The sequence below is a fragment of the Aplidium turbinatum genome, chromosome 3 (assembly GCF_918807975.1).
Source record: "Aplidium turbinatum chromosome 3, kaAplTurb1.1, whole genome shotgun sequence".
NCBI classification, from domain to species: Eukaryota; Metazoa; Chordata; class Ascidiacea; order Aplousobranchia; family Polyclinidae; genus Aplidium; species Aplidium turbinatum.
The window spans coordinates 9,026,506-9,170,684 of NC_137474.1; the positions used below are offsets into that span (position 1 = coordinate 9,026,506).

Genomic DNA, 144,179 nt, shown 5'->3' on the forward strand with positions numbered 1-144,179 from the left:
ACACTCACCACGAGATTGTCTATGGAACTTTCGAGACGTTTTCGTTTTTTGCTGCTAGTTTGCCAGCTAGCCGAACTTGTTAGTTACTGTAGTTTGTGACTGAAAGTTGATTGATTGATGTTTATGCTTTGTTAGCTGCTTCTCTGTTATGTACTTCTACAGGACTTAAGTTTGACAACTGCTATGGTAATACTTATTTGCGTGTAGGCTGAATTCCATATTTGCAGCTTGCTATCTCTCAAAGTTCAACTTACTGAGTCAATCACTATAGAATCCTTCGCGTACAAGTGCATCATTTGGCATTACTGATCCGGTCATACTACCGAAAAACCGTATAAACTTCATTGCTGCGAAGCAGTCATTGGAAACCGAGTGATTTCTTCAAGTTGGCGTGCTTTAACAGTTGCTCAGTCCTGCCGGGTGGATTAGGAAAATCGTGACGTCACCGGCGCAATTAACTACCGCACCTGTTGTGTTCGCGTCGCACACAACAGACACTAAATTTCATTTTGCATATAGACTAGCCCTATTGGTTTTCGTTGTGATGGTCAGAATGCCGGCCCTGCGTCATAAGCCTCTAAATTAAGTAGGCTAGGCCTATGCGAAACTTCCAGGAATAACCTATCAAGGCTTTGTCCAGTTTGAGGATAAACATTCAAAAACTAAATAAAAGAGACAAATTATTAATTCTGCGGACCCCTACCTAAATTTTGCCCGAAACTCAATTAACATAGGCTATTGACTATTGCAAAGAAATTTATTTTCACACGAGTCAGTTCAATCACAGTAGCCTACTATTGACTACAGTAGAACCACAGTCTCTATATTATAATATAGAGACTGTGGTAGAACTCGGTTAATCCGGATTCGGTTAATCCGGATCTTCGCCTAATCCTGATAAAACTGGAAGTACAACTGATTTGTAATCTTATTCTTGAGAAACAGCTTTGGATTATCTGGATCCGGATCTTCGCCTATTCCGGACAAAAGTTGCGCTTTCTCCATCGCTTTATCCGGATTTGCTTTGTTTGACCGTGAGTTTTTTGTAAGTTTTCCATAGAAACTCGTCTTCGGTAACTGTTTTCAAAAGTTTTGAGTGACTACAGATTATTCCGACACGCATGTCTGAAGATGTAACTTTTGCCAGTGTGTTCTTGCGTTAGACGCAGAGTCTACAAATACATTCATTTTACATACATACTGCATTTCAAAAAAACTCACTGGGTCGCTAATGTGGTGATCGCGCATCTGGGTATTGGCAGATGACCACACTAATGCGTTCAACTTCGCGGTGATTTTTACCGATACCCTTCTATCTAGGTAACGTCAAGCTTGATAGAACTGTCAACGGTTAATTCGGATCTTTTCGCCTAATCCGGATGGAATCGCCGGTCAAATCGAATCCGGATTAACCGAGTTCTACTGTATTGTAACAATTATGCTACTCCACTACTGTACGGTGTCATATTGCATTGCCGCTGTGATTCCTGCGGCAAATATCAGGTTAAACAGTTGCTCAAATAAAAAAATGAATGAATTGTTCAAGAAATGTCAGCAGCATTTGGATATTAAGGTGACCCAAAGTGCCATGCCGAAACTTTTTCAACGTAAGCAAATTTAATGAGATGGTTGTTGTTGCCTTTCCTGAACTAAACGACTGAACTGCGGTTGAGTCTTTGACAATGCATCACGCATGTCATCTTCAACGTCCACTGTCCAGTCGATTTCGGTGTTGTTTTTATTGTAACTAGAGCTGAAAATCCTGCCTCGCAAAGGTTAAGTGGTTATGAGTGGTAACAAAACAATAATCGCTTGCTTTGCCAAGAATGGCATAGGTTTGCAGTTGTGAGCACCAAAATTCTTCCACAGTTTTTGAATGAAACTCAGTGCGTAATAACTCTTTTGACCTTAAATCAATTGGATCATCTTCAGTGATGTACGCGCATACAAAAAATATTGACGCCGTCAGAGTTAACGCAAACGTTTGAAAAACCATACGCCGTATGCGTCAACGCAACTTGTAAAAAAAGTTGGCGGCGTCAGCATCAGCGCATACACTAGCGTAAACTAATTTTGTTTGCTAGGTGCAAAACATTCACACGGTATAAACCATTTGAAACAAACAAGTTTATTTTGAATTTCCACGAAGAAACACAAGCATCTGAAAGTGTTCATCTGACATTTTGCTGTGTTTTGGTTGCAATAGGTCTTTGCCCATTGGAAACATTCTTTCAACTGCAGCGCTGGAAGGTATTGGCGTGTTGTAGCGAAAAAAAGACATTAAAAAGTATGCGTTGACGCTATGCGCTAAAAAAACGCGAAAACTTTACGGCGTAGCCTCAAGCGCAAACTATCCAAAAAAATGTGGCCGCAAGCTTTAGCGTAAACAAGTATGCGGCGTAGAATTTGCGGCGTATGCGTACATCTCTGGTCATCTTTACTGAGATCGTCATCGCTAATGTTGTTCAAGTTAAAAAGAAAAGGATTTCGAATCCATGTTTCAACTTCGTCCGGCAGGTTCTAAATTAAAATAACGTTGAAATGAGATTTGCAGGGTTTCAAGTGTGCGCAAAATGTTTTCTCATAGAGATCAAAAGAGTAGGCCTTACATTCTCTTTAAGTTTCGTCCATCAAGATAAGATCTTCTATCATTGGAAAGTTAGCATAATTACCTGCTTGCAATCTGCGTTTTCAAACCGGCAACTTAGCTAAAAACGCTTTCAGTTTTTCAGCTGCATCAATTATTGTCACACCTGGTCCTTGAATGCCACGATTTACATTGTTAATATGATCGAAAATAAGGGTAAATAGGCTATGCCGTATAGAAAACTTTTACTCTCTAACAATTTTGAGAGAGGACTTTCTTTTCCTTTCAAAAGAGTTGATAGCCTACCTCATTTTTTTAGCTGCTGCAGTCGTTTTAAAACTTCTCTAGATAACCAACGTACCTCAGAATGATACAAAAGTAGCCGTAATCTGACCCTACTTCTTGACAGAGCGCTTTAAAAGTACGGTGGTTTACAGCTCTGATTTTGATAAAATTAACGTCTTTCACGCAATTCGTGAGAATTTCTTTAAAACTTGCTAGTAAAGTTTTTGCTGCTAAGGCGTAGGCTACTTGTGCAAGAAGCAATGGGTAACAACCACGCGAGGAGCTTCGTTTTTTACCAAAGCAGCAAATCCGTATTTGTTTCCGAGCACAGCTGGTGCTCCATCCGTGCATATAGAACAAAGTTGTTTTTTTTCCAAAATTCATCAAGGTAATCACGGACCCCCAAATGCTTTCTCACGGACCCCCAAGGAGTCCGCGAACCCCAGGTTGGGAACCACTGCTCTATTCCCACTGTGCTGCGTGGAATAAGATGAAAATTTGGCACGATTGCAACAACTTTATCATGGTCAGTCGGCACAGCCAAAGTTGCCAGGTACCGGTAGCTATAAATTCGGGGTACCTCTAAATACCCATTGTCAGGCATTGTCAGGCATTGTCGGGCATTGTCAAGCATTGTCGGGCATTGTCAGGCATTGTCAGGCATTGTCGGCTTTTCGGGGGGTTGTGGAGCATTTCTAGGGGTTGTCGAGCATTTTCAGGGGTTGTCAGGCATTGTAGAGCAGCTACTTTCAGGCTTGTTGGGAATTTCCAGGCATTGTCTAGGATTTCTAGGCATTGTCCATCATTATCAGTGGTTGACAGGTTTGTTAGTCAATAAAGAACATTTTGAGGCATTGTCGAACATTTTCAGGGGTTGTCGAGCATTTTCAGGGGTTGTCAGGCATTGTAGAGTAGCTACTTTCAGGCATTGTTGGGAATTTCCAGGCATTGTCTAGAATTTCCAGGCATTGTCCATCATTATCAGTGGTTGACAGGTTTGTTAGTCATTATAGAACATTTTCAGGCATTGTCGAACAGTTTCAGGGGTAGTCGAGCATTTTCAGGGGTTGTCAGGCATTGTAGAGTACCGGTAGCTACTTTCAGGCATTGTTGGGAATTTCCAGGCATTGTCTAGGATTTCCAGGCATTGTCAATCAATATCAGTGGTTGACAGGTTTGGTAGTCATTATAGAACATTTTCAGGCATTGTCGAACATTTTCAGGGGTTGTCGAACATTTTCAGGGGTTGTCAAGCATTGTCGGTAATTTCAAGGCATTGTCTAGGATTTCCAGGCCTTGTCGATCATTATCAATGGTTGACAGGCTTATTAGGCATTGTCGGAAATTTTCAAGCATTTTCGAACATATTCAAGGGGTTGTCGAGCATTTTCAGGTGTCAGGGGTTTTCAGGGGGTACGTCTAAATACCCATTGTCAAGCATTGTAGGCATTGTCGGGTATTGTCGGGCATTGTCAGGCATTGTCAGGTATTGTCGGGCAATGTCGGATTTTTGGGAGGTTGTGGAGCATTTTCAGGGGTTTTCGAGCATTTTCAGGGGTTTTCAGGTATTGTAGAGTAGGCTAACTACTTTCAGGCTTTGTTGGGAATTTCCAAGCATTGTCTAGGATTTCCAGGCATTGTCGATCATTATCAGTGGTTGACAGGCTTGTGAGGCATTGTCGAACATTTTCAGGCATTGGCGAACATTTTCAAGGGTAGTCGAGAATTTTCAGGGGTTGTCAGGCATTGTAGAGTAGATACTTTCAGGCATTGTTTCAGGCAATTTCCAAGCATTGTCTAGGATTTCCAGGCATTGTCGATCATTATCAGTGGTTGACAGGCTTATTAGGCTTTATAGAACACTTTCAGGTATTGTCGAACATTTTCAGGGGTTGTCAGGCATTGTAGAGTAGCTACTTTCAGGTATTGTTGGGCATTTCCATGCATTGTCTAGGATTTCCAGGCATTGCTGATCATTATTAATGGTTGAGGGGTTTGTCAGGCTTTGTCGACCATTTTCAGGGGTTGTCTAGCATTTTCAGGGGTAGTTGGGCATTCTAGATTAAGCTACTTTCGGGTATTGTTGGGCATTTCCTAGTAAGTAGCTACCCTACAATGCTTGACAACCCCTGAAAATGCTCGACAAACCCTGAAAATGTTCGACAATGCCTGAAAATGTTCTATAATCACTAACAAACATGTCAACCACTGATAATGATCGACAATGCCTGGAAGTCCTAGACAATGCCTGGAAATTATCAACAATGCCTGAAAGTATATCTACTCTACAATGCCTGACAACCCCTGAAAATGCTCGACAAACCCTGAAAATGTTCGACAATACCTGAAAATGTTCTATAATGACTAACAATCCTGTCAATCACTGATAATGATGGACAATGCCTGGAAATCCTAGACAATGCTTGGAAATTATCAACAATGCCTGAAAGTATCTAATCTACAATGCCTGACAACCCCTGAAAATGCTCGACTACCCCTGAAACTGTTCGACAATGCCTCAAAATGTTCTATAATGACTAACAATCCTGTCAATCACTGATAATGATGGACAATGCCTGGAATTTCTAGACAATGCTTAAAAATTATGAACAATGCCTGAAAGTATCTACTCTACAATGCCTGACAACCCCTGAAAATGCTCGACAACCCCTGAAAATGTTCGACAATGCCTGAAAATGTTCTATAATGACTAACAATCCTGTCAACCACTGATAATGATCGACAATGCCTGGAAATCCTAGACAATGCCTGGAAATTATCAACAATGCCTGAAAGTATCTACTCTACAATGCTTGACAACCCCTGAAAATGCTCGACTATCCCTGAATATGTTCGACAATGCCTGAAAACGTTCGACAATGCCTAATAAGCCTGTGAATCACTGATAATGATCGACAATGCCTGGAAATCCTAGACAATGCTGGAAATTCCCAACAACCCCTGAAAATGCTTAACAACCCCTGAAAATGTTCGCCAATGCCTGAAAATGTTCCATAATGACTACCAAACCTGTCAACCACTGATATTGATCGACAATGCCTGGAAATCCTAGACAATGCCTGGAAATTCCCAACAATGCCTGAAAGTAGCTGCTCTACAATGCCTGACAACCCCTGAAAATGCTCCACAACCCCTAGAAATGCTCCACAACCCCCCAAAAAACCGACAATGTCCGACAATGCCTACCATGCTTGACAATGGGTATTTAGAGGTAGGCCTACCGATAAATTCGGACAGAAAGCGATAAACTTTCCTAATTTCAGATGCTTTGTTTAACGGCTAGAAAATCATTGGGACATTTATTGGTACTAATTTTTAGTTTTTTGTGATATCGATGAAGTACTAACTAGACCATAATTAAGACATTTTTTTATTATTTTTCCTATACTAAATATAAAAATTTTTCCTATACTAATTGCAACCGAGTTCTTCCCTGATTACATGGCAACTCTGAAGTGAGCAGTCAACAATAGTGATGCAAGCCGCGCCGCGCCGCGCCGCGTACGCGGCCGCTTTTGACTTTTTCGCCGCGTGCCGCGCCGCGCCGCGTGGAAGGTTGAAATGACAAAGCCGCGCCGCGCCGCTTGCCGCGTAAACTTTCAAGAAATTAATTTTTCGTAAACGTAAACTTTCAAGAAATTAAACTTTCGTAAACGTAAACTTTCAACTTTTCAAGAATCAGCTATGAAACTTCAAATTTAAATTGGAAACACGGATCAGTTATTTTTCCCTTCGGAAACCCTAAGATGGAAAGCTATGCAAATGCAAATTGCAAATGGCTTGCAGTTGACAGGGTTTTAGGGCTTGCTTGTCAGGGAAGCTGTACGAATGTTTTTGGTTAGTAGCCTAGCTGATAAGCTCAGTTACCAGGCTATAGGCCTAGCGCAACTACCGCATTATTTACTATATCAGTTAGCCCAGTGAGTTCAGGCTATAAGTTTTACTCTTGTGTGTGTAGTTCATATACCGGTAGCCACTGGCATTATAATTGCATTATTGCTTACAAAAAGTGTTCAAAAGTCCTGATACTGGATCCAGGAACATTCTATTTGTCTTAGTTTGTATTATGTCTTAGAACTTAGATGCATTGCTGATAAGAGAATATGATCTGGTTAGCCTGGCCAATTAGTGCACAACTGTATTGGTACTAGGTTACCAGTTATATGCCATGGATGCTTTTTCCTACAATTGACTTTCTAAACAATAACTCGTTAAAATATTTTTTTTTAATTTTGTAATTTGCGGTGTGCAGTGCGGTGCAGTGTCAAAGTTCCAGATAAATTGCGGTGTGCGGTGCGGTGCGCGGATAGATGAGTCAGTTGCGGTGCGGTGTGCGGATAAAAATTTTGGGTTCGCTGCATCTCTAGTCAACAAGCCTCTACAAGTATGTGAAACTGCCAGGATTAAGCTCTGCAAGAAGCTTTCCCAGTCCGAGGATAAAGATTCAATCAATCGATTTCACCAGTTTATTCCCTGCCAACTGGGTATAGTTATGTAGTACCGTATATCCTACTCGGTGAAAAATTAGTTGGTTTTGAATCTTTGTCCTCGGACTGAGAAACCCTACAATGTCCGCCCCAATAGCTCAATTGGTTAGCGTGTCACTTCTGGAACGAAGAAGCTTCAAGATCAAGCGGCGCTGGTTCGACTCTCGGGGTGTGCGCTTGAGCAACGCATGTTAAGGACTGCTCTCCATTCAGCGACATCTAATGGATGGAATAGTTCCCAGGCAACAACACTTCAACAATCGGAAACTTCGCTCTGTCAATCTCGGTGACCGGGCCTGCGTCAGTGATTCAAAGCCTCTACAAGTATGCGAAACTGCCAGGATTAAGCTCTGGAAGAAGCTTTCCCAGTCCGAGGATAAAGATTCAATCAATCAGTCAAAAGGTTATTCCTGACAGTTACCCATAGAGGTTTTAAACCACTTGATGCATGATAGGCTACAGGATTGGCAGAGTTTTGTTTTGAAAGAAAGGTGGTCAATAAAGTTACTATGGTACCTAGTTAGTTTATTTGGTGCAAAGTTTTACATTACTTTTAGCAACTACGGTGCCTTAGTTATACACTCTATAAGACTCTTCCATTTATAGCCAGTCTTCATAACATTTCAGCTACGGTATGTTACAAGTTAAATGTAATGATGGCAATAGAATTTTTATATTAAATTTCAGATTTTTCAATATGTTGCATATTTTAGTTTATTGGGCAACAACTGCAATTAAACTTATTGTGGGTTACTTAAACTTTTATTTAGCATTGGTGGTTAACCTCTTTGATTATTATGCACCTGGTAAGTTTTTAAAAATTTGGTTTTCAGTATGCTCTTTGTGAACAGATTGCTTTTGGTAAACGTAAGACTTTTACTTGAACAAGCTTTTAATCAAAAACTCTTTAATTTATTCAACAGCTAACTTCATATTGGATTTTCTGTTTTTTTTAAACAAATTTGCATAGATTAAGCTTGTAAAAAAGCTTTTGTTCCTAGTCAGTTTGCAGCATTGTTCATGTTCAACCAACAGTTAGCCCATTGTGCAATTTCGTTTTATTACTAGGCTTGCTATTATTATCAGCTTTAAGAATTTCCTTGCGATTAAGAATTTTTATGCCGAGTGCAATCTATGAATGAAGAATATAATTATATCAGTTCAAAACTACTGAACTTATAGTCCACTTGTTATAAAAAAAAGCAATTCTTTGTTGACAAAACATAAAGAAATATATAACTACTTTGCAATTCAGTTTTACTTTTTTGTATGTTTCTGACAAAAAGTGAAGCAGCTGGAATGTATATTTAACCAGAGTCTACCAGACTTTTGCCACCGATGTAAAAAACTTGATTGATTGGATCTTAAACCTTGGACTAAAAACACTTCTTTGAGAGTTTAATCTTGGCAGTTTTGCATACTTCTAGAAGCTTTCCACCACTGACACAGGCCTGGTCTTCAGTTTGCCAGGCCCAGCATGTAGTTTCTGATTGTTAAAGTATTGTTGTCTGTGATTTATTCTATCCAACCAGTGACGCTGAATGGAGAACTGTCGTTGAAATGCATTGCTCAAGCATACTCCTCTATAGAGTCAAAGCAGTGCTGATCTACTATCTTGCATTTTCCTTGTTTGTAAAGTCAGCCGCTTAACCAACTGAGCTATCAGGGTGGACTTGTTTGCAAATATTATTTGTAAGTTATTTTTTGTTGATTTCGATGATGTGTTCTAATATTGTGTACAGTGTTGAATGGAGATAACATTACCATGACAGTGACATTTAGTTTTAGCTTTTCCTTCAAATACAGATCCTACTTTCGCCCTGAGCAACAAATATAATTAAACTGAATTGCTGAACAATGCTGCATTATTAGCATTTACACATTTAATAGAGGGAGACTATCTTGCTTGCTAATACATTCATTTTTTAACAGGTTGGAGATTTTACCTTCTATCCCCATTTGTGATTGTTCTAGTTATATTTCCATTTTTGTTGGTTGTTTATCTTTACTTGACTGCACTACTGCTGTTTATTTATCATCAACGGAGTACTCTTATTGATGCATTTCAACGACGAGATGTATGGGATGGTTATCGCCGTACAATTGCAGTTATTTGGAGTGCGCATGGGTGGATATGGCATGGTAAAATGATTTATTAGCCTGGAGGCTTGTACCTCTTAGCCCCCCACAATTTCATTTTTCATATTTTTTCTTTTAAACAAGGAAAAAAACAGAAAAAAAATTGTGCACAGCTTAAACGCTACAAGCCCCTTACCCTAATACATTTTTTGTATGTCATTAAGTGTTAAAAGTTGAAGTGAAAACAGATAAACTTTGCCCTTGTTTGAACTACAGGTAAGGCACGTTTTACCTAAATCAAAACTGACCAAGTGAAAACCATTTTTGGGTTTGGTCTCAATTCTAAATTGTGGCTGGATAAATAAAAAGATTTGGCTTTATGCACAGAAGCATTTTGTGAAGTGTAATTCTCTGTTCCATGAACTTTATCCAACGTATCTGCTTTAGGTATTGTCACATAATAATGATTAATGCGTTTTTAGTGTTTTTTATGAACTTTAAAAAGATTAACAAAATGTCTTTCATGCCCACTTTATTATCCGTTTGAACAACTTCACAAGTTATTCTGAATATAATAGACTTGCTTTATTATTCTAAAATCAATTTTAATTTTTGCAGGGTATGAAGTTATTGGTTTGGAAAACATTCCTGATAGTGGTCCAGCTCTTATCATATATTATCATGGAGCATTTCCAATAGATGCTTATTACCTTGTCTCACATGTTTATTTAAAAAAAGGTCGAGTTATTCGAAATGTCATGGATAATTTTGCATTCAAAATACCAGGTGCCTTTTTGTTAATCTTAAGACCTTCTTTGCAAATACATTTTTTAATCATTTATAGATTTTTCTAAATTCTGCTAAATTTTTTTAGACTATGCCAAATTTAATTAGTAAACATGAAATTTAAATAAATGCATTCTCAGTTGCATCAACAAAAGCTAGAATTAGCTAGTTAATTTTTTTTTCAACATCTTTGCTTGATTAAGATACAGTAGTCAAGAAAATAAAAAGGAATTTATTTTTATTGAGTAAATGTATTTCCTCTGCCATGCATCAGTAAGAAACAAACTCATTTAAATAGATTATTGTTAAAAACTCAATGTGAAGAAGAGGTGTACTGTATAATGTACAGTATATCACAACATGTTTTACATACCAACTAAAACGTAACATTTGAATGATTCTCACAGGTCTTGGACAGTTATTTCGCTTCTGGGGTTCTTTTCCTGGACCTCGAAGTAAAGTGGTTGAAGTGCTTAGGGAAGGTGACGTTGTTTCTATCGCACCTGGTGGTGTTCGGGAGGGATTATTCAGTGAAAACTACAGTTTGGTTTGGAAAAATCGTATCGGTTTTGCGAAGGCTGCTGTAGAAGCTGAAGTTGTGAGTAACGATTACATTTACAACTTTACATGTATGCTTTTTTTAATTGTTGGTAGAAAATCCAGTAAAGAAATTGCTTGTGGTTGTGTTGTTGATTTTATTCAGTTGCAGAACAACAGGCAAGTGTCATGACATGTGCTCTTTCGTATGAAAAAAAAGTTTCTGCTTTTGTCAAAGCAATTATCACTTTTGCACTTACCTTTGTTGCTTGCTAAATTACATGAAAATACAGTAAGCTATATTACTCCATCTCTATTGTAAACTTTTTTATCTTACATTATTCTTCTTTATTCTTTTTTTTTGTATTCTTTTTTTTTTATTCTTCGTTATTTTATTCTTATTTATCTTACAAAATATTCATTGTATTTTTAGCCAATTCTGCCAATGTTTACAGAAAACTGTCGACAGGCTTTTGAATTCGTTGGGATAGGAAAAAGTAAGTTTTACTATTAATTGGTTAATTAATGGTTCCAACTAATCATAGACACTATACAGTTGCGTGGCCGATTGGTTATGTCGTTTGATTGACGTTCTAAAGGTTATGGGTTCGACACCCCTTGAGTACACATGCCTCAGCAAGACTTAAAAGAATAACAAAATGGAAGCAGTTGACTCGATAACTGTGTAGTATTTCGCTGCTGTATGTTGTCACCATGGCACAAATAGAAATGAAATGTTTGTTATTATATTAACGTCTGTCTTCGATTGTGGCTCAAGGTCTCTTATATAATACAAGATTACTAAACGAAAGCTTCAAAAATGAAATTTTTACGAGTCTGAGGTTATTTTCTCAACGATTAAGAGCCATTAATTCCACTTTTCGTTACTCTCTCAACGAAAAGTAGTTTCTTTTTTCTTATCTAAGCACTTCTCTTAATATGTGAACAACTGAACATTATATTATACCCGCATTTGCCCTTATTTTCACGTTTAACGTGTACAAAGCCATTCAAAGCAATAAATTAACATCCATTAATGATTTGACCATTGTTTTGCCAGAAATCTTTCGTTGGTTTTATGAACAAACCAGATGGCCTGTAACGCCAATGTATGGAGGGTTTCCTGTCAAATTAAGAACTTTCATTGGAAAACCGATCAAACACGATCCTCTCATGACACCGGAAGCACTTGCCTTCAAAGTGAGTGAAAACTTGCTTTTGCTCTATTCATGTGCTTATAAAGTACAAGCCGAATTAGATTTACATGTCCGACCAATTTGCGTCTTTTTAACGGAGTCAGACGTTCCAGTAACTTTGTGTAAACAGCCAAAATACTTTTTAGTTTAGATCCTTGGAGTGAAATGACAATAGTGAATAGATCTTTCAAGTTTCAACAACAGTGTCAGCCTCAATGGTACATGTCAACAGCTTGGTTACCGTAACAATTAAAATCAAAAGGAGCTTCAAACTCACGTTGACAATGAGGGTTTGACTTTAGATATAGTCATGGTACACATTATATGCATGGTAACAATTAAAATGAAAAGGAACTTGAAACCCACGTAAATGGATCCTTAAATAACTGACTTTTACGTTTACAGAACCCGTGTTGAAGGATATATTTCAAAAGATTAATTGATCAATATCGATTAGAAAACAGATACAAACACTTGCTGAAATTTCACTTGTATTTGTAACTCTAACTGAATTCAACCATGATTCAACAAAACGTAGATACCAGCAAGCACTTGTGTTTTGTCTGTGTTTGGTAAACTTTTTTTCTTTAGCGTTTATATCGCTTTTATGACAAAACGCTTCTTTAAAACCTTTTTTTATTTCAGTTTGTTGATATTTGTGACAACGTATAATCAACAAGTTTCAGTTTGTGGCGGTTTCGCAATGCAACGGGTGCTGTTGTCACCCACATAATAACCCTGAAGCCGACTTGTATCTCATGCCTGCAATACATTTGTCGCACCTGACATTAGCGACAGTTTTTGTTGCAACAAAATTCTTTCCTTGATATCGGTACTTATTTTGTTAATAATTCTGCTGTTTCCAGATCATTTACCGAATTGTGACAAGCTTATGAGGCTTGTGCACACCGCGGCGGCATTTTTCGATCACGTTTGTATTTGCTGGTTGTATTTACTATTCCATTAATCACCACACCGTGGTATCGTATTTGAACGGATATGTGTCATGTTTTCAGTAACGGTGTTGTGTTGATAACAGAACGTTTTTGTATGCGATTTCTTTTAAAACATGCAGATTACGCAAGCAATGAATGATTTGTTGAAAAGACATTAAAATATACTTACTCGTACATGTATTATTGTACGTACCAGCAGTTGCTTGCATTATCTCTAACAACTGTTCAAGCTGCTGCTGCTGCGTATGGTTTCCGCAAATTCTTCGATCTTCCTGGGATAGAATAATTCAAACTGTTATATTCTGTCGTTTAAAATCAATCTTTTTTGGTCTTTTTCAGACACGCAAAGCTTTGAAAGAGCTGATAGACCAACATCAGACCAGACCTGGCTCAGTGTTGGGTGGCCTATGGCAACGTTTGCCATTCAAATCAAATGCAACCAGAAAAGAAATTCACTCAGAGCCTAGAAAAGCTCCTTCTTCAAAGCTAAAACAAAATAGCAAACCATCGTTTAAAAAGACGAAAAAAATGAGTGTAACACTTGATGCCTCGTCAGAAGATTTAAATAGATCCACTTCTAACAACTTTTTCAACCATAAATGAATATTTGTATTACCGTTCATAGGCAATTAGGCATGGCTATTTCCAAGTAGCCATGTGACAAGTTATTCATAGCTACAAAGCAATGAAAGAAGGCTATTTCATGCAAGCTGTGTATTTATGAAGTAAGAAGCTGAACGTTTTCTTTTTTGTTCAATTCTAGGTAGAATGATCTTGAAACCAGATTCTGTTTCACTGGGACCTTTAAGAATAAGGTTTTTCGACGTTAAATCAATGTGAAAGTGGACTGATTTGCTAAACTGGGTCATTCTTTGCACACAACGTTAATTCAACGTGATAATGAGTTTTAAACTCACTTGGTTGCCACGCATATGCACAATGTCACTGTGAGAACGCTGTTTGTCGATCTTGTTCAAGAGATGTTTCCACCCAATAGCTACGTTTATATTACATGTTTTTGTACACTCGAGTTCGTCAGGCGTTAGTTAATTTCGTTTACTGTTTTTGTGTTACGCCAGAGGAAGTTCAATTCAATGCTGATATGCAGAATACAACATCTTATGTGTAAGTTATAGGAACAGGTCATCCTGTCACGGCCGTCCTGTCAATTGGCCACGGCCGACCTGTCGCAAGGACATCTCACCACTAGACGACTTGACGCTTCCTTAACATAACATCTCATTTGCTTGTTTGACTCGAACCTTTGACATCTTTTGATCTATTTTAGAAAACAGCCACAGAATAATCTTAAAACTTTGCTGATGTTTTTAATATTGTATTATGGATGAAAAATATATAATAATGATCAAGCCTGTTTCACCCTAAAAGGGTGAAACACGTGAAACAGGGTCTAACAGGTGAAACACGCTTGATCAATAGAAGGTTTTTACTCTTAATAGAATTCTATTTGAATAAGGACCTTCTGATGATCCCCCTTTTAAGGGGTGTCCGGTAATTTCATCGCAGTAATTTCATCGTGGTAATTTCATCGCATGGTAATTACATCGCAGTGTATCACATCGTCAGGTAATTACATCGCAGTATGAGAGCTGCGTTCTTGCCCAGCTGCGTTCTGCGGCTACCACCTACAAGCTGCGTTCTTGCCCAGCTGCGTTCTGCGGCTACCACCTACAAGCTGCGTTCTTGCCCAGCTGCGTTCTGCGGCTACCACCTACAAGCTGCGTTCTTGCCCTAACGAACTTTGATTGCTATCTCACAGGCCCCATTTTGTGTCATTCGTTGAAGTCAGAATTGCGTGAAGGTTGGAAGATGAATTGTGTTTGGAATTTTGCTAAGTAGACTAGTAGATCCTTCAAGATGCCTCTGCAGTACGTCGTAAGCATAAGAAAAAGCTTATTGATGATAGTCATCTATTTGTGAAAGAGCGAACAAGTGGAGTAAAAACTTTTTGGAAATGTCACCAGTTTTATGTAAGAAAGTGCCATGCAAGAGTTCATACGGATGAAGATTCTGTTACGCAACGTGTTGGAGAACACAATCATGCAGGCGATATTGCTCGTGTTGAAGCTTCTAAAGTGATTAACTCAACTAAAGAAAAAGCAATCACAACTCAAGAAGGAACACATTGCATTGCAACAAATGCGTACGTCGGAGTATCCCAAGCAGTTGCAGGAAAGCTACCAACACCTCAGTGCTTAAAAAGGAATATACGAAATGCTAGAAATGTAGCAGCCCAAGTTCCCGCAACTCCAGTATGCTTACTCCAGTTAAGCATTTCTTCTACATATAGGATAAGCCATTCAAATCAACCGTGTCTTCTGTTCGACAGTGATGATGGATCAGACAGGATTATTTTATTTTCTACTCGGAAAAATTTGCAGGTCTTATCCAGTGCACATAACTGGTACGCAGATGGGACTTTCAAAACAGTACCCCCTTTTATTTAGTCAATTATACACAATAAATGGTATCATGAATGGTGACGTTTTGCCGCTTGTTTACGTTTTAATGGCCAACAAAACCGAAGAAAGTTACAATAAACGTTTGTCAGAATTAAAGTTTTAGAGCCTACCTTAGCACCAAGAACAATTATGACTGATTTTGAACGTGCAGCAATTAATGCTTTTAGAGCAGTTTTTCCGAACTCAGATCAACAAGGTTGTTTTTTTCATTTCTCACAATGTATATTTCGATCCCTTCAGTCAAATGGTCTGCAACAAGTGCATGAAAGTGATGCTGATTTCGCATTAAAAATGCGTATGATTGCAGCCATTGCATTTGTTCCTGTCTCAGATGTGGTTAGCTCTTTTGAATTTCTAATAGACAACAATGATTTTCTCGAAAAAGCCCAGCCTGTCTTAGATTATGTTGAGGATACGTGGATTGGACGGCCAAACCGTCGCTTAGTACGTCGCCCCCTCGCTTTGATCATGTTCTATGGAATTGTTTTAATGCAGCCAAAGCCAAACTATGTGGTTCTAAGACAAACAATGCCTGTGAAGGGTGGCATCGCTCATTCAACGAATTAATCGGGGCATCTCATCCTACCATCTGGAAATTTTTACAAATCTTGAAGGCGAACAAGCAAGAAATGAAGCAATAATGGAACAATATACAGCAGGTGCGGAAATTCCCCGTAAGAAAAAGAAATATAAGGATACTGCATTGAGAATTCAAAGAATAGTCAACGATTTTGAAAATCGCAAAATTCTGGATTTCTTAAGAGGAATTGCACATAACTTGTCGTTTTGATTAAAAAGCAACTGTCTCAGATATTTTTAATATGGTTACTTCATTTTAATTTGCTTATTACAACAACTTTGAATTTTAATGGGTTTCATTTACTTTATCATTCACCTTTTCACTTTAAAAAAAATGGGTGGACGTTGACGAAGACGATTAAATTACTGACGATGTGGTGTCTTGCGATGTAATTACAATGCAATGACAATGTATGCAATGTAATTACCATGTGATGAAATTACTGCGATGAAATTACCTCGATGAGATTACAGTGAATCCTTTTAGGGTGATACAGGCTGTAGAGGTTTTAGAAAGTAATAACTATATTTAATGTAATTTGTTCTGCTTGGCTTTTTTGTTTGGCATTGAGCACTTTTTGTAGTATTAATAGTGTTTATTGTTTAATATTGGTCAAGAATATAAGCCGCCTCCGAATCTAAAACGCACAAATGATAAGGAATAAAAAGTTTAGTGATTCGCCAGTAAAAAAGTTTTACAATGTCTGATATAGACTTGCGGTTGGTTGCAACTTTTTCGGCAAATTTTTTTTTTTACCAAAATAGCTTATTACTGTATAATGATAACCTAAGCAGTTTACACGACAATAGCCTAAGCAGTTGTATGCTTAAAATGCCAGTGTACGTTTAATGACACACCATACTTACTCGACAGTAAACCTTGCCTTATAAACTTTTTTGTTTTTCATTGTTTTGCGGTTTAGATTTGGAGGCGGCTTATATCTTGGATTAATATTAACTATTTTTCATCAATAGTACAATATTAAAAACATCAGCAATCAACTGGTATTGGAGTTAGAAGATTACTCTATTACTGTTTCCTAAAATAGATCAGCAGATGTCCAAGGCTCGAGTCAAACAAGCCGCGGGCAAGCTGTGATAAGGAAACGTCAATAGGATTAGTAAGGAATTCGCTATAGGATGTCGTGTACCCGTGAATTATATACATCAGCTCAGTGGCCGAAGGGTTTTGCCTTCTGCTCAAGTGCTGGTAGATCTGAGTTCGATTCCATAATATCGATTCATAACTGACTGAAAATTTATCGAAGAGGTTATGATAAATTTTGCTTCTCCGTTTCTCTGTGTGTTGTGTCCCAAGACAACTGCCTCTCACGTTGCTTGTTGTTTGGCCAGTTGGTTTTTGAGCTTTTCATCGCGTGTGTTTACATCGCCTAATTATACTGCGCATAGTCCATTGCAGGCTACAGGATTGAGAAAAATCTTCCCAGGCATTAAAATCTGTCATTTTTCATTTATTCAACATCTGCAGACGTTAAACCAATATAAAAATGATGGATTTTGCTGCCTGGGTAGTTAATGCTAACACGACCTCTGCACCATGTGGTTAATTTTCAAGTATCTCTTCGACGTTGTAATCTTCAACAAAGCATTTTGGATATATTTGCCGAAGTTTTTTTTTCACTTTATGTTATTTTCAATGTCACTTTGTACAATCTTTTCTGGAAGCTTTCAGTCACAAGAAGATAATTTTGATTTACGTAGGCTACTGTACTTCGATTTATTTGCTTATCTGTAACCAGAAAACAGGGAGCTTGCAGTAGTAGCATTGATAACTACCCAGTTATTGTTCGACGTATTTTATATGTAACTGATATGCTACGGATTGATATACTACTTGTTAAATTTTTACCTTCTTAGAATCTTTATTGTGTGCAATCAATCATGTCGTTTACTTTGGTTTTCCCATAAAATGTAATGATTTCTGCAAATGTGTATTGTTTATTTTCATTCAGGAGGGAGTTTGGTCATGTGGCAGTTTTGGTCCAACCAAAAAATGTGGAAAATGCAATACAATATTTTCTTTCCACAAATATATAGTTCTCGTTATCTTTGCTCGCTGCATCACTCTAAATTTATGAGAAAATGCAAATTCGTGAAGCTTGGTTTTTCCATACGATTGATACGAATGTTGGTCGTAGTCCAAAAAAACATGCTAAAAACAACATGCTAATTTAAACTATCATAGGTACTCAAACTATATATTTGGAAGAGTCAAAGTTGAACAAAAAAAATCTAGTGAGCTTCAATAACTTGGATGCTGCATTCGCTGATTGTAACTTTGAATTTGACCGGACGAGTCAACTACGGTAGCCTGACAACTCATCTACTTATTGTGTATGAGTTGTCTACACTACACTATGAGTTGTCTACACTACTGACAACTCATCTACGGTAGCCTGACAACTCATCTACTTATTGTGTATGAGTTGTCTACACTACTGACAACTCATCTACGGTAGCCTGACAACTCATCTACTCAGTCGTCGCCACTCAAGTTATTCAAATAACCTAGCGTGCTGACAGTGCTCGCATCCACACATCTTTGTAAAGCTATATTTTGTACTGAGCGTAAAGTTGCCAGCAAGAGCTGGGAGTTGGAAGACTTAAAGCTACGGCGTAAAAACTTTTTTTTAGTTATATCTCGCATTAAAAATCGAGTTGCTTGCAAGCAGTTTTAAATAAGCGTAGGCTATGTAGCCTACCGTACCGTGGTAAGTAAATGAACAAAATTGTTTGGGTGTTAGTTACATGGGGCACAAAGCATGTGATCATTGCTAAAGGGAGACGCGTCGAAAAACAAATGTTGAGAACCACTGTTCTATATAGATTTGATTTAATCTTATCTCCTCCAATGCGTGCACTCTGCAAATTGGTCAAAAAATAATTTGTCATTCAATCAAAGTAAATTTATTGTGTAGAAACATATAACCGTGTTTCGAAAGGTGATGTCAACGAAATGAAAAGAGTTCAAAACTGTTTTACATGATTACATCTGACCAAATTGCTAATTTTGTAGCATGTTATATCGTCAGAAAGAAATAAACTTTTGGATATGTTCAGTCACGCAAATCAGGCGAGAAAGAGAAGATCTAATCAAAATACTGTATAGCCAACTGAACAATTTTACCTAAAGAAAAAGTCGTCATCAGGCTGAGAGACAATAAGAAATATACCGTATATTTGGATATTATTATCAGCCAAATTTTTGAGGACATTCGTTCACCAATCAATCGATCAACAAGTGCAACATCCTGGTTTCACCAAAGGATTGTTTTGTTGTCAGAAAACATAAAATTCTTTTCTACCCTTCTCCAGACCTCTGCTACGTTAATAGGCTATATATATTTTTTTTCTTTGTGATGGTCAGAAATAAAAACAAACTGAACTGCTTTTAAGCTCAACTACGACAAAGTTTTTCAATTGAGACAAAGTTTGATCACACACTAAAAAGTTGCAATACTTATGGCAATAACTTTCTGGAATGTTAGTTTTATCTGTTTTTATTGTGTATGGATCAAGGATCAGATGACTGCATGCTACTCATGGTAACCTGTGATTACAATAGATCAGCATCTATCAACAAAGGCAATATTCACGATGCTGGAAATTACAGACCCATTGCAGTGGCAACTGTTGTATCCAAACTTTTTGAATACTGGATTATATCCTTCGGCATACTTCACCATTTTTAAATACATCTGATAATCAGTTTGGATTTAAGCCAAAACATGGCACAGATCTATGTGTTTATCTTTATAAACAAACAGTAGCCTATCTCAATATATACACAGCAATAGTTCTGTGTTTAGTGTACTTCTGGATGCATCCAAAGCATTTGACAGAGTTAATCACAAAATCTTATTTAACAAGTTACTTTCTCGAAATGTCCTATGTGTTTTGTACGATTATTGAAGCATTGGTATAAAGAACAAATAATGAGAATAAAGTGGGGGAACCAAATTTCCGACCCATTCCATGTCACCAATGGAGTAAGGCAGGGAGGGGTTTTACGTCCTTAACTGTTTTCTTTGTATATAGATGACTTATCGACTGAATTGAATTCCCTAGATGTCGGATGTAATATACTGGTTTGTCTCACTTGAATCACTTTAGGCTAATGTTTAGTGTATTTAGTCCAAGTGCTAAAGGTAAGCTGAGCTACGCAAAAACTCATTGATGTCTGTGAATCCTATATGCTTCTAGACATGATATTATTTTCAACTGTAACAAAACAGTTGGATTGGATTATCAATGTCGCAAACTTAAAATTTTGACTTCTCCATGCACATGCAGCTGTAGCCTACATTGTACAATACATAAATTAAATTTGTTAGACAAGTGAAATATTTAGGAATACTGATTGATGATACCATCAGTGATATGCTGACATTAAAAGGCAAGTGCGATCTCTTTATGTTGCTGCCAATCAGCTTAGGTCCAAGTTTGGAAATTGCTCTACCGAAGTTAAAAATGTAATGTAGCCTACCAATCATATTGTATGCCAATGTATGGTTCTCAGCTATGGTGTAATTATAAAACTTGTATTTTAAATCACTTACGAGTTGCTTACAACGATTCGTACAGAATTATTTACAATTTGTCGAGATACGATAGGGCTAGAGTGTATCAGGTACAAAACGACGTTTTAACTCTTGATGCTCTAATTAGAAAAAAATGTTATGCATTTGCAGTGTTGTACGTTGACGGCGTCAACTTTTTGTTGACGCTGAGGCTAGCGCCGTCAGTTTATTTTTTAGTTGACGGAAGTGATAGCGCCGTCAACTATTTTGCCGATTTTAAGCGTCAAGCGCTAAGCGTTATTCTTTGTTTTCATGGAAAATCTCGTTTCACAATAAGAGTTTCACAATGTATTCTGGCCAGCGCGACTCATCCGAATTACCGGCTTTTGCGTTGGTTGGAATGGCTCCCTGGAATAGGCTACTTGCGGAAGAAGTTCGCCAAATGGTGATCACCAATGTATTGAGAACGAGGGATCAGAGACAGAAAGCGAAAAATCCATGAATGGCATCGCGGACGTTGAATATACTTTATTTCAAGAGCTCTATGCCCCTGAAAAGAACGATGCTGGTGCAGTGGACCTCGTTAAAAGATTTATACATGCTAAACTATCACAACACGCTTGGAACAGTGATACCTTTCCGACTAAACATTTTCAACTTGTTTTGAAAATTGAAATACAACACATCAATACCAACCAGCGCTGGTGTGGAACGCATGTTTTCACTTGAAAAGGAAAATATGCGCCGGAAGCGGGGGGGAGAAGGGGGAGCGGATGCCCCCTTGCCCTCAAATTTCTGTGGATGAAGAGGGGCAATGGTGCCCTTTTAAAGTCATGTAAGCTACTGCACACTTTGCAATATAACAATTTATGCTATTCGCTTTTAGCCTAATTATAATGTTCTATTTTTGCCTCAAAATAATATTCACGACACAAAATTCTCCATCACAGTAAGTTATATTAGCCTACATCATTATAAAATAGCATGATGCCCTTCCGTGCCATTGTTCTTTGTATAGCGGACACTTGCATCATTACTTGATAATGAGCTGATAGATGAGCATTATCGCTAGGCCTATATCTTATCTTAAAACTTACAAAAAAAATGGCCTTTCAGCAACAAAATTGCCCTTTTTTTATAATCCTGCTCCTCCAGTCAAAAATCGCTCCGGCGCCCCTGAATATGCGTCCCAAACGCAGCAGATTGTCTGACAAACGTTTTGAAATGCTTGTTTTTCTGCAAGGAAATAACTAATAGGCTGAGCAGCTAATTGCAATGCAGTCTCAAAACATAATACCTGCTCTTTATTTATAGCTATTGTTAGCCTGAACTTGGTTGAAATATTTCCGTTTTATGAGACGCTGGCAAAAAATAGCGCTAGAAATTAGCGCTGACGCTGACGCCGTCAATTTCTTTAAAAGCTTACGCAGTCCTTTACGCCGTAAAGTTTTTAGGCAATTCGCGCTGACGCTAACGCCGTCAAATTATTTCAATGACGCCTACAACACTGTGCATTTGTAGAACGCTGCAAAAGATCTATTAATCCACTTTGGCGCAATGGTCTTCTGGATACTATTTCAACTCTACATTTTATATTCACAACCAGTGCCGGATTAAGGGGGGGGGGGCGGACTGGGCTGAAGCCCAGGGCCCCCACTTTTGGGGGCCCCCACCTCAAAGAAAAAAATCTACTAATTTTTTTAGTTGCACAGCTGGAGATTACTGCTTTAATTCGTATCTCAAACAAGCAAGGGCGGCTCACCCATTTGTGCTGCGGTGCTGCAGCACCCCTGCCCAACCCCAGTTATTCAATTTTTCTTCGTTTTTTTTTACAAAAAACATATTTATTTGATACTTTCATATCCGAAAATGGTACGGATTACGGGTCAAAGTTATGATAATGCTGCCAATATGAGTGGCAAGTATAACAGTCTTCAAGCTCTTCTGCGCGAGAAATGTAGTGTAGCTCATTATGTCCCTTGCACAGCACATTCACTTAATTTAATCGGTAGCCTAAATGTCCTTTAGAAACATGCCGTTCTACCGCTGGGCTTTTTGAATTGTTGCAAAGCCTTTATTCATGGCTCGTCTCGTCTACTCAACGTTGGCAAGTCCATCGAAAATTCCTAGATGATTTGCCTGTTATGAAGACATTATCTAATACAAGATGGTCAGTTAGATATGATGCAGTTCTTCTTCTATCGAGTCTTCTATAAAGTTCGTTGATACACCACAAATTGACACATTCTTCCGCAACGGAGTTTACACTAACGGGTCCCACCTACTGCACCGGGTGGCAAGCCGAGGGCAAACAAGAAGGTGATCCGCTGCATAGGCGTAGCCAGGGGGGGGGGGCGAAAGGGGCCATGCCCCCCCAAATTTTCAAAGTTTGGATTCCAAAATTGAACCTTTTGTTGAAAATATAATAAAGTTTGTAGAAATTTATATCGTTTTCCAAGACATCTGGCTATTAACACCCCCAAGGACTTGTTTTAGACACACAGAAAGACACCAATAAATTTTGCAAATCGTAAATCGCGCAAAATTTACGCGATTTACGTTTCTTTGAACTAATTTGTGGAAGCAATTTCAGAATTCTTACTCTGTTGGGTTTTTGTGTAGTTATTGAGTTTTTGTGTAGCTGAGTTTTTAGTGTTCTCTAATTTTAGCCGCAGTTTTTGCCCGTTCGTGTGTAAGAGCTATCTTTAATAAGTTATAATAGCTGTTTATTTGCTAATAAATTTCATGCAAATATTACCCTAAAAGTGTTTTCAGAAAGCGCTATAATCCATTATTTGAGTGTAATTTTTTAAAAATTTTCCGGGGGAGCATGCCCCCGGACCCCCCTAGAATACGCGTGCCTTCGGCACGCTCTAACCCCCCTACCACTTTTATTGCTTCAACCCACTAGGATACGCCACTGCACATCAAGTGGCAATGGCTTTAAATCAAACACTGTGTTGTTCTCTTCAATTCATCAAATATTTGGCCCCCCCCAAAATTATTTTTTCTGGCTACGCCACTGGTCCGCTGTTTGGGGCTCGGTGCCACAGAATACATGCAACTGGGCCCGTGTCGTAACCCCACTCCACCATTCATTTTTACCGAAAAATGTTACTTGATAAAGGGGCCCCACTTTCAGCTCAGCCCAGGGCCCCATAAACCCTTAATCCGGCCCTGTTCACAATAACAGTATTTTGTAGCCTATATTGTTAGATGTAGTCTGTATGGTGTTGAGTTAGTTTGATATTTTGCGTGATGATTGTTAAAAATTTGAATTCTATGGACTTTGTGTCTGATGCAAAGAAATAATAATAATAGCAGAGCCACTAGTGGCTCTGATAATAGCAAACAATTCTTTCTTTGAAAGATCAACAGCGCCACCAAGGGCCAAAAACAGTATTGGAAACACAAAATACGGATGTTTGAGAAAAGTTTAGATTTGGGTCCTTGACTACGGTACAGATTACAGAAAGTTTGGTTCCAGTTAAAGGCCTGCTGAGACTTATTCCAAATATTTCGTTCAGGCTAATCAAACGGGCTAGTTGCGCTTTTCGATATTATTTTTATTGGTGAATCACAAACCTCATTAGTTAAAACGCTAAAGTTTATTATTAATCATTTAGGCTTTTGATTTTAAGTAGGGTACCGTATCTCACAATTTTTTTGTTGAGGTCAGTGACTTCAGGTCAGTGGCATAGCCAGAAAAATTTTTTTGGGGGGCCAAATATTTGATGAAATAAAATTTTTGCAAAATTACACTCAAATAATGGATTATAGCGCTTTCTGGAAACACTTTCAGGGTAATATTTGTATGAAATTTATAGACAGATAAACAGCTATTAGGTAACTTATTAAAGGTAGCTGTTACACACAAACGGACAAAAATTGCGGCTAAAATTAGAGAACACAAAACACTTAGCTACACAAAAACTACAAAAAAAACCAACAGAGTAAGCGATTTTGAAATTGCTTCTACAGATTAGTTAAAAGAAGCTTAAATTGGGACAACACTAAAAGGCGGAAACGCGGAAATAAGCCGGGCGTGAAATGGCGTATTGTCCGCTGAAGTAGTGATTTAATGCCGATGTAGAAAACGTGGAAATACGATCTTGGCGTCCATATTGTTTAACATAGCGATAACTTCATCATGAAAGAATGAAATGTTGCAAGATGGAAAAAGGCGGAAATGCGATTTTTAACAACAACTCACCATCAAACCTACTTTTATGTTGAAATATCATTGAAAGATATTGTTTAGAAGCAATTGTGAGGTCATTAAAATACTTTGACTGTTTTAATTCCACAGTTATTGGAGTAAATTTCAAAAATTGAAAGGAATTTATTTAAACAAGAAAAAGGCGGAAATGCGATTTTTGACAATAACTCAATACCGAACATTTTCTTATATTGAAATATCATTGAAAGATATTCTTTAGAAGCAATTGTGAGGTCATTAAATACTTTGACTGTTTTAATTCCACAGTTATTGGAGTAAATTTCGAAATTTAATAGAATTTATTGAAATAGAAAAAAGGCGGAAATGCGATTTTTAGCCACAACTCAATACCGAACATTTTCTTATGTTGAAATATTGAAAGATATTATTTAGAAGCAATTGTGAGATCATTAAATACTATAACTGTTTTAATTCTAAAGTTATTTCGGCTTATTTCCGCATTTCTGCCTTTTAGTGTTGCCCCGTAAATTGCGTAAACTTTGCGCGATTTACAATTTGCAAAATTTATTGGTGTCTTGCTGTGTGTCTAAAACAAGTCCTGGGGGGTGTTAATAGCCAGATGTCTTGAAAAACAATATAAATTTATACAAATTACCGTATATTATATTTTCAACAAAGGGTTCAACTTCGGAATCCAAACTTTGAAAATTTGGGGGGGCATGGCCCCTTTTGACCCCCTGGCTACGCCTATGCTTCAGGTACCATATCTTTTCAATCTTATAATACCGGTAATATAAATTTTGTGATTTTTGTTCTTTTTTTTCACTTCCAGCAATGCATAGAGTGCGGTGGGATGGCGCAACGGATAAGGCGTTGATTTTTCAATAAGGCTGTGGCTATATTTACACTATATAGTGTAATAATAGCCTCAATAGTGTTGCCAGATAAGGATCTCTGCCCTAATTTGAGAAAAGTTTAAAGCTGTTGAAAACAAAAACTTGTATTTTGGAAATTTTTTTTTAGTCCTGGGCAAAGATCAAAATCGCAATGTTATTCCTAACTCTAACCCTTACCTTAACCCTTTCTAACTTTAATCCTAACTCTGGAAACACCTGATTGTAACCATGGCATTAAGTGTGGAAAAATAGCCACTTCCTTCTAATAATGCTAACCTGGTTCGACTCCCAGCTGCTGCTGGTTGTTGGTAACACCGCTCACCTCTACCTAGGGTGTAATAAATTGGGTGGGCATAATTGCTGCAGGAAAGGCGGCCGAGAGAAAGGAACTGGCCACCCTACTCTCCTTAGTGTCGATGGCTTAGTACAACGAGAACTTTATCTTCTCATACCCGACACTTGAATCAAGTATGAGACTACCTTTACCTTTAATGCATAGACTACCAATGTAAAAATAGAGAAAATAATGAATAATATGGCTTAAAGTACAGTAGGATACATATATTTTAGTTGCCGCATTTAGTTCAAAGTGCAATAAACAGAGGTGGGCAAAGTTACTTTCAGAAGTAACTGAGTTACAGTTACTTGGCCAAAATAGTAACTGAGTTACCGTTACAGTTACCGATTTCAAAAATTTAACTAGTTACTAGTTACTTTCAGTTACTCATAAATCTCAACGTAAACGCTGTAATCCAAATTTAAACAAACAATTATTTGCGGGAGGCGCATCCATTCTCCTCAACATTTATTAGATGTATCACGCACCCTGTGGTGCAAATTCTTTTCTAGTTACGCCGTTGCCTTTTCCTAATGTAATTTGTTTTTCGTCTGTCTGTTTTCCACACTATTGCTTATAGTCGCTGCATGTTTCTTGATGCTTATAGTCAGTTAGTTATAGTTACTTTCAAAAAGTTTAAATTTATTGCAATTTATACATATTTTCAGATTCCTGATGAAGGCTTAAGTTAAGCCGAAAACGTTTGACTGTTAAACTACTTGTAAATATGTAAAATATATTGTTGTAATGCTCAACCCTGTTGTATTGTTGTGTTTTGCCTGTCTTTGGTACAAAAAAGCAAACTCTCTCCCGAAACTATATCCCCTTTAAATGCTCGAAACAAAGGATATAATTTGTTTTCCCTGCTATGACTCGAAGTTACTTAGACATCGACTTCCGATTTTGAATCGAGAAAACAATGATGTAATAAGGTTGCGAACAGTGAACGTAACACCGAGACTCCGGGTCTTAAATACTCCAAAACTACGGCTTCTGTACACCTCTGGCAGCAATACGACAAGCATGAACTGAGCTATCAAGTGTTGCCAAACACTTTTGCTAAACATTGCATAGAAAGTCACATATTGATCAATCACCAAAAGCAATTAATTTAGCCAAATCAGTTCTCAAAAAGCCCTAAAAAAGAGCCAAATCGCCAAACCATAAATATGAAGCCAAACGTCTTAAAAAATTGCCAGATTTCTGGATTTTGGCGATAAATTCGCCAATATAGCAATTCTGCTCCATAAGATCACAAAACAAGAGCACCGCACATGGACAGTGCTGCTCCGATACAGCTGCGAGAAGAATGCATTATTGCGCAACGCGCAGCAAACACGCATAAAGCATGATACAAACATGTGCAGAGAAATGGACGGCAATTAGAAACAGAAATTTCAATACAAAAGTAACTTGTAACTGTAACTGTTGAAAAAGTGCTAAAATAGAAACTAGTTACCGCGTTTCGTTACTTTTGGAAAATAGTAACAAAGTTACCGTTACAGTTACTCAAAAAGTAACTAGTTACAGTAACTAGTTACTGCCCACCTCTGGCAATAAATGATCCCTTTACAAAAATAAAATCATTTCAGTAATTTTGAGTCCAAGTGAAATATTTTTGTAACTACATTTAATGTGAGTAGAAGGTTGCACATAGCTCGAAGCTGCAGGTTTTTGTCTGACTTTTTTTAGGAGCTAACGACTGAATAAAATAAACCTAAATGTTGTGAAGTATTTATGGTGAGAAAAAAAAGTCAATTTTTACAACAAACATTTATTATAAGTAATTGTTATATGATTGCTTATAATATATAATTATGATGTAGGCATAAAGTGGAGTGACATCAACTTTAAATTATTGGTTTCCATTAATTTGGTATAAGATTCTTTATCATATTTTTTTTATTTTGTGCAGAGCTTTCCGTATTCCCTGGGCAGTAAACATTAAAACAATGTAGATGTAATATGGTTAGTAATTATTATTTATGCAACTTGTGTATGCCAACTAGTTTACTAAAATAACTAGCAGCAATAAAATGTCAGTCTCTGGTTAATCACATCAACCTCTGAAAGATGGAGTCGGATTAATGAGTTTGTCATCACAGTTTTAAATAAGTGTGCCTGGAACCCACACTTCAGCATGAATCGCTATCTTCAAATGAAATCTCTCGGAGATGGAACATATGGTTCTGTCGTATTAGGAAGAAGCAATGAAACTGGAGAATTGGTGGCAATAAAAAAGTGAGGTTTTGTGTTTTACTTATTTTTCATCAACGTTATATTTGAATGTGGTCATCATACCTTTCACTTGGATTGTTGCTGTTGACTGGTAAAGCTTTACTGGCGCTTGTAGGTTTTAAGCAGCCCACGTCTGATGGTCGGCAATGTCTCTGCTGCATCACTGGATCATAAAATTGCGGATGGCTTGAAACCTACAAGCCCTGTTTTTCTTAACATCATCGTCATCTTAAAAAGCATGTGCTTGCTGCTGCGGGTCTGCTACTATTCGATGAGTCCAATTCGGTGAGTTCCTAACCTCTAACCCCTAACCCTAAAACGGCAATGATAATTAGGCTGCGGTACCCGACAATTTAAAAAAAAAATCACTGAATAGGGATCAGACTCACCGAATCGGACTCACCGAAACGGGCCATTCCGTGCTGCTGCACCTCTTCACATTTTCATTTCATGCAAATGCATGGCATAATAGAGTCTGATGCTTTATATTTCCTTATTTACAACTGTGATATGTCAAACAATGCAATAATTGCTTGCCTGAAAACCAAAGTGTGTTATGTCCTAAATCTGCCAAAGTAAAACTGAATTGTGTAAGTTGGGTTTGTGGTGCCATATTTTAATTGCAAAACTATTTGTTGTAAACTTTAAAAAACCAACTTATTAGAAAGAACTCTTTATGGTGCAAGAACTTAAAAATTATATATATACAATTAGATGGATAAAGCACACCTTGGTGATCACCTGACAAATTTTCACTGCTTTGTAGCTTATGCGCATTGCACAGCCATTTATTGTTCTGTATTTGTATGCTCTTTGCTGTTCAATCGTCATACTGGTAGGTACTGCTATTTTGCATTCATCAAATGCTGGTAGGTAGCCTATATAATTATCACACTGGTTTATTGTGTTAATTACAGGCAACTTATGTTTGACAGGGTGTATATACTCTAGAAGCTGTATTATTGAACAAGGCCAGTTAAAGACTTTCTCTTTAATGTGATCTTATTATTGACAAAATTATACTTGTGTTGACCTTTGACCCCAACGGCCAACACTGCAGACTTTGTGATTAAGCATGAATAAAGTATGGGTGCCAAACCTTGTGAATTCATCCTCTACCTGATGTTCTCAGCTTTTTATTACAAATTCAAATAACAATAAAAACAGATTGAAGGCATTAGGTCTTCAACTCAGTATTAATCGTTCAAGAAAAATTGACTGAAAGAGTACAAAATACAAATAAAAAGGACTTGCTAGCAATTTTTGATGTAATATTTGCACTGCTTTGCACCTGGTAATGTATTGTATTGAAGTTTTTGGGACTATAAATCACACAAAGCCTTATTTTTATAGAGAAAAAAAACTTTCATAGCTTAACCATACATAGCTAAGTTGAGTTTAAAATTTGGAATCTTCAAAATTAAAATATATGGTAAAGATTTCACATCAAAATGCCTGTTATGGATAACTGGAATTAAAACTAAAAATAAAACTAAAAAAAACTAAAAAAAAGAATTAAAACTAAAAAAAAGTAAAAATGATCATTGATCAGCTTTTAATCCAGCAAGATTTAGAGCTACTGATATCATGTAGCATTGTAGCTCTATCTATGTGTTTCTTACTTCATTAACTCATGTATTTAATTATTTGTGCAGAACATACATTTATAATAATGTCAACTATCATTGTGACATCTTTTTTCATAAATGGACATTGAACAAAGCTGTCAAATTGTTGTTTCATGTACCTTTTAACCTGTTGACTATATACCGTAATTGTCAAATACGTTTTAAGAATATAATTTCTTGTATCTTCTGATAGTTTTAGTTTTCCATTGTTAATCATGCACTATCACATAATCATTTTGTCAATTGTCTAACAACTTTCATGCAAAACTGCCTGTTAGTATATGTATACAGCAGCACACATATTTCAGCTTTATCATCAGCCATTGAAGCAAATCAATTAATCTTCTTGGAAAAGTAGCCAACTTTGTACTGAACTTATAATTGTTTAATGATTCATTTTTGTTCTTTATTCTTTGACGTCATTTTCAATTGTGAATTTATATTTTTAATACAGTTGGATGGTATAAAGTACAGTTATCTTAAGGCATGGCTGGTTGTTAGTATGCATGGGTCTGTATTGCAATCACGTGCACCAAGTTCCTAGGCAATGTATGCTGTGTAACACCTTCACAATGCATTCGCATGCGTAGCTGCTAGCATGTCATTATCAACTGTGGATATGTATCACACAAACATCCCTTCGATTAGTCAGCCAGTGACCAAGCAGAATGTGCCATCCAACGGTAAAGGTCTTGCTAGATTTGAATGGCTGAAACAACTTGGCGATGGCACGTTTGGTGCTGTACATTTATATCGAATCAAAAATACTCATGAGTTGGTGGCTATCAAGACGTAAGTACATAGATTGTAGATTTATACATCCTTTGATCAGTTAAAGCTGGAACGTAATTATTTGTTTTCTATAGTTGATTGCATGAAGTATCACAAAGCATGTAAAACTTTCAGATTTTTGCTCAGCTCATTGTCATTTTCTGCTCACTATTATCACTTGCATGTCTGGCTTGTTTATTCTGCAAAGCTGTTATTATGTACTTCTATGTGTGTATTCTGTAGAAGAATGGTTGGCATCTCTAACAGTATTCGCAATGGATAAAAGTCAAAAAATCTTTGCCGATCACTCCTATAAGTCTGCTTGTAGCAATGTGTTTGTGTGTGACATGGTATTATGTCATTTTCTGTAACATCTCTGTGACGTTAGTCATGGGTTAGTAATAGTAATAGTCTAAAGTCAAATGCCAAGTGACGACTTTCTTGGAAACGTTTAAACTATTTCAAAACTCCATCAACCATTACAGAATGAAGAAGAAATTCTACAATTGGGAAGAATGCGTTAATCTTCGAGAAGTCCGATCTCTCAAAAAACTCAATCATGTAAATGTTGTCAAATTAAAAGAAGTAATTAGAGAAGACAATCAATTGTACTTTGTTTTTGAATACATGAAAGAAAATTTGTACCAACTTATGAAAGAAAGGTAAGTTCAACTTTACTGTCAATTTAAAATTTTAGCGGTGATGACTAGGGCAACCAATTTTTTGACCTAAAAACTTGAAATTTTGACTTTATAATTTACAAATTTTGACCTAATTTTGACCAATAACTTTCTTCGTTTGCAACTCAAACGTGAAATTTAGAAATCAAACCGTTAGGTAAGGATAGCTTCTTTTCTATTGAAATATGAGAAAAATGTGGAAGACTCAACGACACCACAGCTAACGAACAGGTAATGAAAGTCACTCAAAAAACTGCAAAAGATAAATATGGAGTGTCTAAATATCCCGAAATTACTGAGAGGGTTCTGCACTATTATACTTCAACATCAAGTAATGTTTCACATTACCGCCTTTGAAGTTTCTGTCTCTCGCCAAAATTTTTCCTAAAATAGTGAAGCTTCTCTCTACTGATACAGAAGTTGCTTGGGAGTTCCTCAGCCTTCTATAAAAATGTGGTGAAATATCATCTCGTCCCATTTTCACAACGCACTTGATGCTATTCCTTAAGATTCTTGCTTGAATATATTTTCGAATTTGGCAGCCATCAACACCAAAGTTAAGAGACCCCATTTTCTGGTAAGCTTCTTGAATGGTGTAACGGCTGTTTTCCATCTTCTGAATTATATCAAACAGTGCACTGTACTGCTCCTCTATTTCTACAAGGTGAGTAGCTAAATTGGGAGCTTTTACAGCATCTTGAGCACGCCGCAGCAAGACACCACCAATCCACCATCATGGAAGCCTTCCACAATATTTCTTACTTTTGGTAGACTTCTTGAATAATAGAAAGCAGCTTTCAACCAAAGGCCCATCTAGTTACATTTGGCTTTGGAGTGTGGAGGTTGGCCAATGGAAGTTAAACTAGCTCTTCTTGACCTGTTATTAATGGTCACTGCTTTAACCCTGGCAACCAACTTATCAACAGCAGGGTAGCTGGCTAATATTCAATCGTCAGTAGTGGGCGAAACAAGATTATTACCTCAGAAATTGCAACAAATCGATTATTACGTCAGAATAGCAACAGAAATTGCAACAAAAAATCAGTATCTGTGTAGATTTAATAAAATATCAATAGAGAGAAGAAAAACTACTTCAAAAAAAAATTTTGACCTAACCATGAATTTTGCCTTTTTTTTTACTTAATAACTATGAAACCTCTCTTCGTGTCAGCCTGAAATTTAGTTTGTGGACGTTTTATAAACTTTGAACAAGGCAGAAAAATTTTGACTTTATTGACTTTTGGTTGCCCTAGTGATGACTTTTTGTGTGTAACCTTTGCTATGCAGTCAATGTGCTGCCTTGTGTCAGCTGCAATAAGTGAACACCTGATTAAACGACTTTAGTTTGACACCCAGCAAAAGTACCTTACAAGACACTTAATAACATGCTTGAAGGTACATTGCATGAATTGGCCTTTATGCTCTATCGTTCACATAAGTCTTAGGTATCTGTTCTTGTACAAAAGTTGCCTGCAATTACTTGTTTACTTAAAACTACTGCGTTTAAGCTGTAAACCTAGTAGCACAATGAGAACTGTATGGCAAGTGGCCAGATCAATTTACTAACAGAAATGTACAGATACAACATTTTATCGACTTTTTGTTGAACACTGGATTTTTCAACTACCGTACTCGTGATTAGCTTTCATGATGACTGTGGTGCAGGATGGATTTTGGCGCGTTCGGAGTCGTTAAAAAAAGTTCACCTCCAGCTTTATACAAAACGATAAACAATTAAATTTTGTTTACATTCTTTTTTCAAACATTGTTTCTTGTTCTCTGTACTGCGCTCTAAAACTTCTCCAGAAAGTAGAAGTGTTTGTTCTTGTCAGTTTTTGTAAAATTGCCGTTTCAGTTACAATTTAAGTAAAACTAAATTTTCACAAATAAAGAAGGTTAAAAATTTAAACAAATGTGACAACATTGAAGTCGGAGTTGGCCAGTTATAAACCGAGGAGTTGGAATCGTATATTTTTTTGTCCGATTCCACAGCTCTGGTTTTATGCACTTTAAATTTTGCAGTAAAATTCTTTTGTGTTTGTTTTTCTGGACAGTAGCATCTCATCTACTTTCCGTGGCTTAAATTTGTCATGTGGTTAAATTAATTTTAATTTATGGATTAAATTCAAACATCACTTGGTTTTGACCCAGTTAGTTGCCTGTGTGGTGGCTCAGTTGTGACGTTTACTTGCTGTGTGTGCATCAATTCTTACTAATATAAATTTATTTTAGAGTTTCCGTCAAGCGGTACATTTCCTTTGTTAATATCTCGGTGGAGTAGGCACTCGTAACTTTTTAAATAGCACTTGGTTTCATTTTGCTTATTGTTATTGAACAATACAATAGATATAGCTTTTTATTAACAAGGAGTGGGAAGAACTTGGCTATAATAAGTGCTTTATATATGAGTATATTTATTTAGTTGAACTTGTCTTTAAGCGCTAGGCTTACAACATGCTAAACACTCTATGATACAGTAATTGCAGTCTACCATATTACGCTCCCTATTCGATGATAGTAACCACAATTTCATTTTTATTTTGTCCAAGTTGATTGTGATTATCAAGCCTTGCATGTATTCTTTTCACTAAAAAAGTCTACTTGTGTGCCATTCTGTCAAAGACTTGGCATGTTGTGCTGTAGTGCCTCTACCATACTGTTCGTTGTGGCGTTGTATTTGAAACATGGTCATTACCTTTTGAATAGCTCATCAATAATGCATTTCACAAAACTGATAGACTATGTATATAGTATATAAGTTAAGTTTTCATGTTCACGATTGTCTGCAGACGTTGAATTAATGTAAAAATCGGCGGATTTGCTGTCTGGGGTGATGACCATTTACCAGTTTTCTTTTTTCAATTAGTTTTTTTCATATCTCTGGATAGTGGATAGCTTTGTTTTGTGCGTGATTAACAAGTTGTTCTTGGAATGATTGTCGAGAATGTTCATGACTCATTCAAGTGTCTCAGTGCTATGTCTTGAAATCGACACTTTCTGGCAATTTAGCTTTTTATAATCGTCATTACCTTTTTGTCATCAAGTACCCAGTATCATTACCGTTTCCGTCACGGCTGGTTACGCCTACTTTTTACTCTAAATATATTAGCTTTCCATGATAAGATCTGCATATATGTTTAGAAATCAAAACTGTATAGATATACATATAAAATGCACTATTGTGTAAACACAGTAGGCCTAGTTCTACAACGACATCATTTAAAATATCCCATGTTACTTTTATTCGTATCTGGGTTTATGCCCTAGTGGTTAGACGTTGAAGGCTAGGAAGCCAATCATCGTGTCCACCTTAAAGCATGTCTGTATGTTGCCCTGCCCTGACGTAGCCCCGTATTGCCGTACTCACGATTGGAGTTGAACCGGTATGGCTTGAAGAGTCAGGCAGAGAAGTAACCACACGATTTAAAGCTGTTGCCATAAAAGCTAGCAATTCTTCAAGACATAGGCCTAGCAAGATGATAAATGGTAATCCGATCACATGAGGTTTTTTGCTTATTCTTTTCTCCAGAAAAATATGAAGTCAATTGTATTGTATAATTGTTTATCGAAACTAATTTTCCATCATTTGTGCCAACTTTAAACACTTGGCATTCCTGGCTAATCGTGTGGTTATTGCCAAGCCGTAGAGCTACAATGGCGTTACAATGTATTGCTGACTTGTGTCATGGTGCGTTGTAGTTGTCAAACATTGTCTGTGTCAGTTTTAATCACACTACGGTCTGGTACATTGTGAAAGTGATCACATGACCCTGTGACTTCAAAGTTAAAACTTCGAAATACGTTGATATTCGTAGAGTTGAACGGTGGTACGGTACTCACGATTTTCACTTGATATTCATATGTGCAGAAGTAACTATCACTTTCAGTCAACCAGAATGTTTTAACACATGACTTGTGATACGACAAGTGCTTACACGCTCAGTGTAGTGAAACAAAGCTCTTCTTTTGTCTGCTATCCGGTTTCGTTACATCTGGGAGACTTGTTTAGCAAACCGTTTTCGCCGAACCTGTGTTGAAGACGCACTGTCATTCGATGCTGAGTGTTATTTTCCAATCGGCATTGTGTGTGCGGGCATTGAATGTATGACTCCAATTTCAATCATCAATGTCTGCCCAGACTCCACTGTTGCAGATTGAATGTTTTTTGTTTGAAATCTCTAAATGCCTTGTGTTAAAATCATGTTTTTTGACATTTATAATATTAAAGCTTTGGTAGAGAGTTTGCTTTGTTGAACCATAGAGAAATAAAACAAAGTAACTTCAGCGGGTTTAACATGATGTATTAAATACACAAATATAACATAATTAAAAATAAACTCTAACGTTTTCGACACGTACGACGTGTGTCATCAGGAATTACATATCTGCAATATACATAAATATTTTTTTTTCTGTATATATCATTTTATGTATATTGCAGATATGTAATTCCTGATGAGGACACACGTACGTGTCGAAAACGTTAGAGTTTATTTTTAATTATGTTATATTTGTGTATGTACCGGTAATACATCTTATTAAACCCGCTGAAGTTACTTTGTTTTATTTCTTTATAATATAAAATTCACAAAGTTGGCAGTGTAATGCTGCACAGGGAAATTATCCTTCACGTAATCTCATTTATACAGTACTAATCCTATTTCAGAAAAACAAAACATACGGGGGCACACTTTTTTCAATAACAAATAAATTCATTCGGTTTATTAGATTGTGGGATTCTTGCTTACGTGGTTAGTGCAGAGAAGCGTGATTTTTTATAGCTAATTTCAAGCACACTTACTTGAATAGGTAAAAGCTTATTTGTTTTTACGATAATTAGCTAGGCTACCGTGGCAATCGTGGCATGCTATGACTCGGATCGACCTTGCTTGTAACATTTAATCAAATTAAAGGCTGCTTCCACCCGCGCTGCAGGAGCGGTCGATATTCATGCATTCGTCAAAACAAACTCTGAAGAAAGAACTTTAGTGCCTTTTCCGAAATCGCAGAAGATGAACTTTTTCATACACTGTTTTGCAGGGACAAATATTTACCCGAACCTTCGATACGAAACATGATGTACCAAGTTCTTCAAGGCCTTGCGTTTATGCACAAACACGGATACTTTCATAGGGACATGAAGCCTGAAAATTTACTTTGTATGGGACCAGAGCTGATCAAGATTGCTGACTTCGGGCTTGCTCGTGAAATCCGGTCCAAGCCACCGTACACTGATTACGTTTCAACGAGATGGTATTGAACTTTTTCTGTTGTTTTTGCATCTTTCGACATATAAAATAAATGTGCGAATAGAAATAATGCAGTAACGTCATTAACGCAACCACGAGTATACGCGATAGCGTTCAGATTTATTGCCGAACATGGTCTACTGCTCATGTGACCTACGGTGTGCTATTAAACCAGTTTTCGTTAAAAACTCTTTAAAAATGTTTTGTTAAACTCAATATCTTAACTTCACATTTAATTTTGATTGTATAATTTTTGGTGTAGTCTTTATGGTAAAAGTAACTTTAACATTTTTGTCAACTAAAATTTGCAGGTATCGAGCACCAGAGGTTTTACTGCGCTCTTCCAACTACAGTTCACCGATAGATATTTGGGCAATTGGTTGCATAATGGCGGAACTGTATGCTTTGAAACCATTGTTTCCAGGGACGTCAGAAATGGATGAAATCTTCAAACTTTGCCAGGTGTTGGGCACACCAGGAAAGGTATGTCCCAGCAACACTTTAAACTCTGAAATAAACAGATGAATTGTTCTCACCAACATTCATCGTGTCTTCTTGAGTACTCTCCGCTAAATATCTGTACTAAACCTCAGTCTACTTGCTAAGGAGATATGCTTTTGCAGAGCTAGAAAAATGCTGAAAATTGAATTGATTTCCTTTGTTTATGCAGACCGACTGGCCCGAAGGTCACCAATTAGCCAACAACATGAATTTTCGTTGGCTGCAAGTCGCTGGTGTTGGCGTGAAAGCGAAAGTTCCCAACGCTAGTCCAGAAGCCATGCAACTAATGGTTGATATGATGCAGTGGAATCCAAAAAAGAGACCAACAGCCAGTCAAGTATGGATTAAGTTTTAATTAGTCAAGACTTTTAATAGAAGATAATTTGTACTTTTAATTTTTGTAGTTTTAAGAGAATTAATTAAGAGTTTAATCTTACATAACCTTGTGCAAACCTTAATTTTTCCAAAGGTTTTACAAATACAAGTTTTCCAAGGGTTGGTCATATCGCTTACGCCGGCGATTAATTAAGTCCACAAGCAATTGAAAATTTCTATCCCATAAACTATCTTGTCACGGTTATGCCAATACTGCATCGAAGATATTTCTAAAATTAGATCTAGTTGTTCGTTGTGGGAATGTGAAATTCATAGATTTGTTTTTTGAACCGAAAACATTCCAACAAGATTTTCTTATTGTAAGCTATAAAACTTTCATTTGTTTATACTCAACGATACTTAGTCGCCTCCCAGCTTGTGAAGTCGTCCTTTTTACGTTGATTCAACGTCTGTTTCGATTGACTTAACGAGTGATGTTTTCCAGGCTTTGAGATATCCTTACTTCAGCGTTGGTCAATCGCTTGGGCCTAAGATAACGCAGCAGCAAGCGATGGCTAAGCTTCACGAACAGAATCAATTTGGGAACATACCCAAGCCTCTCCAGCCTCCTTTGAAGCAACCGCAAGCAACCCACTTGCAGAAAGACTTCGATAAGTCAGTTCCAAAACAGAAACCTGACCCGCACATCAAAGAAAACATAACCGGTTCTTTTGAGCAACGAGTATCCGACAAAAACGAACAGTCTAAAGCTGAAAAGCCGACTAATAAATGGAAGCAGAGGTCGCCATTGACAAAGATAGCAACAGATGATTTTGATTCTCCTTCTCCGGAACTTGACTTTGACGCAAACAATTTTCGTAACGCGATCAAACAACCAAAGGCCACGAAGCCATTTGCTCACTCGAAGAAGATGACGTCAGTTGACGACATTTTCAGAAGAGAAAGTCCAGTCGAAAAACAAACTTCACTGAATAAAAATACAAGTGAAATGAACAAACCAATCAAAAAGCCGTCGGCTCTATCAACCTACAAAGACCTACTGGACGAAGAAGAGTTGGAGTCATTGCTTGGTAAAGAAAGTCCAAGTAAAAGCCGGTTGATACATTCTCGCACTAGGCAGAACAGCAGTAGCACGAAAGGAAACGGATCTGGCAGGCAACGCGGCTTCGGAGGTAACCAGCATAACCGTTTAAACCCTGACAAGCGTGTTGATGTTTTGCCTTCCATCGGACAAACGAAACCGCCAAGAGCGGGTCAAGCCATCTTGCACACGCAACAGTTGGGCGGGGATTTTAACAACAGCAACAATAACGAGTTGCACGACGGTTACTCATCACAAGATCTCAAAGATTTCCCACGTAAGCCTTTGGCAGGTCGTAACGATACCTTCTGGTCGGATCTGTTTGCTGAGGATAACAAAAAACAAAAGTCATCTTCGAAAGCTCTCCCAGGAATAGGAAATACCTTCCAAACCAAAAAACATGGAAGGTAAGATTGCAAGCGATAAAAATTTTGGCCTTTTAGATACTGCTACCAAAGGTGATAGTGTTTGAAGATATCTATAAAGCAAGTTTAGAGTTTGCTTGTTGTATTTATGACTGTGTTTCATCTGCTATTTATGAACCAACATAGTAGCACTGTAGTGTTATAGGATGCTATGAGAATGTGACGTTTTACTCTAGATGTGTTTCCAATAAAATAAGGTGTGGTGTACATCTTTGTACATTTAAACATAGTAAAGATCTTACGATTTCAAAAGACTTTGCGACCTATCTCACAGAATATAACCAATTCAGTTTTGTAGCGTGATGTTCGTCCTTTTTTAAAGCAATTCTTTGTCCACTTGTATCGTTTAAGGTACCGTACAATAGTTTGTGAGTTTATAAAGGTCCCGGATGTTCTCCTGACTTGTTCCTTGACATATCCTTGTTTCAGGCCGTTCAGTTATTTATTCACGGTCAGAAATAGATCGTTTCCTTTCATAATTTGATGTCCACTTCAGTAATCAGTATATCTCCAAACCTAAGCACAAGAAAGCGTTCCGTTTCATTAATTAGTCATGAAGTGCAGCAGCAACTAGTCATTGGCTTCTACTACAAATTTTTAGCCTAGTTTTTGCACCTCATTTCTCGCCATGGTATCCTCTGTCCGCCACAAGCTTCATGAATAATTGACTTGTTGTCTTTCTTCATGCGTGCACAGTTTGTAAGGCTTAGTAACATGGCCTACGAAAATAGATGGCCTGGACATCGTGCACAAGCCTTTAGAAGTGAAGGCTAAAGTCGATTACAAATAAACATGTACTTGGGTCCAATATTTGCCTAAAATGTTTTTTTTTTCAATGGTTTTAGTGTTTATTTTCGTAGACCACGCTTGGTAACCATTATTATCTTGTTTGGCGAACAACATCGCCTCTTCTGAGAAATATTTTCTGCCATTACGTCAAGCTAGAAACGGGGGTTGATTTCTTCGCACTCTTGCAGCGTGCCGAAAATGGACAGCACAAACAAGTCCGTTAGACGGCGTTGGAGAGCAGCGGGAGGGAATGAGAAGTGGGACGATCTTGACGAATTTGGAATTGACCCAAAGAAGCCAAGCGGAGGTCATGTAGCAAAGAAAAAGTCAGACATGGATTCCTTGTTGGGGTAAGCAAATGAATGTCGACGTCATTTTATTTGTAAACAGTATTTACTGGAACTTGAACGAGACCGCGTGTTTGCTTTTAAAAAAAGTGTTTTAACCGTCGGCACAAATAGAACTATTTTACTGTCACTGGCATCTTTTCTAATACACCCAGCCAGTAAAAATTGCCATTATTACATCGTTTCAACGTAGAAACGATGTAAAAAGTGGCAACGTTTTTCCTTTTTGTTGGTATTGAGCATCAAACCCCATTAAAATTATCAAAGCGAGGTAAGCCGAAACGAAGATGGTGAAATTGTGTGACAGAAGATATGGAAATAGTGGGAGTGAAAGAAGAAGATGCTGCCGACAGAGTGATGTTGAGGACTGCAATCTGCACTGGCGACCCCACTTGAAGTGGGAATAAAGCCAGATGAAGAAATTTGTGTTGAACATCAAACCTCATTAAAATTATCAGTATGTGCTTGAAAGACAACTACAGAGTCACCGCAGTGTATGAACGAATTTGAGGCTATATTTTATGACAAAAAACTACAATTTATAATATTCTGGTTGAGCATATTGATCAAAAATATAAATAAAATCTGTCTTTTTGTTGAATTTGAAGTAATTGCTCTATACTTGTCATGAAAGAGGTTTTGAAAAAATTTGCATTCAGTTGAAAAGTTTTAATCTAATTTATATCGAGTATTGAAATGCTAAAGTGCGTATATTGCTTCGGATTGGAAAAAAGTATCGATCCAGACTGGATCTTTTGCTCGCTAATGCTTTGGAACCAACATTTTTAAGTGTAAAATTAATTAGGAAAGTTAAACCATGCTGGTGAATCGATTTTTTTTTTTGTTGAACGGAAAATCTGTAAAATGCTAAAAGGTTTTGAGCATCAAGTTGAATATCGGATCGCTCAGTCTACAGGGTGTCCCAACAGCCTTGAGCATATTTCAGGTCATCATATCTGCTGGAGTATGATTGGTAGCAAGATTGCACTATTACCATTTTAAAACTAAATTCATTAAGTTTTTTGTAATGCTGGACCGGGCGCCACCGCACTAGAGCTTCAAGATTACTCAGTATCCGAACACCACACTGCCACTGTATGGATTGGACGGTCTGAGCGAAATGATTGCGTTCTCATGACCTACCTTCCCAGGTTTCCAGATCTCACACCTTGCTATTTCTTTTCGTGAGAGTTTGTGAAAGAATTAGTCTATGACTTCATATGCTTCCCCTTCCAAAAGACGTGGATGAACTGAAAGCCTAAATAACGAAAGCTCTTTCAGTCACCAACAACGCAATGCTGGAACGCCTTGGCAAGAATTGATCTATCAGCTTGGTGTGTGTCCTATGACCACATTGAACATTCCACAAAACCAATGTGCATATGCATTATGCAGGCTTTTAGAATATGTCATATGAGTTTTTATTTCCTGTATAGTTTTTGAGATAGTCAATGTCAAAACGTGCCCAAGACTTCTAGAACACCCAGTATTCTTAAATGTTTTAATCTTTCTGTATTTCACCAAATATATTTATCTATGGCAGGTCGATTACAAGTCAAAAAACACAGCTAATTAAGACTAAGAAGCTCTGTTGGTTACGTTTGTTGCATGCTTGTTTACGTTACTGTAACCACTCACAATGTTGTCAAGTTTCAAGGCCAACAACGTTTTCCAAACACTCGGACAATTGATCGGTCAATTGGAAGTCAGTGTTAACCGGATTGCACTATTGAATGGAAAGGATTTTTTTCTCATTTGAACACGCGCATGTATGTTTTAAATTTACCATACTATCTTCTTAGACTGCTTTTGAATACTTACGCTATTTTCAACCCCCCCCCCCCCCCACCTTAAGATTGGTGTCATTCCAGCTAGCAAAAATTGTACTTTCGGAATTCCTTTAACGTCACCAAAAGCAATTGAGAAAGAAAAGCGCCATATTATTTTATACAATTCCGTCTTATTTTCTCTCTTTATTCCACAGAAGTCCAGACTCCAAGTTTTCCTTCGGATCCCACAATATATTCGACGGTGTAACTCACCCATCAAAGATCAGTCCTCAGCGTCTGTCAGCAAAGCAACACTACTTAACCCAGTCACGTTATTTACCAGGTCACTTCAAATAACATTTATCATCAGTATAAATTCTGGCATCATACCATTAAGAAGTCATCGTGTTGTTTTCAGTGCAATTTATGTTTCATGTATGTCTTCTAATAACAAAGTAAAAGACATTTCACACAGAAATTACCACACATAGTAGATTAATAACTTGCTTGCTCTATTGACCACGTGATCATCATTTATGGAGTTTCGTACGCAAGCCTATACCAGTACCACACCGAGCATAGCGCCATAAAACCAACAAACGCTTTAAGGTTGTATTGTGCTTTTTCCACCCGGCAACAGTTTTCATTGTTCACTTAGGCTTAAAATGCTGGCATGTGTACAAAAATATTTTCTTGTCAGTTCTTTAATAAGATTCCACTGTCGCTATCACAATACCTTCACTTTATTCGAACAGAATTTTTCATATTTTTTTGCTTTTCTCACCCCCAATATTTCAATTTCAGGCATGAAAGTAACCCACATTGAACCCACGAGTTTATGGAACAAACCGAGCAACCATTCCCCCCCTAACAACAGCCTCTACAAACCTGTTGGTAAGCCTTGAAGTTTCAATCAACCTTAGGAAAGTTGTTAAGCAGAACATAGACAGATAAAACCAAGCAACCACACGGCATTTAACATCATACATTAGAGTGAACATTAACTATAAACTAGGAACGTTTTTGGCCATACTCAAGTTAGCCCTTCTCAAGTAACGAAAATAACTGATTTTACATCTACATTAAAAAGTAGATGTTCTCAAGTAACGAAAATAACTGATTTTACATCTACATTTAAAAAGTAGATGTTGTACCTGTAAAATCAGTTATTTTCGTTACTTGAGAACATCTACTTTTTAATGTAGATGTAAAATCAGTTATTTTCGTTACTTGAGAAGGGCTAACTTGAGTATGGCCGAAAACGTTCCTAGTTTATAGTTTATGTTTACTCTAATGTATGATGTTACATGCCGTGTAGTTGCTTGGTTTTATCTGTCTATGTTTGAAGAAAGTCACCTCTCTACCAAAATTGTATAATAAACAGAAGATTTCACTAATTATATCTATTTGTTCGATTAACCAACTTTTTCATTCCGGTTCTGCACATTTTTTAAATTATTTGTCTAGAAAAATGAGTCACTGCCAACGTTTGTTAACAACAAACTACAGTATAAGCTTTTACGCTGGAACGCGTTCAGGTTGTGAGGTCCATTGCTATTACTCAGTTGATGACGCCATGTCGACTGTGTCGGTATCATCAGGCGAGATAGTCTGAACGATTCTTGATAGTTTACCGACAATCGTTTAAAGCAGGCGATGATGTCTTCACAAGGTGCTTTCCCAGACAGCAAGGCGTTGACAGAAGACGTTGAATCAATGTAAAAATAACATATTTTGTTGTTTGGGTTGTGACACCTTCGAAGGTGGATACCGATTTTAGATCTTAGTCTTCTCAGTTAGCTCAGTGGTTGCGCGCCCGGCTCAAGATCACTCGGCGCTGGTTCGACTCTGGGTATGCGCTTGAGCAACGCATTTCAGGACTGCTCTCCATTCAGCAGCACTTAGTGAATGGAATAATTCCCCGGCAACAAGACTTCAATACCGGTAATAATCGGAAAACTTCACTCTGCCAATCTCGGTAACTGGCCCTGCGTCAAGAGCTTCTACAAGTATGCGAAACTACCAGGAATAACCTGTCAACTGTCAAGACTGTGTCAGTCCCGAGGATAAACATTCAAAACCAGCTATCTCTTGTTCCCGTCTGCTTAATCTTCAACCACTGGGCATCAACCTCGATGCAGTAGAACCATGGCATCAATACTTAATGTAATTTTATTCTTTCTACAGGTGGAAGTAATTACGCCGGCGGGGGTCAAGGGTCACAATACATTTCAAATCCGTACATTCCCTCTTTTGCCGCTAAGAAAGAAGTCGGCTCGGCTGGCCAGAGGATACAGCTTCCCTTGGCTGCGCCAACAAGTAGGTTTTTATTGTTACTTTAAAAAAATGATGCTGAATTTTTAATTTGTAAAGCATGCTAAAGGGCACATGCTCTGGCCCATTTAATTTGTCGGTTGTCCTTATTTTGCGATCCATGTCGATAGTAATCCTGTTTGTAACAGAAAACAGCAGTGGATATAAGAAATCACCATAAACTGCAACCTCGCAATATAATCAAGCCACCTATTACCTAATAAAACTTTGATAAACATGAGATTGACTATCATGTATTTATACTGTATAACTGAGAAAAAGACAAAAATAGCTTTATTTGCCAATCAGATTCTATAATAGTACACATACACAATGTGCTAACATCACAACAACATATAATTCACAGAGAAACGCTAAAATAAGCTGCGCTTGTTTTGGTTTTGAATCTTTATCTTTGGACTGACAAAGCCTTTGATAGGTTATTCCTGGTACAGCAGTTTCCCATACTTGTAGAGCCTTCTTTTCTGGAGATGACCTAGAAGAAACGATTGTCATCACCTGGATGAGAACAGCGAAAGACAGAATGGTGTGGAAACATAGTGGAGCCGTGGAGGTCATCTGCCAGCAGTGGCATGACTGGCTGACGAGGATGATGATGATGAAAATTCGGTCACATTCTTAGATATAGAGATTTGGAAAAATTAGCACCATTGGGTGTGATACAGGGAAAAAGAAGCAATGGTTGACAAAGATTAACACGCAATAGATTGAGTTTCGCTTTTTTAGAAGCATGATCGTTGCTTACTTTCACAATGTAGATTCTAACGATCTGTTTTAGCCTGATGCTGCGAGTTCAGCGATTTACACAATTGGAATCAATGGGACACAAACACAACAGGGAAAACTAACGATTTTATACGTGTGTCAAATGACAGCGGTTTGGAAGAACACAATCGCCAACGTCTATATCAGATCAAGCACATATTAGTCATCATCATTCATTATCAAATTTTAAACATTGTTTTATTTCATGCAGATTACAACAGCTGGAAAAGTCGACCGCCTGCGTCACAGATCCATCACCAGCCCAAGCAAAATGCATCCACTTTGCGACCCCAAGTGGTGAATGATCGCTTAGGCCGAACGGATTGGAAAGCAAAGTAAGCCTAACTTCTACCCTGTGTTTTTGTCGTGAAGTGAATGATCGTGATTTGTAGCAGATTCTCGTGAAGTTATCATATGAAGACCGCCTATGGAGCTTTCACTGTTGCGATATCTGATGTTATGAAAGACTTCTTTTTTAACTTTTATCTATTTTGTTTAATTAACAATCTTAATTTTAAATAGTCTCCGCTGTCGGAATGAATGCTTTCATTGAAAATTACCAGGGTTGAGAAAAACCCGGGTTTCACCCGCATGTTTTTTTTTCTAAAACCCGTTTTTTGGGGGGGGGTTTATTTAAAAAAGATGCAAAAAAGGTAGATTCATGTTTATTTCACCTCAAAATTTCTTGTTACCAAAGAAGTGCCTCTCACTCACAGTACATGCTGGCATAACTCAATAAAATAATGCACTAGGGCTGTTTAACTATGAGGCCTTCTTGCACGAATGAGTTTTAGTGTAGTACAAAGTGGCATTACTTGATTTTTGTGTACAGAAATATCCACTGTGTTTTCAATTTATCCTTGGAAATTTCCTTCACAATCACATCCTTAAGTCCTATTTTGAAGTTTGTTTTAAGTACCTTGTAGTACTTTGGTTCATTTTTTCAATTTTATAATAAAAACTGGACAAATATGATGCTCTGGGTTTTTATGTTTTTTTTGTTTTTTTTAAGTGGGTTTTTAAAACAAAAACCACCTGGGTTTTTTTGGGTTGGGTAAAATACCGACAACCCTGAAAATCACACACTCATGTTTGAGTGTCCACGTAGTGGCAAAGTCAACCTATAGTTACCATTTTGCCATTTTCATTTTATATACATTTGAGTGGGATGCCAATCTTTTTGTCCGATCTTATATCAATCAATAAAGTTTATTCTCCATCCAGCGAAAACATCAGCCATCAAACTTTTACGTACTTGTTGGTTTTCTTTATTATTATTATTATTTTTTTTTTTTTTTTCAGATACGGAGGACAAAGATGAGTTATATCTTTTCAATCAGTGCTTCACTGTTTCTTTTTAGAGTCTAGCATTTTATGTTTTAGCTATTTTGTCTGTCGCATCGCAATGTTACTGTCCAGATTTCATTTTCTGAGCATAATCAAGTTAATTGCGATGTACTTTCCGGCGGCAATCCAGCTGCGGAATACGGCATTTCCTTTCATTGATATAACGTTTCCTGACATCAGATGATTGTAATTGGTATCGGTTGCAACGACAGTCGTAATTTTTATTATATTCCTAGACGTTTATGTGGGTCGCTTCTGCGCGTAAGTACGCAATGACGTAGGCAGCGTATTTTTACTTTGACGTTCACGCACGAGGCTGACGCATGCACTGTTCTTTTGATATTTCTGTTCTGACGAAATGGCGAATTACAGCCGTTAAAGAGTTGATATTCTTTGATTTTGCTCATTCTTTTTTGGTGCTAAATTTAAATGCGACTTGTCTTGATATAGTCTTGAAAATTGCAATTGTGTCATTTGGAGAAAACGACGTTTCATAAAGTAAATTACAAACATGAAAAAACAAATTTCTGGTCCCGTTTAGCATTAAAAATCGGTATTGCTACCCAACAGGCAAAATTGTTCTTTTTACAGTAATTCAACCTGTGGATCAACGAGGGTCAATTTAAAAGGACAGATTTTGCTTGTTGGGTAAATCCTGTATTAAGGTAGTTTTTAAGAAACACTGTACGAATATACTAAGTGTTCTGAAGCATTTAAGAAATCTTAGTTCCACCTTTTGTTTGTTATTATCTTTGATAAATGTATGCATGTGAGTCACTTTGTAAGCAGAACAACTTTCTAAAAGAAATGAGGGAAACAACGTTTAAACAACTTTTAATTGTTGTTGAACTTTCAAAATTTAACCAACATTTAAAGAATACAATTTCATCGCTATTTTTAATGTTTGGAGTTGTTCTAAGCTTTTGCGAAAAGCAGTTGTAGGCTAATCCTTCCCTCTTTTAGCATCACCCAGGGTGATGCTGTTTCGAACAGAGTGATTCACCCTGTTCGAAACAACTTTCTTTTACACGTTTTCTCGCGATTGAAGAACCCATTTCTGTTGTAGTCTCTGTTCTCAACGAAACACACGTTGCTGAGTCACACTCTTTTCTGGAGGTCAAAAGCCAGAAGTCGCCATTTTTTAGCACTGTTTGTACAGTCCGATTACAAATTGGATACATTTTAAACGTTGAAAAGATTGAAGAATTCGTATCGATGAGAATTTTTTTAATGTTTTTATTCAAGAATGTTTAAAGATAGATGTGCAGAACCATAGCTTTTGCCTTGGTCAACTGGTCAACCTTCACCAGTCGCTTTTCATTTTTCTCATTATTTTCAAAGTAAAAACTTGCGCGTTCAACGAAAAATATGTTTTTCTCAGCTCGATTTCATTCTGGTGCTGGCCGTGCTACCAATTTGGTGCTTTCTCTGGGCTAGGAGAAGCAGTGTTTTTTTTACATCATTGCAAGGAGGTAAAAACTTTTACTTGCTGGTCTAAAATGTTCCTTTCCTTATTTTGTTTGACACTAATTCAATGATGCTTGATTTCATGGTTCGAGTTTCAAAGTTAAGTTCCAAACTTTGTCGGATGTCACTCTTTGCATCTTCAAATTTACAACTAAAATTGTAGGCTACACTTTTATTACTGTCAAGGTTTTATTTTTGTATCTGTCCAGTTACTGTATGTTATACATAAACTCGTATATTGAATGTGTCCTTTTCGTCAGTCTATAGCTAAAGCATTCACTTGGTAGGCCTACTCGAGCTTGAAATTTCTACCTTCAAAAGTTATTTGAAATTAATTCATATCCGCTGAAGCTTGATTGATTGAGTCTTTATCCTTGGACTGAGAAAGCTTTTTTGAGAGCCCTGACAGTTTCGCATGGCATACTTGTCAACACTTTGAAACCCTGACGCAGGCCTTACCGAGTTTGACAAAGTGAAGTTTCCGGTTGATTGTGAATTAATTCACCCACTTGGTGCCGCTGAATGAAAAGCTGTCTGAAATGCGTTGCTCAAGCGCACACCCTGAGAGTCGAACCAGTGCCGTTTGATGTTGCAGTTTCTTCGTTTGTAAGCTATAAATTTTGAACAACAAGTTTTAGTAATATTTCCGGCAAATATTTGTAATGAAGCAATGAACAGGTATCCTAAACATCATGTGTCGATGCTTTTTTTTTTTTTGATTTCCAAGATGTAGGCTGAGAATGCAGACGAAATTTAAAAAGAATGGATGTTTGTTTCGTCGTTATAGTCTACGTGTTTCCAACTGATTCGAATTACTGGACTAAAACAAAATGTAGGTTTGAGCCAGTTTTAAAACCGCGACTTGTAGCAGACTCATTTTTAACAGTAATTTTGCTGCTAAGTTAAATATACTGTAAATTTGTTAACACTTCTTTACAGCCATGCAGAAGTCAACAGCCTACACCCAGATGGCAAATCAACCCTTGTTTACATTGGTTCAACGTCTGCAGGACTGATTTCTTAACCATGTTGCTTTCTGGTCAAATTTTTGTGAAATTTTTTTACAAGAGATGGTGGGAAAACAATGTTAAGTAAATAACTAATGAGCCGGCAGATCAAACCAGTAAAAAAAATTGATTTAGGTGAAACTAGGATTTATCCAATATAGTGCAGGCCCTTTGGTGCAAAAATGAGCATCTTTAGGCTAAACGTGTTTCACGTTGTTTTTTTGTAGTTGATGAATCTAACTTCAATTTTAGTGGGTGTCGTAACTTTTTGGGTCACGTGATCACCCCCAAATCGAGGGTTTTTCCCAAATCAATTTTGAGCTTTTTACTGCATTTCTATGCAATTAGATACGTTATATTTGGACTGACTACCACTACAAAATACACGAGATAAAAATCACGCAAAATTATGTTATTAATGACGTCATAAATTTAATTTTTTGCTTTTTTTATCATCTTGTAGTCGCTTGTTCGTTGTTGGTGTTACTTTTTTGGTTACAATAAGTTACCAATGCTAAAATAATTTCCTCTTCAAATATGACGTCAGCATTGCATCATGAATGACGTCTTAATTTTGTTTTGTGATTTTTTTTCAGATGTTTTTCGTATAGCTTAATATAGTAGGTAGGCAATAACCAGTATTTTATACAGGTTGATTAGTGATAGGCCTACCATGAACGTAACTACCAAAAAAACTACTCATCATCGGTGTATGAGCATATCTTTCCAGGCTAGATTGGAGGGCAGAAAATCATCAGCCACTCAACAGTCTTATCATCCAGGACCCTCAGACCATGCGCACCGTGTGGAGGCAGTGGTGGATGACATGGTCTGTTCAGTGACACCACACTCGCATTCTGGTGAAGGAGCCAGGCCCCACTTGTGCATGTTTGAACAAAAACGGCCGCCAGTTCGCAGGCGGTCAAGCTTGACCCACGCAAGCCTTACGAGGGACATCCCCGGTGGACGGGTATCGGCGTCGGGTATGAAGTCACAGAGCGTCGAGGTGTGGTTTTGCCACTCCGTGTTCCACATGTGGCTCGTACAGTGTTCCGCACTTAAACCAAGTTCTTCAATACTCTTAAGTAGTTGTGCGGCAGGCAGAAAGGGGCGTCTTGATTTCAGCCGCTGCTATGAAGGTGGTGGTCGCTAAAATGTTGCATGGAGTAGATGGTCGGGGTCCAAAGCGCGGCGAGTGAGAGAAATCGTGGCTGCTTTACGACGTAGCTCAGCGGGAAAGATGCCTGCTAGGATGGGTAGGTAGTCCGTCGGAGTGGGACGCAAGCATCCAGTCAGAGTACGCAGTGCATCGTTGATGGCGTTATCAATGTGGTGGGTGTGAGAACTACGGCACCAGACTGGTGCGCAGTAGCCTATTCAAAGGTGGAATGAACAAGGGCTAGGGTAGATGTACGAAGAGTTTTGGTATCAGCTCCCCAGCCGGAACCCGCCAATCGCCTCAAAAGTGCGACGCGTGTAGGCTAGATAGTTTTTGCGCAGTGACTCCAAGTGTCGGCTGAACGTGAGGGCCTATTCATTTGATTTGTAGATCATAATTACATATTATTTTAAATTTTAAAGTGGCATGGCTAAAAGGGAAATTTACCCCTGGTAGTTGCTCTTCTGGTTATACCTTTGATGACGTCAATATTGCGTCATACAGTACTGGTATTATTGTTATTGCTTGCAATTGCAAAATTCTAAGCATTTGCAAAACTTATAATGATTGTAGTTGATCGCTTTTTTCGGAATAAACTCACATTTGGTGCCTGAATTTCAAGCTGTCTAGTCCTAATAATGTAATGATGACGTCATAAAAGATGTAATCATGACGAAATTACTTTTGGGAATTGTGAAATAATTATAGTAACCGGTACTCCAACTAAAACCAACAGCAAACGACCAAAATAGGTTAAAAAATCAAAAAAAAAATGCTGACGTCACCATGACTTCATCAATCAAATTATTTTGTGTTTGTTTTGTTTACTTGTGTGTGCTTTTTAAGTAAAAATATGCAAAAATCAAATATGTAATTGCATAAAAATGCCTTAAAATGAGCTGAAACGTGATTTCTGGGGAAATCCCCGATTTGGGGGGTGATCATGTGACTCAAAAAGTTGCGGCACACACTAAAATTAAAGTTGGGTTGACCAACTACAAAAATATGCAAAAAAAACAACGTGTAACACGTTTAGCCTAAAGATTCTCCTAAGGGCCTGAACTAATAGGCTACTCAGATAAATTAAAGGCATGTGTTTGCTGAATGAAAACACCATAGTTGTGGAATGGGAAAACTTAAATGACAGGCCACTGATTTTTTTTTATCATATAGAACTGAAAGTTACCGGAAAAGCAGTGGCTTATAGAATAGCCTACATTCGAATGTGTGAGATTACAAAGTTTGTAACTTACCCCTTATGGAATGTGATGTTTTCAAAAACTATCTTGAGCAATAGTCATAAAAATTTAGTTCTGGAAAAAATATTACACAGTCAAGCTTTCGTGGTCGTCTAAAACTATAGCCTAACTCAGAGTCTAGGGGTGACTTTTCAAATATCACTCAAGCATGGAGAGCTGAACAAAAAATTTTATGAAACGTTTTAAGTCCAATAAATTACACAAAGCATCTACAAGTGGATTCTTTCAATAACGTACAATCAAAGATGGAACGTGATTTTGATTTGTTTTATTTTGGTGATCCTGATCAATGATCGCATTTTTGGGAGATCTTGATATTAGAAATAAATAGGATCGATGCTTTAGACTTAGACTTTAATTTGACTTACCATTGGCCACTAAAAAAATTGTAATTTTTTTGCCCAAAAATAAATATTTTTTGAAAAAGAATATCTTTTGAACTTCAAGATCACCAGTAGCCTACGGTAGGCCAAATATTTCAACTTACGTCCACTATTTTTCACAACAACTTTGCAACAATTATAAACACAATTTTTTTCTGTGCTTTTCATAAATGTTCAAGTAAGCCTATCAGGAAAATTGTCTAGATGTCTCCACCTTCTTCTAAGTCTAAGGCAATGCTTCTCAACCGGGGTCAGCGAAGCGATTGCAGGGGTTCATGAAAGTCAGCGTAAGTTCATTACTAATTTTTGATCCTGTATGCCAACATATAGCTCATAACATAACTTCGTCAATGTTATCAATTGTCATAAGTGCGTCGCAAGTTTAACAAATTTATCTAAACGTGTCGCTTTGAAACCTATGATACATTTGATTCCATTGGGGGACGCGATGTATTAATATTTCAGATATAATTTTTTAGGGGTCCGCATCCGCTTCGAAGGCAATAAAAAGGATCCGTCATGACAAAAAAGTTGAGAACCACTGCTCTAAGCCTAAGGCATGTCTGCACAACTCAAAATGGTAGGCTATTGCAAAGTTCGCAACAAGAAACAACAGATTTCGCAGAAGCATAATGCAAATATTTTTGTAACGTTTTCCATGAAGTGACTATAGTGATCTTTTAGATACGGAAAAAATGAAATTGTTGTAGGCCTATTTAGAATCTAGTTAATAGCCTAAGCCAGTGGTTCTCGACGGGGGCGGTACTGCCCCGCGGGGGGGGGGGGCGTTTTTATTTTTCTGGGGGGCGGTATGATTGCCTCGGCTTAAGGGGAGCGTTTTGATTATTAGGGAGCATTCTGGTTTAACCCATCTACCGCCCAGCGTAACGATTTCGTCAAAGAGCTCGTATCTTCGTGGTTGCATTTCCTACCTCATACCTGGTGGAAAAGGGATTCAGCTATGTTGTTCTGCTACATACAAAGCAGCGAAACCCACTTGACATATACATAAGAGGTGATCTTCAAATGTTTCTCACTGGCTTTACACCGGATGTGAAGAAACTGGCACATTTTCACCAAGCCCAAGGTTCACACTGACTGCCAGTAGGCCTAGCCTATAGGCTACTGTTTTCATGCTCGCAAATATATATTTGCTTTTCATCAAATATATTTATTAGTCTCTAAAACCCTTAGCCTACAGCCTGTTTCATCCTAAAAGGGGGATCATCAAAAGGTCCTTATTCTAATAGAAATAAAATTCTATTTGAATAAGGACCTTCTGACAATAGGATTCTGACAATAGGATAGAAATAGGATTCTATTTGAATAAGGACCTTCTGATAATCCCCTTTTAGGGTAAAACAGGCTGTAAGCAGTAAGGGTTTTAGAGACTGGTAACTACAGCCTATAAGTTATTTGATGTAATTCGCTCTGCTTGGCTTTTTGCTTGGCACTGAGCACTTTTTGTAGTATTAATAGTATTTATTGTTTTAAATTTGCTTTTCGTAATTAATTGTTTTTGTTGGGGGGGGGGCGATAACATTTTGCCAGTTTATGAGGGGGGCGTTGGGCCAAAAAAGGTTGAAAAACGCTGGCCTAAGCCAAAATTGTTAACTTATTACAAAATGTAAGTTATTATTGTAAAATATATTTGGATCATCTGACGAGCGATATAAAAAGAAGGTGTTGCGACCGTGCCATAGTTAACCTGAAAATCTTCTAAAAAAACGGTAAATTTCCAAAATTTGGCATTAAAACCGCCAATATGGCAATCTTGTTTGCTGTCCAAGATGAGCCCTAGCGTTTGACTTCCAGTCCAGATGTTATTATAGCGACGTCCACAGGAGAGCAGAGTTTTGATGTTGGAAAACTGAATTTTTTCAGTTTTTGAGCCACATCGCCTACCGTACTTAATTGATGTTAGGAATTTTTATTCTTGGACCAAAATGCCCTTTTGAGGGCATAATCTTGGCAGTTTTGCATATCTACTTTCAAAGGCTTTGTACCACTAATAAACGCTCGGTCACGGAGATTGACATTGTCTGTGAATTATTCCATCCACGAAGTTTCCCAAAATGAACAAAAATTGTTTGTTTCTTTCAATTTCGTAGGCGCGTAACCAGGTAATCCCGCTGGATCCGAGTTGATCTCACATATTTGAAGGTTTTAAGGTTTGCTAGTTAACCTTGATGACAACAAAACTACTGCTGAGTGTGACTATTTAGCCTACCTTCAATGATGCAAAGGTAGCTAATGAGTCAAGATTTTTATTGTTGTGAGTTCGTTTACATCAGCGGTTCTCAACCAGTGGGCCATGGCTCACTGGTGGGCCATAGAGGCATTTTGAGGTGGGCCACAGACTTATTTAAAAAACTGAGTGATTTATTGAAACATTTTGTTTCATTTTTGACAGTGTACTTAATTTTACACTTGTGTGTTTGCTTAGCAACAATGAATGATGCTGCTGTTTTCAACTACAAAGTGGCAATCATCATTTTTTTTTTATTGCAACACAAAGTTTTACATCAACTCTGTTTTTACAACACTTTTTGATGTAATAAACTAGTTTGTGGTTACAATTAAGCTATCTTTAAAAGTGGTAGCCTACTTGAATTTTTGCAGATCCGCTTTTTAGTGCGTGCAGTATTTTATTTTCTGGATTATTTTGGGGAGGAATTGACAATACTTGAGGCTTTAAGTTTGATGAAAATTACATTCAGTGTGGATTTACATCAATTTTTGATAACAGAGAAGAAAAAAAGGCAATGTGTATTTGGTCACAGCGGTAAACCATAATCTCTTCGTGGGAAAATTGTAACATAAGATTCCCGGATCTGTTCGTCTGTATGTAATGACCGAAAAAGAAACACTCCTTTGAAACGTCTATTCAAAAAGTGTATTTCTGTAAAATTAGCCCGCGGCTATCGAAAATGAGGTGCAACGCAATACACCACTAAAAACTTGTCACTACAACAAACTACTTAGATAAAAGACGGAAATTTTATCCAGCTGGCAAGCACTAAGCAAACAGTTAAATATGCCTCCAACTTTCAAGCAACCATTTTACGAATGACTAGAATAATTTGCGATATCTCAAACTCACGTAAACAGTAACTGTGGCGCAATAATGAAAGACATTGTCACGCAATTCAAACAGGTGTTCAAAGGTGGTGATGCAATGTTTCATCAGGTCTTACGAACGATGGTGCAATATTTGGACATCTTCTAGCAATTTCCATGACGTAAGATGCCAGCTAGGTTAAGTAGACCATAACGGTTTTTATATGACGTTTGATTTGGTGAAAATTGTCTGTAACAGTATTATGTTCTAAAGTTCTCAGTCATCATTCATTGAGGCCATCAAAACTCTAATTTCACCCTGGAAAAAGTTCATCCAAATTACAAGGATAAAGATGTGTGATAATGATAAAGATGAAAAGAAGATAGTGTGAAGCGACAGCGCTTGGATTCAACAGGGGGATTCCAGCAACATTCCAACTTGAAGTGGAAGGTGGTATGCGTTGTGCGCCATCTTCAACCCTTCCAAAAATTGACATGTTGGTTAATAATGTTCAGGAGCAAGCATCTCACTATTCGTCAGTTGAGTAAATAATCTGTTTTGAAATATTTTCTGCTGCTTTTTGTTTATAAACCTATTTTGTAGTTTTTACTTACATAAAAACTTAATGGGCCATAGAATTTTTATGCAGAGAAAAATGGGCCACCCACGAAAGAAAAAAGGTTGAGAACCACTGGTTTACATGAACTGAATGAGCATAAAGAATGCCTAAAACTTGTTTGTCTGGAACTAGGCCTACTGTTTTAAAGCACTTCCAGATTAACTTAGAAGAAAAGCAGATATTGACGTACCGATAGTTTAGACTTCTCAAATTTCAACAACAGTCAGCGATTCTGGAACGACAGCTTTAATGAAATCATTGGAACATTTTAGTTTTCCACAAAGGTAACACTTCAATTGACTGGCAAAAGCAGCGGTTGAGAACTTACTATGTGGCAAAAACTAGTGGTGCGGTACTGATGAGCCCAGCCTCATGGGCGAAACACGTGTCCATCGCTGAGTTCTTGCTACATTCGACCGCCGAGAAGCACATTTTAGTTATGCAATAAATTCTCCCAAGGGTGTAGGCTTATACGAAAATTGCACGTGCCCTAGTTCTTAACATATGGCCGTTAGTCAATGTTCAGCCTTTTGAATAAATACCAATTCTAGTTTTCTGCAGTCCTAATCTAAGTTGTAATTCACGTGATTGGAAGTAAGCAAGGCTGAAAAAAAAATCCTATAATCAGGGTCGTGTGAGCACCATTTCGCCCCCCCCCCCTCATTCCAAAATCTATTTGTGGGCCCCTATGTTTAGTGATTGCTCGTAAAAATAGGTCCAGAAAGCGTTTAGACCAGAAAACTTTTTCTATGTGAGGAAAAATTTACATTTATCATTTTGTCAAAGAATAAATAACTTTTAAGATTTTATAGAAAAAATGTAGTTAATGGATTATGCCGACATTGCAGAAGAGGATCTAGAAAAAATATTGGGAATGGACCAAAATTTTCACAAAATCAAATTGATAACATATAAATGAACAATGCAATGATTGCAAAACTTAATGTCCAAATAAATGCACCGGAAAATGGGTGTGGGGGGCTTGTCCCCCAGAAAGTTTTGACAAATATCGTCTTGCTTTGGTCACTTTTTTAGGCATTTTTAGGAGCAATGTTTTTTTTTTATTAAGATGTACCGTAGGCTACAGTTTACATGTAACCAAATTCATCGAATAAAAATTGGATTGGGGTAAAAATTTTGTTTAAAATTTAAGTTAACCTATTGTTTCAATTTTTTTTATTCACAATCCCAGAAGGATTTCAATAATTTCTTTCTAGAAAATTTGTATAGCCTAGTGTGTTATAGCCTTTCAGCAGGCTAGAACTTCGAAACTTTTACCTGAGGTGTCCCCACCTTCGCAAATAACATTTTAACTTCATAATCTATCTCGACTCAGAAGAAATTTATCGATTTAATTATTATTTAATTAACTAGACTATTTGAGTGAGCAGTGTTTACTTTGAAATATTGCATCATTTTGTAAGTTTTTTTTTTTTTTTCTTTCGACACAAACCAATCAATGGTTTATTTGTCAGTAACAGAAACATAGTACATGTTTGAAATATGCAAGTAATATACACAATGCAAAAGTTACACAAGTTCCCATACCAACAGGGAAACAACGAGACGACCATACGGTCTACGAGTGAATTGCTACCCTACGGAAATGACGATTTTGCCGTTTAAAATACAAGAGAAAAAATAAATCGTTAAAACGTTCCCGCGCTTCAACATGCGCACCAAAAAAGCATAGGCTATTTAAGATAACGTAAACACAAAATTCCAAGAAGCAAGCAGAGATTAATCAAGTTTTCGACTGAACATGTTATATTTCTTATGAAACTGACATCTTGGTTTCCATAACATATCACTTACGATCCACTGTAGCTTTGTAAAATTAACGTTTTGATCTCTTTATTGAAACAATGAAAGGTTAAGTTTTTCAGCCTACTTGGAACCTCTGACCAGACCAATGGTCCCAATACCTGCATGGACTTTTTGCCAACTGTGTTTGATCTATTTATAAAATAGTTGTTGCTTGTTTGATATCTTGTGTTGTGGTGATGAATAGATGAAGCATTTGTAAATAAATCACAATACCGTACGTAGACAGATACTGATTCATACGAACTTTGTCCATATGTTTTTTTATTTCAATGTTGTGTATGTCTTTTAGTTCAAGATGTTCGTTTTCAAAAATAAAAAATTGGTGTGAGCATAGTTATTTTTTTCGTAACTATTCTTATAACCTTTTTTGTAATTTTATTAATGGATCCAGTAGCCTACACTGCCAGCACAGGCCTTTTCCCAACTTGATATACAATATTGTAAATGGCAAATAATCAAAACGTGATACACATCTTTCCTGCAAATTTATTTCATATCTGTCACTCATCGTAAGATTGGTGTGGTCTGCAAATAGTTTAACATTCATGTTTGTTAAATTTGGTAAGTCATTTATATAATAAATATAAAGTAAAAAAAAGGAATCACAATTTCGATCCTTGGAGCACACCGTAGGTAACCTGTCTTGAGTTTGAAGAGATTTCATTGAGAACCGTGTGCTGTAGACGATTACTGATATAAGGTTTTTGAAACAATTGTAATGGAAAGCCCCGAAAACCATATGTTTACAGTTTCTGTATGAGACTTGTGTGATCAACTGTGTCGAAGGCTTTGGGTAAACCAAGAAATAGAGAACAAGTTGTATTTTTGTTATCTAGATTAGTTAAAATGTTATCATAAACGTTTGACACAGATAACGAAGAGGAATATTGTGGTCTAAATCCATACGGATGTGGTGTGATTGGGTCTTTTCTTGTTAGATAATTAATTAATAATTGTACATTTTTTCATACAGGCATTTTTCAAATAGTTTGGTAAAAGGGGACAATAGTGATATGGGTCTGTAGTTGGAACAATTTTTCCTGGAGCCATTTTGGAAGATTGGGGTAACTTGAGCGACTTTTAGTACATCAGGATATACACCTTTATTGATAGACTCATTGAATAAGTTGGTGAGGAAAGGGGCGATTAATGGTGAGGATGGTTTGACAAGTTTTATAGGTATTCATTCCATCATGTCCTGTACTTTTAGATAAAGAAAGATTATTAAGATATTTTAATACTTCTTCTTGATTGACAACAAAAAACTTTTCACTCCTTTAATCCTCAACTATGCTTGCCCAATATCGCCGAGATGAACGAAATGTAGTTAATTATGTGAGTGGGCCCCTAGTTAGAGGTACGGTAGGTTTGGAAAGCAGTAAATGCGGCTTTGCATGATTTAATTGTGGAAGCAGTTCTGGCATGACGAGATAAAATTCTATTACAACTTGATTGTAAAAGGGATGATGTGATTTTAGTTGATGGGTTCTTGGTTGGATTATGTGTTGCAGTGGTGAGTTACCCCAAAGATTACCAGCTTCTTGAAGTCTTCGATTTAGCTTGGCTGTGATTTTTCGTGAGATATATTGCAATGTTTTATTGATTGTGAATTTGTGAAAGAGTCAGTTAACCATGTGAAACTGATTCATTGTTTGTCCAATATTGGTATAAATGGCAAGAACCTACGTTTTTTACCATAAACTTTTACTGGAATTAAAAAGCATTTAGTTGCATGAAAAAATATTTGGAATTAATATCAAGCCTCGAGTAGCTTGCGCCAAGGATGTGTACTTTCTTTTAAATTTACATTACTACAGAAATGATTTTTCGAGGCATATTGCTAACACAGGCCAACAAAAAAAATTTTAAGGCATGACGTAAGGGAGCCATTTTGGAATATTTCGAGGCCCCTGATTCCGAAAATGCTCTTGTTTTTTTTTCGAGTTTGGTCTAGTTTTTGAGATACAGCAAAATTAATTTTTTGGCAGTTTCGAGTGTCCGTTGATTTAACGTCGTGTCGACGTGTCGTTTATTACATAGACCCAAACTAAAAGTTGTTCTAGGCGCATTTCTGAGTTGTATAAACGCTATTTGGAATAAATCAAGTTGACTACAACCAAGTAAACAACTATTTAACGTTTACTGGCCCAGTAACACTCAAAATACGATGTGAAGTAAGCCTGAGGATAAAAGATGAAGAATATAAACTCGCGTTTAAACGATACTGTAAATGCTACAAAAAGTGCTCAATGGCAAGCAAAGAAAATTTAAATAAAAAATAAGGATTTATTTTTGACAGATTCTATATGAATAGAGACCTCCTGATGATCTTCAGTAAGGGTGAAACAGGCTGTAAAGGTTTTAGAAAGTAGCAACTGTATCTGATGTAACTTGCGTTATATATTTGTAAACCTCAATAGCGAACCTGCTAAGTAGGCTACTAACTACCTACAGAATGCATAAATTGTTTTGCTTAACAAACTGGACAAATAAGCAATACAAAGCCGTCGAAAAACAAACACAACTCATTATTACGTTACTAAGCGACACCAATCAAAGTACAAAGGCTTTTTACTTTACAGAATACAAAGTTATGCTCTTCAGTAAAGCAACTGCATAGAATTTTATCCTTGTTTGTTTCGAAAGAGCGTAATCTTGACCTCGGAGTCAAGAATGGCATGTTGATCGAGATGAGGAGCCAAGATTTCAGCTGCCACTTTTGATAGGTAAATTTCTAACTGCAGTAGGTAGTAGAAATGGCTTGGGGAAAAAGGATTGAAATTGCTCCAAAACATTAGGCTACTGAAGATATTGAGGTTACTCTCAGCCATGCCTGTTTTACTATTGTTTCAAGCAAATTCCCACTTGAAACAAGAGGGAGCAAAAAAACTGAAATGGGAACGTCTACACAATGGCTGCCTCACAGACTTTATATAAACATGATGTCCCAACTTCCTTCATGACGACTTCATTCGAACATGTTTATTGTTTACAGCACAGAAGTAGGACAAGGTGATTTGGTGACAATGGTGACATGGTAACAATGCTTGATGAAGATATCAAGGCCTACGGTGAATTAGCTACAGCCAAACTCAGAAATTTGGGAGAACAAGTAAATTTGACATTTTTTAAAAGAAACAATCTCAATTTGGTTCAACAAAAAAGCTTGAAAAATCTAAAACATCTTATAGAAAATAAAGTAAAACAGCACACCCACAAAACATTCCTGTAGCCTACGTCTCTTCCAATCAGCTGGCAACATCACCACATCCAGAATTACAGCCTTTTTGGAACACTTACTACAACCCATCAGCACATCATTCTGCAAAACTGAAATAAATGAATATTGCGAAGACAGCAAACATCATTTGGAAATGCTCGTCGAATGGGAAAGCCAACTAACCCATAGAAACACAACGAAGGATATGTTATATTTGGGAGCTGCTGATGTAAAAGCTCTTTATCCCAGCGTGAAAAGACAACTTGTAAAAAATGCTTTGACCTACGCCATTGATCAACATGCCCAATTTCCCAAATCTGCCACACAAACACTTGTAGATCTTATATTATATTGTTTAGAGACAATTTCATCGTCCAATATCAAACCAAATTCTATCGTCAAAATGAAGGAATTGTCACAGGAGATAACTACTCAGTCTCTCTAGCAAACATTATGTTACACAATGTCCTTTTTCCCATCGCTGAAACACTTCAGCAAGCTGAAATTTTCAAACTTTTCATTAATGACATCATCTTTTTTTCATTTGGCGATCAAAACACAAATCAAATTGAATTGGCACTGAAATCAAAATTTGAACAGAACAACTTAGAACTAACATTTCGTAGAAAAAATACTTCTCGAACAAACACGGAAATTAATTTTTTTGACATAAACCATGTCATTTCAAACCACTCCCCAAAACGATTTATCACCACAAATTATGTCAAACCCACTGCTTTGGATTGAAATTTTATCAATGGAACTTCTCACCACCCCCCATCCATTTACAAAGGCATTGTGTTTGAAGAAGCAACAAGGCTACGTAGGATAAATGAAAATCAACTTTTGTATGAAATGGAATTGGAAAAATTAAAAGAAAAATGCATTAATTTAGGATTTCACAAAGGTATGACGACCAAAATAATTCAATTGGCCAAAACATGGACAGAGCGATTTGGACCAAGTCAACTCAACCACAGAATAACATGGACAATAAATTCAACGACAAAATTGTATGGGCTACGTCAGTGCTTCTTAAACTGTTTTAGTTTTGTTTACCCCTAGCATCTATCTTCAGATTTCATTCACCCTTGTTTCATGATATGATTAAACTTTCTCGTCTATAGCCTATATAACAGCACAAAATGACTTAGGTTGTTTCGATTTTTGTCAGTGGCGTATATTCAGGGTGTTCAAGGTGTGCACTGAACACCCCAAGAAATCCAGAAAAAAAGAAAATTTCCATCGGTTGTCAATGTTCTTTACTTTCATGATATTCTAACATCTTGCTGCATGCTGATTGGCTTTCTTTTCAATTGCAACACTCGTCCCCTTCTAATTTTAATACTCCAACGTTTGAGGTCATTGCCTTTAAGCTGGGTGTGCACTGAGGAAGCCACTTTAACATGCAGATATCCAATCCATGGACTTCTGTCCAATCCAACCACGAACCAATGAGATGCTACGTTATCTGTCCAATTGTGACCATTCCAGCATTCAGCCAGAGAATTACATGTAATTATTACTTTGAACTTTGTTTGGTAATTACAGAAGAAAAAAGAGCTATAGCAGAAGTGAGAATCAAACCCATGTCAATGTAATGACTACCACCGCCCTAACCCAATGCGCCAAGTCAACCGATGGCAAAGCATTGATTTAACTTAGCTAGAATGTGCGTTTTTCCTTTATTCTTCCTAGAGACCTAGACGCAACCTTGATGACGTCATGAACAGCGTAGATTCTGATTGGTTCGTGGTTTATTAGAAATCTGCTTGTTAAAGTGCCTACCGTGCACTGACAGCTTGGCGAGTGCTATTTAAAATAAACAATTAAGAAAAATGACGTCACAAGGCAGCGAAAACAGCAATGGTTTTAGGTCAGCCAGGCTGTGCACTCGCTGATCTGAACACCTTGGCGCGTCATTGGGGGAATCCCAGGCAATAGCAAGTTTTAGCTTGCTGGATTAGAGTTTGAGGTGATCAGAGTTGGAAACAAGATAAGATACAGTGGCGTAGCCAAGGGGGGGGTTTTGGGGGTTACAACCCCCCCTTTGACACGCGTGTGACGTCACGATATTGAGAATGATGCTTTCAGTCTAAAAAAAAAATTGCCTAATTTTAAACAAAATTGCATTAAAAGAGCAAGTTTTGCCAATACCAAACATTCAAACATCTCAGCCAGGAATTAGCAACAAGAAAACACAGAGACTTAGCTTTTTTTCCGAAAAATGCCGAAGAAAACATGATCTTATCCTTTTGCTATGCTACTGGACAGCACCATTTTACAGGAATATTCATACCCACATTTTTGTTGAAAATGCTCTCAGAATGCACCAAATTTAAAGTAATTTTTCAAAATTTTCTGGGGAAGGCCCCCCAGACCCCCCGCCGTTGAGTGGTCAAAACCCCCCCTTTCAAAATTCCTGGCTACGCTACTGATTAAGATATAATGTTTTTTATGCACCAAGTGCCAGTAAATTAGGACTAGCTTGTCTGAATCTGCAACAAAGCTTATGGCAACAGCCAATATCATTGATGCACCATTCTAAAACAACACATCTAATCGTTTTGTAATTTTCACACAAGGACAAGAAAGACTGAGCTCGCTCAGCTTTCTTTCAATAGAGAAGGAACTTTTGCTAGAAGTGAAGCAAAAGCAAGCTTTCTACGACGATGTAATTCAAAAATTTATTGCACAAACAAGAAGAATCGAATTATGCTATAGATGAATTTTCCTTCTGTAGTCGAGGTCAGGGCCTAATTAAGGCTCACAGGGGCCCGAGGCACAGCTAAGTTTAGGGGCCCCTGTTGGCAATCGCTTTCAATGCAATGCCATGTACTCTCTGCGAATGATGAAATATGGGCTAACAAATAGTTCAAGCAAAACTATAACTTCATAAATATTAATTTAGCCAATTTACTTACAACTTTCTAACAGTATGAACACTCTTATACTTGTTACAAAAATTATTGGATGAAAAATCTCTCTAACAGATTGAAAATTGAGCTTATTTCAATTTCATATTGGAAACACTAGCAAAATATAGGCTACACTTGAATTTGAACTAGCAGAGTTTATTAATGGTTCCTTGAAACCAGTGCTGTGTTAAACCCTTTGTGGGCCCTAGGGCCACAATAATTTTGGGCACTCTATCGTCAAACAGACCTATAATATTGTGTATATTTTCACTGCACCGACATGGAAATGTGTTCATTTCAATAGAAAGCAACACAAGTGTAAACAACACAAGTGTAAGTAACCGCAAACACAGGTCTATCATTTCTTAGCTACACCTTTGCTCAGAATGAAAGCCAAAAGTGTTAACAATTTCTAATAAAAAAATACTGGCAATGGAACATATCAAACATATCGGTCACGACGCGGTAATACCAGGTAATACCATCGTACAAAATTTTGACTGTTTGAACTTTGCTGCCCGGTACCGCGCAGAAAAAATCTGAGCATGAAACCAAAACTGTAGAAATTATTAATTTCCATTCAGATTTGGTCATCTGGTAACAATATTGTTTTTCACCATTTTTATGTTTTATCTGGCAACATTACTTGTTCTGCCAACCAGTAAAAACATTGTAATTGTAATTTGTAAACAAAAGCAGTGTAAAGCATTTTGAGGATCAGGTGTTCAATTATTTTTATTCAACATTATTTCATTCCAAGACAAAGCTTTCATAAGTTTATGTAGGCATTCAAGTTAACTAAAGTTTTTATGGTATGGTAGCCTAGGTTAGTGGCAAGAATAAACAGGTCCCTTGTGTTAAGAATGATTTTTGTTTTGTACCGCGTACGACATGTGATATGCCAGGCTTATAAGGTATTTGAACATAAGAGCAATTTCATGTGCATATATTCAGAAAAAGTAAATACAGAAGAACGTTCTGCTAAAAGTACAGGACAGGTTTTTCCTGCTCGCAACATCACTAGGCCTACAGTAGTCAAGGATATTTATAATTGTAAACGGTATTGTAAATATTAAAAATGAAATGATAATTAAACTATCTGAAATGCTATTTTGCTTACAGCTAACAATTTCTTAAAACAAAACACTTTTATTGATGAAAATAAATTGCATATGTGAATTCACAAAGGGCCCAACCCCATTTTTTTTATTTTGCTTTTTGTGCTTTCTGATTTCTTTCAATGAAAAGAAATTGAATACAGTATGTGAATTCAAAAAGGGCTCTCCAGTTTTGTTGTTTTCTTTCACTATTTGTGCTTTCCGATTTATTTCAATGTCTTCTAAATGATACTTAAAAAAAACAGCCAAATTTTTCAAAGATATCAGTAAACACATAAAAAATACCCTATCAATTTTTCCACTTATTTTGAAATGGGCCCAACTAGAGCAATTGCACTTCAATTTCTCTATAGTTTCTCCACAGAATTCTCACTGAGTGAACTTTTTAGGTAGGCTATGATGCTTCTTACCAATATGTTTAAGCATATAATCATTATCGAAGTTTCACCACAAAATTAAATGACCAAAATAATTAAAACAGTTGTGCCAAAAACACTCTGTGGCAACTGGGTCCCTTTTGAATTCATATATTCAATTGCATCCAACTTGTTATATGTTAAATACATTTCTGCAGATCATGTTACTAACGTTATCACATTTTAACTTTATTTTTAGATAGTAATGGTGTTTTAGAGATGTTTCAGTATAGTTAGGGAGGGCCCAAATTTGAGACGTTTTAGTATAATAAGGGCCTAAATCATCTTCTTAATGGACAAGTACATGTGTGAATTTTAGCAACTCAAAAAACACTTTACTGAAACGCAAAAATCTATTATTTGTGGGCCCCCTGAGATGGTGGGGTCCGGGCCCCCCTTGACACGGCACTGCTTGAAACCTATAAAAGTATTGACGCTTACGGTACTAAGGTAAAAAAAATTGGGGGCCCCAAAAACCAGGGGGCCTGAGGCCTGTGCCTCGTGTGCCTAATGGTTAATCGGGCCCTGGTCGAGGTGTTAAACATTTTCGTTTTTACCAAGTAGTACGGCGGATAAAAGTACAGACGACCAACATAGCAATCGACTTTCTTTTCTTGTTTATTATCGAGTTGCTTTGCTATTGCTTTTTGTTTTAACTTTCACCCGTTTGTTTTTAATTCGCTTGTACATTTCTCAAGGTGTTGCGACCGTGCCTAATCCTTGCATGAAGTAAATCATTTCCATCTCGAGCACGCTTTAACTTTCGCGTTTTTTCAGACTCCTGCTGTGTTATGGCAAGTAATATTGTTCGTTTTGATGGTCGGAAATAAAAACTGAACTGAAGTATGTGACTTTAGAAATGCAACTTAATCTTTGATATTATTAAGTCTTTCATTCAATAGGCGCTGTCAAATAAATATCTATTTTGTATTCTTCTCCATTCCGACACATTATTTTTGTCAGTTCTGTTCATGTTCAGAATTTATGCTGAAAATGCTCTCAGAACGCACCAAATTCAATGTTAATTTTAAAAATTTTTGGAGGGAGGCCCCCCAGACCCCCCGCTGTTGCTTTGCCGTCACTGAACAGTTTGAACACCCTGTCAAAGTGGTCACGGTACGCCACTGATTTTTGTTAAGATCAACTCAAGCTAAATTTTACCATTGCAAAGTTACAATTTCTCGAGTCTAGAGATATAAAGCTACAAAAGCACAAAACACAGTCACCAAATTTTTGTACTTATACACTCAGTTCAAACCAGCTTTACTATTACAATAAGCAAAAAAAAACACCAAAAAACAACAGTTCAGTAGTCGATTTACTGCAGAAAGTTGTTTACAAGTGACTAGCATGTTGCTGAACTTTTGCAACTAGTAATTCACATGTAATAGTCTAAAAAGATTAAAGCATCAAACAATTAGTTTTTGAAATTTACAAAAGAATCAAACAATAAAAAATATTGAAATTTATAAAAAAACAATTAGTTTTGATTAAAAAATGAAAAACTTAGAATTGATTTTGTTTTTGGAAATTCTCACCCGTTCACTGAACTGGTTGAACAACCGGAATATACGCCCTGCTCGCAAGCTGTCATTTATTTCTGACGGTTCACCCTTATTCACCACTTTTGGTTGGTTCACCCTTGCAAAAATTTTAATCCAGCTATTAAACTGGATCGACTTATATCTTCCTGTAGCCTACAGGTGATGCAAGAGATTGCATTGCGAGCTGTGTACTGTGTTTTTCTTCTGAGCATGGCTACCAAGAAGCAAGGAAGTTACTGGAGTCCCACTATAGCCAACGGCACACCATTGTTGGTACTTATGTAGGCAAGTTAACTGAAGGTCCACCAATCAGGGCCAATGATCCTGCTGGTATAAACAGATTGGCCAGGGAGATGAGAAATTGCGAAATGGCTTGCAAGGGTTATGAGATGTCTGATCTGGATACACAGCAGACAATTGGAAAGATCTTCAGCAGGCTTTCAGTCCATCTGCAGCAGGCTTTTTCTAGCAAAGCAAGTTCCCTGTTAGGAGCTGGTCACCGGGTTAAATTCTTCGACCTCATGGAGTTTCTTCAAGCTCGCGCCGAAGTTGACCGAAGCTTTCTTGGTCAATTAATTGGCCAAAGAAAAGATAAAATGAAGCCGGATGCATCTAATTGGCGGAGTACAGGGGCATCCTCATACTTCACCTATGGCCCACCGATAGAGAGATCTAAATGTGTGGTTTGCAGCGAAAATCACATGTTAGCTGACTGCAAAAAGTTCCATCATATGCCCCAAAGATCAAAATGGAAGTTGGACCATCGGTTGTGCTTCAACTGTCTAGGAGACCACTTCGTTCGCCGTTGCCAAAGCAATAGCAAGTGTGGGATTTGTCCAGAGAAACATCACTCCCTGCTTCATAACGGAAGATTTCATGGGAAAGAAGGAGAGCAAGGCCCCTTGCATGGTGGGAATGAAGGGCATCTAAGGGTGTCTACGAACATGATTATTGAAGGTGATACTGAAGACGTAGCGGTCACTTGTGCAAGTAGCGATGTGTGCTCCCGAGGGGATAGTATGTTGAAGTTAAAGGTTGTTCTTGTCACAGTGTATGGAAGTGATAGCCAGCATTGTATTAACACATATGCGTTTTTGGATGAGGGGTCTAATACCACATTGTACTCCACTAGTTTAATGGATCGGCTGCAAATGAAAGGACAAAGTGTGAAGTACTTTCTTTCTACTGTAAGTGGCACTTGTGTAGAGCAAGGATACAGGCTTTCCTTTTTGGTTAAAGGCATCAATGAGAGCACTGTGGTATCCTTGAAAAATGTACTTGTTGTCGCGAACATACCGGAGTTAAGTGACAGCATCCCTACAATGAGGGACACGGAAGGACGGGCAGTCTTGAACGATGTGAGATTCCCAGAGCTTGTGGGTGAGAAAGTAGAAATCTTGATCGGTGCAGATGTGCAAGTTGTCCACCGTTCACTGGAGCGCAGAGAAAGTCCGCTTGGAGGTCCTGTAGCATTGAAGACTGAACTTGGATGGACTCTGGTAGGCCTGATTAATGACCAAGTTCCTAACAGTAGCTTGGCGTATGTTAATGGAAGAGAATGATAAGATCGGTTCGTAAAATCCTATGTGCATTAACTGATGAAAAAGCTTTAGATGATGAAGAACTTCTGACGTTTGTTACCGAAGTGGAGCGAATTCTAAACGGGCGGCCCTTAACACCAGTGAGGGCCGACTGGGACGACATGGACGCCGAACGCCCTTTTGCTTGGGAAGATAGACAATTCTCTGCCACCAGACGAATTTTTGAAGTCAGATGGCTACAAGAGGTCCTGGCGACTGGTGAACGACCTCGCCAGTCAGTTTTGGAATCGATGGGTAAAGAGTTATCTGCCAACACTACAAGTCCAACAGCGTTGGCTCCAACCTGCCAGGAATCTTTGCGATGGTGATTTAGTCTTGATAGTCGACGAGTTGTTGAAGAGAGGACTGTGGCCCAAAGCGCGTGTCATCTAAGCTTACCCCGACGAGCACGGTACGGTGCGGACTGTAAAGATTAAAACTGCAAGTTCGACTTTCCGTCGAGACGTACGAAAACTCTGCCTGTTGGAGGCCGTGGAGTAAGGCCATACTTCTGTGCATATACTTTGACTTTAATATAACCATTGGATGGCATGGTTACATTGGGGCGGGTGTAGCGGCCAGTTTCTTTTACTCCCTTTTTTGTTTTGTTGGTGCTCTCTACCGCCTTCCGCAAGGCACGCCTTGTAGATTTCGATAAATTTAGTTTTTTGGTTCTTGTCCGCCATGGAAAGAGCACCGTAAGTAAATATGTTTTAATCTCCTTTAATATTGCTTTTATGTTTCAGCACTGGAACATTGTTAAATTTAAATCAGTTGCCTATTACACAAGAAAGTTACAAGAAGAACGGACAAAAGAAGAAAAACAACGACTTTTGCCGTATTGCGCATTAACTTGGCTAGCCTGTAGGCTACACAAAACAAAAATAATGCACATCAATTTCATTGAACAATTAGATATTATAACTACAAACTGTAGCCACAATCAAGCGATGACATAAATTCAAATATTCGCAGTCTTGTGTGATCCACCACTCATAAGCTTGTGAACTGTTCGAGCCATCTTCGCGGGTTCCTCGCGCCTGGGAGCGTTCAAACGTTTATTCTATGAAAATGTTCACCTTACCAAACCCACGCTCTGCTTTTGTTCGAGCAGAGACGTCATTCGGCTTGCAGGCTGACGCTTGTCCCATAGGCCACTATAACTTTGAATTGATTGTTAAAACTTCGTTTAATTGTTTCACCAAAAAACTAAAACGTTTGAACGCTCCCAGGCGCGAGGAACCGACTGCAAATATTTCAATTTATGTCATAACTTGATTGTGGTTACAGTTTGCAGTTATAATATATAAGTGTGTCCAATGATATTGATGTGTATTATTTTTGTTTTGTGTGTACAATGCTAGCCAAGTTAATGCGCAATACGGCAATAGTTGTTGTTTTTTTTTGTTCGTTGTTCATATAACTTTTTGTGTAATAGGCAATAAGTTATGAAGTATTAAAACTATTGTCAAAAACATAACAAGTACCATTTTAATGAAATGATCAAGTGTAAACAGTCAGTGCAAATCAAACATTTTCATGCAGTAACACGGCATTGCTTAATACAAAGTAGACAGCTTAGTTAGCCCTTCAGTTGGACGGGCAGATTTCGAGTTTCGCATCCCGTAGAGTCAAGGTATCCCTGCTTTCACTGAACACAAACTCTAAGATTGGATCATCCAAACCCTGCTAAAATTGCTCCCTTTGCCATATCAGGAAAAACTGTACCACTTAAACAAAATTTAAACTGCGAAAACTTTGGCATGTATGTTGCCACATGCAGACTAGCCTATGTAAAGAACAATATGTTGGCCAAACTATCAATTCCTTTTCAAAAAGATGGACAGAGGACAGGTCACCGAACAGTGCAGAAAAGCTACTCTAAAAACTTGAATAACACAAAGCATCCCTACTACAACACTACTCCAAATTCCACAACGACATTTTGCAAACCAGAGCTAAGCTAGAACATTGCTTCGATGTCACCTTCACAGAACAACCATCCACCGATTTACTCGACCTACATGAAAACAAATAGCAAACAATTATCAAAACAAAAATTAATATTCAAAAAATGATCACACCTTTTGTTAAATAAACTTTGTCACCCCTGCTTTTTCAACTCTTATGGAGACTGCTTAGTTGTAGTCTATTCATTTACTTATGACTAGAGCGATTTTTTTGTAACCTAAAAAACTCAAAAATGTGACTTTAATTTTGCGAAAAAGTAACCAAAAAGTAACTTTATTCAACAAAAACAAGACAGCGAAAGAAATAGCAGCAATTCAACGTAAAAAAGCATCTAAAGTAGATTCAATTTGTGCTCAAATTAAAATTTCACATTGAAATTATACATATGTAATGTTTTACATTCTCTGGCAGGAAGTTTCTGTTAATTAATCAAACACTTTAGCTGTTGCAGGGAAAACAAATGGCTAAATACAGTTAACACAATTTGTTTCATCGAAAAAATTACTTTACTAGTTTTCGAGAATACACGCGATAGGAACAAGCATGGGCTCGTGCAAACCTAAAATCCGTACCAAATGCCAGCATTTGATGAATGCAAAATAGCAGTACCATAGTAGAAGATACAGTATATTAAAAGTCTTGGCATTACATAGAATGTATTCATCTTTGCAGTTGAGTAGATAAATGAAAGATAAATAAATAGGGCATTAGACAAAAAAAGAATGCAAAATAAAGTGACCTAACAAATGAAAAGTAACCTAAAAACACAAAAAGTGACTATTGGTAACTTTATAACTTCTTGTTGACCCCACAATCATGAAATTTTGGTTCTACAATTCTTTTGGTAATTGGTGCAACCAAAAAAAGTAGCTTAACTTTAGTGACAAAAAATCGCCCTACTACTATGATGTAAATCGCCCTTAATACTACGACGTAACAATTATTGTTTTACCATTCTACCATTTGAATTTATATGTACAGTTGTAGGACGTGTAGGATAATATCTACATTGACATTTTGCAATTTTAGTTAGTAAATTCTTTTCGTCGCTATAGTAGGCTATATAGCTATAATAGACGCCTTATCAGTTAAAGCGCAGATTTTATACTTTTTGTCTTTTTAACCAATCAATCAATTTTATTTTTTGCTGCTGGCGCAAATATGTACAGAACGACAAAGTAAATATACGAATTTGACACCAACAAAAGGGAAAGATGGCAAAACCCAAAAGTTTAAAATATACATCGATAAAACAGTACTAGATAAACTACCACTATCTTAAAATTGTACAGCCACCAAACCTAGAAGAGAGATAGAAAAAATCAAATGTTTTTTGTGATAATAGTCCTACAATTACAATTGACACTTGCAAGTGCAAGGGCGATTTAAACTTAATTAGGCTACACAAAAAAGAAATTCAAAAGGTAACAAGTTTCCTGAACGTTTGCTTTGAGAGTCTTCAAAGGCATCTTAAAAAAAATGAAATATGATTTCATAAAAGACCAGCAATTCAAAAGTTACAGGAAACCGGCTCAGTGTGACTGTAAGAATTTACAAAAAAGTAATCAAAATTAAGCAAGGATACGATTAAATAAGAAAAATGCATACATACTACTCTTTTTTTTTCTTAAATACATTTTGATTATTCAGTTTCAGTTTAATTTTTCAAAACATTTACAAACATCAAAAATGAAATAAATTTTTGATGATTTTATTCTTCAAAAAAAAAGGGTCTGGCAGCACTGCTGCTAAACACACAGTTAGGCTACCAGTTAACCCAGGGGGGGGCAACATACGGCCCGCGGGCCGGATCCGGCCCGCGACGGGATTTTGAGCGGCCCGCAGACAGTTTCCGGTCTTTACATGATCATGTAGCCCGCGGCCACACTCTGTCGCAATCCCCCACTAGGCCTACTTGCTTACTACGTAAAATAATACTGACTGTTAGTTATTCTTTAGTTCTTTGATTCTTTGTTTTCGGTTTTTAGTCAAGTGACGAGCATGTTATGTTCCGTCATAAACGGGCCCTCATCATTTTTCTTTGTCTCTTAAGTATGAATCTCCTTCAGTCTCAAGCCTTGCCTCAAGCCGGAAAAATATATCAAAGTGAAATTTGACTAATTAGTGTAATAATTAAACGAGGAACGTACGGTATACAAATAATTGTGACTGCTGGTTATTCTTTAGTTTTTTTGTGCTTTTAGATTCTTTGTTTTCAGTTAAAATTAAATTATGAATTTACAATAAATATTTTCCCATGGATTTTGCCAAGAAACCAGGGATACCTGCAAGAAACGTAAGCAGTATGTTTGCTTTGCAATGATAGTATTACCGAAATCGACCACAGATGTCTTACTTACTTCAGCAGCTATTGAAGTACATTAGCCTACGTTAATTGTTAATAAATTCATTAAATACTGTTCTTGGTCTCTATGCTTTAAATTTCAAGTTTCCATTACATACGATTTATTCCTTGTCTAGGTAGATAAATACGCGATTAGTGTAGCGATTCATGAATCCGGCCCGCCAAGTACTTCATTTTCCTATATCTGGCCCGCCGACTGGAGAAGTTGCCCGCCCCTGAGTTAACCGAAGTACAGATTTACAAATTATAGGAAAAAAAGATAAATTTAAACAAAAAAAAGAGTTGCAACATCCAAAGAATTACAGTCCAGTCTTGATCTTTTTTCTTTTAAGTTTTGATGAATAAGTTTCTTCACATAAAAGGCTACCGATTTCAACTATTTTACAGCCATCCTGAATCAAAGTTTCTTCAATTGCTTTTTCTTTGCCAATTCTTGATTAAATTCAAAAAAACTTACTATTGGAGTAATTGCAAACAAATTCTTTATTCAGTTTTTCTGATCTTGTCGTGTCTCCAAATCTTGATTTTGTTATTTGATTGAATATTTTTTGTATTTTTGATGTGTTCCTGGATAGGTTTATAATAGTACAATTCTATAGGCCTACCATAGCCTACTCTTTCGTGCCATTTTCCTTTTATTTTGCCTTTGATTGTTAGTTTTTCCACCAATTCTTTGACGTAGCAAGAGTAAAACGTTTTTCATTCCTTCACACTTTCATCATTTAATTTTTTGTGCTGTTTGCTTAACTGAAGATGATCTAGCTCAGGGGTGGGGAACCTGCGTCCCGCGGGCCGAATGCGGCCCTCGAGACTGTTCCATGTGGCCGGCGTCAAAATCTCTTTACTCAAATATATCGAAACAACAGCTCAAAAAAGAGTAGGCTCTGCACTGCATTCTCGGTATATTGCGAATGGCCTTCTATGACTAGTTAATCCGTCATAGAAGGCCAGTTGTAACAACAATGTGTACGTCACAATGTGACCAGTTATTGTCAAAGGTTCCCCACCCCTGGTCTAGCTAATCGAAATCGATATTTAGCTACCGGTATTTATGATTGAACTGACTCGTGTGAGAATAAATTCCTTTGCATAACAAGACATGTAACCGAGTCGTTCATATCAAGCATTGTTATGGATTTGACCCCTGCCAGAAGATATTTCATTTTCTTTATACTCGTTGACGCATTTCGGTGCCAAAAAAAACATTATCAAAACGATTAGCACGAACACAACGCTCAGCGAAATGCAGAAAGATTTACTTGGAATCGCATGATACGTAATCAGTAGCGTTAACAGGGAGATCCTGACGGTACTTTTGGACCCGGATTGATTTTACGGGCGCGGGAATAGAAACCATCGCGTATTCTTTGGAAATAGTGCGCTTTTTTTAGATGCGTCTTGATTTGGGCGCCAAGGATCTCATTGGTACAGGGCCCAAAAAATCTTCTCAACGGCCCTGCATGTGATACTTGATTTATTATCACAAATTATTTTCACAACAAGCTTGTTGATTAAACCTTGTAATGTCAGCTGCAATTTAATTTAAAACTTGGCGGCATCCAAGATTGCTATCATTCAAAAGCACTGAAGATGAACACAGTTTACCGGTAGCATATTTGTTATAATAGGTAGACCTAGGCTATGTAGGTTGCTGCAGCAGATGGGGTGTTTTGACCGGTAGACACTTTATCTTTAACATGCAATAATTTTCCCTATGAACCAGCTGACATCAGTCATAGTGACCCTTCTAGCACTCAGCCAAAGAGTTGATTCTTGCTTTGAACCCATGTCTTCGAAATGAACGTTCCCCAAGCCCTAACCCTGTAGGCCACGCTACCGACTGCGAAACGTTCAATTATTTTACTTTCTAATATGCAGGAGTCGCATGACTGCAATTAACAGATTTAAATGTTGCCTTCGGATTGGTTAATCTTGCCTTCTCATCATCCTTATGTTCCCTCCTCGTATTGAGGGTTGGATACAATGCGCCATTGTTCTCGACCATGAACTGTTCGTACAGCATTTTCATAACTTAATTTTGTCCATTTTTGTGATGTTTGTTGTCCAAATCATTCTTGGTCTGCCTTTGCTTCTTTTACCGTTTTGCCTTCTACTTGATTGAGATTGAAGATTTAAAAAGAATTGAAGACAAAACTAACGTGTTTTATGACTTTTATTAGGCGTCTGCCTGCTTCATCGTGAGCAGAGTTAGATCAATTACAATTGTAATGTAATTAATAACTTAGGCTACACATTATCACGTAATTGTAATTTAGACTTTTTGTTGTGTTTTTGTAATTAACAAAACCGTTGGTCCAACTTACAATTATATTTGGTAGCCTAAGTTGTACGCACCATATCAGTACCGTAGCTTACTTTGGTTGAGCAACTAGTTGAGGTTTAAACGAGACTTCTACTTTGCAACCTAATGTTTATCAAATGCAATTCTACTGTCTTTGATAAAATCAACTGTTAAAAATCGCCGTTGAATATAAATATTGAAAAATTTAATTTTTGCATTGAAACAAATCATTAACTACATTTGGAAGTAGGCCCTAATTGTAATTAAAAAATTTCAGAACAATGTAATGTAATTAAAAATTTTGATGGTGTAATAATTGATCAACTCTGGTTTCTGTCTGGAGTTAGCGGCACAAGTTGATAAGCATTGTGAACATGACAAGATTTATAAAGCAATTGTTTCTTCGTGGTGATGCCGCTGCACACTAGCTGTTGATGGGTCTCAGACATGCAATTTTAGAGAAATTTGTATTTGCCCAGATCGTCTAACGTTGTGTGCAGTACAAAGCGAATAAAGAACAAAGAACAATCAAAACGAACAAAAGGTAAAAATTCGTACAGCATCATCAAAATAAACAAGCTTTGAAGATTCAATGCAAATACGTCATTGCGACTTCAATTTTCTGCAACAATTAGGCAGGCGAATGTTCGTCGTCATCTTCTAATACTTTAAACAACAAAATTGCGTTGTAAATTTTAACAGCTGGACCAAGTTTAACTTTTAACACTTTTGTGATGTCGTTTTGAGTTAGAAGCAACAACGCTTCGCCATCAATTTCTTCTTTGGCAAATGTTTTTCCATACTCAGATTTTCCGGTCACATTTTCGACAAACGAGGCCACTTTTTCTGTGGTCCATGCCAATACGTGATTTGCTTTGATGCCGGTAACTCCAGGAAGAAGTTTGACATTTTTGTCCCAACATTGAGAGAGATGCATGGAAGAAAATGCCATAAGAGAAGAAACTAAAGATGAGTTGGGGACGCTTTCGTTGCAATTTTGTTGGCTACTTTCATGGTAAGGATGATGTCGATGTGTCTCTCTTTCCCTCATTTCATGTCGCGATTGTCGCGTTTGCAAATTGTTCACTGGTTGCTCCAGGTTTAAAGAAAACATGCGACGATATTCCCGTCTTCTTTCAATACTTTTCCCGGTCAAAAAGCTGAATCTTGAAGTCTTGCCGCGTCTGCCTCCTCTTCGTTGTTTTCTTCCATGTTGTACATGAAAAGAATCGTTGGCCGAGTTTCTCTCAACAAAATTAGCACAAAAACGATCGTACATTCCGGTTTTATCGAAATTACTGAATGAATATGGGCAACCTAGTTCACTGTGATGCTTTTTGTGGTATCTTAAAGTCCTTGGTGAGTTTGCGTGACCAAGACCATCACAGCCTTTGATTGGGCAAGACTTTTTGAATCTAGAGTTCATGTCCACCGGGGGTTGAAGAGGGTGTGAGGTTTGTGAACACCACTTCGGAGGATGGATGTCCAAGCTATCCATATCGTACCAATCATCAAAAACATCACTCCACCCGTCAAAATGAACTTTGAGCCGCACATCGGTAACTTCGATAATGGTTGCTACCCTTATTAGAATTGGATTTCGTTTATCTACAACTTCTAGTTTGGCATTGACTTCAAATCTGTGGCTGACGGAAACAAAATCATCAGCTGTTGCTGCAACAGAATTAGTTTCTTTCAAATAACTTTCCCAAAGAAAGGCTTCAGAAGAATCGAAATGCAGAGGGGGAGAAAGTGACTTTCCATTTACCTGACACCACCCTACAGGCCGAATAAACGGTGAAGCAGCATGTGCCCAATAACCATACCCTTTCTCCCAACCATCAAAATGCACCAGAACGTAGCTTCCAATAATATCAGTAATAGTTGCTACTCGGATCAGTTCATGCTGTTTTCGATCGATTGCTTCAATCTTATTACCTACTTCAAATTTTGTTTTGTTGTCAAATGAAAACTCCGCAAACACATTACCTGGTACCGGTTCTGTCGTTCTTTCTTCCGTGTATTCTTTCCAGTTAAAATTAGATGCAGAACAATTGGCAGGAACCGTTAAATTTCGTCCATGTGTCTCACAAAATCCACAGGGAAAAATTAAGGGAGAATCAGCGTTTACCCAAATGTCATAGCAATCCATATAGCCGTCAAAATGCAATCTCAAACGGTTTCCCAGAACTTGAGCCACCGATGTAAGACAAATCAAATATGGATGCAGTGGGTCAATAGCTTCCAAAAAATAGGTAGGCTTGAAAGAGTTGTTGTCTATCGGAAACGCAGACCGATCTGAAAATATTTCTAATGCCTCTGGGGGTGTTGGTTTAGCCTTGGTGGAAACCAGGTACTCTTCCCAATCAAAGGCCGATGGCAATTCCACTGCCAATTCGACATTTTTTTCATACGATCTGTGTCTTTTGGGATATGGCGATTGCACGCTGTGTTCTGTATATACATTTCGCTTCAATTTCATTCCAGGAGAAGGTAGTCGAATTTTCATTTTTAACTGTTCTCTTTCGGTAGATGATGGACCATCAACACTAAGCAATGATTCCCGATGCAGTTCCTTTCTTTTCAATGCCTGCCTTTCTAAGCAGCGAAGTTTTCTCTGCTTACTGGCATTCTTTCCTATGCATGTCTTGCTGCAAAACCGACCCAGAAAGACACGGCGTACACCTTTCTTGCCGCAAATTTCACAGGTCAAAATGTCTTCATGCTGGTAAATATCCATTTTGGGCTCTCCTATTATAAAAAAAGAAAGTAATGAGGTATTGAAGTAAGCATTGCTTTATAAGCTATCCATTAGAAATATAATCAATCAATAAATGCGTATGTCGTCCATTGGTGACATAACCAGTATAAAATAAAACCTTGGTATACCATTGACAAAGTTAGAAATGTGTAGTTGTCAAATTAACCATTTTAAAATTAATTGTGTCATCGATCGAAGATGTCAACCTGAACAATAGGCGCAAGAACAATCTTTGAAAGAGTTTTAAAGAATCTTTGATGAACGATATGAGTGTGTGGAACAGAAGCAAAGCGTCGTAAAATGTCAAAACTTGTTTTCAATTAAAATTTTGGGTAATTTTATTTTTGCGATGTCTATTGACAATTGACATGCATGCACATAGAATATGAACGTGCTAAAGAAACACAAAAAAATAGATTTGACAGCTTCTTTGAGTGAATCCAATGCATAGCGATCTATACAGTGTACACAGGCCTTGACAATGTGCGAACTGGAGGCCTGACTGAAAGCCGATGTAATTTCGATTTTGAACTCTAAGCTAAATTTACTTTATATCTCTTTGAAATGATAGTTTTGAGAATCCAGATTGCTAAAATGTGATTACTGAATCTCAAATCACTCCTAATTTTACGTTTAAAAAATGACTAATTTTTCCCAATTGCCAGTGTTGCCAGACGTTTTCTGGATATTCAGCACAAGGGCCAAAATCTAGTCCGTTGTTTAAACAGTAAAAATAGCACGAAAGTAACTTAAAATCGCACAAAATGTACACAAAGACTAAAGCTGTTAACTAATACTAAAACTATCAACTTATACTAGCGATTTTGACTACTAACAGATCGGTGTTCAGTTAAATTTCAGGCTGCACGTTGTCATGGCTTGTGTACAAAGGTCGCCACGATGCAATGCTACCGGATTCGCCTGGTAAACGCAGTTGACTACACACTATTGAAAATTGGAACGCAACTAAACACTACTAAAAATGTTGAAAAAAAATTTGCTTGAAAGAAAGGAAGTAAGTTTCAACAAGAAACGCAGTTATCTATAATATATCAGAGTTTTTTAATGCTCTTTCTGTGTTTTATCAATACATTTTTGTAGTTTATGCTTGGTAGAGCGAATAAAGCAACTTTTGTGACCACACACCATAAACGTCTATATAGAAGTTATCGAAGGATGTAGGTTAGTTGGTTTTGCTATTTCTACGATTAAAGCAGAACTCAGGGACCTGAATTGGTCTGCGAATGCTGCCAAGTAAAGGTGTTAATTGGGTTTTTCTTAAACTAAGGTGATTCGCCTCGAAACTCCAACCTTCTCGAATTCAGTCTCGATGAAGCCATCATTAAGTTAAAGCATCATTTTTTTTTATCTATTGAAAAGACTGACAGAAAATGTGCTTTTGAAGCTGTACCTTTTACAACTTGATTTAAGACAGCACCGTTGAGGTTTGCATTTTCCTCAGAAGGACTTTCATTAAGTTCGAACTTGATCTGACGTTCTTGCATCTAGGAAAGCAAAGTGTGGAACGTTTCACAGGCAGAAACAGAAGATTACAAACGACCAAGAAGGGTGATCTTATAAGTAAAAATACAAGAAAATGTTACACTTTATCAAACTTGTACAACAATTTGGAACGTTTCAGAGCATATGTCTCAATTTTGCGAATACTAGCATGGTTTAACTATCGCCCAAAACTTTCTTCAAGCAGCAGGAACATTTTTCTTGCGCTGTGTTGGCTGAATGAAAATTTACAAAATCGCAGGGCAAGACGATTTACGTACACTTTGCATGCAACTACTTTGTAAAACTTTCAAATCTAAAGCCCCACCTTTTCGGTAATTTGTGCGCAATCATCGCTTTTGTTTTCACCAAATAAAGAAGCTGTCGCTATTGGCTTATCAGTTAACGAAAGCGCAGAATTATTGTTAGAATTCATTTCAATCATAGGTTCATCCTTTACGGGTTTTGCTTCTTCTTTTTCTTCTTCCGGGACAACTACAACATCTCCATTTTCTTCCATCCGAAACTAAAATAAAAAAGCGCGTTTCACAATCATACTTCAGAGCATCTGTTAGCAAACACTTTCAAAAGAGGAAAGGTAGTGGCTTTGTGAGTGAAAGACAATTAAATTACTTGTAAGTGACTTCCAGGAAGTTTAGCGATTCCAAATTCCCAATTTAATCCGAGGTTTGGATTTTCCTTGTTTAGATTATCCTGCTCTCCAAATAACCTTCCCAAAGTTTCGTCTGACGTGGAAAGGTTGGTTTCAGGAACATCAAGGTATGACAAAAGACTGTTTTGCTGAAATTATAATCAGAAATTCTGAGTTGAAAAAACGATTTATCTACTTTTTTATATAAATTCTTAATATGAAGTGTTAACTGGTTTCAAACACTCGCAAAATAATGTAAGATTGAGTGGGTAATATTGTATTTATCGTTGTAGCGTTGCAATAAAATTTCTATTCATTATTTATCTAAAATGGAACAATATTGTCAAACCTGTTCAAACACCAATAAATAAAAATTACAAAAAATGAACAGTAAAGCTTGTCTTTGATAAAAAGTGACACTGCACAAGATGGAAATTTACAACAACACAAAGGGTGCTTGAAATTCATTCATTTGCATTCTAAAAATGAAAAAGTTGCAATTAGTTCATTAATATTAAAACGCAACTGACCTGTAATTTGGAACGTTCTGTGGCAGGTGATGCATTTGATAAATGTACTTGTTCAATAGACATCACAAGTTTAGAAACATATATCTTTTTTAAAAAAATCTTCCAATAAATCACTGAAAAAAGATTGTATACAATAGAACCGTTGGTATAATTTCGAATAAAACTATTTAGGAAAGTAGTTTTAACAAGACGTTATAAATTGAAAAAAGATATGAAAAAATTGTTGAAGTTTTTGTGTAAATTTTAAGAAAAACCTGTAGGCTACCTTTCGTTGTAGGCCAGGCCTTTGCAAAAGTGATGTGCGTAAGAGGAAATACGTAAAGTGAAAGTGTTAAAAAATACTATTTTAAAAAATACTATTTTTTAAAAACACTTCTATGTCATCAAAAAGACCTCATAGGATGAAAATAGAATTGCTTAACAACAACTCTTTTGACACTCTACCATCATTGGCAACAGCAGCTTAAAAAACATTTATAATTATTAAATATATGCACCACTGCACTTCGATAATACAGCTCTCAAATCTCGGAATTATTTGACACCAAACTACGGATTTTCTCAAGCAGAAGCTACAAAAAGATTGGACGGAGCAAAGAAAGTCCTCAAATTAAAAGACAAAAGCTTTCTCAATTTTCTAATATTAAGTCCATATAAAATCAGAAATCGTTTAATATTGACACCTTTGATGTACTTTTATGTGTTAGCAATAGCATTACAATAGAGGCTACATGCACGTGGTTTCCATCTGTTAAATTTGTGTTTGTAACCTACACGTTTTTTTTAACTTTATTAATCAAGAAAGAATAAAAAATGACAAGCTTTCAACATACCGCATATAAATGCGTTTTCCTGCAACTTGTGCTTCAAAACAAAATGCGGAACAAATCGAAATATTTGTCTTTACAGTCGATTATTTAACTAAACAGCCAAACAGTATTTTCTATTCTTCTGCAACATAATGTGCCAATGCACCATTGTGAAATCAAGGTAAGTCAGTTCGTTACGATGCTCAAAAATATACTTCATCGCTTTCCATTTTCACTGGCTAATAGCAGTAGCCTGCAACCCGACACAGCAATATCCCAGTACAGTGGTACAAATTGCTACTGCAATTGCTAGCAGAGAAGTTTGAGAGTATTGTTTAATTTAACCTTAGGCCTTTAGAAAACATCAGTCGAGATGCTGCATTGTTCAAACAGAGGTGTTGTAAACCTACGAAAGATTAGTTGGTCCATGGTAGCTAATAATTCTTTCCAGTTGGATTTTCCACTAAAAAAGTTAATCACGACTGAGTGCGAATTTAAGTTTAGCTATATGCTGCCAAAGAAACAAAGCATACACACAGTTTTCGCTGGATTAATAAATCAACTTTTGTAGTTTAGTCTTTGACTGTGAATTTGGCTTGAGAAAACAACAAAAGAACTGCATAATTAAAAAGCATAATATAAACAAGAAACTGTAGTTACAGAAAGAGCTTAAGTACCAACTGCGCACAAGCTCAAGGCAATAAAAAAATAGTCATTATTACCATAAAGTTTAATTCCAACGTCGTTTTTTCTATTACCCTAGGCTTTACCTAACTACGAGTACCAAAGTAAAACTGACTAGCACACAAAAAGATTAGCCTATATTTTAATTAGGCTATGCCATGACAATAGTATATTTTATATAAGATATGCTAAATTGATCAAATATTTTACAAAAGCTGCTTGAAATATAAGATCTAATTTTCAAAAGCAGTTCGTATTTTAACTAGCGTAATAATCAAAATTCACAAACCATCTACAATTGCGTAACTTGTAAAAACCTGAGACATTCCAATTCTGGTCTGCTCTCACAAGTCACAACACACTGTCTGAATCAATGACTTTTGCAGAATGTCTGACTGAAAATTGCCTACTTAAATCAACTTTTTCACTCAGTTGCAGCAGTACAATTCGGAAGCAATTGGAGTGCACTTTAAAACAACTCCGAACTTACTTCTGAATCTGAACCTTCAAACATCCAGCTTGGAGAGGCATGGGCGCGAAATAACCCACTACTTTTGGCTTTTAGCTTGTATAGGTACACGCATTCAGCACGCGCATCACAAAAGCACGCCAATAAAGAAACAAAAAAGATAACGGACGTGATGACAAACGCATGAGAAAAAAAGAAACAAACGAGTTTGCTTGAAACCAACAAAGAGCGCTCAGTAAACCGTTCAGCATGAGCTCGAGAAATTCGATCAAACTGTCTTTGCGGAAAGGATTGTTGTACTTTACTTTACTATCATAAATGAATAGATTTTGGATAGCCATAAATTTCTTTTTTCAATCTAGTTTTTCAACTGTCGTAGCTTCCAAACACAAATAGTTATTTGAGGTAGACCTACTGACTTATAGGTTTTCTGAAAAGCTAGATTTAATTGTAGTTATACAATTATGCAAGAGATGTGTTCTTTCAAAACAAATAATTGACAATCGACAAATACATGAGTATACATTGCAACTATATACATTCAGCATGTTTTCTATCATGTAATATTTAGCTATGTTGTTTATGCCTTACTTTGCAAATGCTTAAATTGAAAATCTGAATCACTCAGTCGCTCAGCCATTGAGTAGGCCCTACCGTCAGTTTGAAAATAACGAAACCATATAACTTGTTTAAGTTTTGTATTTAAATTCACAATAATAAAAGAATTACAAAGTGATTTACGAAATCTTAACATAAATTCTATGAAATCGGCTTAAGGTTTGTATTTTGTTATTCAATCCTTCATTGAACGCAATCCAGAAAGACTGAGAAAATTGGCTGAAAATCACCAATGATGGAGATATTTCATTGACGGTATTTTACAATTAGTTGAAGAAAAATATATTACTGTATTTTTATCATTGTTGTTTTGTTATTTTTATTATTCACTACTGATCATAAAACATTTGTGAAATACATGGATGTACACTCAATGCTATGTAAATGCAAATAACACGCACACATCCAAAATGATATGATTCCAATGCAAATTCACAAGCAAAAAGTCTTTATTAAACATTGTAGCCTAAAATTTGTTGAAGTTAGCTATTGAAGCATTAACATTTAAGGAACTCAATAGGATGGAGAAATATTTAATAACATTAATTTTTTTTTGAAAATATGTAACTACCGATTTATGCAAAGTCAACCAATAAAACACATTTTCTCATTATAAATTTAAAAACTAAAATGTTTAGCCTTGTTCTTGTTTCTTGAAACAGTATTGTTTGCACCCATTTTATGTTGAACTTTCAGTTAGTTCAGGATTTAAGTATAACCGGCAAGAAAATGCTTTAAAAGCTTAAACAGGTTTGAACTTAAGGTTGTTGGAAAGAAACTTTCCTCAGCAGAAACAAAACGAAATGAAAACAACAAGTTATCTATGCAACAAAAATGAAATATTTTAAAATAGTGTTGCTTTGGATGCTCATAAGCCTGAATAAGCTATTTCATAAATCGCTTCGTTTTCTTGCGAATGCAACACAGGAAGATCTTTTGAAACAAAAACAGATAGAACGTGTAAACAAAATAAGTATTTTAAAATATTTATGTTTTGGATACTTGTAAGTTTGAATATTTCAAAAATTGTTTCATTTCGCTGCAAACTTGCAAAAAAAGAAATTTGCTTATCTCTCGAAATATAACAGAATAATAAAAAATCATTGAAGTGAAGCAAGAATGAACAACGTTCATTGCTCCGGGAACACGTCACTTTAAACAGCCCTGCCCAAGTGAGACTTTCCAATAGAACTCACCTCAAAGTGCACCATCAACTTGGTTAGTAGGCCTACAATTCCTTTTAAACAGAAGACTTGCTGATGAATTGCTTCTTGAATTCTTTATTGTTTTACAATTTTCGCCCATAAATTTTGGACTATTTGTTTGATAATCTTGATTTACAGCAGAAACCGTAAATGCCAGATGTCAATCAGTACGAATTTATTCAAGAGAAACATTAAAACAACGTATCCGACTTTGTTCACTGAATGATCACTAAACACAAATTTATTGCTATCATTACACGTTTAAGAACATTAACCAATGTAGAACATGTTTATCTCCACGATGAAGTCCATTAACCCTGTAACAAGCTGATACTTCGTGTTCCGGGTTTCGATTTTACCACAAATTCCCCGTGGTTAATAAATTAACAAAAATAGGAAGCCAAAAATCTACTCTCGACTGTGCACTGTACAGTGAAGCAGGCTACAGAAAAACTTTTATTTCTTTTGTTGTGACTTATGAGAACGGTAGGCCTACTGTACAATCATAAATAACACGAATAACAAACTAAATTCCACAACAGGCAGAGCTATTCAGTAATGCTTCATGCTTCATTAAAAAGTTTTGCATGATTAAACTTTGGCTTTGCGTAGATGGTCAAAAAACACAACAGAATTGAACGCAACTGTCAATATCGATAGTTGAAAAATTTGTTTGATAGTAAAAACATTGAAATGAAATTTGGTTCATATGGAGAATGACGGGAATTAACTAGATTGATAAGATCACTAACAAAGAAGTGTGAAGACGCTCTAGGTGTATCTCTGGCGTCCTCCTTAGAACAGTCAAATAAGGGTAAATGACGTTTATCGGGCATGTCTACCGCAAGTGCGGAATTATGCATTCGGTAATGATGGGTCGACTTTTTGGTCAGAGGCACGGGGCATCCACGTTTGAAAATTTTTAAAAAAATTTTCAACAAGGACAAGCCGGGATTTTGCAAATTTAATAAGAAATGGACGATCGATCGTTATGGAGACTCACTTTTTGGAGACTGACACGACGCCTTTTTGCCTTATTGAGGCAGGGCCGATGATGATGATGATGATGAAGAACAGTGTGTTGGATTGCTATCAATTTAAATTATGATTTGCTTCAAGATTGTCCCTATGTGGTGCAGTAAGCTTTCACTTCAGCTAAAACTTCTGATAATAATTTCAAGCGATACTCAGATAACTAGGGCTAATCAAATGCATGTTTAATTAGTCCAGGTTCAAAGGTTAATACAAACTAATGGCATATGCAGTTAGTTACTACGAACTACTTACTAGGGTTTTGGCTTTACAAAAGTATATAGCTATTTTGAAACAATGACAAATAAAATATCAAAACGAAACGTTTCAATATGATTAATTTTATAATAATGTAAAATATTTTCAAATAATTGCATGTTAAAATGACAAAGAGCTTTGAAAGGCTACAACCACCAACGTCTCCATCAGATCGGGTGCATAATCATCACTAAAAACACTTTACAGTAAGATTTTGTCTATAAAAGAGCAAAACTACATTTTATTTATCGCAGCTTGAATGATTTGTTTGTTTAGGCTACAATGATCAAGCTGTTAGATTAGATTGCTTTTTTTCAAAGTATAAGTCAAAAATTTATAAAACAAGGATAACCATTCAAAATAAGAATTATATAGTTTATAGTTTTCTCAATGCACTACTGTTTTCCCAGTTAGATCAACTTCCAGTGGTAGGCTATATTGCAGGTCTATACTTGGCTTCCAATGGAGTGCGAATTGAAAGGTACTTTTGTTGGAGAACGTAACGAAATATATTTACGGTAAATTCAAGTGCATTTTGGTATCTAACAATACATCAAGAAAATATTACAACAGGCTGAGGAAGATTTTGTCTTGGAATGTCATAGGTTTACCAGTACTCTAACAATTAGGTTACAATGCAATTTTAAAATTAAAAGCTTTTGTCTTTATTTCGCATACTATTTTTTCTATGGTACTATAAATAATTTCATTCATTGTCATTGTTAGTGAGACATAGTGTTAGTATCAAAAATATCTTTTCATTATGTGAAAACAAAAGACCTACTCAAATATTCATGGAAAAAATTTAATCACAAATTGAAGACAATGCAAAAGACCTGGGAGAGCTAACCGATGATTGCCAAAGAATTTTGTAATTATTGGTTAGCTTGGTAGGCTACAAACAACAAAGAATTTTTATTGATGCTATTCTGCAACCGGCTGTCGATGCTGTTGTAACAAAATTACTTGTTAGCCTGATAGCTTATTATCATCGAAATTGTTTTGGAAATGCAAAAATAGTTTTTTTAAGATGTTATGTCAGGATGGAAAACATATATTAGGTTGTTGAGTGGTTTGATTTACGTAAAAATAAATTGTTTATATTATCATAACTCTACTTTTGTTAATAAATGTCGCAATATTACAATCGCTAAAATCTATAATGTCAACAACAAAATATTTAGTTGTTATATACATAATATTTTAAAAAACAAATGTATCCAGTATAGGAAGATTAGGCTTATACCGATGTTGAATAAATGTAAAAATGATAATTTTTTATCTAAAAAAATGCATTGGGCTATTTAATTCAGAAAAATTAGGTATTCCGTTTAAGAAGCGAACAAGACAATTTATAATTTGCTGTCGTCAAAAAAATCAATTTTGAAAAGGTCAGGCTCAATTCAATAAAGGTCAAGCTTATTCAATTTGAATCCAATATAAAACATTCAATTGGTACCCAAGCTTACTCTGAGTCTAATATATATTTACTAATCATACATTTTATTAATCTTATCTAATAACAACACTGCACAGCTGATTCCTGAGCATCGTGTCAAAATTTATTTCAGCAGCTGAACAAATAAGATTAAATTAATCCCTAATTTCTAATTTTATTGCTTATCCAGACTTATAGCAACAGAGTTGTTTCGTGTTGAGGAAAGACAATTTTTTTCGTATATTTGTTCAGAATTTAAGAATTACTTTTTTCAGGCTGATATTGAATGTAAGTCATAGTTAAATGAATTTTTTTCATGCGTCTCAACTCTTTGTCTGATTCGGCGTCCAAAGCATTTTCAAGCTAAGCGGCTTAACAAATGAGAGAAATAATTTTTTATCAGTCACTTTATCCAGCAATGACGGACAAAGTACAGTACCGAATTGTTTCTAACTACATTCAACCAAGTATTTGCCTGCGGTATATAAACCTCCACGTTAACTTCAAGCTACAGAGTGAGATTGTGAGCACAACGACTGATGCGTGGTATTATCTATTGTTGAACAAATGCTTGACATTTTTTTCTCTTCCGTTACTGATAGTATGATAGAATATAATTTTACTGATCAGACAAATTTTTTTGCAAGTTTATATTGTTTCTGCGAAGTTTAATCTCTTGAAAAATTCTATTACGATATTATTACATTACGCTATGTTAAGTTTCCTTTTTGTGTTAAACACTCATTGAAATTATTTTACAAATAGTAATTGTATTTCCAATTTGTATTGCTGTTAATATCCCCTTGCTTAGTGACGTATACGTACAAAGTTTCGTCTGGCAGGGTAATCATTTAATCAATATGCATGGTACTTAAACTTGCTGTTTTCTTTTCGGTTTACTGAACGTCGTACAAAGCAAGTTCAGTAGCTTTCAAGTCTAGTTTGTTAGAAGCTAGCCTTGCTGACACAATTTGTTGGTTGTTGATGAATAACCTCAACTCGTTTAGCCAAACAATGTTTTCTACATTGATTTGTCAGCAGACATGCAGACATGTCTGGAATTATTTTTTCCACGGCCAATAGTTACCAGGAACCAGCCTTTCTAATCTTTAGTCAATGTCACAACTACTGATGCTTTTTTCTTGCATAAATGAAGCTCCAATGAGCACGCAATCCGTACATCGTAAGTAGGTTTGTCCGTGTTTTAATGCTACGTTAGATAACGTAATATTCTCGTGTACAGGATACACACGTCAGTTTTGATTATTCGTGCGGTGTTCCAATCAAATCAGCGCTTTGTACTCTTCACCTTAGTTTCATCATACCGTGACGGCTTACCTCATTTTGGACCAGTTCAGTGGCCGAGTCGTTATCACCTTCAGCTGAAGTGCTGGTAGATCTGAAATCGATTCCAAGTCGGGTCATACCAAAGACTTTAGAAACAGTACCGATTGTGTTCTTTCTTGAATAACGCAATGAGAACAAGCCGGGTGATAATATGATTGCATCGTAAACCTGATGCAAAGTTAAAAATGAGCCCTGTCGCTAAAACACCTTTACTGTTGTAGAGCGACAGTAAATAAAACCATAACATTATTATTAGGCCTGCTTCCTTTTGGGCCAGTGAGTTAGTTCAAATTGTTATATAACTTTTTCTGTCTTTTGTATATATGTCAGTAAGACTACAACAGTTTGAAACAGACTAAATATTAAAACATTTCTTTTGCTATGACGCAAATTTTTTTGGTTGGTTCTGCTTGTTTATAAAAGATAACCAAGAATAAGTGGGTCTAATGTTACACCAAGAGGAACTTAACCCATATAAGACATGAAAAATAAAGATGCTTAAAAATTCGTGAAAGTCACATATCATCTTTAATAGTGTGTAAAGGGATGATAATTGCCAAAAAAAAATTTAAATTTTGTTGATTTATTGAAATATTTGCAAAAATCGAACGTTGCGAAAACGCATCGTTTGTCATCCCGCCGGCAGTGGATGTTGCGAAAACGCATCGTTTGTCACCACGCATACTATTGCTGTTGTCGCAATTGATTCGTACAGACTTAAAACATATATGTAGGCTATGTCTGTCTAATCTCTTGATCTTCCTAGCTATTATCTTCATCCGTTTAGTTGTATGCATATCAGTTTATGATCTGTCTGCAGTGTTTTTTCTGAAATATTGTAATATTTAGTACACTAAGTCAGCTTGGCAGTTTGCAAAATTTATTGCTGGAAAAACGGTTGCATTATCATGTACTCACTCGTAAAAACGTATTCACTGTTAGTGGTAATGTTGAGAGCATTTCAAATGTAAATGAACATCGCATTTCTTGCAGACGTATACTGTTTGGCTCTGGCATTGTCTGCATCTTCGGCAGCTTTTGGGTTCACTTGGAACGATATCATGAGCAATTTGATCAAACCGCCTTCTCTGCATTGATCGCGTTTGTTAGCGACCGTTGTCTTCCTGTTTTTTTGAAGAGGGACTCCACATTTTTTAAGCCAGATTTGTACCAGTGATCTGGTAAAGGTCAGCATGTCTTGGCTGTAACCACCTTCACTCGCAAACAGCCAAGCGTTGTTCACACATACATTCAACATGTAGGAGAGGATTGAAAAGTACCATTTTTTGCCTCGAATATTTATCCTGTATTGTGAGACTGAAGGGGCGGGACCTTGCCACTATAGCTTCAGCCGTAAGCTGATCACGCGGTAAATGGCCCAGCTGCACATTTCCTTCGTCACCTGAATCTTCATCAGTGATATTTCCATTATCCGGTGGAGCGATAAACACTCTAATTTCTTCAGACATTTGAACGACAGTGATGTTATCATCATTTTCTTCTTTAGAACTTTCTTTGTCAGAGTATCTTTCAAGTTCTTCCAACTCTTCATCCAATCTCTTTTTCCTAACAATGGAGACAAAATAATTCTCCACACGTGTGGGAAAACTAGAATTAGAAAAGTAGAACAACAATGTAATTTGCTTTCGACAGCAATCACTAAATTAGGCCAACAGTTAGCACAAAAGATTTCCTGTAACACGGAAAAATTGTTATGATATGGAAGATAAGTCGGGCTTGTGGGGTATTACTTGAAAACCTTCAACAGATCTTTGAAGCACATTGTAGAATTTTAATAATTAATATATAATTTTTAATTGACAAATGAATTCTAACTTGTATAGCGGTTAAATATTTTTGCATGAGGTTTTCGTTATACTGTAATTATGTACGAAACTAATGTAATATGTTATAAAACATTCAAAGACAGATAGCAGATGGATTGAGTTGGGTCAGATTATAGTTTGTAAAGAAAACTTTATTTACAGATTAGCATATTTCATTATCAACAGCAATCAATCCATAATAAAATGCAGAGCGGTCGCACATCGAAAGCTCACGGTATGACAAACGTTGCGAAAACGAATCGTTCAGCGCATCTGTGATGACAAACGTTGCGAAAACGCAACAAAAATTGCCACGCATTTTGAACACGAAAACACTTCTACTTAGAATACAGCTAGATTTTATATAAGTGAACCAAGCAATACCTAATACATTAAATTAAGATACACACTAAAAAAAATTGTAAATTCCTCATATAAAAATGCAACTTACCTAATATTTCTTGCAGCCATCGCATTCCAAAAAAATGTCGAAATTCAAAACTATGTTAAAACTTCAGTAAAGCTAATAAACAGATAAGCTAACTTGTTTCTGACTCTCGTAGCACTAAACTAACTAATGAAACTGGACTGACAGCAAAATCTCAAGCAGATCGACCTATAAATAGAAAAAAGCGCGACCTACTTGTCTGTTGCGAAAACGCAACGTTTGTCTTATATGGGTTAAACAATTGGACTCGTGAAAGTTTCTCTCCAAATTGACGTAGTCCACTCTGCTTAGTCTGCTACAATTCAACCGGAGTCAGCGACAGCAGCTTCCTTGTGTAAATTAATTAGAATAGACCTAAGTTACTGCCTTTGAAAGTGGAGGCTGCTATCTCCTTCTGTTAAAAATACAGCAGTTGCTGATGTCAAACGTTAAACACTAATTTCTGCTTGAATAACGCAAAGTTTGTTAAAAACCGTTTTAGACTTGAACATTTTTATTAAAGCGGCTTATTATCCCAATTAATAAGCTATTCTTGATCTTGCTATGTTTTTTTGTTTTTTTAAGTTAAAATACTTACACCACAAATGTTATTATATCTGTCTAAAACTCTAAATTGACGCCAATGTAGAAAGTAAAGCCAATCACCCAACAACCAAAAACTTTCAGATTTTAAGAAAATGTTTTCAAAGTGACTTCGCAAAGTTAACCTGAAGAACTACAAAAAGAAGTTTGAATAATGGAACTTCTAACTTAAGTCTCGAAGAAAAGCTCTTGATTATCTAAATTTTTTGCCTATCCGCTGCATCGCAAAATCGTCTTAAAGGAAACCATAGATTTAAAAAAACACGTCACAACACCCCCCCTGCAAATGCTTTTCTCAAACAGTTTTAGACTATAAAAATGCGATCGTTGAATGTCAGTTACTGGTATGAGACTCTATGCTAACGGACTAATGTTATAAAACAGGGACTCTCAACTGGGGAGAATTTGACCCTTTGCGGTAGATTGCGTCTATTTAATGGAGTAAACGGACTACAGCAAGAAAGAATAAACTGCATGAGAAAAATGTTTAAATTTTATTTCTAAAACGCTGGTGAAGATAACTTTATAATCAGAAAGTCGGCGTAATGCCAGAGCGCAGTGGCGGTAGAGATATCCGGAGGGTCTTCATTTGTCTTCACATAGCCTATCTATGCAAACCTAATGGTTTCTGAGCTGTCTTGCTAGTGAAAACATATTAAGCAGGTGTTTTGAATGAGAAAATGTGATGCGTTACTGCATTGAAGATAAAGTAAGTTACATCCACAAGCTTTCCACCAAATGTTAAATTTATCCTGATCACAGTAATTTTTGGATAAGCCTCTATTTTTTTCTTAATGCTTTAAATTGAAAGTTTACAATTACAATGCCGCAATCATTCTGTACAAACACGGCTTAGCAGCAGAGCCTGCATTTAGTTTCTATTCTTTAGATAACGTTCTAAAATATAAATGAACTAAACTCACAAACTAAATTCAGAACGAAAAATTGTGCTTTAATTATGTTAATGTGTTAAAAACGATTGATAACTATTGAGATAAACAAAGTATCAACAAGTGCTTGAATATCCTTTTATAAAACATTCATCAACCTTGTGTAGGTTACATTCGCTGTTTGGTTAGTGATTTAAATATTGGTTTTAAACTTTTCTAATTATTGCTGGTATAGCTTCGCAAAAAGTTTTCATGTGAAGTTTAGGTGTCACACGACCCATATCTGAATATTTGTATCAGAATGGGCACTTTAATGATAATTATGATAGATGTTTGTAATGAACAACAGAAATTAAAGTAGACCCACGACGAAGAACAAATTATTGCAATTCTTGTGCGACTATATTCACCCGATGATGTTTGATGAGTCTTTCAAGCGTAAAGTTACAATAATCAGAACAATCAAAGTCAGGCGCGGATTTATGGGGAGGGGCCAGGGGGCCCTGGCCCCCCCCCGAAATTTTGTGAAAAATTGTATGTTTCCGCATCAAATGGTTTGATATGCTTCTAAACAGCTGATATTAGTCCCTCGGCATCACAATTGATGAAAATGGTTGTTTTAATGTCTATTTTCTAGCATATCGTATATGTCGTAGTATCATTGTTCATATCTGTTTAGCTTTTTCTTTCTTTTTAATTGATTTTCAAATTTTCTGGCCCCCCCCGAAAAAAACTCTTAGATTCGCGCCTGATCAAAGTACACAGTACTACACACCTTGGATCTCATCACAAAAGCTTTAAGATGCATTGACAAAGCAAAAAGAAGAATCAGCCAAGCAAAAGATAGATTTTGAACTTTTATGAAGATTTCAACGAAGAAATTCGAAGCCGAGTTAGAGTGCAAGATAGCTAGCTACACAACTAACTTAGGCTACTACAATAAAAACAACATTGCGGAATACATTCTGAGAGGATTGGCGGTTCAACTGCAGCAGGTCATGATAGAAGGAAAAATATGTGTGGGAAAAAACGGAGCAAAACTTGAGAGGATATAAGTTAATGGGAAGAAATGTATTTTCAAAGTATGATATGTAGCCTACGTGAAATGACAAGACATTTAATTACTATAATAATTCCTCTAGCCTTCGTTGTTTTAATGTTTCTCGCACCAATTCAGTTCAGTCTAGTTTTCATTGTCGGAATGAAAACTACAGTACGTAACCAGTAGTTAATCATGCAGAAAAAAAAGATTATCCAATGCTATGAGGATTTGTAATTTAAAGACTTCGATAGTTTTTAAACTTAGCTAGCTATGCTGTACGATCACTGAACACAAAAGATAAAAATATTGACTTGAGAAACCGTATTCTATTTTAGTTTGTTGGTAGAAGTTAGAACAATGTATGTAGCCTCATTGCACTTTAATACTTTAACAGTACGTAAAATATCATCTTAAAACCCAAAGTTGATCTTTGTGATTTAAAGTTCCGCTTTCTACACAAGTAGAAGTTTGACAAAGCGTGTTGGGTGTTGCTTTTCATTTTTGGCTTATTGGATAACCTGCATAGTTTCAATCAGTTTACTTATATGAAGCTATTGATTAGTAAACGCACAAAATGCAAACTTTTAAGGTTACGTACTTGAAACTGGTTGTAAAACGTAACATACCAACAATTCGTAGAGATGATTAGTAAGGCATGACAGATTGTAAATATATTAAACTCTGTGTAGTGAAAAGAGTAAAAACTACAAAGGTCTGTCACTGTACAAGCAAAAGATTCTTACCTCAATACAGTGAAACGACCAGTCATATTCAAGAGAGCTTGAAATAATGAAAATACCTTATTCGAAATACAAGACCAGACCAATTGCGTGACCTGCATATTTGTCTTCACCACTTTTACTACTAAGTGTATACCTGTTATGCATCATTACACAGTCTTTTAACGTTATTTACATGATTATGTTGTTAGCAGTGAAGGTGGGCCTAAAATTAAAAACTGCTTAAACTTTGTTCAATTCAAACGTCACCTGACGAATGTTCTTTCATTTGAAAATTTAATGTTTATTGCACAGTTGGCGGTAAGCTTACCTGAGTCTATCCACAAAACATATTTTTAAATAGGCCTGGGCCCACCTTTAGTTTTACAAACAAGGTATAGATTAGAACTTAGTAAGTGCAACTGAACATTTCGTATCACAAAACACATCTCGAGGACCAACAGAAGATACTTCCATTTTTTTTTGCCCTTTTTAAAGTTTATGAAATGTTTACAGCTTCAAAGTAATCCTATTAAGAATTTCCAAGGTATTAAGTCAAAAAATCCAAAGTTCATCATTAGATCAAAAGTTTTTTTTCAGCCCAGCTCTTTTAGCTTTTCAATATTAAATTAACGTTTCTATAGAATGCTTATACAGACGTTTCCAAGATGCCTCATGTGGGATATAGATAGGATATAACTATATAATATAGAAATATTTAAGAGCCCCTGGTATATCATTATATTTTGAAACGGTATTGGAAATAGCTGTTTTTCGGCAGAATGTATTACTCTTGGCTGATTCTTTAGAATTTTTTGATCACACTTCTTCTTTAGCAGTATATCTCTAAGTCAGAAAGTGTATTTAATTTATAAAAAGTTGCTTTTTCGTTCGTTAAAGACATATATCCATAATGTTTTTATTTTTCTATTTAACATTGTGTTCTTTTTTTTTTTGGCACAATACAGTTAATGTTGTATATCCAAGCTATTTAAGAAACCTGTAGCCTAGGCTACAATGTACAAAACATGCAATCTAATATTTTATTTGCTTAGCTTTTTTTTTATACTGTGTCTGCCAATTCAATACAAATTCTCCTTCAACAAAGTTTTAAAATATGTTGAAGAACAAAAAAATATTATAAAAAGACGTAGTTGAAAACCAACATCTATGACCATATTGCAAAATGTGTCAAGCTATTGCAATTATTGTTTTAAGTTGAGCAAAACAAGAAAAGGCATAAAAAGCTTTTTTACGAAAGCTTCCAGGTGTATTTTGAAACAATATAACAAAGTTAGCTATGCAATTCTCTGAATCAAGTAGCCTAATTATTTCTTTGCGATGCTTAGTGAAAAACCTTCGATATACGTAGTTTACCATAAATAGTACAAGACTTTTTTGATAATTCAAAATCTACTCCTTAACAAAAATGAAAGACTGCTGTAACATTTCTGATTTGTACTAAATTGTCTAAATAGTTTACAGTATGGCCTATCATGTTTTCAATTAGCATGTTATAACTTCTCCGGTAGCTATTCTTACAGTAACTTTTCGTATGATTTTTGGATTAATTGTTCTGTTTTCGTGCAGGCCATTGTGTCTCGATGTTTTACCATGGTTTATTTTTCATCGGGGCTTATATTGATTTTCTTATAAACTTTATATTTTTTTCTTGTCCTTTGTTGATATAAAAATAACTAAGAAAAGCTGTAATTATTATGTGGGCCTACAGCTCTACATGTACATTGTACAGCCCACGACAACGCAATAAAGGATACAATTTTGCAGCATGTTGAATTGATGTGCGGTGCACGTTTTTTTGTATGACGTACGTTTGTTTTATAATGGTTTGCATTGTAGTTTTGTGGTTGCTGAATGGTGATACTAGTAAAACCAGCCCGCAAAGCTCTGTATGAAATTTGTCGACAAATGGTCTTGGTAAACTTACACAGCAGCCTACTGTTGCCCTAAAAATAGATAGCCTATATACTTTGCAAAGCACGACAAAGCACACACACGCACCATTGTGGTTAATCGATAACATGTCGATTCAAAGTCAAGGTTTCTTGTAAAAGGCACATTTATTGGAAGTAAATAATAGCTTGTTCTTTTTGAGATAAAATACCTTGTGTGATAAATGACTTATCTAATACTCAGAAGCATAGCCTACTTGAAAGAAAACGCCTTTTCAGTTAGCAAATTGCTCATTTTTACATTGATTCAACGTCTGTTCAAAAAAGAACCGAAAACTTCTTGGGATCAACTAATGACGTATGAGACATTTTGTTTCAGCGCTAGACTACGAAACCAGTTTTATCCAAAACTGCAGCCAACTATTTTACAGAAAAATAAAACAAAGGCAAACTCTATTTCTGGTTTTCGCTGCTCCTGGCTAATCAGCCTGGTTATGTTCAAGACTGAGCGTACTTGAGTGCTTCTCTATGTTTGTGAATTGTATGTTAATGGGATGTAAGCTTACTGTGGACTAACATAAAATCTGATTGGCAAATAAAGTTGTTTCTCTTTCTTTCTCTTTACGGTGTTACAAAAAACAAGAAATTGTACAAATCATTTAATAATTCTGTTTCAAACTTTGAGAAATGCTTGAAAAACGCTTCATTTTTATACCTTCGAAATAGTGGAGCTAGGTTAATTCGTATTTAATGTGAGTTGTGATATCGTGTTGGCAGAAATCAATTACTATCCATGACTGGTTGCCATAGATACACTTGGAGTAAACTATTCAAACCAATTATTATAACTGTTGTAATTGAATTAAATTTGAAAATTTAGAGTGTGGTGAAATAATGGTGGTTTTGCTTAATATAAAATAACTGATTCTCAACATGTTAAATATTTTCACATACTTCTATGTGATGTTGCCGCTGGGTAACTTTAATGTGAAATTTAAATAAGGTATAGGTCCCATTCTTTGTTGCATCATGAAGGGTTTTCGTGTTGATTAGAAACAGCAATGACATATTTCATAAGACAGTTTCCAACATTTTTCATTTTAATTTAATCTTTTATAATACAACATGTTTGATGATAGGCTACGCTTTCCTTTTTCATTTGTTTTATATAAATTATTGAAAAATTGTAACAAAAAAGTTATGCATAGTCTACTGTATATGTGTATAAGTAAGCTATGAATTAAGTTTAGCTAAATCTAGTTAAATCAGCGTTGTGTTGATATATAGGCTACTGTAACTTTAAAAATAAAAATAAATTTGGATCGATGTTGGAACTACAAAAGTGTAGCCTACATTCCTTTTTCATTCACAACATTATAATAACAAGAATAATAGCATAGGCTACCTGACATTGTGCTTACTTTCCTGGTCAATTTTTACTGTTATTATTATTGTTATTTTATTATTATTTTTTACTGGTACATTTATCTCGTGAACTAAATCCAGTGCCCTAATGGCTCCTCAAAAAGCTTTCATCATCTTTTCTGTCTATTTTGACATCTATTGTAAACAAATCCTTCGCCAGTGGTCTTGTCCTCCCAGAACTCAAACATGCCATTGTTTGTTTACACTTAAAAAAGCTTAGTCTACTCTAGAGTCTAGAGTAGACAAAGAAGAGTTCAAGAACTATCACCTGTGTCCAATCTATTTTTTGTATTAAAAATATTGGAAATAGTAGTTGACAGGCAGTTAAATGATTTCTTGAACGTGGATATCAATCGATCTGCTCATGGTCAACATCACTCCGCAGAAACAGCTTTAATAAAAATTCATAATGATATTGCTACTGTACTTGATTGTAATCATAGCCTTATTCTACTTTCTTTTGATCTTTCAGCTGCTTTTGATACCATTGATTACAAAATTCTTCTAAATCGTCTCAAATCAGATTTTGGCATTACAGGAATGGCACTTGACTGGTTCTCTTCTTATCTTTATGATCGAACTCAATCTGTAGCAATTGACAACTCAATGTCTTCTGCAACATTTCTTTCTTCTGGAGTTGCTCAGGGTTCTGTTCTCGGCAGGCCTGGATTAACCATTGTGCTAGGGTGTGCTAAAGCACAGGGGCCCCGCAGACAGAGGGCCCCACTTTTCCTAAAAATGAAATAAATAAAATAAAATAACAAATTTTTCCTGAAATTTTTTTTCAAAAATCTTAAAAAGGCTTATGGAAATAAAGCAAGTTTTAGTCATGAAAACATGTACCAGATAATAAAGAATGACAAAGATGAAGCTGCTTTCCCTAATGCGGAAACAATTCTTAGATTGTTTCTTTGTATGATGGTCACTAACAGTTCTGGAGAAAGATCATTCTCTAAGCCAGTGTTTCTCAACCTTTTTTGGCCGAACGCCCCCTTCATGAACTGGCAAAATGCTATTAATACTACAAAAAGTGCTCAATGCCAAGCAAAAACCCAAGCAGAGCGATATAATTAGCAGCAATGGCGAGTGGTTAGCGCGCTGGGCTCGCAGTCGAGAGCCTGCATGTTCGACTCCAGCCACCCGCACTTGCTGTTGTTTCTCTGGGCAAGAAACTTTACGATAATTGCCTCTACCCAGTGATCGATTTCGAGTAATGGGTAGTGCCAAATTGAAGTCATAAGTAGAGTAGTCAACCGGAAACAGACATTGCCGTCGGCTGCAGCGTGGGTCAGGTGTATGTCGGAAGGCGTACACCGATGCATAGCGCTCAAGTCCGCTTTCCCGCAATGCAGGATAAAGATAAACAAACAAACAAACAAACAAACAATACATCAAATATAGGCTAGTTATGCTACCAGTCTTTAAAACCCTTGGGCTACAGCCTGTTTTACTCTAAAAGGGGGATCATCAGAAGGTCCTTATTCAAGTAGAATTCTATTTCTGGGTAGAATAAGGACCTTCTGATGATCTCCCTTTTAGGGTGAAACAGGCTGTAAGGGTTTTAGAGACTAGTAACTATATTTGATGAAAAGCAAATATATATTTGCCAGCATGAAATCAGTATAGGCCTGCTGGTAGTCAATGTGAACCTTGGGCTTGGTGAGAAAGTGCCAGTTTCTTCACAGCCGGTGTAAAACCAGTGAGAAACATTCGAACCTCTTATGGATATATCAAGTGGGTTGGTATGTAGCATAACAACACAGCTGAATCCCTTTTCCACCAGGTATGAGGTACCGTAGGAAATGTTACAACGAAGATACGAGCTCTTTGACGAAATCGTTACGCTGGGCGGTAGATGAGTTAAACCAGAATGCCCCCTAATAATCAAAACGCTCCCTCCCCTTAAGCCAAGGTAATTATACCGCCCCCCTGCAAAATAAAAACGCCCCCCGGGGGGCGGTACCGCCCCCGTTGAGTACCACTGCTCTAAGCTGAAAAGAATCCAAAACGTACTTCGGTCTACAATGACACAAGAGCGGTTGGCTAATCTGAGCCTTCTCAGCATAGAGTGTGATAAACTGCGACTTCTCAATTTTGATGCTATCCTTACAGACTTTGCAGCAAAGAAAGCCAGAAAAAAGTCGTTCGACTGAATTTCATGCTAGTTTTCTAAATCCTATTGGTAGTTAGTAGTGAATGAAAGAACAGTTTAGAATAAAAATTCAGAATAACCTTTCATTGCAATTTGCAGTGTAGTGTGCAGTAGGCCTACTAACAGTGATCCCTTGCTACAATGTTTTCCCTTGCACGGTTTCGTTGATTTAATGTGTGTGATTTTGCATCCATTATAACGTAAACATTGTTGACTTAATTTGCACATGCTTGTTTAATCATCGATCACGTGCTATTTCAAAGTTATCTAACTTACCTAAGCAAGGCTCGGTTTCCTCTGCAAGCGAAACCAGCTTACTTCCATTACGCTCCACGTAAGCTGGTAAGGACCCCCATAAAATTCATCAGCACAGGGGCCCCATTTGACCTTAATCCGGGCCTGGTTCTCGGCCCTGTCTTGTTTTACCTCTACATAAAACCTCTGTTTGACATCATAAAGTAACATGGGCTTTCATCCCACTTATATGCTGATGATACACAATTGTAGTTGCGTGTTACTGATGAAGATTCATTGTGTTGTATTAAATCAAAATTCCAAAAATATATGGTTGATATTTGAGATTGGATGTACTATTATAATATGTTAAAACTGAATCAAGAAAAGTTTATTGTATTTTTTTCAAAACGGCGTATTTCAAATTTTAACGACATGACCCCTACCCTGAGTAAATTTAATCTTTCTTCTTCTAATTCAATTAAATTGTTTGGAGTAACATTAATTCAACATTTATGTTTAGAAAACATTGTCAGTGACGTTGTTAAATCTTGCTTTTTTTCATCTCAGAAATATTGGTTCCATCAGACAGTTCATAAATGTTGATGCTTGTAAAACTTTAACTCATGCACATGTAACATCCAGGCTTGATTATTCAAATTCATTGCCAAATGTCACAATCAATATGCGAGGCCTCACGACAGGCTACATTATGTGTATTGTGTATTGACCAAGCGTACTGTTTTAACTGTATAATTCTTTCAAAATATAAGAGTTACTAGGTGTTGAAATCTATAGCTATTCATGATAGTTATTTTTGATTATTTTTTGGAAGTGCTAAACCATTCGTTAAAGTCCTTCAAGAATTTTCATTCATTTATCATCTCACAAGAGAACTATTCGACCATTTAATTGACTGATTTACGCTGATATCCCAAGAATTTACGTCATTAATCTTTTCCAAGTCTTTTTCCTGGTAAGAGGTAGAAAGAACCGTGAAATTTTGGGGGCTCGTTCGGGAATATACTGAAAGAACAATAAATCAACAACAAGCTGACAAAATGACAGATATCGTCAAAAATGAGACGATTGAAAACTTATGGAGCATGGCTGAATAAATGGGGCTTAGTGGCAATGAGAAGTCCCAGTTTGTGATAGAAGAATATCACAAGATAATGGAGCCAAAAGCTCAGCAAGAGATGACGCTGACGAGAGCTGAAGAGAAGAACAAAGAGCTGCTCGTGAAATAAGAAAAGCGGAACTAGAAGCTGAAGAGAAGAGATGACAACGTGAAGCAGAAGCTGAAGAGAAGAGAGCACAACTAGAAGCTGAAAAGAAGAGAGCCAGGGGCGCTGGAAGCAGGGGGCAGGAGGCAGATGCCAAGAACGCAAAGAGCCGAGGAGAGGATGCAGGCGACGACTATCTGGAGTTTGCTATCGATGCGGTAGACGCGAACACTTCGCCAGGAAATACGTTGCTGACGGCGGACATTTGGAAAACCGGCGTTGCCGTGACAACCACTGCTACCGATGTGGATAGGTTGGTCATATAGCCAGGAACTGCTCGTTTGATTAAAAGGCTAGCTACAATTGCCACAGAAATTATACTTTACTTTTAAATCAACAGCTGCTGATATATATCGAGGATGAATAGATTGTAACACAGCAAAAGAGTTTCTAGCCATTAGTTGTAGGCCTATCTTGTGTATTTTCAGATTCAGTAATTGTATTTGTCTAAGATGTTCATTTTATATTTGACGAAGTTCAACGTTTGATTTAAAGTTGAAGTTAAGCTTAAACATTTTTTATGACCACATATGGATTTCAATAAATTATTTTATTTGTTGACAACAGTTTGTGTGGTGTAGGCAGTGGCTCCGAGAGGGTGGGGGAAGTCGGGCCAGTTTCCCCCCTAACAAAACATTGTAAAGGAAAAACGAGTAGTTTTTTTGTTTTTGCCTTTTTGAGTGGGGCCCATTTATAGTCCTAAAGTAAAAATGTACCAACTAAATAATCAACAAATTCTTAAATGAAGTGCGTAGTTCCAAGTATTTTGCAATCATTGTAAATGTCACTCTAGATGCTTTTCATCAAAAACAAATCATTTTCGTGTTAAGGTAGGCGATGTTGAACAGCTTCAAGACGTAAAATCTGAAGCTGAAATGATTTCTGTATCACTGAACGGTTTCGATTGTATTGATAGTTTCAACTTGAAAACTGGTGCTGTTTTAGCTAAGCGGGAACTATTTTTGCTTGACAACTGAACCTTAACTTCAAAATCTGCGTTGGCCTGGCATAGGAAGTTGTATCCAACATAAGTTATCTGGGAAAATTAAAGGTATCAGTACAAGCACGATTAAAGAAAGTAAATCCTGTATATTTTTTGTTCATGGATCATCATCATCATCAGTCATCATCTCCGCCTGCAGCAGATTGTGCATCAACATGGGTTATTTGCTTCCAAGAGTGGCGATTTTGAGCCAACTCGCCCAGTTGAGTCTGATCCATGATTGGATGTTGTCTTGCCATCGTTTTGGTTGTTTGCCACGTTTTCTTTTTCCTTCTACTTTTCCTTCTGTGCAACCTTTGCTGATACCGAATTGTGATCTTTTAGTGTGGCCGAACAGTTTTAAAACTTTTGATTTTAATATTGCTGCAATTGGATGTAATTTTGTCATAGTTAAAAGATCTTCTGTTTTCGTGTGGTCAAGTAGCCTTTTGTTGGTCATGCTTCTCATGATGTGATTTTGGAAGGTAGTGAGTTTTTTCTTTATTTGAGTTTTTTGTTTATGGATGTTGTTGATTAGGCTAAATTTAGTTGGAATTCATAATGTTGCCTACAGACAGCGTTGTTCAAATGTCTTATCAGTTCAATTGTTCAGTTGTTTTTTTATTTCTGACCATCATATCAAAACAATACACGTCAACATAGCAAAGGTCAAGAAAAAGGTAGAAGCGACAAAACGCGAACGTTAAAACGTGCTTGTGATCGAAGTAAGTTATTGAGTTGAAAAAAATTTGGCACGGTCGCAACACCTTCAGAAAAATTTAAGATATAAATGGAAAATAAAAAATGTTACAAAACAAATAAACATATATAGGCTATAACTTTATTAGCCTACATAACTTTAGCTGATATATTGAAGATTTGTATGGACAGTTGCTATGAAGATCGGCCATGGTGCGTTATCAAGAGTGCTGATGGTCGTAGGGGGAACACGTCTTGATGCGTTTAGCTCATAGCAAAGAGCAAGGCAGGCAAAGAAAACCCCACAAAGAAATGGAGTAATTGATTATCATTTTGGAGTATTTTGGAGTAATTGATTATTTTGGAGTAATCATTTTGGAGTAATTGATTATCTGTAAGCTTGTGGCATCTTTAAAGTTATAGCCCAGTCAGAGAAAAAATTCTGAAAAATCTAAAGTAAGCTGTCCTATCATCTTGCAAAGAAATTTGACTTCGAGAGGGTAATCAAGGCGTGGTGCAGTCAAACCCAATGCTTTACATTATCCTTTTGCAATTGAAGCTCTAAAGACGTTTCTTAAATGCATCAAGTTGGAACCAACAAGAGCTTGATCGGAAGCTGAGTCAATGCTAAAGTAGCCTACAACTAGCAGTTTTAAATTTGTGACTGCTTTGCATTATGTGGATTACGGTTCTAAACAAGATTCACTGATGAATTAAATGAAATTAAAGGAAGATGTAATCTAAGTAAGAGAAAGCTGAGAAGAGTAGGCTACTACTCGCAAGCTAAAGTTGCAGTGGCAATTATAAATTTAAAAGAAAATGATTTTCTTTTCCTGAGGACAGAACGCTTTTATAACTCCACTTAACTAGCTGAATCATTCGAAGGAAATGTATTCTACCGTACATTGCAAAGGATTCGATAGTTGTTGGATTTGACAAATGTATCAACAAACTCAACAGTTAAATTCAAGGAAAACAGAATGCATGACGGTATCAAATAAGAAAACTTATCCAAATTGCAACCTAACACTCAATGGTGTTACATTAAAACAAGTTGATAAATTTAAATATCTTGGATACATTATACCTTCCGATGGCAAAAGTGACACTGAAATTAAGAAGAGAATCGCCATAGCAAAGGATACTTTCAGTAAAATGAGCACAGTCTTCAGGAATCGCAACATGACAATAAAGACCAAAATTAAAGTTTTAAAAGCATATGTAGAATCAATTCTAACCTACGGATGTGAATGCTGGACAATAAGTAAACATATGAAAAAAAGACTAGAAGCTGCTGAGATGTGGTTTCTCAGAAGGATGCTGAGGATATCTTGGACTGAAAAGAAGAGTAATGACGAAGTTATGAAATTGGCAAATGCAGAAAGGAGATTAATAACAACAGTTAGAAGGCGTCAAATGCAATTTGTAGGTCATATTCACAGACATGGAGATTTGGAAAAATTAGCTCTATTGGGGATGATACAGGGAAAAAAGAAGCAGAGGTCGACAAAGATTAACTTATTTAAACAGCTTGAATCAATGGGCCACAAACACAACAGTTAAAACGAACGATTTTATACGAATGGCAAATGACAGAGAAGTTTGGAAGACCATGATCGCCAACGTCTGTATCAGATTAGGCACATAATCATCATCATCAACAAACTCAACCATAACGATCGTCGATGAGTTTGAAGTACCATGAAAATTTCATCGTATGTCTGTTGTGCAGTTGCGGGCATGTGGGACAAATTTAAACCATTTGTAGGCTACAACAACGACATTTTTCAAGACATTTTGGATGAGTTGGTACTTTTGACAGAAAGCCACACAGCAAACTTCAGCTGCAAACCAGAAGGAACCACCCCATAATCTCTACACAAGGAATCATTGATTGCAACTTTCGAAAGGTTTTTCCAAATAGTTTTGTTATGATTTTTTTGTGTTCCAGTAGCTACCTCCAACGGTTGCGCTTTGAGAACGTGGTTTTAGCAATTACTGAAATTTGTAAAGAATTGTTTTCGCTCCAGTAGGCCTATGATTCCAAACCGATTGAAAAGCCTAACTATACATGTTGTGCATCAATTCAGACGTCGCAAAAATTTATCATTTGATGCTGTGATCCGTAACTTTGCATTGCAAAAAGTCCAGAAAGGGTTGAATTAAATCAGGGATGTCCAAAGTCCGGCCCACGGGTCAACTCCGGCCCACGAGACGTTTTTGTATGGCACGCGCCTGTTGTGGTACAATGTGTTCTTTTTGGCCTGCAGACACACAAAAATCATATAAATTCAACTTGTAGTTTTCAGAAAAATTATTGTGGCTGTTGGCCCGCGAACACTTATTATCAAATCTGGCTCGCGTGGGAAAAAGTTTGGACACTCCTGAATTAAATGCTTGGTTGAACTATTTTCGTTGCCTGTAGGCCTATTGTGTGTTTACAAAGCTTTCTAGACAAAATAGTTTGCCTCAATGGCATTTTTGCTGCAAGTGTAATCCAGTGATTATTATTGATGATTTTTACATTGAAGGAAGTTCTTTTCATGCTGAGGAAAGTAGGCTAATTTCAGCTTAACACGAACATGCAACGCAAGATACAAATTAGTTGTATATTTGCTAAAACATATTATGGGGCCTATTTTTCGTATTGTTTCCCGACCAGTGCTGACTTCTTTCGGAGGCCCTGGGTGTAGGCTATGTATAGTTTTCAGTAAAAGCTCAAAAATCCGTATAAGATGTCCCTACTTTTCCCAATAGTAGTTACCAGAAAGTTTTTAAGTTTTCAGTGTCTAAGAATTTATTTTTAAAAGTGTAAGTTGGCCCACAAGTACACCTGATTTCACCATAAACTTTTCATGACTTACTCATATCCCCACTCCTTCCTCCATCTTTTGATTTGTATTTGTTGTGGTGGGTTTACATCTAACAGTCATTTTAATTGACTAAAAAGCGATTTTCATTCAATCAATCATCATCAATCAATCAATCAAACATTCGGTCCAAAACTTATTTACTCGATTTACTCACTAGATTTACTCTCCCTATTAGGTCTGTGACTGATGTTAACATCGTTGAAACAAATAATTATGAAAAACAAAATGAACAACTTCACAGTTAGGCTAATTGCTTGATTTCAAAATAAAAATTCAATACTGTTTAGAATTAGTTATTATGCAATTATGTAATTGCAATGTTAATTATAATGTAATTAATTACAATGTAAATTACAATGAACCAGCTTCATCGAAAGTCATTCAAGTAAAATCTGTTTTTTGTCTTACAGTAAGGTAGTTTGCTTGACATTGTCATGATACTCCACTTACACAGCGTTTACATACTAAATTTCACCTTCACAATAAAACATGATTCCTAGGTTTATTATTTTGGATTTATAACTGCAATACTTTCAATTTGGGCAAAAGTCATTTACAAAATAAGAATTGCAGAATTATCTACATACTTTACTGATGTAAGTCACTCAAGTATTTTCAGTAGCCTACAGTATTTTTAATTGGCATAATAAACTAAGTTAAAAAGTAGGTGATGAAATATCCCAAGCATTTCCAAACCTCGATTTGTTTGTTTTTGTTTTTTTCATATCTTTACCCTGCATTGCGGGAAAGCGGACTTGAGCGCTATGCATCGGTGTACGCCTTCCGATGTACGCCTGACCCACGCTGCAGCCGACGGCAATGTCTGTTTCCGGTTGTCTACTCTACTAATTACTGAAATTTGGTACTACCCACTACTCGAAATCGATCACTGGGTAGAGGCAATTATCGTAAAGTTTCTTGCTATATAGATTGATCATATATAATGGAACGCTTAATGAAGTATAAACTTGGTTAGACAAACGTACATCTTTCGTGTTTTCGTTGGCCGTGTAGTTTCAATGACGCTGCTGGAAGCTATGTCAATTTATCAAGAGGTTATCAATTTCCTTCGAAAAGGAGGACAGTCTTTGTTTCTTTATTCTCTTTTCAAAGCGCTGACGCACAGACATACCTTTAGAAAATTGACTAAAGCTTTCATGTCGTAGCCTACTCTTTCTGGTAAGCTAAGTGCTGCTTTAAATTTCCATTCAAGCAAATACAAAATAGCTGTTGCTGAAATGCACTGAGTGTGTATGACTGATTATAGTATGATTAAAATTGATGCGATGCTTTAAAGTTAATAACTGCAGATACTTGTAACCACAATATAGATACTACCTTGCAGACTGTTTCTTGTAGTCGCAAAAATATGTAGCCCACCTGCTCTTTGAAATGTTAGTGTTGTTTGTAAGGCCTAAATATCGGCAAAACAAATTCCCAATGTTACAAATAACAGCTTATTGCAAAACATTAACTATATTGCATAAACTAAAACATAAAAGTTACATAAAATAGTTGGCTATACAACATGCAAAATATAAACTTTGTGGCCTAAAAATGATTTAATTTTAAACCAAATCTTAAGTGAGCACAACTCAAAAGAACTGAGAGAATTAGTTGAAAATCACCAGATATAGAGGCTTTTTATTTGCATTAATTTATGACCAATTAGTGTAGACGAAAATAAATTATTAGAATCATTATTATTAACTTAAATTACGTTTACGTAAAAAAATCGTCGTCATCGTCGTACTCAAAAATCGTCACATTTTTAAGTAAAGACGGATGAGGCGCACTCATGCCTGTCTTTGTAGTGTCAGGCCAATGGGGCGTGTGTCGGCGTCGCAGATGAACGATCGGAATCTGGTGGTACTAAACTTCCGTTTAGAATTCCATTTATGGTCCCGCAAGCAGCCGCAGAGATGTCTTGTTCATCAGCTTTGGTTAGCACATCGTGGGTGTATAATGTGGATGGTGAAAAAAGTGGAGCCAGGACCGATCCTTGTGGGACGTTGTTTTTTAGGGGCCTCAGTCTGCTTCGCCGTGAGTTACCGGTAATGAGGGTGAAGCTTCGATTTCTGACAAGTTCCATGATCATATGGACCATATGTCGGCCAGGAAGCAGGCGAAGCAGCTTGCAAGTAAGGCCGCGGTTCCATACGGCGTCATTGGCAGCTGTGAGACGGCGTGAGACTAGAAAAACAGCGCCGGAACCCAGCTTGCTCTTTTGGAAGGGGCGGGTCGATGATTGGGTTAACTCTGGCATTGATCAGCCTTTTTGAAAGGAACGAGCCAGAGGATTTTGAAAGGAACGCAGAGGAGGGATATCGGACGATAACTCCTTGGGTCCTCTGGTAACTTGTGAGGCTTAGGGATCGCAACTACTAAAGTTCTTCTTCAAATTTTTAGGATTGTGACGTGGCTCAGGCAGGAAGAAAGGAATCTACGTAACCAGGACTTGAGGGCAGGGCCAGCATGGAGCATAAACTCAGGGCAGATCTTATACGGCCCTGGAAACTTGTGTGGTTTTACAAGGCAGAGGGCGGCGGCGAACTCCTCTGGAGTGAAATCTCCCAAGTGTTTCTTTTTGTGGTGTTTCCACTCACCGCAGGGCAGATACTTCCTTGGCGACAAGGCGAGATGCCTTGCGGTCCTTTGTCTTGTAGACCCCATTCTGCACAAGCTTGGAAGCGATGGCATTTGCAAGAACGAGGCACTGGCAAAAGGAGTTTGCTGAGCGCCAGTGGGGTTGTTAATGATGCTCCATGCTTTGCGATTTGAGTGTGAGAAGTCGATGGTTTGGACGACTTCGTTCCATCCCTCAAGCTTCTTTGCGTCCAGTCGCTCAAGTAATCCAGTGGCGGCGGTATTAGAAGCATTACCAGGTGTGGCGTTTAATTAGGAGCGATAGAGAGCCTCACACTCGGAGTCCCGACATGCTGGTTCGACGGCCACAGGTCAAGAGGCTGTATTGATTCCAATCGGCTTTTTTGAAGTTCCATCTTTGAGACCCAGTCAGCCAGCGATTCTCCGTCGTTGCAGCCCCAGCCGGTGTGCTGGTAGTTGAAATCGCTAGCGTAGAGACTGGGGGAAGTGAACGTTGGAAGAAATGATGGCAACGTTTGCGAGGGTGGGAGCTTGTAGATGTTGACAATATTGTAGTCTGAGATACATATACGCACCCACTCAATCTCTGCATCAGTTGGAGATTGGTCTACAAATGTCTCTCCTTCACTTCAGGCTCTCATGCACAAACGTGGTGATGCCGTGCTTCCTGCGGTAGACCCGGCTAGGGTGTAGTCGAGAATAGCTAGCCTATCTGCAGAGGTGCAGTGGGTTTCTTGGAGGAGGATGACGAGTTCCCGGTTGGTATGGGCAAGCTGCAAGCTGCTCCACAACTTTCATCTTCCTTGTTGTGTAGCCTTCTATTATGAGCTGCAAAATGGGGGGCGTCTAAACTTATCAATTTCTTCTTGCAGCTGTGCCGTCCAGGTGGAGGTTTTTTGTTGACAAGTTTCGTTTCTCATGTTCTTATGTGCAGATGGTACTCACAGAATGGGGCACGGGAAGCCACTTGTCGTTCATTATTCATAATGATTAACATTAACGAGAAGATTAGATAAAGATTGGACTAGTTTGTTATTGTTGTTCTATTAGTGGTACTCTCAGGATGGGGCGCGGGGAGTCACTTGCCGTCCATTATTCATAATGAACCATAGACAAGCAAAACAAAGTAACCTTAGCGGGTTTAACATAATGTATTACACACAAAATATGTTAAATTACTGAAAGATTAATGGTTCACAAAAGCAAACTCTATGCCAAAGCTTTATCATTCCTAGTGATTGACTTTAACGTGAAGATTAGATAAAGATTGGACTCGTTTGTGATTGTTGTTTTATTTAAAACAGTAATTTAAAAAGTTTTATGTTACAAATCTAATAGTTTTTTAATCAAAATCAAGCTTGCAGTGCAAAATGTAGGCTTAGAAAGTAAGTTTAACAGTTAAAACATTTAGTAAACAAAAAATAATTTTACATAATTTTGGGAGAGAGTTTGCTTTCTTGTACCAAAGACAGGCAAGACAGAACAATACAAGGTTGAGCATTATAACAATATATTTTACATATTTACAGATAGTTTTAACAGTCGAACGTTTTCGGCCTTAAGCCCTCATTAGGAAACTGAAAATATTTATAAAAATGCTATAAATTTCAACTTCTTCAAGGTAATTAGCTAAATGACTATAAGCATCAAGAAATGCTTGTGAGCGGACGGACAGACAACAAATTAAATTAAAAAAGCAACTACGTAGGTTAACTACAAAGGAATTGTTAAAATTATTTGAAAATATGTAAAATATGTTGTTATAATGCTCAACCCTGTTGCATTCTTGTGTCGTGCCCGTCTTTGGTACAAAAAATAAATTATTCAAATGTAAATATGTAATAATTAAATTGATGTGGTTGAAATCAGAAGTTCAGCTTATGCCAATAAATTATTTAGGCCCAATTACAACATAACTACTCTGTTAAACTATTTACCACTGACGTCTAGTTAAAAATAAAAACAAGCTGCTATCAGCAGAAATACTGTATGGCGAGTGGGCCTACGATAAACCACAAAAAAAGGCTAATCTTACAGCGTTTGATAGCAACACAGTCCAATGGCTGCAGTGCCCGGATGGAGTAACGTAACTGCTACAACTTCATACGTAAGAAGATCATCCCTTCTGGGCTAAATTATAGTGTTTACCGACCACTGACCCACGCAACCAATGTTAAAAGCAATTTGTTTTTTGTTGTCATGCGCTGCAATTCCGCAAAAATCAATCATAATTTAATCGGTTATATTTATATTTTGCATTTCACCTCATGCCTGCAGTAGCAAAGATACAGAACAAACTTGAGGGACACCAAACTTCCGACAAAGCAAAAAGTTTTAAGAGAGAATGGACAATACAAAAGTTCAGGTTCACAAAAATAAAGAATTTAGTTAAGGGGTTTACAAATGTTACCTCATTTTGGCTTCTTTTTGCGTGTTTTATGGCCCAATAATGACTTTTTGTTTGGTCAACATAGCTAAATTTCTGTAGAAGTTGAAAAAAGTTTTGGTTCAAAAAAAACGCAACTAGGCTACAATAATTTGATTTTTTATAACTGTTTTCAAAGCAGAGAATTTCAGAATCCGTTTGAAGGGTGCTTTACCTTCCCCTGTAACTGTTTTGCATATCATTACGTTTTCTGTTCACATGTAATCTGGGCTGACCGTGGTCCTAATTTTCCTACAATTTCCTTGCAATCAAAAGCTTCGCAGCGCATGGTTTGAGAACCACATCTCTATAATATGTTTTACAAAGCACATAGTTAATCTTATCAAGAAATAAAGTACCCAAAAATGTAGAATATTTTATGACATTAAAGATGACGTCAGTAAAGTTTTCGAAACGTTTGTTTGCTGAACATGAGTTTAGTTCCTACATTTTTGGGTGGGCGGTTTCTTTTTTGATAAGATTAACCAGGCATTCCAACCATTTTGCTGCTAAGGTTTAGTTTATTGTCATTTATCAATATCATATTACATATACTAGTTTATCATATTATACCTTTGTCACCACTGAGGTAGGTTAATTTAATTGCTCAGATAATGTAAACCTGCTTGAACTAGCAGTGTTTTTACATCAAAACTCTGCATTCAGTTTGCGACAGACACATGGTCACTATCCAATGATGAATTGAAACACGTGTAACATGTACCATGTTTTAACCAACAAATTTATGTTTTAACATTTAACAGAAACTTATCAGAGCTGCAAAATGCATTTCAACGCGACAAATTCAAAACCTAAATGTTCTCACGAAATTTAGCTCACCACATTCGTATTTCTGAAGCAATATAATTGTGTAACCGGGTTCGTTTCATAATTCTCACGATAGGCTATCACTCATAAAAAGACACCACATTATGAAATAAGTGGGGAATTGAAAAATGCTAATAGCATATATAAAACAGAGATTTTATATAGACGCAGAACGAGAAGGTAAAATTCACGACTGGGGAATGTCGCTCTTCTGACACCTGTCGCAATAAACTAAATTGGTTAGACATATTTCTCAATTTCCCGAACTTGTAATTTTTATTTATAACAAATATATTTAATATTCCATTTAACTTGTGTAGGGGAAAGTAGGGCAAAATGGGATACTTAAGCCTAAACAGTCATAAAATTCCAGAGACTTAAGAAAAGCGAACAATTTTTGTTTTAGCAGAAAGGTCAGGCATCATGCTACAGCTACACAAATCAAACAAAAAAATATCAAAAATGATAATGCTCATTTAAGTATCAAATAAATTCCAGAGGTGCCTTTTTTCCCATTTTGTCCCATGGGTGGGGAAAAATGGGATGAGAGAAGTAAATCAGAAATTTGCACAGCAACAATGCATTGACAGTGCAAGTTTATCGTTGATGATTGCAATAAACATGCCAAATAACAGAAATAACATTTGAACCACAATTATGATCAGTTTTGTTCGTTTTCGTTATTGTCATTTCCATTCTTATTCAATGCATAAATCACAAGTGTAAACAATAAGACTATTGTCATCCTGAACTCCTGCACAAGAACAATGTGCCCATTGCTCACAAGAACAACAACAAATCCACTCTTCATCGGATGTCGAATAGCTGTGCAGCTTTCTTGTATCCACATTCTTTATTCACAATGCACTCTATAGCGGCTTTCATTGTGCCTTCATCCCAATTTTGCCGCGTTGTTTTTCGAATATAAATTCTTACCATTTTACTTTTGTACCAAAAATATTAGCTAGGATATTCCTGAATGATAAGGTATAATTTAAGATCTATTAATAAACATATAGTTTAATTCTGCTAAGTACTGTAGCATATAGCTTCCAGAAGTAGGCTAACAAAACCGAAGAAACCCATTTCACATGTAGGCCTAGTTTCATGCAATGATATAACTACCCCATTATGCCTTATTGCACTACATAGAAAAAAACTGGCTGTAAAACACTTGCAGTGAAAGGAAATTCGAATATTTTCCTTCTTATGCTATCACTACTTCCTAAAGTATTACGAGAAAAAGCAACAACTGCAACAAATCATTATTTAGTATAAAAAAATCACGGGAACATTTGGCCGTTTTATTTAACGAATTACCTGTTTTTTTAATTCTGCCGCACAAAACACCTCTGTACACTAAAATTACGGAATTGAACTCAAAACTGATTCAATTCCAAGCTGGCTACTTCCTACCAAAATTTCTGCTATGTGGCGTAAGTAGTTTTTAAAAAAAAAAACGAGAGCCTCGTTTTGCCCTAACCAGGGCCGGATTAACCATTAGGCTAATAAGGCTATAGCCTTAGGCCCTGGAAAAATTTGGCCCTCAATTTTTGTAAGGCTGATAGTGATACAGATCCAATACCAGTAGGCTACAGTACAGTTTTTCCTTAAAAACGAATGACTGAGTTGTCAATACATATGAAGAGCCTATTTTCAAAACCACGTAGGCGCCACTATTGCCGAAGTTGAGTTTATAGCAGGGCTTTTCAACCTCGGGGTCGCGAGTCGTTTTTCGGAGGTTCGCGAGGCGCTTGAAATTCAGGTGTATTGTTTTCAATTCATTTTTGCCATAAAAGATTAAAAACTATGTTTTTTCGCAATTGCCCATTTCTCTACTTGAGGTTATTATATCGTTTAAACTTTCAGACGTTGCAAAGGCTTTAACTAGCCTATAGGAAAGCATTCGATATTTTTCACCAAGTTCTTGTACGTTGTTTTGTGCAGACTAAAGTTAACCAGTAACAACGCTATGGTAAAAAAGCAAAATTATGTAGAATCCTATGCGAAATATAGATTTCTCAGTATCGTTTTCAATGGTACGGTATTGAAAAAAATTGGTGGCTATTTTGTTTGAAAGTTCTTTCAGCAACAGGTGCACTCATTGACAAACTTAATAGCTACAGTAGAATTCGCCTATATAGTGACTTTGGCTATAGTGACACTTCGCCTATAGTGACACCTGTTGCAAAGTCCCGTTTGCATACGCAACAGTTGAGTAGAATTCGGCTATAGTGACACTTCGGTTATGGCGACACTTTTTCCGCGGTCCCTTCAGGTGTCACTATAGGCGAATTCTACTGTAGTTAAAAATGTGCAGCACCAACCATCTCACTGAAATTGATTTAAATAAATCCATAAAAGATTGCAATAAATTCAACTGGTGAAAGTGCGAAATCCTTGATGATTCTCGCTATTTTTTCTCCTATCTAGCTAAGCTTGATAGAAAATAGAAATAACAATCGGAGGAAATGTAATAATAGCTGTGATAACATTGCAAGAAGAAGCGTTTTTCGTTTTGGAAGTTTACGTTGGAACAGCAAAACTTAACATAACTGGATGTCGGCATAAAATTCATGCTTCAGAATGATTCAGAATCAAATTTGGTTAAATTGTGGATTAAATATGCTTTTGTTGAATACTTTTATGGAGGGCATGAGAGTATACATTGATTGTTCTGAAGGGGTCGCGGTGGAAGAAGGTTGAAAACTCCTGGTTTAAAGTGTCATTATGTAAAGTATTACCATAGGTACCTACTATCCATTTCTTTCTTTCCAAAATCTTTTCCATCAAATTGTGTTTGTTTCCAAAACCAATTAGGCCTATGCGCCATTATCAGTGGCGTAGCCAGGGGGGGGGGGAGGGTTGGGAGTTTCAATCTCCCAACACTTCCAGCGGGGGGTCTGGGGGGCCTCCCCCAGAAATTTTTGAAAAACACTTCCAATTTGGTGCGCTCTGAGAGCATTTCCAAAACAAATCAAAAATAAAAATCTGTCAAATTGTGCTTCGCCTATGTCTACATCCATTTAATGCTTAGAAGTCATGAATAATCTTAATTTTAACGTTGCAGGACCAAAATCCAGTGTTAGACATGGAATAATAGTTGTCTAAATATTTAATTCGTCATGAATGTTCATTCTCAGATATTCTGTTAGGCCTACACTACAAAAACTAACACTTAGGCCTAAACATTACAACCGTAAGCAATTTGTACAAAAAGCTGGATAAGTTTGCCTCCTGCGTATAGAAGCTTAACGAACTAAATATTGCATCCGCACCTGAACGTTCATTGGGGAAGTAACGTTATATCAACGCTGTAAAATGGGCAAAGGCATGACTATGCAAGCTAGTAGTACATGGCGAGGAGACATCAAAAAACAGCAACAATTATTTCGGCATTATGATGCTGTGCTCTGCACCGTGACGAGAGACCATTCTGACGAGTTAGTCTAGCCGCTCTAGCGAATGTTCGCATTGACGTCACTGCGGGAAAGCACAACTAACCATACCATAATCATAACACATCTGATTGGCTAAGCAGCTGGTGACGTTTTGCAAAACGAGTGAGAATTGGATAAAACGAAGGCGTTTTTTGACATTTTTGAATCTGGGAAAGCAAGTTTGATAGTTGCTTACCTGGAGCCTCAGTGATTGTTTCTGACAGAAGCGTTTGCGTTAATTGGCATTTATAGGCAAGACATGCGGTTTGGTGAGGACTTAGACTACTCACAAGCGTTACGAGTAATTCTAGTCACGAATACAGTAATTTTCAAGTTAAAATAGACGTGATAAAAATAATAAGAAGTTAAACCAAGAATTCAGTCATTATATTTTGCATAGTTTTCGCTCAGGTAAGCACTGCTTTCCTTGCTTTCCCTCACCGATCGTCACTGAGTTTGATATATGTTTCAACATGCAGTCGAATGTAGAAAAGTAGTTTGCAAGATGAGCAGTAGGCTTTACTCCAACTGTAGAAATTCTAGTTACGGGTTTCAGTTTCAAGGTTGATTTCAATCAGTTTTGCACTTCGTTGTTGGCTTAATTTCGTCCGACTGGTCTTACTCTGTTTTGTTCTGATGTGTCAAGTTGGCTTGTGGTAGGCTATCGCAATAAACTACTACGATGGATGTAGACGCCTGTTCTCTGTTCATCCCCTCCACTACCGTGCTCAGGCTGTTATTGCACTACTGCAGCTGTAGGCTATATGGGTGGCCCATCTTTAAATAGTGCCGCTACATATACCATGATAGAAAGTTAAGTGTAAATAGATAGACAATATGTTAATACCATGATAGAAGACTATTTTCCATCTCATCATCAAAACTTTTTTTCTTGGCATTTTCCATGCTAAAAATGATGTCTTTCATTCCATAGCCTACCTATGTCTTTCAAACCTGCTGAATACAGGGTCATCAATATACAAGAGATCCAATTCAAAAACTAGCAAAGGAGGCGAAAGTGGCCTATGCCATGGAACCATGTTCATAGTTCTCAAGAAGGATTTGGAGATGAGCCCATTCAAACACATAAAGAAACAGTTGCTAAATGCCAATAGGCCTACCATTGAGAACAGTGGTGGCCTTAAGGTTTTGTGGGCCCTGGGAAAGAAGTAATACGAGGGCCCCCTACAGCCCAGTATCGACAAGTGAAAGCACGCAAACTCAAATAACCATAAATCACAATAACACAAAAAGGAATTAACATGATACATTGATACAACAAACAGCGATGGTAAGCGAGAGAGGTGTATTTCATGCTGTGACATCTTCACATGACTCTGATGCTATGTTGTGCCACCACAACACCCAGTGCCATCTGAGTCCTATAGCCTACCACACGTCTGCAGCACTTACACAAAATGCACTTTTCTAGCTTTTATTGCGGCAAACTCTTTAATAAGAGAAACATTGTCCAATGTTTTCTCACATTGTGCTCAATTAAAATAACAGCTAGTCTAACCGAGCGTTCTTGGCTCATTGTAGAGCGAAGGTAATTTTTTATCAACTTTAGTTTAGAAAATGATCTTTCCCCTGAAGCTACAGTAGCCTACTGACACAGTAAGAAATAGTCTTAGTAATAAACACAAGTTAGGGCACACAACATTTAGCTTGTTTTGATACAGATTACTGTAAAACAAAGAGAACTGTGGTTTCTTTTGTTTTCAATGGTGAATAGATTCTTGTGAAGCTCTGTACTTCAGTGGAAAGTTCTTCACTGTCAAAGTCTCCAGCAAATTCTGGGGATGCTTCAGAGCATTTTTTAACAAATTTTGTTTTGTGATGGAGGTCGGCAAACAAATATCACACACAAAACCCTACTTTTTTTGGAACTCCATGATTTTTTCAAACCTATCATCCATCTAATTTATCTAGGTCTAGGAGAGCATTGAAAAAATCTATTCTACATTAAATGCTTCCTTGCTGCTTCTGTTGCTTACAGCACCCTCACCTGTATCTTCAAACAAGAATCTCTTGCGTTTTCGTCGACGGGTTTCTGGAAAGGAAGCTTGCACAGGGCCACCATGCTTTCATTTCAACAATGATAACATCTTCGAAGCCACTTTCTCTACATTCCAACAGAAAGTTTCTTGTTCCTTGCATTAATGCGATTGCAGAGTCAAGTAAAGTGACATGCTGGATTGCTGGTAGGCCACTCTGCATTAGCTTGTTGCCCATATTAATTTGATTGAGAACGGTAGCTGTTGTATATCTGAATTGTGAAAGAACTGCAGCTTATCGATACTATGTACAATCGAGCAACAGTTTACAACTAGCAACCACTAAGCGAGAACTACAATACTAAACTGATCATAGCGCATACGACAACAAGACGGCAACAGTGGGTCATTGTTACGTCACACACGAATACCACAACCCCCCTTTTTCTACAAGGAAGTTGTGAGCAACAGTTTGTTTCTCAACGTCCGGAGCTTTATGTACAAACATAGTCATTCAACTTTGGCGGTCCTTTGGCACGTCGCCTGCTCCGTCGTGGAGGTATCTGTCGCACATTAACATTGTCATTAAAACGAACTTTCCGATTCGGCGAAGGTACCTCATCCTCTCCTTCGGTTGTCTTGTAAGTCGCGGTGGCATCATCTATCTCTGGTCGCAAAAATCGTCGATTACGCCAGCAGATTCGACCACTGGGTAGTTTGATGTTGTAATCACGGTTTTTACCTATGCTAACAACTTGACCGATACGATCCCATTTATGTGAAACTGGGTTTTGTATCCGTACACTTTGACCGATAAGAAGGGGATTGAGAACTTTAGAATGCTTGTTATAATTTTGTTCTGCATATTTCTTCATGCTTGCTGCAGCTTTATCCCAATTGTCAAATTTATTTTTCCACGCTTCACTAAACGACTGGATCCGGGCCGGCACGATCGATCGTATGGGAGATCCATATAAAATTTCAGCGGGTGATAAACCATGAGCTTTCGGAGTATTTAGCCATTCTAGAAAGCCTTCACAAAACTCTTCGCTGTCAATGCTGCCTCTTTCAGACGTTTTAGCAAAGAGGTTTTTCATAGCCTTGACAGCGGCTTCAGCGTGTCCGTTCGACTGAGGATAATGAGGTGTGCTGCGCACAGAGGTAGCACCCCATCTTTTTAGGAATTGTCGAAATCTACTGGAAGTGAACTGAGGTCCTCCGTCTGTTCTCACGCGAACTGGTACACCTGTATCTACAAAGTATTTTCTGATAACACTGATCACCTGTTGAGAAGTTGGATCGTGGTTAAACTCTGTGATCTTTATCCATCCAGACAAACGATCAACATACACGAGATAACACTTTCCCGCGTAACTGAAAAGATCCATAGATACTTCTTCAAAAGGGCGAGTTGGAGGAGGATCAAACTTCATTGGCTCTTGCTGTTGACTGGATGAGTGCTCTTGACATTTGCTACAAGATTCAATTGTAGTCTTTATGTCATTGTTGATAGCTGGCCAATAAACAGTTTGTCGCGCACGACGTTTGGCTCTGTCAATGCCTTGATGAGAAGAATGCAGCTTGGTCAGGATTTCTTTTCTTTTAGCCTGAGGCACCACGATGCGATGACTATCCAAGAGAACCAATCCATCCTCAATCGACAATTGATCTTTTAATTTCTTAAAAACTTGAGAAGCAGAATTCGGTTGCTTGTCTTGAAAATTGTTTTGGATTGACGCTATAAGCTCTTGACTTTGTTGATCTGTGCGAGTGGCTTCTTTGAGTTCTTCCAACATAGGATCAGCACGGATATCACTTTCTTCGTTTCTGAGGATTGCAAACACTTTGTGTATGGTCGTATTGACGACTTCGTCAGTAATCAAGTCGTCTTTTTCTGGGTCTCTGCATGGAGCTCGGGATAGGGCATCAGGGATTTCATGATTTTTGCCTTTTCTCCAGACAGTTTTGAATATGTATCCCCCTAGCTTTTCTTTCAGCCGTTGAATTCTGGGATTGTCTACCATATCCAAAGTTTGATTGTCCAGGATTGACTCTAATGGCTTATGATCCACAACTATGTCAAATGTAGGCAAACCTTTGAGGTAAATTTGACATTTATTTATTGCCCATACCACTGCGAGTAAATCTAGTTCAACCATGGCATACCTGGATTCTGTTTCAGTCGTAAAACGAGATCCTGCCTTTGTGAGTTTCCATTTGTCATTATGCTTCTGTAAAAGAGCATACCCTAATCCCTTGAGTCGGGACGCATCAGTTTGAAGCATAGTAGGTAGCTTCGGATCAAAGGAAGCTAGGATGGGAGGACTGCAAAGGATTGCTTTTGTCTCCTTGAATGCTTCATCGTAAATTGGGGTCCAAACAAAAGCGTTTTTGGGTTTCAACAAATCTCTAAGAGGAGAAGCGACTTCACTCAGTCTGCACGTGAATCCTCCTAGCTGATTTGCCATACCCATGAAGGAGCGAAGACCTTTAAGGTTAGGCCTACTAGGGGTGGGAAAATCGGAAATAGCTTGTATTTGTTTAGGATCTGCTGTTATTCCATCCTCACTCACCACATAACCAACGTAGTCAGCGGTGGTGCACATGAAGTTAAACTTACAAGGATTGAGTGTGATTCCATACTTTCTGCATCGATTGAGCACTTCGACAACGGTGTCGAGACTTTGTTGCGCTGTTTTGCTATAAACTAGAATATCATCAACAACTTTTTCGACAAAGTCGATGCCGTAGATTGCTTCATCACCTCTGGCACAGTACTCATCTTGGGAGGAAGTTAATCCCATAGGCGCTCTTAGAAACTTAAATCTTCCGTGTGGAGTAATAAAAGTAGTGAGGTCCTGGCTTTCAGGAGCTAAAGGGACTTGCCAATATCCTTTTGCCGCATCCAATGTAGTAAAATATTTTGTCCCAGATGGGATATTGGTGAACGGCTTCATGCGGCGTCTTTGATGGATAGTAAGGGCGTCGAACGTATTGGTTTAATTTTTGAAGATCAACACATAATCGAATACCTCCTTTTGGCTTTGGCACCACAACAATAGGATGAACCCAATCAGTTGCTTCTGTAACTGGTTCTATAACACCAGTTGCAACTTGTTTTTCAAGTTCTTCTTTAAGAAGGTGTCTGTACGCCAAAGGAATTTGACGAGGCGTAGATACAGCATATAGTTGTGCTTCTTTCTTCAAAGAGATTTTCATCGGCTTGACATTCATTTGACGGAGTTCGCCATCGCTAGCAAATACATCTTGAAATTCATTCAAAAGTGTATGTTTCATCTGATCGACTTCTTCTAGAGTAGGTTGATTTGAAATATGAAACTTGCTTTCTTTTACACTTGAAATTAGCTTGGCAGTATGCCATTGATGCAAGGTTAGAGGTTTAGGATAGTCTGGTGCAGGGCCTCCGAAAGAAGTCAGCACTGGTCGGGAAACAATACGAAAAATAGGCCCCATAATATGTTTTAGCAAATATACAACTAATTTGTATCTAGCGTTGCATGTTCGTGTTAAGCTGAAATTAGCCTACTTTCCTCAGCATGAAAAGAACTTCCTTCAATGTAAAAATCATCAATAATAATCACTGGATTACACTTGCAGCAAAAATGCCATTGAGGCAAACTATTTTGTCTAGAAAGCTTTGTAAACACACAATAGGCCTACAGGCAACGAAAATAGTTCAACCAAGCATTTAATTCAGGAGTGTCCAAACTTTTTCCCACGCGAGCCAGATTTGATAATAAGTGTTCGCGGGCCAACAGCCACAATAATTTTTCTGAAAACTACAAGTTGAATTTATATGATTTTTGTGTGTCTGCAGGCCAAAAAGAACACATTGTACCACAACAGGCGCGTGCCATACAAAAACGTCTCGTGGGCCGGACTTTGGACATCCCTGATTTAATTCAACCCTTTCTGGACTTTTTGCAATGCAAAGTTACGGATCACAGCATCAAATGATAAATTTTTGCGACGTCTGAATTGATGTACAACATGTATAGTTAGGCTTTTCAATCGGTTTTGAGTCATAGGCCTACTGGAGCGCAAACAATTCTTTACAAATTTCAGTAATTGCTAAAGCCACGTTCTCAAAGCGCAACCGTTGGAGGTAGCTACTGGAACACAAAAAAATCATAACAAAACTATTTGGAAAAACCTTTCGAAAGTTGCAATCAATGATTCCTTGTGTAGAGATTATGGGGTGGTTCCTTCTGGTTTGCAGCTGAAGTTTGCTGTGTGGCTTTCTGTCAAAAGTACCAACTCATCCAAAATGTCTTGAAAAATGTCGTTGTTGTAGCCTACAAATGGTTTAAATTTGTCCCACATGCCCGCAACTGCACAACAGACATACGATGAAATTTTCATGGTACTTCAAACTCATCGACGATCGTTATGGTTGAGTTTGTTGATGTTGATGATTATGTGCCTAATCTGATACAGACGTTGGCGATCATGGTCTTCCAAACTTCTCTGTCATTTGCCATTCGTATAAAATCGTTCGTTTTAACTGTTGTGTTTGTGGCCCATTGATTCAAGCTGTTTAAATAAGTTAATCTTTGTCGACCTCTGCTTCTTTTTCCCTGTATCATCCCCAATAGAGCTAATTTTTCCAAATCTCCATGTCTGTGAATATGACCTACAAATTGCATCTGACGCCTTCTAACTGTTGTTATTAATCTCCTTTCTGCATTTGCCAATTTCATAACTTCGTCATTACTCTTCTTTTCAGTCCAAGAAAGCTAGTCAAGTAGAAAGAAAGAAGAAAGCTTTTCTTCATATCTTTACTTATTGTCCAGCATTCACATCCGTAGGTTGGAATTGATTCTACATATGCTTTTAAAACTTTAATTTTGGTCTTTATTGTCATGTTGCGATTCCTGAAGACTGTGCTCATTTTACTGAAAGTATCCTTTGTTATGGCGATTCTCTTTTTAATTTCAGTGTCACTTTTGCCATCGGAAGGTATAATGTATCCAAGATATTTAAATTTATCAACTTGTTTTAATGTAACACCATTGAGTGTTAGGTTGCAATTTGGATAAGTTTTCTTATTTGATACCGTCATGCATTCTGTTTTTCTTGAGTTTAACTGTTGAGTTTGTTGATACATTTGTCAATTCCAACAACTATCGAATCCTTTGCAATGTTCGGTAGAATACATTTCCTTCGAATGATTCAGCTAGTTAAGTGGAGTTATAAAAGCGTTCTGTCCTCAGGAAAAGAAAATCATTTTCTTTTAAATTTATAATTGCCACTGCAACTTTAGCTTGCGAGTAGTAGCCTACTCTTCTCAGCTTTCTCTTACTTAGATTACATCTTCCTTTAATTTCATTTAATTCATCAGTGAATCTTGTTTAGAACCGTAATCCACATAATGCAAAGCAGTCACAAATTTAAAACTGCTAGTTGTAGGCTACTTTAGCATTGACTCAGCTTCCGATCAAGCTCTTGTTGGTTCCAACTTGATGCATTTAAGAAACGTCTTTAGAGCTTCAATTGCAAAAGGATAATGTAAAGCATTGGGTTTGACTGCACCACGCCTTGATTACCCTCTCGAAGTCAAATTTCTTTGCAAGATGATAGGACAGCTTACTTTAGATTTTTCAGAATTTGTTCTCTGACTGGGCTATAACTTTAAAGATGCCACAAGCTTACAGATAATCAATTACTCCAAAATACTCCAAAATGATAATCAATTACTCCATTTCTTTGTGGGGTTTTCTTTGCCTGCCTTGCTCTTTGCTATGAGCTAAACGCATCAAGACGTGTTCCCCCTACGACCATCAGCACTCTTGATAAGGCACCATGGCCGATCTTCATAGCAACTGTCCATACAAATCTTCAATATATCAGGTAAAGTTATGTAGGCTAATAAAGTTATAGCCTATATATGTTTATTTGTTTTGTAACATTTTTTATTTTCACTTTATATCTTAAATTTTTCTGAAGGTGTTGCGACCGTGCCAAATTTTTTTCAACTCAATAACTTACTTCGATCACAAGCACGTTTTAACGTTCGCGTTTTGTCGCTTCTACCTTTTTCTTGACCTTTGCTATGTTGACGTGTATTGTTTTGATATGATGGTCAGAAATTAAAAATCAACTGAACTGATAAGACATTTGAACAACGCTGTCTGTAGGCAACATTATGAATTCCAACTAAATTTAGCCTACCCAGCAAACATTGATTGCTGGGCCAGCGTAGGCTATATGCTGGGTATGTTGGCACAAGGCTGGCAATTTTGTCCAACATTTTGCCAACATTGCCAACAATACGCCAACAATTTCAATATTTCTTATTATGCGTTCAAAAAAGTCTTAAAGATTTTATTTCAGGTTTATTTGTTTTAAACTTTAAAAATACTAACACAAACCTCTTTTCATGTGGTATTGCTTCAAAACACAGTTGTGTGATTGGCTAACATCGGTCAGAAGCATTGCCCGCGTTGTGCCGATTCATAACAATTTCGGTGTTTTCTTTAAAATTATGCAAATGTATACCATGATTTTGCTACAATTTTACATTTTTATAATAGGCTATCAATGCTGTTATTGTTTTTATAATACCGTACAAGTATACTATGAATATTTAAGACCAGCGTTGGTCAGAATAGTAGCCAACGGTTTGCCAACAAAGTAGTTTCATTTCAGTTTGTTTATGCCAAACGGAGCAGAGGTCTAGAAAAAAGTAGGAGCAACAGAAACGCGAACGTGATTCCGTGCTTGATACTGAAACAGTTTAAGTTTCCATTTGCCCTACACGTTTCCACAAAATAAACAATTGCAATGTCGGCTATATGCTGGATGTGAGGGCACAAGATTGGCAATTATGTCCAACATGTTGCCAACAATACGCCATCAATTTCAATAACTATTTCTTATCATGCATTCAAAATGGTCTCAAAGATTTTATTTCAGGTTTATTTGTTTTAATCTTTAAAATTACTAACACAAACCTCTTTTCATGTGGTATTGCTTCAAAACACAGTTGTGTTGGCTAACATCGGTCAGAAGCATTGCCCGCGTTGTGCCAATTCATAACAATTTCGGTGTATTCTTTAAAATTATGCAAATGTATACCATGATTTTGCTACAATTTTACATTTTTATAATAGGCTATCAATGCTGTTATTGTTTTTATAATACCGTACAAGTATACTATGAATATCTAAGACCAGCGTTGGTCAGAAGAGTAGCCAACGGTTTGCCAACAAAGTAGTTTCATTTCAGTTTGTTTATGCCAAACGGAGCAGAGGTCTAGAAAAAAGTAGGAGCAACAGAAACGCGAACGTGATTCCGTGCTTGATACTGAAACAGTTTAAGTTTCCATTTGCCCTACACGTTTCCACAAAATAAACAATTGCAATGTCGGCTATATGCTGGATGTGAGGGCACAAGATTGGCAATTATGTCCAACATGTTGCCAACAAAACGCCATCAATTTCAATAACTTATTTCTTATCATGCATTCAAAAAGGTCTCAAAGATTTTATTTCAGGTTTATTTGTTTTAATCTTTAAAATTACTAACACAAACCTCTTTTCATGTGGTATTGCTTCAAAACACAGTTGTGTTGGATAACATCGGTCAGAAGCATTGCTCGCGTTGTGCCAATTCATAACAATTTCGGTGTATTCTTTAAAATTATGCAAATGTATACCATGATTTTGCTACAATTTTACATTTTTATAATAGGCTATCAATGCTGTTATTATTTTCTGATACCGTACCGTACAAGTATACTATGAATATTTAAGACCAGGGTTGGTCAGAAGGGTAGCCAACAGTTTGCCAACAAAGTAGTTTTATTTTAGTTTGTTTATGCCAAACTGAGCAGAGGTCTAGAAAAAGGCAGGAGCAACAAAATGCGAACGCGATAACGTGCTTGATACCCAAACAGTTTAAACTTTCCATTAGCCCTACACGTTTCCACAAAATAAACAATTGCAATGTCGGCTATATGCTTGATGTGAGGGCACAAGATTGGCAATTATGTCCAACATTTTGTCAACAATACGCCATCAGTTTCCATAACTTATTTCTTATTAAGCGTTCAAAAGGGTCTCAAAGATTTTATTTCAGGTTTATTTGTTTTAATCTTTAAAATTACTAACACAAACTTCATTTCATGTGGTATTGCTTCAAAACACAGTTGTGTGGTTGGCTAACATCGGTCAGATGCATTGCCCGCGTTGTGCCAATTCATAACAATTTCGGTGTATTCTTTAAAATTATGCAAATGTATACCATGATTTTGCTACAATTTTACATTTTTATAATAGGCTATCAATGCTGTTATTGTTTTATAATACCGTACAAGTATACTATGAATATTTAAGACCAGCGTTGGTCAGAAGAGTAGCCAACGGTTTGCCAACAAAGTAGTTTCATTTCAGTTTGTTTATGCCAAACGGAGCAGAGGTCTAGAAAAAAGTACGAGCAACAGAAACGCGAACGTGATTCCGTGCTTGATACTGAAACAATTTAAGTTTCCATTTGCCCTACACGTTTCCACAAAATAAACAATTGCAATGTCGGCTATATGCTGGATGTGAGGGCACAAGATTGGCAATTATGTCCAACATGTTGCCAACAAAACGCCATCAATTTCAATAACTTATTTCTTATCATGCATTCAAAAAGGTCTCAAAGGTTTTATTTCAGGTTTATTTGTTTTAATCTTTAAAATTACTAACACAAACCTCTTTTCATGTGGTATTGCTTCAAAACACAGTTGTGTTGGCTAACATCGGTCAGAAGCATTGCCCGCGTTGTGCCAATTCATAACAATTTCGGTGTATTCTTTAAAATTATGCAAATGTATACCATGATTTTGCTACAATTTTACATTTTTATAATAGGCTATCAATGCTGTTATTATTTTCTGATACCGTACAAGTATACTATGAATATTTAAGACCAGGGTTGGTCAGAAGGGTAGCCAACAGTTTGCCAACAAAGTAGTTTTATTTTAGTTTGTTTATGCCAAACTGAGCAGAGGTCTAGAAAAAGGCAGGAGCAACAAAATGCGAACGCGATAACGTGCTTGATACCCAAACAGTTTAAACTTTCCATTAGCCCTACACGTTTCCACAAAATAAACAATTGCAAGGTCGGCTATATGCTGGATGTGAGGGCACAAGATTGGCAATTATGTCCAACATGTTGCCAACAATACGCCATCAGTTTCCATAACTTATTTCTTATTAAGCGTTCAAAAGGGTCTCAAAGATTTTATTTCAGGTTTATTTGTTTTAATCTTTAAAATTACTAACACAAACCTCATTTCATGTGGTATTGCTTCAAAACACAGTTGTGTGGTTGGCTAACATCGGTCAGAAGCATTGCCCGCGTTGTGCCAATTCATAACAATTTCGGTGTATTCTTTAAAATTATGCAAATGTATACCATGATTTTGCTACAATTTTACATTTTTATAATAGGCTATCAATGCTGTTGTTGTTTTTATAATACCGTACAAGTATACTATGAATATTTAAGACCAGCGTTGGTCAGAATAGTAGCCAACGGTTTGCCAACAAAGTAGTTTCATTTCAGTTTGTTTATGCCAAACGGAGCAGAGGTCTAGAAAAAGGTAGGAGCAACAGAAACGCGAACGTGATTCCGTGCTTGATACTGAAACAGTTTAAGTTTCTATTTGCCCTACGCGTTTCCACAAAATAAACAATTGCAATGTCGGCTATATGCTGGATGTGAGGGCACAAGATTGGCAATTATGTCCAACATGTTGCCAACAATACGCCATCAATTTCAATAACTTATTTCTTATCATGCGTTTAAAAAGGTCTCAAAGATTTTCTTTCAGGTTTATTTGTTTTAATCTTTAAAATTACTAACACAAACCTCTTTTCATGTGGTATTGCTTCAAAACACAGTTGTGTGGTTGGCTAACATCGGTCAGAAGCATTGCCCGCGTTGTGCCAATTCATTACAATTTCGGTGTTTTCTTTAAAATTATGCAAATGTATACCATGATTTTGCTACAATTTTACATTTTTATAATAGGCTATCAATGCTGTTATTATTTTCTGATACCGTACAAGTATACTATGAATATTTAAGACCAGGGTTGGTCAGAAGTGTAGCCAACGGTTTGCCAAGTTTGTTTATGCCAAACTGAGCAGAGGTCTAGAAAAAGGTAGGAGCAACAAAACGCGAACGCGATAACGTGCTTGATACCGAATCAGTTTAAAGTTTCCATTCGCCCTACTACACGTTTCTACAAAATAAACAATTGCAAGGTTGGCTACTTCATTTCAGCTTCACTTGATTTATTCTTTGAAAATATTAATAGCCAACAATAAAATGACTCTTTAACTAAATGACTCATGTGGTTTAGTGGAAAAACATAGTTTCTTTAGCATACCGTATTCTTGTACCAACAACGCCATGATAAAAATCGTTTGTTCATATTCAATTGCTTCAGATAATTCAGTGCAATAAATGTCTTGTGAATCAGAGGACACTTCCAGAAAGTTTAGGCTTTGGCGCCTCCAATACCCAACTAGCATAATCCTTTCTTTTTACAATGATTCAACGTCTGCAGACGTTGGTAAGGTAACTAACAAGCGATAAACTTAAAAACGTGGTTGCTAATTCAAGTTGCCAGGTCTTCATTTTTTTTTGTGTTCAACAAAAGCTTTTTTAATTTTCAAGTTTAACTGTACTAAAATGTGTTGTAATATTTTTGAAAACATTTTTTCAGGACTAACCTCAAAATTTACGTGCAGTTCAAGAAAATTTAAAACAACTTGTAAGCTTAATCGAATTCACTAGTTGATGTTTAGTAGCGCTCGACATAGCAGCATGATTGTGGTGATCATGTGATCATTGAGTTGAGGCTGCACTGCCGCCGCGCTGCTGACCTGTCTGCAGACGCTGAATCAATGTAAAAAAAATCGATTGATGCGCTATCACTTATTGATTTTGTTCTGAGAGCAGTCTCGCTCACTGTCTGATTTTGACCACGTGGATGAGATTCTCGTGTCGCCAACAAAGGGGCGTCTTTACTTTAAATGTAGCAAAGCTTGCACAATAGGCCAGCTTCAGGAGCAGTCATGTTGCGTCGAAATCTCTCCTCAATTTCTTGAAGCGAGATTTCACAAAACGATCGTTACTTTTACTTTCAACGATTCGGCAAATCGTTTTTTCTCCTCCCGCGGTGCATAGAACAATACTGCAGGCACAATAATTGTTGTGAAAACTCCATTATGACGTCACTACTTAAACTTTGACTGGGCAATATGACGCGTTGAAGTGAAATAGGCAACAAAGCTTTTGAATGCGGCGATGTGTTATATCAACGTGAGGAGATGCAATTTAGCAGAAGAACTTGGTTTTTTTTATGAAGGAAGACAAAGGCCATGACTTAATCCTTTGCTAAAGGGATTATGACGTCACTCGATTCACTTCGACTGTTCAAGCATGGCGGTTGTGCGCAATACACAATTACGTGGAGAGCCGAAAGCACAATGCTTATGTGAACAGCGCTAAGAGGAATTTTCGCTTCTTGCATCGAAAATATAAAAAATCGAATTCAATTGAGATATTACGGCCGAAAGAAGTTTTAGAAATGATCAAAATGAAACTATAGGAATGACTTACGACAATGTTCATGAAAACCTGGTAAGTGAATGTCTTTTATTCATTGAACCTGAAATAATTGTGTAAAGTCGTTTTTGTCACTAGGCTACGTTTACACAATTTAAAGAAAGTTATAAAACTCAATTTAGAGAAAGTTATAAAACTCAATGACCAATGGAAAACTTTCATATGAAATATTCTCGTGACAAATTTAGTGCCAGTGCTCCTAGATGAGAGTGCTAAGAAGATATCAGCAAAGTAGCAGAGCTTGTGATATCCCACAACATGTGTAGGGTTTTGCTCAATCTTTGATTTTGCTGCTCCGGCAGTGTTTGCTTGACTGCTTGAATGTGTTTGTATTTTTATGTCGTGTGGATAGGTCTGTGATGGTTGTAGTTTTGTAGAGTATTTGCAAATGTAGCTTTCATTGCCGTCAACTGAATAATAATAATAATAACATGTTTTATTTTGCGCCCATTGCGACAATATAGCCTACAGTAGCCTACACTGCGACCTACATACGCAACACAACAGACGACTGGAATCCCAAAATAAACTTTAAACGTTGGCTGTCATTTGTAACAGTCGAAAATTTCTGTAACAAGTGCTGAAGCTTTTTAATATGATGGATGAAACCCCTGTCATTACATTCGATTTACATTTTGCAGGTGGCAAATTTAAGTCAAGTTGTTGGCAAAAATGCAAGCGATTGTATCAGTGGACTTATTCCAACTATTATTATCGAACACAACACAGTTCAAGTCATGTCGAGAAAAAAGAAAGAAAAAAAAAACGTAGTGAAGTCTAAGCACTCGTTTGATTGTTTAAAAAAGAATCTGAAAAAGGTTGTTCTTGGTGAGTACAGATAAATGTTTCTACTACGACTAAATGATTATGTCACAACTATGCCATTTTGTTCTTTTGATTAATGTATGATGTAATTGTGAAGAGTATTGAGTAATGTATGAAAATGTTTTAGTGGTGTACTCGCATCAGGGATGGAGGAAACACGTGGGCCTGGGCCCACCTACTTTATTTTCTGGGTGGGCCTGGCCCACCCACTTTTAAAAGCCATATTTCTTTGAAAAAGTAGCAAAAACGGCAAATTAGTGAAGGAGTTTCAAAAAAAAGCTCTTCACTCATTTGATACACACTAGTTTGATTACACAGGCCAACAAAAAATTTTGGCACAAAAGGTGAGAGTCAATGTAGAGTATTTTAGGGCCCCTGATTCCAAACATGCACTAAGTTTTTTCGAATTTTTGAAACTACCAAGAATTGAATTTCGAACCAAGATTACGTTTTTGCGTAACAAGGATAAAATTTTAAGCAGCTACTTCATTGAAGAACACAACTTTGTATTTTGTAATTATATAAATGGCCTTCGTACCTTGATGGGTGTTGCTCAGTATAAAAGGCCTACCATAATAAAGAATTGCGTTTGTTCATCGATGGCTTTGTTTTGCTTATTCGTCTAGTTTGGTAAAACAATGTATGCATTTTGTTGTTTGTAGCCTACTTGGTAGCTTAGTTAGTAAGTCTGATACTGTTGAAGTCAACAAATGTATTAACGCAAAGAACAAGCTATATATTCTACATCTTAATTGTATCCTAAGGCTTGCTTCACGTCGTATTTTGATTGTTACTAGGCCAGTAAACGTTAAATAGCCGTTTGTTTGGGTTGTAATCAACGTGATTGGTTCCAAATAGCGTTTATAAAACTCAGAAATGCGCCTGAGATTACTTTCAGTTTTGTCTATGTAATATTGTCTATGTATGTCTATGTCTATGTAACACGACGTTAAATCTATAGGGGCTCAAAATTGCAAAAAAGTGTTTTTGCTGTAGGCTATCTCAAAAACTAGAGCCAATTTGAAAAACATAAGTGCATTTTCGGAATCAAGGGCCTCGAAATACCCTAAAATGACTCTCACATGCCGTGCCTTTTAAAAAAAAATTTTTTGTTGGCCTGTGAATGATGAAATCTAATCTTCAAACTTTTCTGTTGAGCCCTACTGTTGATGGGCAGCACATGTGGGTGTGGTTGCGTGTGATTGGTGGAGTAATCTATAAATCAATCTAATTGTTCTAGCATGCATGTAGGCCTACTGTATAATGCTGCAAATTATTTCTCCCAGGTTGGTATTATAACTGTGTGTGTATTTTGCCTTTTTATTTGTGTGTACATCGCCACATTTTGTTGAGCGCTATAGAGCAATTTAACAATTTTGTAATTTGTTTGGCCAAATCGGGCATAAAAACGGAAATTTTTTGCTGGATGGCACAAAAGGCAATCATGAAAAGACAATGTGTAAGCGATTTGAATTATTAGAAATGCAGCAATGTTATGGGGGGTCTGGGGGGGCTTCGCTCCCCAGAAGTTTGATTAACTTTGAATGCTACGCCTTTGGGCCCACCTATTTTTAAAATGGTTCCTCCATCCCTGACTCGCATTGATGTGAACAACGAACATGGTGGTTAGTAGGCTATGTCGGCATTTATATACTGATTTAACACTTCTTTTTTTACTTTCATGATTAGACGTGGTGATGGCGCACGACAAAGCTGCTGCCATGCAGCAAATTGATAAAGAGTTTCAGAGTGATTTCGAAATTGGAAGGACAGGCAAGGTGGCCGAAAACGCCAAAAACTAACTTTTGGTGAGCTTGTTATATGTTTGAAAGCAACAGCGAATGTGTTGCTTTAGTTGTTGAATAACTACTGTACACGCAATTAGAATGTATTGGAACTTGATTATCGCTCTGCGTGGCGCAGAATCGAATGATAAGTTTTTTGTCACGCACGTTGGAGAGAGGGATGTTACATTGATATTGCAGATTGTCAATTAACTTCGTATTATCCTGGACGACAACTGATCAAAATCCTACACTGTTGCCAAACAGCCCTCTTGAATTAAATATTTTTGTTTCATTCGCAGGAATTCACAATGATAAAGATACACAAGAAAAAGCTGCTGATGTGCAATGAATCTCCATCTATCAATACGATTTGATATGGCTTGTTTCTAATAAATGTGAAAATATACGAAGCTCGGCTGTTACTTTGCTTTGTCACAAAGGGAGTAGTGTTGCTTATAAATCAGTGATAGTTCAGTGATACAGAAATCATTTCAGCTTCAGAGTTTACGTCTTGAAGCTGTTCAACATCGCTTACCTTAACACGAAAATGATTTGTTTTTGATGAAAAGCATCTAGAGTGACATTTACAATGATCGAGAAATACTTGGAACTACGCACTTCATTTAAGAATTTGTTGATTATTTAGTTGGTACATTTTTACTTTAGAACTATAAATGGGTCCCCCTCAAAAGTGCAAAAACAAAAAAACTACTCGTTTTTCCTTTACAATGTTTTGTTAGGGGGGAAACTGGCCCGACTTCCCCCCCCCCCTCTCGGAGCCACTGGTCTGGTGGCAAAATACTAAGTTGCTTGCAAACATACCATGCGAGTAAAAAATCTTCAACTTCGTTACACACATAGATGGTTTCTTTTGAAGACATTTTTCCATACTCTATTTCGCAGTACAAAGTACCAATGCATGTAAGTGACTGTCCATTCGCGGTCATTAAAGGATCGTTAGTTGGTGGATTTAACATGCTAAAATCGTACCCTAACTGTTTAAGCTTGCCTGTTCCTATAAGGGTGGCTTCAGCACCGGTATCCGGCGTGGCTTGACTGGAACCAATTACACTTCTAGATTTTGCTGATCGCAATGTAACTAAAATTTTCGGAGCTGGTAGGCTATGCTTGTGCAATGAATTAATAGCACTTCGTTTAACTTGACCTGTCTGTTTCTTGCTAGTTGCGCGACTGACAGAATTTGACGTCTTAGAATGGCATACAGAAGCAAAATGTCCACTTTTGCGACATTTTAGACATACCTTGTCTTTAGCAGGACAATGGGTTTGTCCTCTGGGTGGGCAGTTCGGTTTTCCACATCTTCTGCATGATTTCACATCTCTCTCTCTAGATTTATATGGACGTCGCGGAAATTTATTTCGGTTAATCAACCTGCTCCGCGTCCTTTCCATGGCAGCTTCGTCTGATTTTGCAGCTTCTTCTGATCTGCAAACATCAGTTACTTTCTGAAGAGTTGGAAGCGGCGTGATGGCTAACAATTTCTGTCGAAGTTCCTTGTTTGAAATTCCAGACATAACTTTTGTAACTAAGCGGCGATCTAAGCAATTCACACAAAGATCGGCTTCTCTAGCTAACGTTTTAATAGCAATAAGAAATGAATCAAAAGATTCCCCTTCGAGCTGTCTTCTTTCTTCGAAAGCTACACAATCCAAGGCTATGTTGCGTTGGCTTCGAATGTAATCCTTTACTTTATCGAGAACTTCTTCCGGTTGAAGCTCGGTGTCATCAGGTATGAGTAAGACATGTTCGAGAGCTTCTCGCATTTCTATAGAGAAAAAACTTCTCATTAACGCTAATTGGCTGTTCCGAGATAGCTGTACTGCTTGCGAGACTGTGACGTAATCGTTGTACGACTTCCGCCATCTTGAAAATTCGCCTAACGAGACTCCTACATTAAGTACAGGCGGCTTCTGCTTTTGAGGGTCTATGATTCCCGGCCTCACTGTGCCTAGTTGGTGGGCTATCTTCTGCAGGCGTTTGCGGCTGACGCATTTGGGCAATTAGATTTTGCATTTGTTGCTGACTTTCAGCTGCCTGCACTTGAGCGCGATGTTGCATTTCTAATTGCGATTTTAAAAATTGTTGAAGCCATGCTGGGGTGGCTGAGCTTGCGGCCATTTCATCAGCTTCAGTGTCTGTGGGTTGCGCTGCAGTTAATTCAGATAATTTCTTTTTAGCTGCTTGAAGTTCAGCTTCTAATTCTTTGCGCGACTTTGGCATGATTAGAAATACTAGGTAGCCTAGGCTAACCCAAAATTTTGCTAAGCTCAGCTGACAGTAAATCTAGGCTATAAGCAAATTTAATGTCCTTCTAGCTTTCTCTTGGCTCGGCTTTAAAATGCCGGCGACGCCATGTTGTATATCTGAATTGTGAAAGAACTACAGCTTATCGATACTATGTACAATCGAGCAACAGTTTACAACTAGCAACCACTAAGCGAGAACTACAATACTAAACTGATCATAGCGCATACGATAACAAGACGGCAACAGTGGGTCATTGTTACGTCACACACGAATACCACAGTAGCCTATGCCATAAGACCGTGCTCACAATAAACTTGAAAGAATTAAGCTCATTTTTCAAGCTTTGTGCTTCTAAAAATGTTTGAAGATCTTTTACTGGATGCATCAAGAAGCATCTTTTGGATCGAAGAATAGGCCTACACTTGAGGAGAATTTTTCATAAGATTTTTCATAAGATTGCAGAAAATTTTACTTTTCCATTGTGTGTCTGATGGTCTCTACAGGACTTTAAAATAGCCCATCGTTTTGTTGATGCTGAAATCATGCTGAATATTCTTTGGAGGCAACCAAAATAGCTCAAAACTTGTAATTGAAGATTTTGCAGCATCCCAAACCACCCCAGCATCCCAAACCAAATGTTGGCACCATTATCATAACCTTGATGAAATACATTCACAAGCTGTCCCATGATGCATGAAATGGAACTATAGCCTACTTTACAAAAAGTTTTTGTATAAATCATATTAAGTCAATCGAAAAAAGGCAACAGGACATGACAATACATGGCTTTGTAACACCAAAAACAGAAAGTACGTAAGAAGCATATAGGCTACAGTAGCCAGAAAATTGATCCAAGATCTTGATACCACCACTAAATGTGGACTTAATCGAACAACTGACTATCCAAATCAAAACGTTTCGAAATGAATCATTTGGAACGTTAATTTAGGCAGTAATGAACATTTTCCAGCTGCTACAATAAATAACCCAATAAACCCAATGTAGTAAATTTTTGTTTAATGCCATTTGCTTCATGTCTCCAATCAGTTATTGTAACTGTTCATTCATAAACAGAGATTGTTTGTGTAAATGTAAACGGTAACTCAATTGGTTAGCGCGTCACTTCTGGAACGAAGAAGCTTCAAGATCAATAGCGGCGCTGGTTCGACTCTCGGGGTGTGCGCTTGAGCAACGCACGTTAAGGGCTGCTCTCCATTCAGCGGCATCTAATGGATGGAATAATTCCCCGACAACAAGCCTTCAACAATCGGAAACTTCACTCTGTCAATCTCGGTGACCGGGCCTGCGCCAGTGATTCAAAGCCTCTACAAGTATGCGAAACTGCCAGGATTAAGCTCTGCAAGAAGCTTTCCCAGTCCGAGGATAAAGATTCAATCAATCAATCAATCACTGGTGTCGCTTTTACTTTCTTCGTCTTATTCTTCAGATTCATACAATTCTCCTGTTATATACAGAGAAATAAAGACTGTACGAAACAATTGCTATTATGCACTACAGATATGCGTAACATACAATAGTAATTTTATTATCTTTTACAGACGTCTATTTTTCTTCGAATAATGCAACATTGCAACTTACTATTAACTGGAAAAAGTTCAACATTTATTTGTTATTTAGTGCACCCAGGCATTTTTCTCAAGATTGCAGAAACTATTGGTTATAGGTTCCTAAAACGAAACTTTACAGCCAGTTATTGGCTAATGTTTACAGTAAGAAAGTAAACGACTGATAGACCAGGAGAAAGTTTTATATTTATAAAGGGTAACCCAAGCGACATCCAATGCTGTTTACCTTCTTCTTGACTTTCCTGGATCAGATCAGATTCCACGCAGAGACATCTAAAGATGCTTTATACCTTTACCTTCAAACCACACCACTTTATAAGAACCTCCTTCTTCTTTCCAGCCATACTCTAGCAGCAACGTTGCTGCTTGTTCACTTCTAGTTGAAGATAACCACCATCTTGTGATGAGATGTGTGCGCCTTGTCTTCTGGAGAAGTACTCGTAAACAAAGTGGTAGAGTACTACTATCTACAGTAGCTTCTGGTATGCATGATATCCTTTCATTTTCTTTTTTGGGTTTGTAGCCGTCTAAAAACATTTGTAAACGGACTTTGTTGACATAATTAATTTTCTTGTTTTTGTACATGTTACACACAAAGTTCTAATACACAAAGCAAAGAACAGAGAATCCTGGAAACTTTTCATACACGAGGCAGTCAATGCTTGGAATCAAGTGCGACAATAAAAGAAGAAGACACACAAAGTTCTCTATGGCGATGATAGTGTCTTCACTAATTTCTTTGTCGTGTCCGAGTTGGCTAAAAGCTGCCTGCGCTTCGTGGTTTCCTTGGAGTAATTTCAGCGGCCGCACTTCCCCTTTCCTGCTAAATGACGAGGTGTAATCAGAATCTGTAAAGGCATGATATGCAGGTAAACACTTGCAAATCGTCACTCCAAGTGCGGTAGGCCTATGCAGCTGGTTGATGTTGATGTACCGCTGTGTGTTATTGCTTTGCAAGCCAGCTTCTATCCATATCTTTAATGAAGGATCAAAAGTTCCATAGCAACCTAAGCCAATTACAAGACAGTCAGTGTCAGACGTGCGGATAACCACATTGCTTGGGGCTGGTACATCGCAGACAGCTTGCTTTATCTTTGTATATAACAGGAGAATTGTATGAATCTGAAGAATAAGATGAAGAAAGTGAAAGCGACAGCAGTGACAATGAAGAATAAAGAAACGACCGTTTACATTTACACGAACAATCTCTGTTTATGAATGAACAGTTACGATAACTGATTGGAGACATGAAGCAAATGGCATTAAATAAAAATTTACTGCATTGGGTTTATTAGGTTATTTATTGTAGCAGCTGGAAAATGTTCATTACTGCCTAAATTAACGTTCCAAATGATTCATTTCGAAACGTTTTGATTTGGATAGTCAGCTGTTCGATTAAGTCCACATTTAGTGGTGGTATCAAGATCTTGGATCAATTTTCTGGCTACTGTAGCCTATATGCTTCTTGTGTACTTTCTGTTTTTGGTGTTACAAAGCCATGTATTGTCATGTCCTGTTGCCTTTTTTCGATTGACTTAATATGATTTATACAAAAACTTTTTGTAAAGTAGGCTATAGTTCCATTTCATGCATCATGGGACAGCTTGTGAATGTATTTCATCAAAACCTATATAAAAATATTTTTAAATTTAATCCATTCGTACTATCCTGGCATAGCACTTTCGTTACACCAAGGTTGGTTCGAGAAAGGGATGAAGTAAATTAAACTATAGGAGGAGATTCACTTTTGGGTAGGTCTTTTATCACCTTTCCAACTGAGAGTATTGTTAGATTTGATATTTTGTGGTGCCCTAGAAGACTTCGTTTTGACCACGTTTGGTCCATGTACTCTATGGTGAAATAAACCCTCTGGGGGTCACTTTGATGATATCTTACATCACCTTTCCACCCGAAAATATTGTTAGATTTGATATTTTTGTGATGTCCTGACATAAGACTTCGTTTTGACCAAGTTTGGTCCATGTACTTTACGGGGTGAAATACACCTTCCGAGGGGGTCACATTAAGGAAAGTCACTTTGAAGTCATTTTACACCACCTTTCCACCCGAAAATATTGTTAGATTTGATATTTTTGTGATGTCCTGACATAAGACTTCATTTTGACCAAGTTTGGTCCATGTACCTTATGGGGTGGAATAAACCTTCCGAGGGGGTCACATTAAGGGAAGTCACTTTGAAGGCATCTTACATCACCTTTCCACCCGAAAATATTGTTAGATTTGATATTTTTGTGATGTCCTGACATAAGACTTCATTTTGACCAAGTTTGGTCCATGTACCTTATGGAGTGGAATAAACCTTCCGAGGGGGTCACATTAAGGGAAGTCACTTTGAAGGCATCTTACATCACCTTTCCACCCGAAAATATTGTTAGATTTGATATTTTTGTGATGTCCTGACATAAGTCTTCGTTTTGACCAACTTTGGTCCATGTACCTTATGGGGTGAAATTAACCCCCTGGGGGGTCACTTTGGGGGGAGTCTTACATCACCTTTCCACTCGAAAATATTGTTAGATTTGATATTTTTGTGATGTCCTGACATAGAACTTCGTTTTCACCAAGTTTGGTCCATGTACCTTATGGGGTGAAGTTAACCCCTTTTTTGGGCTTTTTAGGGGGCTCTAGGGTCCAGATCCACCCGGTGCGGTCAATCTTCCATACTTTTTGTGAGTGACATGGTTGACCCCAGTAACTTCAAGGGCTCAAACCTTTTGTACCTTATGGGGTGAAATCTTCTGTCGTAGGCTCTCGGTCTATAATGACATTTTCTTCCAAGACTATAAGGCTTGCCTACAGCCAGTAGTAATTAGTTAGTAAGAAAAAACTAGTTTAAGCCGATGTTAGTTTTAATACTAAAAAATCAGCACAGATGTGCCTTAAGGCTCTTAACTTAAAAGTCTTAAGGCACATCTCTGCTGATTTTTTAGTAGTTAGTAAGAGTTACACTAATAACCATTATTGACTGACTATTATTATGACCAGTCCTTATGGTTTGCTTGCACTGCCTGCCCGCTGTCCCTGCCAAAAGCTGACCACAAAATGCCATTTACTTACTACAAGGAAAGGGAAACAATGCCCATTATCAACAACAAAGGCCATGCACAACACCATCCGACGTCCACGCTTGTCGGATGGTGTTGTGCATTGTGCTGTATAGGCCAACATAGAATGCTCTGAGAGAGAATCACTACTTCCCTTGTTAAACACAATCTCTATACTGTATATAGCTCCTCATCCTCGGTGGATTCTCGTACCCCCAGCAGAACTACTAAAGCAAATTTGCAGTGAGGAAAATATCGTTACACCTTCTGAATGTAGCGCCCCCTATAACGCCCCCTGAATATTTCCGCCCCTCTAAAAGTTAACAGCGCCCACTAGGGGGCGGTAGCGCCCAGGTTAAGAACCACTGAGCTAGATCATTAAAGTTAGTTAAGCTAAGTTAGTTAAAGTTAGTTCAGTTAAGCTGGAAGCAAACAGCACAAAAATCAAATGATGAAAGTGCGAAGGAATGAAAAAACATTTTACTCCAGCTACATCAAAGAATTGATGGAAAAACTAACAATCAAAGACGAAATAGAAAGAAAATGTCACGAAAGAGTATGGTATACAATTGTAGGGTCGTAGTTTTCGTATTGTTGATGTGTTTCTGGTTAGGCATATGATGGTAGACCCTACAATTGTATACCATACTCTTTCGTGACATTTTCCTTTGATTTCGTCTTTGATTGTTAGTTTTTACATCAATTCTTTGATGTAGCTAGACTGCTAGAGTAAAATGTTTTTTCATTCCTTCGCACTTTCATCATTTGATTTTTGTGCTGTTTGCTTCCAGCTTAACTGAAGATGATCTAGCTTCTAGCTGATCGAAATCGATATTTAGCTATATATGATTGAACTGAGTCGTGTGAAAATAAATTTCTTTGCATTACAAGACATGTAACCGAGTCGTTCATGTCAAGCATTGTTGTGGGTTTGACACCTGTCAGAAGATACTTCATTTTCTTGATACTTTGACAGTTTAATTGTTTCAACCAATTATGTTCTTCGAGAGTAGGCCAACTGAATAATTTCATTTTGAATTCTTTTTCCAAGACCAAGGTAATGATCTGCAATTTTTTTTCTTTTTTTGTATTTTAGGAATGTGTTGTGCCATTAATGGTTCATATTTAGCCATCAGTTACTTGTTCAAGAAAGTTTCCATTTTGTGGGTTACCTTATGGATTAAAATATTATTATCCTAGATTAAAATAGGCAAAACCGACTAAAAAAAAATAGGGATGCAAACTATAAACTATGGAGGAAAAGTTGAAGTTAGCCTATGCTTTCTGCTAGTGCTTAACGTGGATTTTATTTGTGCATATTTTGGATAAGCGCGGGTCCTGGGTGGTCGCCCAGTTTGCCCACCTCAAAGGCCACCACTGATTGAGAAATGTCTCTCCAGAGCCAGAATTCTGCGTTAGCGCATTGGAGGAAGAGACACGCTGCCAAACCTTGTGTTCAGTGTTGAGAAGATTTATTGTTGTCCAGCATCATTTTAAACGTGCACGGACATTTTGCCGAAAGGACATTTTGCCGAAAGACATTTTGCCGAAAGGACATTTTGCCGAAACTCATTTTGCCTAAAGGACTAATTGTTTGTGAATGATATTTATGCGTTATTAGGTTATGATAATACATATAGTACGTTTGTATAATTTCGACAATTAGTCCTTCAGGCAAAATGAGTTTCGGCAAAATGTCCGAGTACCATTTTAAAAGTCAGAATGATCGTGTTTGGTTAAGATATGGTGACGTGGAATCCCCGGTAGTCACTCGGAGACAAGGGGCACCACCAGTGATGGTGTGGGCCCCAGTCAACGAATCGGGAAGGAGTCTACTGATTTTTGTGGACCAAGGAGTGAAATTGAATCAAGAAAACTACCGAAATGATATTCTTGAGGGTTCATTGTTGCCTTGGGCAAAGAAACACTTCAAAAAACGCAATTGGTCATTCCAATAAGATTCTGCCCCTTCAAATGGAGCTAAGAGAACGCAAAACTGGCTTTCAGCCAATGTGCCTTTCTTCATTTCCAAGGAAGAATGGCCTCCTTCATCTCCAGACCTGAACCCCCTAGACTTTGGCATCTGGTCTTACCTGAAGAGCAAGGATTCGACTAAGCACCACCAAAGTTTGGAAGCGCTGAAGCCTAATCTGAAAAAAATTAGCCAAACTACCACAAAGAGTTATTCGTGACCCTTGCAGGTCCTTTTCGAAATACAATACATATTTATGTTTATTACTCAAAAATTGTCCACCATTTGTTAAATACAGTTGTTTGAAGTTATAACGTCAATTATTGATGACCTTGTTCACCTGTTGAAACTAGAGTACCAGGGCACGCGCATCATACGCCTGTGCGTTTACAGCACGTTTATTGCATTTTTACCTAGTACAAATTTACCTAGTACCTAGTACATTTTACCTAGTACCTTTTTACCTAGTACAATCAGGTTTTCAGTCGGTTTGTTACAGCCTACAACCAGGCGTAACTCCAGTCCATATACACCAATATCTTATCTAAAAAATGCATACAGTACACTTACGTACATTCCTTCTACTTGTGTATGCTGTGCAAGTGCACAGTTAGTCTGAACAAGCCCCCTTTCTAATAAAAAGCTAAAAAAAAACTTCTGTAGTTCAGATAGTGCAACACTTCATGGGAGTTACAGCGTTTTATTTACCAAGAACACCAAAAATATGAAATAACAACTATTTTGTACGGTTCACGTCAATAAACGGGTGAAAATGTGGCTTGTTGTTAAGTTGCAAATAATTCAATTTTTGTAGAACAATTTCATAGTATAGGCCTAAGCACATCTTGTAAATAAATACATGTCTACCATTCACGAAAAGTTGGGTACAAAGTGATATGGTTAATTGTAATACGTTATTGAATATCAAAAGCAGCTGCAAATCAAAGCTGCATTTAAGAGCCTAAGTCTATAGTTGCAGTGACTGACATTTCTTTCTGAAAATTTTTACAGGTCAAAAATTAAACAAGACCCCTATAAAGACTAAAGAATGACAGACCCAAGATTTCAATTTAATTTTACAAAAATATGAGTACCGCCACAGCCTTTTGGGATACCAATTATCTGTGTAAGTAACTTCACACTAGTCATTAGCTTTTTTATTACTAAATGCATTCCTTGGAAAATATGACAGTCAAGATCGCAACTTGTCTCCACAGACCACATGAAAGGACCTACCCAATAGACAAGAGCGTTGTCAGGGGAATCCAAGAGATACTTTTAGACCCGAGTCAGGGATGATTTTAGGGACCAGTAACCTTTCTAAGAGGCCCAAAACTTGAAAAAACACTTTATATTCTTTGGATATACATCCTCGGGCCCAATTTTGGGGCCCGAGGATCTCATTGGTACCGGGCCGAAATTACCCCTCAAAGACCCTGTTCATAAATATCAAAAAGTGAAATGTTTTGTTATTTGGCAATTTAAAAAAAAAAAAAAACGCTTCAGATTAACTAAACATGAAATTTAGAATTGTAAAATTTAATCAAGGAAGTAGAACAAACATAAGAAAAAGTTTGCGTCTTAAAATAAACTTATTTTATGTGTTTGTAAGTTTGAAGAGAGTTTGAATGATGCAATTTTTTTTGAGAAATTCACACTGTTTATGCAATAAGCCATGCGCATGATCCAATGACCAACAGGTTATTGATTTTGTCCTTAAAACTACAGCATAGAATGCAAATCAAAATATTTAACACCAATCGAAATATTTATGTAAAACAAACAATATCAACAATCAAGAAAGTTCGCCGCCATCAGAAGCTCCAAAGCTATTTCTGGGGTGATAGGAAACTCCGGAATCTCAGTTGACGAGTTAGTATAACGGACTTTGTAAATAAAGTATTGGCAAACTTTTGCCAGCACATGCGACCTGAAAAAAACTGGTATTAAGCCAACATTGTCTTTTAAAGATACGTGTTTCTTTAAAAAATAGCAAAAAATATAAATTATACAATTAACTATTTAAACTTGATGATGTCTTCTTCAAATAATTTATGCCTACAGCCAAAATATGTAGGATAGTATAGCCTACATACTGCATTAAAGATGCACAATTAAATAGCTACTGAAATTCCCAAAATGTTAGGATTACAATGCAAAAAGGTGCAATTTTCGATACTTAGATTGTTCAAGTTTTAGTTCATCGGATAAACAAGCTTTTCTGAAAACGCTGCACTCTTTGCGAGTTCAACGACACCAATGGCACTTGTAAGCAAAATCGGTATAATTGCTAAGCCAAATCAACAATAAACTTTAGCCTACTCAATAAACATACTGTAGCAAATCTTTATTTTGAAGAGCAACATTATCAAACTGTGCAGTGTATAACTGTATGGTGTAACTGTATAGTACAATACACGTTTGCATTAAAGGATATCACTTTTTAACTGCTTTTAACTATTTAAGTATTGTTGAAAGCTACTTGCGTTTCTGAAGTAAATCTAATTTTATGTTTTGGTAATCATCGTCGTCGACGTGTGAGCCTCTGGGGCCCAGGGTCTACCACCCCAGGTTCACGATGTGCCCGGACTACACTGGAAGGCTACTAGAGAGCAGCCAGTCTTTGGTTTCATCATCCATGACACGCAGACCTTCCACTCCATTAGGTGGCTTGAAGATGGAGCAGTCATTGATGATGTGGTCTGCGGTCTGTTCCTCAGCACCACATTCACAAGAGGAGGAAGAAGCCATTCCCCACTGGTGCATGGTTGAGCGGAAAAGCCCGATGCCCATACGCCGTACGGAGACGGTTGAGGCGCACCCATGCCTATCTTGGTAGTGTTAGACCAGGGGTGGGGAACCTGCGGCCCGCGGGCCAAATGCGGCCCGCGTGACTGTTCCATGTGGCCCGCGTCAAAATTTCTTTACCCAAAATATATTGAAACAAAAGCTCAAAAAAAGAGTAGGCTCTGCAATGTCCGTATATTGCGAATGGCCTTCTATGTTCTATGACTTTAGTGGTATGCCACTGTCTCATTCACCAAGAAAACTTGTGCGGGAAGTCAGTTCAGCTTAGTAATGTCATGCCAATAGTGATAAAATTCATCAATTTCATCAAAAGCAGAGGTTTGAACAGCCGCTTGTTTAAGCAACTACTGGAAGATCTGAATACTGATTTCCACGACCTTGTCTACCACTGTGCAGTGTGCAGTTCGTTGGCTGAGTCGTAGCGACATGCTTACACGCTTTTACTTGTTGCGGAACGAAGTCGATCAGTTCATGAATAATCGGGGAGACCATGTCGTTTTGAGTGATAGCCAATGATTGTGTGACCTAGCGTTTATGGTTGACATTAGCAAGCACGTCTCCGAGCTTAACCTCAAGTTGCAGGGCCCGAGCCAGCTTTTGAACTCCTTGTTTGCAAAAGTGAAATCATTTGAAACTAAACTACATCTGCGGAAAGTACAACTTGAAAACAATAACACCGCACATTTCCCTACCTTGCAAGATCAAAAGCCTTCTACAACAGCCAAATATGCCGATGTATGCGTCAATCTTATGGAGACATTTAGTGCAAGATTTTTGGACAAAAAGAGTAAAGAAATAGAGTTAGATATTTTTGCCTCTCCTTTCAATGTGGTTGCAACTGATGTTCCTAGTAATTTTCAACATGAAATAGTAGAGCTCCAGAGTGACCGGTAGCCTACGTTGAAAGCGATGTACCAAAACATTCCGCTGCTCAACTTTTATCAACGCTACATAAATGCTGATGATTTTTCAGTCATGCGGAAACATGCTTTGAAATATGTGTCTCTGTTTGGAAGCACCTAGCGTTGCGAACAGTTTTTTTCCAAATTGAATCTTACAAAAAGTCGGCTTCACTCCAGACTGACTGATAAAAACGTGGAGATGCAGTTAAGAGTTGCAACATTTTCCGTGTCAGCAGACTCACACGACTCACCAAAAAAAAAAACTTTCAGCCATCCTACTAGCTGTGAAAGTGAAATAAATCATTGTCTACTTCGCTGCATTTTTTATCTGTAAATAAAATTTCGAAATTTTTAGTGGCCCGCCTGTGTTATTTCTCATTGTATGTGGCCCGCAATACTAAAAAGGTTCCCCACCCCTGTGTTAGACCGATGGGGCGTGTGTCGGCGTTGGGGATGAACAAATAGAGTCTGGTGGCGGTTGACTTCTATTCAGAACTCCATTTATGGTCCGCCCAAGCAGCCGCAGAGATGTCCTGTACATCAGCTTCGTTGATAAGTTGAGCGGCTGGCACAAATGGGTGTCTTGATTTCCGTTGACGGGGATGCTCGTTTGGGCGGAATGGCCCGTTTCGGTGAGTCCGATCCCTTAATGGGGGATTTTTTTAATTTTTTTTAAATTATCGGGTACCGTAGCCTAATTATCAGTGCCGTTTTAGGGTTAGGGGTTAGAGGTTAAGAACTCACTGAATCCGACTCACCGAATCGGACTCACCGAATAGTAGCAGACCCCGTTTGGGAGAGCAGAGATCTTGTGGTGGAGAAGGTGGTTAGGCTCCAGTGCCCGTCGACCAAAGGACAGAGTGGCTTCTTCACGACGAAGCTCAGCGGGTTGGATGCCAGCAAGAATGGGGAGATTGTCCAATAGTGTGGGACGCAGGCATCCGGTCACTATGTGCATTGTGCAGGGCGCTGTTTATGGCAGTGTCGATGTTATGGCAGTGAGCATTGCGGCACCAAACAGGTGCACAGTACTCTGCTGAAGAGTAGGCAAGGGCTAAGGCTGCTATACGCAAAGTGTCAGCCCTCGCACCCCAGCTAGAGCCTGCCAGGCTTTTGAGTAGCGCAGCGCGGGATGTGAGTTTCTTGCGCAGTGACACCAAATGGTGGCGGTATGTGAGCGATCTGTCCAGTGTTACCCCAAGATATCTTGGTTCGGGGCA

The 144,179-nt window shown here is 37.2% G+C and overlaps 6 protein-coding genes and 1 pseudogene across 7 annotated transcripts in view; 4 read left to right on the forward strand and 3 right to left on the reverse strand.

Moving 5' to 3' along the window:
- The first annotated feature begins 8,077 nt into the window (after positions 1-8,077).
- On the forward strand, positions 8,078-13,537 carry LOC145766520 (DGAT1/2-independent enzyme synthesizing storage lipids-like). Its single transcript, XM_082578246.1, has 7 exons — positions 8,078-8,186; positions 9,313-9,522; positions 10,078-10,245; positions 10,653-10,843; positions 11,216-11,279; positions 11,843-11,982; positions 13,274-13,537. The coding sequence occupies exons 1-7, from the start codon at positions 8,078-8,080 to the stop codon at positions 13,535-13,537; spliced, it is 1,146 nt and encodes a 381-aa protein (XP_082434372.1).
- Positions 13,538-15,492: 1,955 nt separating this feature from the next.
- LOC145767334 (uncharacterized) lies at positions 15,493-17,935 on the forward strand (annotated as a pseudogene).
- Positions 17,936-30,283: 12,348 nt separating this feature from the next.
- On the forward strand, positions 30,284-48,018 carry LOC145766334 (uncharacterized). Its single transcript, XM_082578024.1, has 12 exons — positions 30,284-30,608; positions 31,073-31,249; positions 36,308-36,520; positions 36,828-36,999; positions 37,187-37,354; positions 37,838-38,841; positions 39,837-39,998; positions 41,980-42,107; positions 42,569-42,658; positions 43,952-44,083; positions 45,075-45,198; positions 46,166-48,018. Exons 1-12 carry the CDS (start codon positions 30,415-30,417, stop codon positions 46,182-46,184), a joined length of 2,583 nt encoding a protein of 860 aa, XP_082434150.1. The 5' UTR covers positions 30,284-30,414; the 3' UTR covers positions 46,185-48,018.
- Positions 48,019-74,345: 26,327 nt separating this feature from the next.
- LOC145766241 (lethal(3)malignant brain tumor-like protein 4) lies at positions 74,346-79,963 on the reverse strand. Its single transcript, XM_082577912.1, has 5 exons — positions 79,870-79,963; positions 79,321-79,488; positions 79,016-79,213; positions 78,599-78,692; positions 74,346-77,177 (listed from the first exon to the last, which is right to left on the reverse strand). The coding sequence occupies exons 1-5, from the start codon at positions 79,930-79,932 to the stop codon at positions 75,058-75,060; spliced, it is 2,643 nt and encodes an 880-aa protein (XP_082434038.1). The 5' UTR covers positions 79,933-79,963; the 3' UTR covers positions 74,346-75,057.
- An 8,980-nt stretch (positions 79,964-88,943) lies between these two features.
- On the reverse strand, positions 88,944-90,099 carry LOC145766521 (uncharacterized). The gene is made up of 2 exons (XM_082578247.1): positions 90,007-90,099; positions 88,944-89,295 (listed from the first exon to the last, which is right to left on the reverse strand). Exons 1-2 carry the CDS (start codon positions 90,024-90,026, stop codon positions 88,944-88,946), a joined length of 372 nt encoding a protein of 123 aa, XP_082434373.1. The 5' UTR covers positions 90,027-90,099.
- Positions 90,100-127,598: 37,499 nt separating this feature from the next.
- LOC145765953 (uncharacterized) lies at positions 127,599-130,691 on the forward strand. 2 transcript variants are annotated; one of them, XM_082577612.1, is made up of 4 exons: positions 127,599-127,761; positions 128,388-128,574; positions 130,261-130,379; positions 130,658-130,691. In XM_082577612.1, the coding sequence occupies exons 1-3, from the start codon at positions 127,732-127,734 to the stop codon at positions 130,371-130,373; spliced, it is 330 nt and encodes a 109-aa protein (XP_082433738.1). In that variant the 5' UTR covers positions 127,599-127,731; the 3' UTR covers positions 130,374-130,379; positions 130,658-130,691. The 2 variants fall into 2 exon arrangements, with proteins under 2 accessions (XP_082433738.1, XP_082433737.1); XM_082577611.1 differs by lacking the exon at positions 127,599-127,761 and having other exon boundaries at positions 128,319-128,574.
- A 9,242-nt stretch (positions 130,692-139,933) lies between these two features.
- LOC145766288 (elongin-C-like) overlaps positions 139,934-144,179 on the reverse strand; it is a 6,329-nt gene continuing 2,083 nt past the window's right edge. The window contains exon 3 of the mRNA XM_082577963.1: positions 139,934-141,179. Within this exon, the coding sequence (XP_082434089.1) occupies positions 141,038-141,179 (142 nt within the window). The 3' untranslated portion in view covers positions 139,934-141,037. The remainder of the gene's footprint in view (positions 141,180-144,179) is intronic.

Excerpts from the sequence above, each read along its gene's own strand:
- LOC145766521 (XM_082578247.1), bottom strand. The coding sequence starts at position 90,026 with ATGGCTGCAAGAAATATTAG. Across the intron at positions 89,296-90,006 it reads ATGGCTGCAAGAAATATTAG|GAAAAAGAGATTGGATGAAG; the intron begins GTAAGTTGCATT and ends CTCCATTGTTAG.
- LOC145765953 (XM_082577611.1), top strand. The coding sequence starts at position 128,349 with ATGAAACCCCTGTCATTACATTCGATTTACATTTTGCAGGTGGCAAAT. Across the intron at positions 128,575-130,260 it reads TCTGAAAAAGGTTGTTCTTG|ACGTGGTGATGGCGCACGAC; the intron begins GTGAGTACAGAT and ends TTTCATGATTAG.
- LOC145766241 (XM_082577912.1), bottom strand. The coding sequence starts at position 79,932 with ATGTCTATTGAACAAGTACATTTATCAAATGCATCACCTGCCACAGAA. Across the intron at positions 79,489-79,869 it reads CAGAACGTTCCAAATTACAG|CAAAACAGTCTTTTGTCATA; the intron begins GTCAGTTGCGTT and ends TTATAATTTCAG. Across the intron at positions 79,214-79,320 it reads TTCCTGGAAGTCACTTACAA|TTTCGGATGGAAGAAAATGG; the intron begins GTAATTTAATTG and ends TTTTTATTTTAG.
- LOC145766520 (XM_082578246.1), top strand. The coding sequence starts at position 8,078 with ATGTTGCATATTTTAGTTTATTGGGCAACAACTGCAATTAAACTTATT. Across the intron at positions 9,523-10,077 it reads GCATGGGTGGATATGGCATG|GGTATGAAGTTATTGGTTTG; the intron begins GTAAAATGATTT and ends TAATTTTTGCAG. Across the intron at positions 11,983-13,273 it reads CGGAAGCACTTGCCTTCAAA|ACACGCAAAGCTTTGAAAGA; the intron begins GTGAGTGAAAAC and ends GGTCTTTTTCAG.
- LOC145766334 (XM_082578024.1), top strand. The coding sequence starts at position 30,415 with ATGTCATTATCAACTGTGGATATGTATCACACAAACATCCCTTCGATT. Across the intron at positions 36,521-36,827 it reads GATTACGTTTCAACGAGATG|GTATCGAGCACCAGAGGTTT; the intron begins GTATTGAACTTT and ends TAAAATTTGCAG. Across the intron at positions 44,084-45,074 it reads TCCCTTGGCTGCGCCAACAA|ATTACAACAGCTGGAAAAGT; the intron begins GTAGGTTTTTAT and ends TATTTCATGCAG.